This window comes from Diprion similis, chromosome 10 (assembly GCF_021155765.1).
Source record: "Diprion similis isolate iyDipSimi1 chromosome 10, iyDipSimi1.1, whole genome shotgun sequence".
Classification (NCBI taxonomy): Eukaryota; Metazoa; Arthropoda; class Insecta; order Hymenoptera; family Diprionidae; genus Diprion; species Diprion similis.
In genome coordinates, this window is record NC_060114.1 from 11,597,550 (window position 1) to 11,716,045 (window position 118,496).

Below are 118,496 nucleotides of genomic sequence, written 5' to 3' on the forward strand. Positions count from 1 at the left end.
ACGAGCGTATTATCGCGATCACATACGACAAAAAATGGAACGAAAGACCTGCAGCCCTCGATTAATGGAACTGGTATCATACGCTTAATACTTTTAAAAATTGCGACAAGCCGCGATCCGCGTTAAAAGGTATGTTTCGCAAATTCTGTTCTTCGAATAATAGTACTGCATGTGACAAAACTCAGTGAACGATAGACCTCATATACCTATGAGATTTTTTATTTTCACTCAAGGATTTTTCCTGTTAGTGAATAAAAAATTTTGAATAAATTAGTGCCAATAATTAGACTAAACCACGTATATGTGTATTATTATCATATTATAAGACAAAAATGTTAATATCGCTTATCGCGCCTAAGTCAAAGTATTTGAAATTTCAAAGCTATTTACTCAGCCGTACATAATGATGAACTAGTCGATTGTGGGATTGAAGAAAACAATTATATCTTTACTATTGGAAATGGTAATTAAAAATATATATGTAAGTATCTGTCATTTCCCTATAATAGTATTAATTATTACAACCAGTGGCTTCTGGATAAAGTTTCGTAATATTTTATTCTCATTTATCTATTTACCGTTATTTTTTCCGTGTCATTATTATTATTCAGACTGACTTGGCTATTATACAAATTCGATAATCTCAAGTTTTGAAGCCATTGTACTAGAATGCAAACGGAATTGCTGAAGATATGATCGAAGGACATTTAAAAATAGTTCCTTCGACAACTAGAAATAAGAGATCCCATACCCTTAAGGAGGCTACCCAAATAACGAGCAAAAAAAGGGTTTTTTTGAGAATAGGCTTTCTTAGGCTTAATAAATATATTCTCGAATTGAATAAAAAAAAATTCTTGAAAAACCCCATTTTTTTGCTCGTCAGTTGAGTCAGACCCCTTAAGTTTTAGCTGCGCTTATAAAAACCGTTCGTGGCGTTAAGGCACGGGAAAAAACGAATAAATAAAGTTTTAAGAGTGTGATATCACGTTTTGCACGTGTTAGCTATCACATATAATACATTCTGTATAATAAATATTTAAAGGAAGTGAAGCGACGTGGAGTTTACTCGACGGCAGAATTTATCATCGATGTAATCAATATATCACTGTTAATATTTCTAAACTGTTACGAGGATTTTTTCAATCGTTCATAATACATGTTTATACAAACAATAAGTATTAAATTATTATATGTATTATATAATATTAAATAACGGTATAAAAGGAGTCTATAAAATGACCAAAAGATCGTGTTGAAAGACAATATTGTGACATATATATTAAAATTATGTATACGTAGTAAAGGAGCTAGGATTTAATTTGATATTGTTACATGAATGTAACTGCTTGTATGTACGAGGAATGATAATATTTAATACGAAAGAATTATACACACGTATATGAACGTTAAACATATACATACGTAAATAATAATATGTACACGCATTTAAGAAATATTTAACCGAATGTCTGTAAAAATGTATTGCTTATTGTCTACTATTTGTCAACTATTTGTGAATTATCGTACCACGTACGAATATATAATAGAAGGACATTAAAGTCAGCAGATATTGAAGGAGAAAGAAAAAAAAAATAAACAAAATAATGTATCGTTGATAACGCTTACATTATGCAATTACAATTTAGTTATTGTCAATTCTTTAACCCTTTCATTCACGAAACGATTTTCCCTGAGAAAGTATATTGTTAATAATGAAATTATAGGAAAAAGAGGTAATTTTTCTGCCGTTATTTCAATTTGTACAGTAATTTTCGTAGTGAAAAATTGTCAAATGTTTTTTAATCCGTTGACTTTCGGTTTCTTTTGTCGATGAACAAGATACGAAAAACGGGAGAAAAGCAATTTGTATTCTAAGAATGATACACGGGTATGAAAGGGTTGATGAGAAGAAATATTGGCAAGTGATATTTATTAATAAACTGTTTTTAGAGTGAAACTAATATTTAGAATTTGTATTGGAAAAAGAATTCAGAATTTCACTTGGAAAAAGTAGAAAACAAATATCTAAGTGCTAAGTATACGATTCTATCTTACATAATGACTATATATGGTAATTGAGGCATTCGTGAGAAATTCTGATAGAATTTGTCAAAACGAAGAATAAAGCAGGAAATTTTTTACGCAGAAGTTTATTTATTCGCAACCGTTTTATACTGTATTGAGATATCAGTAAGTTGCATTAAATGCAGATAAATATTCGAATGCGTTAATTATAGAAACTTTCCGATTCATTTCTTAAAGATGATGTGAAAAAAGGTCGATTTTGCAACAATGCATCAAAATCATAAGCATCGTCTGAATGCATCTTTAAAACGCAGGGGAGTCTATTTTTGTTGCAATATATTTTTGTATTTTGCCAAAAACACGAAGTAAATACATCGCCAAATAGTGTAAATTATATATATACTTTTCTATGTTTACTGGATAAATATTCATTTCTGAAAAAGTGCAAGAGTATAATAAGTATTTTTCACGTATACTTTGTAATTACAACCCAACCTGTTTCTTGATCAAACTAAATCCAAAACTAATTTTCGGGTAAGAAATTGAAACGGTTATATGACCTTGAATTTTTCACTCTTTAACGATATTGTTTCTAATTTTATATCAAGATCGTCTATTTCTTTCTAGAATTTTCATAAAATTTCTCATTATTTTCATGTATAGTAAGAATTTGAAAGATTAAAAGAGAAAATTTAAACTCAGTTAATTGATCTTATTTTGCTTGCAAAAAATATTTACACCATTTGTATCAGTATTAGCTTTCTCCGTCATACTACTCCACAAAAATAATAGACTATTTTGAAACCTTAATACCCTGGCCTCCTTATAAATCTGTAATAAGCCAATATACTCTTAATAGTTAGTTATAGGATAAGCCGTGTTTCATGTGCTCGATGTAAAAACTTCATGTAAACATGAAACGAATAAACGAATAGGTGATAATTTAGTCTTTCATTGTCTGAGGCCTGACTCTTCTGATTCCTCCTTAATTTTAGTCGCTAATTAATTACATCGCAGATCAATACAAAATTCAAATAAAATTCGTTCAAACGTAATTACGGCTGAAAAATTAGTCTGGCCAAGTTCTATTGAACTCTCTCTCTCTCTCTCTTTCTCACAATGAAGAATAACAAGCCGATAACAGCGAAAATTTGTCAAATTTTTTTTTCTTTCAGTCAGTAATCTGAATGTAAAATTTTCTTTCTATAGAATCATTCAAATGGAAGACCTATTCACAGATTATACTACACTAGAAACATGAAAAACGGAAAGCTACGTTGATACAAAAGGATAAACGTACCACAGACGCGTTACTGATGAGGTTATGTTGTCAAGAAAAATCGAAAGTTGTGTAAATTTTTGTACATTTACGGATGAGATAAAACTTCTTACCTTTTCAGGATATTAGGCCAAACTCTGCTTGTAGAGACACTTTTAATCACTTTTATTTCACGATTATAAACACACTTTAGCAATTAACTACCGTACTTGAATCTTACTCGATATCACGCTTGCTTGCAACTCGGGCAGCGGGCGATACGCCATTAGCGCCACTTGCAGTGAACTAGCGGACTACCTTTACCGACCAAGCCTACTTTTACCGACCTAGCAAAAACATCCCTTTTATTCCTTGGAATGGGCTGAAATTTCGACGGTGAATAGATCTTTTGTAGCGGAATCGAGGAAGCTTACTGATATCCAAGAAATCGTCAGAAAAAAATGTGTGGTTTTTTTACACATGACGCTATTCCCGCATTTCAGGGGCAAAAAAGTGCATATTTGAGGGACTTTCGAACAGAGCGAAAATAATGAGGAGTAAAATGAGCCAGCTTGAGACTGTTTTCATGCAATATTTGGCCGTTAGGCGAAAACTAGTGATTACAATATGTCGCAAATAAAAGATGCTTTCGCGATCAACTGAGCGCACCAAAATTTCAACTCATTACGTTCATTTTTTTATTTAATATAGAAGGAAAACAGATGAGTTCGCTCAGTTGGTAAATGTAGGACTGCTACATCGCGTTAAAATCGACTCCAAAAAGTTGTCTATGTGTCGGTATTTCAAGTCGACTTTAGGATGGCCGAAAAAAATCGACTTCAAGTTGCCTTTTTGCCAACTGTGTTGTTTGAGTTGAGATCAGTTAAAATGGCTTGTCATCACTTTGAATTCACTCGAAATGACATGAAAATGTATTTTCTCAGTGGTTATAAAAAACGAGTTCACCGTTTTTACGCTGATTTTTTCACCTCCAGTACCTAACCACCTTTGCGTAGACACACCACGAGATTGTAGGGCGTATAATAATTCGACGGAGAGAGGGTTTCGAAATGAAGTAAACGGGGTTTGTTTTACGGCCGAGGTTTCTACTCCGAACACCGAGACCTAGGCCAACGGAATAAACTTTACTGCGCCAATTCAATGCCAAAGCAGCTACAAAGTTGGAACCGTACTTGCCTAGGATCCCATAGTTGATGTAACAACTTCTGTCCCTGCTGTTGTCAGCCCCCGAGCCGATTCAAATACACCCTTTTAGGCTTTTACGGCCCTTAGAATGTAGGAAACTTTGACGGGGGATGAAGTCACCATTGGCGTGAAGCGTAATGAGTTTACTCGCTCACGTCTTTACCTGTAATGTGTGAACTTTTCCTTCTCAGGTTGTAAGTATGTGACGTGAATTCGCGGGCTGTATTACCGTTCCCATTTGATTAACGAACGGTAGCGAGTAATCAATTCATAGTTGGCATTCTAACGCAACGCCCTCTACACGCGGTGTTAATGTGATCGTGGAATTTCATTAGTCAATTAACGCTGCTGCTATTAACACGGCTATTCCTACCACAGCTCGCTACTGCAGCATCGCTTCGAATAATGCAAGTGCTAGTTATTGCGTCTGCGTTATAGATTAGCGAGAGATGGCGTATTAGTATAGAGAAGATAAAGGGCTGGGAAAGGTACTACGGACAAGTGACCCAAAAATAATAACCCGAAAAAGATATCCCATAAGAAAAATAACAAATGTCAAAGTTAATTTCATTTCATTTTGTTAAATATTTTGTCAATTTCTTCACATAGGTTACTTTTGTCTTACGTTGTTTTTCTCATGGGTTTTTTTTGTTTGGGGTATTGTTTGCTTTTATATATTTTCTTTGGGTTATTTTTGTCTCAGGTTATTTTCTTTGAGTTACTCTCCTCATGCGTTATTTTTGTTTAGGTTATTTTTGTCACGGGTTATTTCTTTCGGGTTATTCTCCTCGTGTGTTATTTTTGTCTTGCATTATTTTCGTTGGCTTATTCTCCTCATGCGTTATTTTTGTCTGTGGTTATTTCTGAAAATTTACTTTTTTACGGCTCCTTTTTACATTGATTATTAAGGTCAGTCACCGTTGGAGAAATGTGTGAATTTCAAAATCGTTGATTAACAAAACAAAAATCAATCTACATTTACTCTTTAACTATGTTTTCTAATGTTTGAGGTCGTTGATAAAAAATGTTGAATTCAAGCTAATTTCATCGTCAATTTCATAACATATATATATTCACCTCCCGTGCACTCTGGAGACCAAAAAACAGGCTGTTAGCAAAGTGATGCTGCGTCACAAAGACTCGATTATCCCCGAAATGGCGGTGAATAGAGTTCCAGCATTTTCCCTGCATTCGCAATTTTCAAACAAGATGAGAACCTCCCATCCCTGTGAGTAACTTCCGGTGTACCCTGAAGTCAGGTTGGCTCCAAAACGAGAGGGTTCCATCTTGGATAGTAATCCGATATACCCTGAAAATCTGAAACCTCTATTCTCAACCGTATCGTAGATGATAAAGCAACCATATTGAATTGACAATGGCAAGACTATATTCCAGTTAGGTTAATCAGTTTAACAATTATTATTTAAAAAAACCGTCCATCACAGGAGAATCTTTCAACGTTGATAAAAAAAATTACAGATAAAAACGGCTTGCTAGATTGCTAGTAACAAGATAAGAATATATTTTTGTATTTACAATCAACATCAAACGTGGCGAAGATTTTTGAAGTGAAACTTTTTTAGCACCGTTGTGATTTGATACTCGATAGAGCGAAAAACCGACACTAAAAAAGACAAACACATACGTTTATAGGATATAGCCTGAGAGAGAATAAGATAGACTACATCACGCAGTGTTTCCTATTATCTCGGTGTCCTCTTTGTGCGGTGCTTCGTAGCCTGCCCACTCTTGTCTACTAACCGTTGTACATATTGCACTGCCCAATACGTGCTATAGCCCGAGGGTTTTACGTGTGTATGTTTGTAGGTGAGTTAGTAAGCATGTGTGCGCCTGCGTATTACGAAGCGTTGGGAAAGGGCGTCACAGCCAGCCTGGTGTGTTTTTAATCAGAGACAAAAAGCAAGGAGTTTCACTTCTATATCGCGCGTGGCTTTCACGCACAATTTTTTTCTTTTTCTTTTCTTTTTGTTTTCACTTGACAGCAAACTTTTTGAACCTGGTATCTTCGTGTTCTGGGAATTTTTAAATCGCGATACTACCCGCAGTACGCGAGGCGTTTTGCTGATCAGAGATCAATATCGACAATTTGGTAAGGGTGAATAAGAAATCAACGAATCACTTCAACAATACATTCGGCGTTCGGTAGAGAAAATTGAATATCGAGGGCTTGGGTAAAACGGTGAAATTAAATTTACCCGCTGCCGGCTGTTTTCGGTGGAGAGCGTGAAAACATATTGGGCGAAATTGAGTGTCGGGCACGTCGTATTGACATCAAAGAAATGGATGTGGGAATCCCCCGTTTATTCGGGCCACGATTATTATTTTCGAAACGTTTTTTAAATTCAATTCAGTCAAACTGTAATAACAAGGAATGCAGGAAAAATCAACAAAAATATTATTCTTCATTACCCCGAACCGGAATTATGATGATATATTAGGTGAAAACATTCAATAACGTCTAAATGTTTATCTAAAAAAAACAAGCCGGAAAAACAATTTTTTCGCGATACTTATCATCGCATGCATGAAAAGGGATATGAGGCTGTCGGTTTGTCTGACAAACTTCCGACTTCATCTTGAAAACAGCCGAGCAAATAATTTCAAACAAACGAAAAAATTCATACTTTTATAAACTGGGAAAAACATAGAAGTTTATTTGGAAAAAGTAATAAAAAGGGAAAAGTATGTGTTTGTCGGTATGACATTAAAAATCGATTTATTTCTGGCAGAACCGGAAGTTCTAATTAAACGAGACATACATGGCAATTTTTTATGCCCATCGTTTGATTGTAAAATCCTGAAAGTTTCGACATTTTTCTAAAAACCTGTTTTTCGGATTCGAAATATTCAAAAGCGTTAAGATTCGTTGAGATTAGAAAAAAGTCCTGCGCAAAGTCCGAGTCGTTACTCATTCGCAAATTTCAGCATGGAAGACGTACATCCGGTGACCGGAAATTCCTATGTCTGCGAGAAGCCGCGTCTACCCCACGTTTTTCCCCTAAGCTCCAACGTCGGAAGTTGGTCGTTTTTCAAATTCAGTAGGGTCTTCCTCCTTAAGGGTGAAAATAACGGAACTGGAATAGCCGCATTACAAACCGGAAGCGAGGAACAAATCTCGCGTAATCTTGAAAAATCGGTGACACATTTGTACGCGTTCCCGCAGATTATAACCCGCAACATTAATCGGATCATTAAACGTTTCGATGAAAACTGCGAAAAAAACTAGCCCCAAATCGATTTCAGTGTTTCCCAAAAACAGAAAACAAAAATTAAATACGCTTATCTGTGACTACAATTCTTTCAACTTTTTTGAAAAAAAATTTAAGGGACGATATTCAAACCACAATGAAGAATATTTTGGTGAATATATGTATTAGAATTTTATGCTATTGACGATATTTTGCGTGTTTCTTATTCTTTCACACTTGGAAAAATATTAACGATAACGTCGTGAACTCATCAATAATTGAATGCACTATACTATAAACGAAAGAAATTTATTGTTTTCAGCGGTAGGTTTTTTCATTAAGAAATTCGAAACCTCTCGATTGCCAGAGAACCCGTAAGTTAATTTCTCCGTAAGGTGGGTCTTCTCTTTATAAATCGCTGCTTTATTCTCGTGGAAATTTCACTTCCTCTAAGGTTTTGTAAACTAATTTAATATCAATGTTTTTTTTTTTTTTTTTCATTATTGTTCTCAAACTTTCAGCTTTTCCAATTCGCCAGAAATCTCGGACTCATATGCTATTACAAAATCAGTTTTAAATAAACTTTTGTAACGCGAGTATTTTTCAACATATTATTTTATCTTGACGATATTTCGCCATCAGAAATAAAAAAATTATTTCGCTAACCATATTGCTCAGTGAAAATCACAAACTCTTATAATTTCCCCTGTTTTTCCGAACAGCGACGGTCAAGTTTTTATTTCCGACCCAACTTAAACGTGAATCCCGTGAATAGCGGAGAAGATAAAGTTTTTACTCAATTTTTCCAATTAATATGGCCAATTTCGTACCCAAAAAAAAGATCACCAAAGGCAATGGAGCGGGAAAAAGATGCGTAGCGTAGTTTCCGGCAAGAAATTTTTCTCGCTGCGTCACGGAAGATAATGTGTTTACGTTTGAATCGGTCTAGCGGTATGCATGAATGTAGCAAGAAAGTAGATGAAAAAAATTATATCCAATCAAATTTTCATTCACCCGGATGATTATTTGCAAATCTACGATTAACCATTTTCAATTTGAATCCTTGAACCCCAGAAAAAGACCAGCGGGATTAAAATTTTCGTAGTATTCAAGGCTGGAAAAACTGAAACTATTTACGGAATTGAGTAAAAAAATTTTGAAATGTAAACGTATAACGTTGAACGGTAATCGATTTAGTTTTCATTTTATTTAACGCTCTTCATACCGTAGTTCTGATAATCTCGTTCACGGCGTATCACATTTTATACGCGGCGGTGCAAAGAGATCCGAGATTATCGCTAATCCATCAGAGCAGAGAGAAGGGTCGTCAGGTCAAATTTACAACGTGGAAAATTGCCGGCTAAACAAGCAATGTAGTGCAAAATTAATTTCGCACTGTTGTGAAACATACCTCTAGTGCATTTAAAAATGATTGCATTGCTTGATTTGTTTAAGGAAGGGTGGGGCAAAGTGAACCCCTTAAGAAAATAACGCCTAAAATCAGAATAAAATGTTTACTTTTCATATGAAAAATTGGGTTAAATTATTATTCAGCTCTATCGGGAAAAAGTAATCAGAAATTCAAGTTCAGAAAATTATTTCACTTTGACGAATTGAGACTAAAGCACAACTTAAAACGTTTTACGTTATGAGCTGTGCAATTACTTGAGTAAACGATTTCCAATAATTCGTATTCAATAAAAAGTTTAGGCGGTTAATTTTATACCTTGTTATTTAAAAAATTCCAGGGGGCCCACTTTGTCCCCAAATTTTTTGAGATATCAGAAATTTTAAGGCGCCCACTTTGAGAATCCATGTTTAACACTTTGTTAAAATGATACGAATAACTGAACTCTCTCTGTTGAGTGATTAAGCGATACCATTTTTCAAAAAACAAACGTTTCTGTCTTTCGAGACACGACCTGCCAAAAAGGGTTGTGTTCTCGCTAAGACGTCGTTTACAACGGGGTTAAACTTTCCGTCGTTACACAGGCCGTCGAAATTCCCAAGTTCTGAGGGGGTAGCACTAATGCAAGTGACTTATGAAGTCTCATCTATCCGTAGGAATAATACACGACGTCTCATCTTCATTTAAACACCTGATTAGCCGTCGGGAAAATGAAAGCGTACAAAAAGTTGTTTCCAAAAAAAAATATATCACAGTTTCTGAGATACATTTGACGGTGATATTAAAAAACTTTACGAAATTACGCGATAAATTTGTGTTTTTGAAATGTTCATCAATGCGTTATAAGGAGTTTCGTCTTCCAGAAAAATTGACGATCTTAGAAAAAATCGATATGGTGAAAACAAATCTCTGACGCAAGTTTATTTTCCTCGCAATCTGTCAACGATATTAAACGTAAAGTTGAAAAATTTTGTATAACCTTTGTAAAGTGCAATTTTTTGCTATGTGGCCTCAATTTTTGTGAACTGATCTAACGATCATAAATTTATCGATAATTATGTCAGCCTAATATCTCAGTTTAATTATAGGGAGGGAGAAAATGTAGAAATCTATATCGAGCAGTCGAAATCGTTAAGCTGTGGTTGAATAGCCTTCATTACAATTCGGAAGATTCTAACGATTGTGAGTCAAAGGCATTTAACAAGATCTTGTAGGCTTTTCAATAAGACTCTTACAATTAGTCCGATTAAACAGCTCGACTTCCCTGAAACGATTCGCGAATAGCGGGTGAAAATGAACTGAATGTCTCCGGTAAAGTAGACGAAACAGGTAGATTGATGAAAAATATACAGCTGAAGGAAATTCTCATGATCCAAACAGTGATCAGAGGAAAAAAAACAAGAATGGAAAGTCGACAAATACGCCAAATGACCAAATTAAATTCAAAATGAATATCACGTAGAATTTCATCAGTTTCCGGGGATAAACTCTAAACGACCAAATTGCCCGAAGGGTTGAATTATCAGAGGGCGCCATTCCACATGGTTTTAATGAACGAATATTCGCTCCAGAAGCTTTCTAAAATGAGAACAATTTGGAGTTTCAACAGGTCAGGGTTTTGACAATTCGGAGTGAAATTGGTCGTTTCTATTCAAATTTATACCTGCAGTATGATCCAGAACACCATGCGATAGCTTTAAATTTGATTGGAAAATGTTTACTCTTTCTGGAAGTATTACAGATACCTTAAAAGAATGAGAAAAAAAAAACGAAGAGAAAAAGAAAATCCACCAATAATTGTGTATTACATAGAAATAGGGGAGGGTGGAGCAAAGTCGGCAAGTTAAAATTTTTGATATCTCAAAAAATTTGGGGGCAAAGTGGGCTCCCTGAAATTTTTTAAATAACAAGGTATAAAATTAACCGCCTAAACTTTTTATTGCATACGAATTATTGGAAATCGTTTACTCAAGTAATTGCACAGCTCATAACGTAAAACGTTTTAAGTTGTGCTTTAGTCTCAATTCGTCAAAGTGAAATAATTTTCTGAACTTGAATTTCTGATTACTTTTTCCCGATAGAGCTAAATAATAATTTAACACAATTTTTCATATGAAAAGTAAACATTTTATTCTGATTTTAGGCGTTATTTTCTTAAGGGGTTCACTTTGCCCCACCATCCCCTATCAAAAATCAATATAAAAGCAATGCCACTTTCGAAAATGGCCACCACTATGAAGAGGCACTACTTGAATAACTTTGCTGAAAGTTTTGACGAATCATCAGAGATTGTCCGAATCCCAGGTCTCAAAGTTTAGGGTCAGAGATCAATCTTCTGCGGACGAGGCGATGAGATATCTTCTGCATTCTATTCCCTCGATGGTACGTTTCAGTGCTGAATAAATCCCGAGGATGAAGTGCTTCCGGAGTCAAAAAAAAAAAAACTCTGGAATTTTCGACGAGTGTAATTCCGTTGTGATGTAATTTCACAAGGGGATCAAAAGATGCGTGGGAAGGAATATGGATACAAGTAAACTCAGCTCGTGGAATATAAGAGACAAAGTGATATTTCTAGTGGCGGTATTAAGCACTAGAAAGTCTGCAATGTCTTTGGAAGAAAATCCCTCAACCCCGTGACATTAGTGGCAAGGAAATTGAAAAATCGTCAAGTGGCAGTGAAATCCGTGGCATTGGAAAACGTCCTCATGAAGACGTCAGATCCCGGTTGTCGGCGCCATTTTATCACCACATAACCTAAGTTTTTGATTTTAATGGTTGCAAGACATAATTCTTGGGCTCTCAAATGACTCATGTCAGATAAATTAATTAAACATGATCAATAATATATCTGTTTCACTATCCATACGCGAAAAAACACGGTCAATGGTCAACTGTCAGCCTGGTTGCATTAGTTTTAATTTTTTCTACCAGACGACGCATTTTGGTGATTATTCCTTGGGATGTGACAAAGGTTGGAGAAGTACCTAAGATATTAATTGGAGCTCCTGAAGCGAGTCGGTCGATCGGTTAGTTCGATACCCATCTCGTAAGTCCGTTTGCGATGGGGAGAGCAATTATGATATAAACTCGGATGACTGGACACCCGAATCTATTTGCCAGACTAAAAGTGTTTGTCGAGTATTAAAGTAAATAAGTAAGTAATACATGATTTTAAACGGTTGACTGGCAGGGTGTTTTCGAGTTTTTGTGCCAAAACTGGTAGAAGTATGTTTTTTACTAAAATATACGAATATCTGTTTTAGGGAGGCTTTTGGTGTTGTCGATTTTTTTCTGAACACAGTTTTTGCTTTGCGGGATGTTAAAGGGGTAAAAATAAGGGTTGAGGGTGAGATTTCCGATTTTTCAAAAAAGTTGGATTTGGGGATTTTTAGGGACGCTTATTGCATTCCTGAACTTGATTTTCACTGCGCAGCCCCCCGGAGGAATGAAAAATAAGGGTCGATGGTGAAACTCTTTAGTTTCTCCAATTCTCAATACTAGAAATACATATTCAATGTCAGATTCATGAAGTTCAAATGGTAGATCCGAAGAACATGAACACCAAAATGTAAATTCCTAAAAATTCATTATTGTTATTTTTGTTTATTTACACTTCAGTGTCCGCCATTTAGAATTTCTTGATTCAGATAGCAGATTCATAATTAGCAATCAAAAAAACCTTAAAAGACTTAAAAAGTATGTACTTTAAAGAGTGTAGAATAATTATATATGATTTGGGTAATTTTCAGGTTAGGATTTTGAGTTTAATAAATCTGATTAATAAGTCGAATAGAGCATACCAGAAAACAGTTATATACAAATTTTCGTCCAAATAGACTGAAATTTGAGAAAGTTATTCAAGCTTGTACACATTTGATACAATACGAGGATTGGAAGAGTTTTTTTTTTTTTGTACATATACTAGATGTTGATTAATCCCTGACCGACAAAGAGAGTAAAATCCCCCCCCCCCCCCCCCCCCCCCCCCCACCCCAATCTTGTACTCTTGTTACAGACTGTAAGGATTGAACCCCAGGTTCTTGAGCTTCAGGGTAAATTTTTATTTGTTTAGTTCAACCTAATTAATTTCATAGTAAACGATTTTATGAGAAATCGTTTGAACTTTAATATCGAATTATTTGATATTTTCGAATTCAATTGTAAAAAGTTATTTTTTCACTTGATAAAAATCCTTTATAGCAGGGGCGGAGGATGCAAAAAAAAACGGGGTACTTAAGAAAACATTATAATTCAAAGTTATGCTCAATAATGTTTATAGAAATTATATTTCACTATTTAAAAAACATTTTGGAAAACAACATTTTTTTATAAAGTTTTAAGGATATCCATTTTGCCCCCCCCCCTCCCCTGCATATGTTTCCAATTTATCGTTTCCAGAATCCCCACGAATTCCTCACTTTTTACGCGATGATATATTAACTGCTGGTGAAAAAATGGGTACAACGAAAAATAAAAAAAAAAAAAAAAAAAAAAAAAAAAAAAAAAAAAAAAAACAGAAAAACAAAGTAATATGTAAATATTTCCCCACGTTAGTGTGTTTAATGCCGATATTCATGCGTATACATTATACGCGGCTGCTTATTCACCAACAGCCATCCATTCCAGGACCCCTGAGTGCCAGCAGTGTTTCACGCCGATGATAAATGGCTTCTGATCCTGGAGACGGGAATTGTCATCGAGACTACAAAACGAGCAGCATTTCGCTCTGCATGAATACACGTGGACAGAACGACTATTCATCCTGGTAATTATCGATGGAAATTTTTCTCACCCCTTCGCGCAGGATCAGATCACAATAGGCAGCCGTTCGCCATCTACCCTACAACCTTAAATTATACCAGACCCGTTTGTTTTAACGTTTTGTTTCGAGGAGATCGCCGAGTGGCCAGACCTCACTTCACTTTAAAGATATTCGAAGGGATAATTGGGTGTTAATTTTTTTAATTCTTACTTTACACAGAAATTTTTTCTGTATTCTCTTAATTCTAACCAACCTGGACAGGACTTTCAGAGTTGATGAAAATATTCGATTTATTACTTTTTTCACGATAATGGGATGCCGTTACTGTTGAAGCGTTGAATCAACTCTCCGAAGTGACGTTCTTTCAATAAATAATCTCCAGGTTTATTGCTTGTATGATATTTACACTTGACGTATTTAAATAGTGATCTAAAAAAAAAGAAGCATTTTTAGATCTTCATTAGATCTAATCTTTTTACATTAGAAATTACAGTAATTTTGGGGCTAACGCTTCTACATCCATTTGAAAGTCGTTATACTTCCCGTAAGTTGAAAAAATTAGATAAAAACACTTGCTTCGGTAATTCGTAGGAAAAAAGTATAAAGCCATCGTCACTTTGGCAACCGGGAAGAAAAATACACAGCATTTGCAATGAAAGGAAGGTCGAGGTGATATTTGGGGGTAAAAAACGAACAACTGTAATACAGCGACTGAATAAGCAGTGTAGCGAGGAAATAACAAGAGGAAGGAGAGATTGGAGGCGATAAAACAATTTTAAACAGAAACTCAGCTGAAAGGCACATTTGTATTCAGCTTGAATAATCGTTAGAACGACGGAGGGAATTAGCTCAGATTTTTTAACCGTTTAAAACGCCGATGAAGAGAATCCTCGCTTGCACAGGATATCGGGGGTGGACCAGTCACCTACCGCAGAGCTCGTAATCCTTGTCTGTCGCAAACGAAGGCACCTAATCCCACCGTATTCCAGAATTAGGTTTACGAACCCCAATTCTATTCCTTAGTATTGCAACTTTGGGTTAAAAGAAAATAAAGAGGTTCTCCGATAACAAAACAAATGCAGCGAAACACAGAAAACTCGGATATCTAAGAAACTGGGTGCTTTCGTGCTTTCAAGTTAACGTCTAGAGAAAGACTGTTTTTACAATAATCGTGGCTGGCGCAGTAGCCAAGTAATTCATCTATTCGTAACATGATTTCATAATTCTTCTTTACGGTATTTAAAAGAGCAATGAAAACCAGGTTATCAGAAATCTTTGAAGAAGGCTAATTTTTTATGTCGGTTAAACCGATACTTCGGAACGTTATGAATACATATAAGATCCGGACAGGTAAAGTGATACTTTGTTCTCTGAGGAGGATCCACAGAATAAGCCGAAACGTTGGAAAACTGAGTATCATTGCCACGTCATGACCTACATATCCAAGATCCATTTTACTATTACATAACTTGTGAAACTTTGATGATGTTTGTAATTTCATGTGAAGAAAAAGTGTTTCGAGTTTAAGGCCGGAACTTGGTTGACCTGGATTTTCAGAAAATCACGTGATAGGACAACGAGTGATAAGATTCAACGGTTAATCAACGTTCCAGCAGGGTGCATTTAATGAAATTTAAGTTCACCACGGAATCTCCGCAATCAGTGGCTACGGCACAGCACGAAGCATCAAAATTTGAATCGCAAATCTGAAAAAAGAGGCAGAAGCATCACGTCGATGTGTGCAGCATGAATCTGTATATTTGATGAGTGAATAAAAAAAATCAGGGAAGTTGGGTGTAGAAGCAGCAGCGCCGGTACAGAATAATTAATCATCCAAACGTATTTTCATAAACGTCGTGACCATTAATTATAGGAGTCGAGAATGGAAAAGATGAGAAAAAAATAAATAAATAACTCAGCTCACAACCCCGAGTGTTCTGGAAGGGGTGATCACTGCTATATTTCACTTTGGGTTAACCGGCATAATATCTTGTATCGATCGAGAAACCGTCCAGAAAAAAGTGAAATGAGGTTACACCATCGCAATATATAATACAAAGATTCGCGCGAATTTTCAACGTATTCGACGAAAGGACTCAGTGGCCCAAATTCTAAAATACACTCAAAGAAAACGATTTGATTTTTTTTTAGTTAAATCAATTTATAGACGCATTCGTTGTTAAATACCACCATTGCATCAGTCATTATTTGATGTAGCACATAATTCGTGTAGCATAAATTCCAATGAAACGATAATTTTTCAGTTATATCATCTAAACAATCAATAATTCAAGCTTTGCAAAACGATTTCATTGCGTAGATCCGATTTCGCAACCGTAACAGAATCCATGGAATCGAGGTCTCAAATCTTTCCTTAGACATTACTAAAACATTTTGGAGTTTATTTTTTGGTAGTGTAAAAATAATGGCGATCGAATGCGTATTAACCCTGAAATTTCTTTGCAAAGAACGAGATTTTTTTCCTTTTTTTTTGTTAGTGTACTTCGACGGTACGTGATCGATTGACAATGAAAGTCAAGTTCCGCCTGCCTAACCTGGACAGCGATAACACAACGTGTCGAATTGAAGGAGTTATTAATGGCAGCAACTCCCGAGGTTCGATGCAGAATTTCAATTGCCTCGCGACAGTTTTTTGATGTCATTAGTCATTACCTTCTGATCGACTCGTGCAGAGTATCATCAAGTATCCAAACTCGGCTTTTCGCTAAAAGGGAATTGAAAACGAGCGATATCGTTAAAGTGGCACCGCGTACTTCCAAGGGATGAAAAAAGACGAGTCTATCATAATTTGCCGTAAACACTTTAAGCATATCGTTAATTCGTCAACCCTTGAGGCCAGGGACGTAAGTCGAGAAGCACAATCATGGTCTGGTTTCTAAGACAATCGCCATTCCAGTCTCGTATTACTCGGGGAAAGTGAACCTCTCTGATCACCGTTTGGATCCTCCACTATGCCAATCACGTCGCGACGCACTCACTTCCGACGTATATAACTCCCCACGGAATCGTTGTCCTGGTTTAACTCTCAGGAGGATTACCTGCGAGCAAACGATTCGCATCATACCGCAGTTACACCTTTGACTACACGCATCGCTGGGATTTTGACACTGGTCAAATTTAACCATGGATTCAAAGGTGAGTTAGTCATGTCTGATTAAATTAATAGATATATGATAATAATAGTGTATTTGGGTTTGCAAAGTGCTAATGAAGGTATTGAAATAGAAATATATTATGTCGAGGGGCTGGAGTTCGTTGAGAATTCTTTTCAAAGTATTACCGTGTTTTACAGACATTCGACGATCCATTCGAACCCTTTGAAATCCTATAGGAGTATTTTATGACGGGATCATGTTGTCCGGAACCAACGATATTGCGATTATTCGAATTCTTTGACCTCGGTTTCGGAATTCGAAGAAAAATCTTGGCCTGTTTTATTCAAAGAAAAAGAAAAAAATCACTTATTGAAATACCCAGGTTATGAGGAAAGACCCTGCGTCGTATTTCAGAGACTTACGAGTATTGATCGGCCGTGTCGACGAAAAGGAACCAAATTTGAATTAACAGTAAATCATAAGTGTAAATACTCATGCGAAGCGAATCTTATCCAATTGGATTGAAAAACCCTAGGAGCACTCAAATAGTGTTGGTACTAACGACCATCAAGTCAATCCTCACCCATTTCATTCGATCTTGATTCGATATTAATAATAAATTGTTCTCAAAGAAAACCCGTTATGAAAAGATCCATCAAAGATGGCGAACTTTTCGAGTGTCCAGCCTTTGATTCAAAATGTTTTTGAATACGGACTGCATAACTTTGATTTTGTCGTCAGAGTCTGCTTTTTGCAGAGACGGTGCAATGACCTAAAATTCTCTGAATCCCTTGAACGTTCGCAAAATTTCGACAGTTGAATTCGACGATTAACTTGCATGAGGAAGCGATTGGCGCGATGTTCATGGAAGCTGTAAGCCGTGTAGATTTTCAGTGGCGATATACAAACGAATTATCATGGTGAATGATTAAAGCTCGGTAGTGCGTGATTGTTCAACGCCGCTAGTCGAAATGCATGAATATTCAATGAAACAGGTTGCCAACGGCGGTTGCGGTCGGTTAGAATCCACGAAAATTCGCGTGAAAATCTGGTGAATCCTGAAAATAATCGAACGTTCTACAAGCTTGCAAATGAGAGGCAGAATGCCAAACGATGCGAACTATACGGAGAAAGCGGAAGAGAAACGACAAGCCAACTCTTGGCACTTGACACTTTTCCAATTCGGCTTTCCAATTTTCCGCAACTTTATTATTTACGCATTTTAATACTAACTCGTAAATAATAACCTTTGGTTTTCCTCCTCCAGCAGAAAACCGCAATCGCCATTGCGCTGTTCTGCGTTTTAGCGACCGCTGCGGAACCTCCGGTACCACAAGGCATCAGAGCCTCCAATGTCCTTGGAGGTTCAGGACAACACGCATCCTTCAGTTTCGTGAGGCCCGGACTCACCCAGACCTCGTACTCCTTCAACGGGCCCAGTTCTCATCAGGCTTTCAGTTCCAGCATCGGCAATCCTCACCTCGCCCAAAAAGTGCTGCCCAATGTGGCCCAAGCCTTGGCCTACAGGAACCCTGGACTAGGTAACGAAACATTGTCAAAACTAGCCTTGTTTCGGGGGAAAACAAGTTTAATTAGTCTCGTCATTTTTCAACCTTCCTTACTTTATCCAAGTCGCAATATAATTTTGCTTTCGGAGGATGGTTTCGGAACTTGAAGAATGGCAGATGTGACTTACTGGCCAGCATCGACTAAGCATGAAAAACTCCGGTTCAGCCTAGAAATATGACATGATTTTTTCAAATGATGACTGAGTCGTATATTCGGGTGCATTTTTTGCACATGTTCAATCCGATCCGCCTGAAAACCGAATCTACAATTTTTATAGCAAAATAATGTACTTTTATAAAATATTTTGAGGTGATTGCATTTTGATAAACTTTGAGTCACTTTCATAGTGCCAGAATACGACTTTACGAATGTCATAAGTACTTATGAAACAGAAAGAGCCGACTAGCATCAGAAACTATATGCAAGGATCTGTGTATCTGATCTAAATCATCCGAACAATAAAACTTCCAACTTGTTTAGTTCAACGACTGAATCATCAAAGCTTAACTAAACACGCTTTGCATGCTTTGTCGATAAGATGACAAAAAGTTCACTTTTCTTAGACCATACTTAAATCATCACCCACATCAAGCACTATTTTTAAATAATGCTCCATTCAAGAGTAACCCAAAAATCTGAAAAAGCCTCAAACTACGTTCTGCAGTACGTTTCAAGGTCTTCACTTAATCCCTTTACCCAAACTGACTTTTCACCGGCAATTAACTTTTCCCAGGCTACTTTTCGAATGGCCCGATAACCACTGCATACGCTTCGTCTGGAGTACAGGCCACACCTGGAGGTCATCCTTCGGCTCTCGGAACGCAAATAGCTTACCAAGGAGCACCGACTCCTGATCAATCCGAGGCTGCTGCCCTTCGGGCCTACCTTCAGCAACAGTACCAGCAACAGTACCAGCAGCAACTTCAGCAGCAATACTTGCAGGCCCAACAACATCAGCCCCAGACTTCTCAAGCTGCACCGCAAGCACAGCCAGACGCTGTGGCTTATCAAGCTCAACTTGCACAAATCCATGCGCTTAGACAGGCGCAGGCGCAAGCTCAGGCCGCTCAATCTTCCGAGCAATTACAACAGGTATGGCAAGCCATTTCGGCGAGGAAGGTTTATCGCGATTTAATTAGGCTGAAACATATTCTTTGGGTCGAATTAGATTAGCTCGCATCAATTACTGACCAAATATTCTGCGATTTAATATTCCGAAACATTAATACAAGAGAAAATTAAAAAGTTAATCGGACAGAAAATTTCTCTGATCTTTGGTACAGCGTGTTTTTTTATTTCTTTGTGGATTTTTGTCTTCAATTAACAGCTGTTTGATTTAATTATGCCGTTTCTCTGTTTTCTTACAAAGTTTATTCTTACCGCATTTTTAATCTGAATGCTATAATTGATTGTTTGGATTCTTTGGAATTATTTGGTACTATTGTTTATTATTATACAACGATAATAATATCAGTTTGGAATTGCTTATCCGAAGCACGATCTATTGAACAAAAAATAGCATAATGTGTGTACGAAACAAAGTTCCGAATCGATACTTGCGAGTGATTAATGACGCAACAGGACCATTTATGGACGAAGTAAATCTAGAGTCCAGAAATTTGTTGATATATTTCAAACGAGTTTGAAAACTTGTGTAGATAAAAATAGAAGAATGTCTAAGTAATACGGAAAGGCTTTCGATATAATTCATAGAAACTTTCTCTCTAACTTAGTTCCGAACTTTTTTCACACAAATATCAAAGATTTTCTTTAAAAGTGTCACTTGAAGTAAAAAAATTCATTCTTCAGTCTTTTAACGCGAAATTATTACGCGCTATTACAAAAATTTCAGCACAATGAACACTTGGAAAAATTTTTGCTTCTGAGCTCAAATCTTACAGACTTTAAAATTAACTGTTTTTCCAGATTCCCGAACAAATACAACTGCAACAGCAGGAACAACAACAACAACAACAGACTCAGAATTTACTCGGCGTTGCTTATTCGTCAGCTCCTTCGGTCGCTCACGTGAAAGTGAGCGGAAATGGATACAATTTTGACTTTTAACTAGCGTGCGTCTATTACGTGAATAGTATCGGATTTTTTGTATATATAGTACATAAATGAGCCAAATTGATTTATACCTTAAATCATTGTTATAATACTTTTTACACGTTGCATAGTTTTATCAATTAACGTCTCACTCGACACTATTTATTCCTTTATTATCGTCCGCACTAACAATGTAAGTCGTTGGTTGTATAATGTATTCGTGGAATCTTCTTCCTTGAAACGGTCATTTTCCAAAATCCGTTTGTAGTGAAGTTGCAGCTTCGAGACTTGTATACTGCATAATTAGAAATCTAATATTCAGTAACATTAACCTTGATGTCAAAGGTATGATGCGAAGTCGATCGAATAAAGAAGAAGATTTATACAGTTGGTTCTGTTATCGGCAATGCCATTATCCAAGTCGTTATTTTAGATAATAAAATGGAAAAACCTCTAAAACGTATCTTCATTTTATTAAACCGATTTGCATTTGTCGATACGGTGGCTATAAAATAAAATTCTTTGTGGATCCTTTGAGTTAAGGCGATTGGAACGATAAAAGAGGACGCAGATAATCTCTCAAAGAAAAGACTCGATGCTCTCGCAATGAGGTTTACCAAATATTCTGTAACTCTTTGCTGCGAAGGAAAGGGTTCAGAATATACGTTAAGATTTAACCAATCGAAACCCCACATGATCCATGGTTGCTGCATGTACGAATATTTAAAAAAAATGGTCAAATTTCAGATTTATTCAGTAAACTACTGATACTTCTCAAAATACTTTCTGCTGGGAATGTAGCCGTGTACTAATTATACCGTCTGTTTTGTATTCCGGTCATATCTCACGAGACGTGACCAAGGAAACGATTACATACTACTTTTCAAAGGACCGTGTTCATCCATTGCAGTTTGAACTCTAAAATGTCATTCAATCTTAAGTTACCATTGGCCGAATGGATTTTATCACAACCGAACGACTTCAAACGATAATAAAATAAACTCAAACAGTGGAAATCACATCTGTTCCCGAATTTTTTTTCCATAGGTGTACGGTTGACGAGCATTTTTCAAGTTTGAGAGATCGGAATGGGATCCCCAATGACAAAGTTTCAGAAAATTTTCCAGCTCCGTGAGTTTACCTCAATTCCCAAAGCTTCGTAACTTGGTTTTAAAACTTATTACTCTCTGTTATCACAGCTACAAATTTCGTTATTATCATAATTTGAAGTTGTATAATCTATTCATTATACTTTTCCTTCGAGGCCCTCGTTTCACAGCTTCCATGAAAACGGTCGGATCGTTTTCATTAACGATAAAAGTATGCAAAACAGATGTAACCCAATACCATGATGTGTACGTTTTCATAAACTCTTCAAACTTTTAACTGCAGCCCTAAATATTCATCATTATTGATAACTTTCGAAAAATTGTTACAGAAATCCACAATAGATCCCGACTTGGTTGTACATAAGATCATAAGATTAACTTGATTGACATTTTATATTAACAGATAGACACTGTTTCGTGTAGCTATGGCCCATTCCATTGAAAAATTGGTCATGCTGACCGGGTCGTCCATTTTTATCCAACTGAGCAGTGGTCGGCACTGCAACAATCAGTGAACATTGTCAAAATCAGTTGTCTTAAACCAGATTGACAATAATTAACCGATTTGGACTATATGGTATATTCGGTATATAGCTAATATCAGACGGTGTTCGACTGGCACCAAACCGTAGTCAAAAGACAACAAAGCAAGATTGATCAAACGGTTCGTTTACTTGAGGTACAAAACTTTTGTTTACATGTTTACGGATACGTCGACACACTGCACGCGTGCACATGGCATACGTATAATCTAGGAACTGCTTTAATAATATTCTAAGCCATGCTATAGACCATGAAATCGCTGGGTGGGTGTTCCGTCTATCGCCCGAGGGCTCGTCGTTCTCAGTATCCGTATCCGGTTCCCAGTTCGCTGAAAGACCCTTGGGCTGGATGATGGCCAATTGGCGATGTCTGGTAGGCCAGAGGCTGATGTTGGTAGTTCAGTGGTGCTTGATACCCGGCACCATAGCCGCCGTTGAATCCCGAGAATCCAGAGTATCCATTCCTCAGTACCGGGGAAGCGAAGGTCGGCGTTGGGTACGACAGGCTCCTCGGGGTGAAACCGGAAACCGAAGGGTAGGAAACGGCCCCCGGTGTGTTCCTTCCTCCATAGCCGTAGGGAGAGCCATAACCTGCGGGTCTGACGACCACGTGTCCTGCCGAAACTCCGGAAGAGTAGGAACGACCTGGTGCCAATTGATAACCGGAAGTCCCGTAGCCGTACGGAGACGAGTACGAAGAACCGGCCCTCAGAAGTCCTGGATTTGAAACGTATGAGGCCCCAATCGTCGGACCCACGGGGTGACCATTGTTTATGTAACCGGCATGAGTGGCCACTGCCAAAGCGGCGAATACCACGAGCTGGAATTGATGGTTTGGTGGTTACATGGCGATAAAGTTATGGTGTGATGGTATTCTGCAGGGATTGACCACTGATAAAATCTGTGTGATTTCGAATATGTGAGATCGGTTGTGAAGTACTGTGCAATTGGGGGTGGAGGGTTAAGTTTGTCACAAGTCATTAAGTGTAAGAAATTGATGAAAGTACTGTGTAATTAGTGTTCGAAGCCTCTAAATTTTTTGAAAGTCAGGTAAAATATTTTTCGTTATTGATGGGCCACAGATATGATATCTGTTCAAAAAATATCTGCCTATAGTTTTCAACCGTATGACACGGTGAAAATTAATGAAACAACATTTTTATCTTGCAATCGAAATGGATCTAATTGTAAGCGTAATGGAATAACATGAACTAAGATACAAAGCATTTGAGAAAAGTTCTTGTATTTAGAACGTTAAAAATGATGAAACTTTGGCGTTTTTTATACGATTTTTTCTAACTTTTTGTATACTTGTAACTTTTGATTCAGACGACGGGATTCATTGATCGTTAAATGAAGTTCTTGGGATGGGATAAATTTATAAAAATCACTTGAAATCCCGTAAAACTTTTCAAATCTCTCGAAGCAAACACTGACAATTTTGGCAATCGTGAATTCTCGTAATGACGAAGTCGATGTCTCGAGGTCTGATAAATTAATGGAACTTTATATTTCGCTAACTTCATTCCTTGTCTTTCAATCAATCGAGTCACGTGAATCCCTGCCGATGGGATTTGAAGCGAGCAAGTTGCGTTAGGCGTCTTATACAAAGTATCAGAAGGAGTTTCACTCACTTTGAAAGTCATCCTGGTAAAGTTGGCTCTTTCCTGTGAGAGATTATATTGCCTTATCTGACTTAGTGGCGAACTTTTTCGCTTTTATAGCAGTTGCCGAGCTCCCAAACCGCGATTCGTCTCTCTTACACCACCCCACCAATGCACGTCTTAGTTCTACTTGTGCCTGTACTTGCTTACTGCAACTTACTGCGGTTACACTACCACGTCAACACCTGGACTCGATACCCCTGACCACCTCAAACTCGGTCTCTTACAAATTGACAAAAACAAGGCTATGATTTCTTAGTCTTGTATACTTCGAGCAACAAACAACCCTCGTCGAATCTGTTCAGCGGATATTCATCTCGACTAATTAACAAGGTTAGTTGGCCAAAAATCGACGCTCGTTATTATTATCGTTACGAAAATTGTCATATTCGTAAGCGACAAAGATCTCTTTGGTCATATTAAAATAGACAATAATGGAATTATAAACGAAAGCTTAGACGCCGAAGTTTCGTTCCAAAATGGTTGACAGTCCAGTAGATTTTGTCAGTCTCTGCATGCTCAATTTCAATTCCTTTTATAATGCTTGAAAATTTAATAGATTTTATTTATTTCACTCTATGATGGATCATTTTATTCGGACAATTATTTTATACACACGAGAATTATAATTTTACAAATTTAATTGCAAGACAGATCTATTTTTCATACTTCAAATAATATCATGTTTTTTATACAGTTTGCATAAAGAAATGCTCACATATTAATTATTTCATAAAATTTGAACAACTATCTTTTCATTATTCATTAAAATTTCTTCCGTTTTTCACTATATTTGTTCATTTGTTTTTTGTTTTTTTTTTTTTTGTTTTTTTTTTGCTGCTTGAAAGATACGCTTCTCATTTCAAATGATTTTGATGAATTTAATTTTCCAGTTTTTTCGGCTATTCGTCGATTACACAGTAAAATAAATGATTTACTAACAAGCATTTCGAACTTTTACGTATACATTTAACAATTATCTAAATTGTCTTTTTTACACGAATTCGCCAAAACACTTTGTTCATCACATTAAATATTTGATTTTCCAACATTCAACCGTTATTGATTGATCATGATCAGAAAATGACAAATTGGAATTGGCCACTGAGATGAAAAGAAAATCTGTTTTAGTCACTTGAAAAATATTCATGACTGCAAGGTGATTTGTAAACCTTTACTACAATATTGCTGAGGAAAATATTAAAAAAATGTATTGATAAAATATTCCAATTCATTTCGTATTTAGCAATTTGTAATTCCCTGTTATCCTGCAGGATATTTTCAATCCTGCAAACGTCAGTTAAACAACCAAACTCAGTTAAAGTGATTGTTAGTTCTCCTTCACTGTTTCACATTTTACCGTGACGAAATCTTCGAAAAACAGTGGCTTTGAAAAGGGGTAATAATTTAATATTTTTATAAATAATTAATAAAAAATTTCGACTCCATTTTCGATCACATTTTAAATACAGAATATTTGATTTACTCCAATTACCAAATTCCTAAAATCATTGATCGATACCTCGCAGTCTATTTGAGTCACTTCAAGCGCCACAAGACTCATATTCCTAGTTCAGAACTGAAAATTTTCTGATATTTTTACCAAAGCACATTTAAATTGAATATTTTTGTTACAGTCCAAGATAATATTTACTTCAGACTTTAGATCATAGGTTATATAGATACAGGGATCGGTTCTCAGATAATCACCTATACCTGCGTATATTTCGCAAGGCTAACTTTGGAACCTGAGAAACTGACGATGTATTTTATTTTGCCGATTTATTTCTCAGTGTTCTAATACTTCGATTTTTTTTTTTTTTTTTTTTTTCTCCATCTGGCCGCAAACTGTTTCATCGCTGTCTTTGGTGTCGCGAGTGTATAATATAATATAATGTACGTACATACAGTGAATAATATAATCCATTCTGCAGACAATTATCCGACTATTGAATAACGTATATATATATATAGGAATAAAATCCTACGCGTAGGTACCTAGATGCGTATTCAACACGCATGTCATGTGATACAAATTTTCTATTGTATTGTTCCATACAAGACGATAAATGACCTCAATTTAAGGTGACAATACGGCCGTGAGAATTGCGGCAAATCGTATTGTTGCACCATTGTTTGTACCGGTACTCCTCGATTGTGCTTATGGCACTCATCGGTTGATCGTCATCCAAATCCACTTTCCTTGTGGAACGGCTAATTTGCAATTCAAGTCTTTCCTCTCCGCCGTTTCTCTCTCTCTCTCTCTCTCTCTCTCTCTCTCTCTCTCTCTCTCTCTCTCTCTGTTTTAAAATCACTTCCTACGCTGCTATTATTCGCACTGTTGTTAACAGGAATAATTTAAGAGGTCCCCGACCTAGTTTTACACCAACTTCGTCGCGGATATTGGAAACTTTGAAAGTTGGTATGATCGATACAGTGGCATCAAAAATCGAGGATAACTAAGAGAAAATATATTTTCAAATATGTATTTTAATTTTAAAAACTCTTGTAAAATAAATTTATGGTTATAGTATGTCGAGCCGAATTTTTATTACTTTGATTTGAAAATTTTATACTTTTTTTTTAAACTGACATTAATTGCTAAATTTTTCAAAATTCAAAATTCCGGCTCGATATACTATAACTATAATTTTATTTTACAAGAATTTTTTTGAGTTATTGCGGAAGGTCAGAGAGGCGTCAAAAGAACGTCGTACAGAAATAAAAAAATCCAAATCAGATCAAAATGAATTTTTTTACAGAACACAAGGCTTATTTTATGGAGCAGGTATCGCCGATTGAGCGTAAGGCACTTTTGTAGTCGTTTGTTCCCGCATTTTTGCTCGCAAATTAAAACTTTAAACGCGATTTCCTCGAAACTGCGTATTTCGAGCTTACGATCACGATTCCAGCCAATCTGATGATCCGATTTAGCTGAAATTTCGCAAAGATGTTCATCAAATGAATAGTTTTGGCGTAAACTAGGATTATAACTTTTTATCAATATTTAAAAAAGTTGTAAGTGTTAAAGTTACGGTGAGGAAAATGGCAAGAAATGAAAAAAAATGTTTAAAGCTCCGCCATTTAGTTGTTTATTGTAGTTCATGTCATAGCGAATCAAAGTACTTTATGAGAATCTTTTTGAATTTTAGTTTCAAATGATTTGAAGTGTAGATATCATGGCCGTAAAATTTAAAAAGAATCTATTTCTGGAGATGTAACTTACGATAGACGTCTATCCCAAATGATCTAGTATAAATTTACTGTGAAAAAAAAAGTTTCGACAAAACAGCATTCTGAATGAAAAAACCTCTTTAATACTCGATAAAACTGCCTTCGCAATTTATTTGAATCGAAAAAAAAAATGCAAAATTTATATCAAACATAGATTCGGCGGTTAATCGAAATCTACATTCATTCCCGAGCAATTTATTTGCTTGGGACAATAAAAGCAAATATATCCGTGACGCTATCTCGTGATGTTTGCGTTGCAGAATATACTACGCTATTTATTCAATGAAGTAATAATCGAATCCAAATTAAAAAAAATAGTCATTGCTGGGTATGCAGGTTCAAATGAAATGGTAAAAAAATTGTCCACCTAGAGCGGGAAATTATGAAAATTATTAACCACTTTTGAAAACGTCGGTAATTTATTATCACTTTTCAATCTCTCATTTATAATTACTAATTATCAAATACTCGATAATTATCTTTTACGCGGAAATATTTTGTCTCGTCGGTGTAATATATAATAATCAATGAATAAAAATCGTAACGTTTTTTTTATAATATTGTTCGTCATGAAATTAGTGCAGCATACAAGCCTCGTGAAAAAAAAAAATCACCGACTCATAATCGCTTAGGCTAAGAAATCGATCCAGCCGCACGCAATATCGATGCCAGATTATTTTGTCGGTATTATATTATTATAAACGATCCCATACGTTGAGTAATAACTGCTGCAAATGTATTATCAATATTTGCTCGATGTGAACTGTAGAAGCTGCAGTGGCGAAACTATTGAGTATTGTATACACGAATACGACCATGTATACTTCGTAAGTGAAAGGACGCCGTAGAGCAAAGTAGAAGGAATGACGATGCCAGGTAAGTAATAAAAAATGATAGGAAAATCGTTAGGAATTTTTTATATGGTAAACAAAAGAAAACTTGACTATAAAGACAAAAATGAAATGAATAAAAATAGTAAAAATGGCAGCTTTGTACGGAGAATTATCTTCTTTCTATGTATTTGTTAGAATTAGAATCACTGTAATTATTATTATAAGCAAAGTATAAAGGAAACGATGTATTAAGTCGAGTTTTGCATTGCGGAATTATGATTTATGATTAGGCAAACGTCGCTCCCTGCGGCTGTACTTGTGGCGAAATAAGCTGATCGTATTTCGATATGGCATCCATCCGCTTGAGAATTATTTCGAAGAGTAAAAAATAAAAGTATCGCATTGACATCTAACTAGATTTGTAGTAAATAGAATTTCTATAATCATAAAGGAACATGAACATACGCGTTTTTTATTAATTTTTTGTTACACGCTAAAAAAAAAAAGCCAAAAACTTAGTTTTTTAGTAGGTTGAATTATTCACAATTGCTTTTGACTTTCACAATAAATTTTGATTTTTGAACTTCCATCGTTCGTTCGTATTTTTATTCATAGTTATTCGTCGAACGATCAATTCTCAGTTTTCTCCTGATAACTTACCGACAGAGGAATAAAAATCCTCAGTCGATAAAGTTGATCTAAAGTAATAAAAATTAAACTATTACCAATGTAGCGTTACAAAATTCTATCTGAACAGTAAAAACTAATTTCATTGTTTGAATTGCTTGTTGAATTTGAGAGGAAAAAAAATAATAAAAATAACAACAATAATAATAATAAAAAAAATACAGGAAATAAACAACGTTCTCACTGACGCGTTTAGGCACACATAATTACGTCACATGAAACCCGAAATTATATCTTCTGTACATGCATGTCCAATCAATCGGAGTATCCGTCAACTGCCGAGCTGCTATACATAATTCAAAAGAAACGTTGATAATTTATTCAATTTCATTTGATACGACGATGTTGTAGCTGCAGCCTACGGTGAAGAGACGTAACACTAAAACAAGACTCGCGGACCTTTTCGCCGATATTAAGTCAAGGACGGACTTTCTCCGTTCGCGTACCAAATGTTACTTTAGAAGCGGGTATCTACATGTGAACGAGATCTTCAATACTCACGAATCGGGCGTGACGTGCATACGATTGTGATCTGTATAAGGTACATGACAGCGTGATATTTCATCCGTCATTGCATTTGTCTGTTCATCATTCATTTTGCTGGATAATGGCAACGCGAAGTAAAATTACTTACAGACTAATCGCTGGGTAAAAACGTTGCTTTGGAAAAAAGATTTGTTTTTATTTATTTTTTGATATTTTTACCACTCGTACATTCGTTTTATACAATTTTTCAATACCCGTGGATTTGGCTATTATAGATAAGAAATTTTTGCAAATATTTGCCAAATATTTTCACGTCTCATCTTGATTTTAATAAAAAAAAAAATCCTATTTTCGCTATTAATTTCCATAATTGAGAATAAAACTGCAATCAACGTTACTACTAATTAATTACATTTGTAAATAGATTACTAGAGTGATTAATGATTGTATAAAAAAAAAATTGTACTTACATTGAAATTATCATAATCGAAATAATTAGTTAATATAAAAGACAATTGTAATTCTATTCAAAAAAATGAATAATTACATAGTAATTGCTTTACAATTATTAATTAATTTGAATATAATTACCATTTTTCTTTTGTAATTATTAATCATTTTTAGGATAATTACAATTTTCTTTATGTAATCAGTAATTTTTGCAACGCTGACTGCAATTGCGCTTTCATAATCCAACTATCATATCGTCATTTATAGACAAAGTTTGAACACAAAGATGGCATTGATCCGGACAAATATTGTTTAACAATGACTGCAGTACCTAATCACTTTTCCCATAACTAATTACAGGTTGTTATATCATGACTCACCCTTGTCACACCCTGTCCTTCATATCGAAGTTCGCCGACTCGAGTTCAGTCGTAATTACACACTTAAGTTGTGTGCTTTCAATTTCCGATAACTTCGACGAAGTTGGGTAGACGATGTACTTCAAAGTAGCTCCTGTGTATCTGATATCGCACAGGGTGAAGGTAAATCGTACGGAAATTGTAGGGAAATTCAAATTCCGATCCCTCTATAGACTGGACAAGCCTCAAATCCAAAACTCTAATTTCTGTATCTTTTCAAAAATTCTCCACCCCTGTTAAGGGGTCACACCACTGCAAAAATCTAAAAACGCGCTTTTTGTTTTCTCTTGATGAATGAAAGAAAAGCTAATAAAATAATAATATTTAGGAAAGTTATCAGGCCTATATTCAAGTCTGATGGAAAAGATTTTTACCAACAAATGTTAAAAAATGGAATGTGGAAGAAAAAAAAACTCAATCTACATGCTTATAGATAGTGAAATACGTAAAGGATTATCGATAAATTAAATTGAACATAATTTTTTGACAAGTGATTGGCTTTTTTTGTCGATAACTGAACGTCTTTTATTCAGATACTCGCCAATCATACAAAAATGAATATTTTGAAAATTCATTACGTATTTCACTGGCTATAAACAGATAGATAGGCAATTTTTTTTTCTTGTTTGCCAGATTCAAACTATACTCAAACTACTCAAATATCAATTTACGCAGAAAACAGTAAGATTTTTAGATCGGAATAACCCACAAAGGATTCTCGAGTATTTGATCGTTTCAACGCAATATCCTTGCAGGAATATTTGAAACCCAAATTCTTCCGAACTCGAAATATAAAGTTCGCTTGGATATCACTGCAAGGGTAATCGGATTTCGTTCAAATTTCAAACGTGGTCGCCCAAGTCTGTCATTTCACTGTCCAGCTCCACTCAATGCAATTTACTTCGGTGAAATAGATAGCCTTGGCACGTTGCTAATCATTTTTTCCGGCTAATCTAATATTGGGTGAGTCGACAGATCCTTTCTCTCAGCGGACTAATCAAGGAACCTGTTTTACTCAGATCATTCGATTATTCAAGCGCATTTCTTTTCCCTTTCCGCGTTGTTTCTGCCTCAGAGAATTCACACCCTCGAGGCAAATCGACGCTGACATTTTGTTTCAAATCACACCACAGTGATCCATAGATCAGTGATCGTTATGTTTGTATTCAAATCTTGTGGTATTTAAAAAAGTATTGGAAGTAAATTTTTCAATTCATTTGTAATCGCAGCAGTAATTGATCGGGTGGATAATCACTTACTTTCAAAATACATTTTTGCAAAATGTCGTTACTGCTTTTAAGCTTATAATTGATTCGTTATTATTGTTAAAATTATAAATTTGATTTTGAATTTTAAGAGCAGGCTTATCTTCGTTTTATATTGAACCAAAAATTCATTTCTGAAACTCACACAGAATATTTCTCAGATACACAGAATATTTCTCTTTTTGTTCACAGTTTGAAAAACAAAATTGAAATAAATAAAAAAAAAAAAAACATCGTATTAATAACGATCTAATTTCGTTATATTTTTAATTCTTGAGCAATCAAAACTGACCCGAAAAATCAGTTTCGTGATAAATACAGACTCAAATAAATTCTAGCGCAAATGTCGATTCTCTGATGGCAGAGAAAAACTGTAAGAACCAGTCACGAAGCTGCAACTTAACGCTCTTAAAGAAAAAAAAAATAAAAAAGCTTTACGACACGCCATAAGATAGTTTCGTTAAAACCCATGAAAGCGAGAGATGTCAGTTCTCGCACTTTAAGACTCGTCGAATCCAAGGTGCAGTTTACCTTGGATTTTAATATGATGTTAACAGGTTCAACTTGCACCGTGGGAAAGCTGCATGTCTTTATATTTTCAAGACACACACAGCACTGACCAGACCTCGAGACTAATTATTATTACCTCTGCTTTGCGTAACGATACTGACCCACCGACTCTGGCTATAATCATTTGTCGTGAAAGGTCCCTCGGTTTTACCTCCTCAAAATTGCAGGGCACCTTACCCTTTTGACCTACTCGATTGACCCCAGCGACCGCAATAGAGGAGAGAAATTGACAATCGAATTTGAAATTTAGATTAATTCTCTAGCTTCCATCTTTATTGTTCCTTGAATTAAACAAGTTCGGACACTCATTTATTTTATCAACAAATTCGATGTACGTTGAATGAAGATCACTGAGGAAATACAGGTTTACTCCTAATCATTCGAATTCGAATTCTTTTTCCACTAATTGATCGAAAATCATCAGTATCAGCACGAAGATATCACAAAATGAAAAGGAAACACTTGTGAATGATGTTTGAATGGGAAGATCGTCTCTGCACGCGTTTTCAGATTTTTTTTCATTGGATATATGCTTCTTTTCGATCTCACAAACGATTGAATAAAAGCCACATGAAGTGAGAACGTCAGTTGCAATCGTCCGTAATTTTGCAAATAACGAAGAAATTTTTGAATAATTACATTAGCTTCCTTCGTGCAAATTTTAGTGAAATATTTTCAAATTATGCATCAAATGGAAACTGTAGAAGAAGAAAAATACGTCTGTGAAAAGTCTCTGGAGACTCGTACATAAAAATAAAAAATTTCAGATACTTTGCAGAGTAAATTATAACGACGATGTTGATCTTAGCATGACATCTTTTACAGTCGAAGAGATTTACATTTTACTATATAGAATCGAAAAAAAATTCAGTTCACACATTAAACAGAGGTTGAATTTATTTCTAACCACGCTCAAGAAAGGTAAAAATTATTATTATTATTTTTTTTTTCAAAATTCTATAACTTAGCGAAATTTTATGCTATTATATTGTTCTTGATCGCAATTTACGCAGAATTGAACGATCTTCAAACGTGTCTAGAACGGCGTAAGTGCAACTTACACTGGTATCTCCGAAATGATGAACTTGAGCGAAAAAATGTGAAAAAAATTTTAGTTGAAAATTTAATATCCTACAAAAAAGTTCCTCTAAATCTGTCGTATAAAATTTTTATGCTTTATTGAATCAAACGTTTTGAATTCACACACTGGAGGGATGAAATAAATAAATAAATTACGCTCTACCCATGTAACATTCATCGAAATTGGAATCCGAAACTCGAAGAACAACGTACTTACGATGAGCTATGGAGCTAGGAATGATTCAGCAATTATCTTAGAGCGAGGCTCGGTTTGATTGAAATTACTTTAACGTGCCCAGAGGAGAATCCCTTTGTGTCAAAGAAATTGTGAGACAGAGATGAAGGGAGGGAGGATTTGCTCGCTAAATAATTCGTTAATTGTATCAACACCCCGAGAATAATTAACGTGCAATCTGGGTCTTCTGAATATAATACCTACACGACTACCTTAGGTTCCAACTCATCACAAACATCATCTGCATCAGTGTCTATAATCCCTCTAAACTATCCAATCCCTCTGACGATGAAAAAGTACTTGCAAAACTGTCTGCGAAGTTTTGCGAAATCAAGTAAAAATCGCACGAAGAAGAGGCAGCAGCTTACAAATAATATATATATATAATATATCTATAATCTTTTTCTTCATTGACCGATAATTCAGATCGAATTATACTAATTCGATACAGTTGGAATATGTAAGTGAATTATAATTTAAAAATTATCATATTAAGTTAATTTTTTCTTCCGTATTTTGAAGATGAAAGTTCACGGGAGCGGATGATCGTGCCTTTTTGTCGCGTTTGATTATATGTCTTAAGGATAAATATTATATTGTAAATAAGGCAATGTAATTTATCCAGATAACACTGTTGGATTTAGAATTAATCTGACGCACGGCCCTTAACACAAGTACTGGAAAAAAATCAATAAGGCTAGCGAAATTAATTGTAAGTGATTGCTTCCCGTGAATTAATATTTCGTACGAAACTTCGCCCTTAATTTCCATGCAACGATTAATGATGGTGTAAATCGTTATCGAATTTTTAATGAAAAAATTTTTTACAACAAAATATACTAATTATTTGCGTGCAGAATTTCATACACAGTAAAACACGCCAAATTTTCCGTGTTTGAAAAGCGTATGAAATTATTCTGTACAAGATTTGCGCGATAGTTTTGACTAGTGGAATCGAACTTGTATTCATTCGTTGATAAGCAAAAGTGTACAGAATTGCAAAAAATGCATAAAAATGTCGATTCAAACGTGCTCGTTTCGAAAACACGATTTAAAATTTCCAACTCAAAAATCTGAATCAAAATCAATTTGATTATGTTTTTTTATATTTTTCTTTTTTCTGTAAAAGCCATCTAAAAGCAAACATTATTGAGAAAATTATGAAAAAAAAAAACCAAAAACAAGAGGGATTTTGTACTAAAAAATACTAAAAAATTCTGGAAGTCAAACAGAAAAATTTTATTATTTCATATTCCATATCGCGAAGACTTATTCGAACAAGGAATAGCCTCACCCCTGCCTGGAGGTAAAAGAAATTTGTCACCTAGGGCCAAGCGTATGTATAATGGACAGAATAAAAGGAACACAAAGAGACTGAGAGAGCGCGAGTCGCGACATGTTGCAAGAGATCACCTCGTGGCCTTCCTAATAAGTGTCGACCGTTCCAGATACAAGAGATTGTAAATCTGCGAGGCCCGGACCTGGACCACGCCTCGAAAACGCGTTTTATTCAACTGGTCCACGGTGATCTCGTGCCTCATTGTCTCTGTCTGGCACGTTACCGAATATATTATTTGTGTCAAACCCGATTGCCGCCGATCCGCGCCCGCTACTGCTGGTGGTGTACCTTATGGTGGGCAAATGCGATGGGGAGAACGAAGGGGAGGGGGATCGAATCTGCCTGTGCTCGGAGGAGACCTTACTCAGAGCAAATTGTATATAAACCCGTGCCAAATTAATCCAAAGGCAGATCTGAACCAGCTCTCGAAAACCAACAACCAGCATCATGGCATTCAAGGTGAGTAGACAGATTCCCAGAATCTACACTGAGGATACCCAAGCAGGAATTACATCCGGCACCCGACCGATTGCTTCCGGCGTAGAACTCTCGCGTTATTAAAAACGACGTGATTATTCAATCCCGAACAAGCGGGCTAAATTGTGAAACGTTATTTGCTCAAAATTCATTTCTCGAGATTAAGTAGAGATGTGGCTCAACTTTTTGTTCCGTATTTTTTTTGGTTTTTTCCAGTCAAACAGAACAGCGAATACAATATAATAACTGAAGCCTTAGCCTCGGTATGGATTTTATTATTTTTTATCAAATCAAAGTTTTGCCTGACATTTCGCAGTGGCTTTATACCGTAAATCAATTTCAATCGTCTTCGCAGTTATTCTTACATACATATTTCTCCCTCTCTCTCACTCTCTCTCTCTCTCTCTCTCTCTCTCTCTTCCGGGTAGTAATTTTTTGCGGAAGAATGAAATAACAGAATAATCCCGAATTTGCAAACTGCTAAAATTCCATGAAGTAAAACGTAGCAAATAATAATTAGAACTCACGTACAATTCGTGTCTCGAGTAATTTGAGGTTAACTTCATTTTTCTTAATCAAGAGTTTCAAATAAATCCCTAAGCTTCGTCTCACCCCGTCCAAATTCATCATTCTCCTCTCCTCACTTCTGAATTCAAATTTTCCTCTATTTCACTTACTTACCAACGTCCCCGTCTAAATTCTCCGACTTTAATTATCCACAGCTTATCGCCCTCTCCGCCCTCCTCGCCGTGGCTCACGCCGGAGGCCCAGCTGCTTACGACATCGCCACCGCAACCGGTGACCACGGCAGCGTTGGATACACCCAAGAGTCAACCCACAAGGGCTACGCTGGACAGAACGTCGTCTCCTCATTCACCAAGTCCGTCGACTCTCCCCACTCCAGCGTCCGTGTGAGCAACAGCCGCGTCACCAACGACGCCCTCTACAGCCACGCCGTCGCTCCAGCTCTCTCCTACTCCGCTCACGCCGCTCCAGCCGTCTCTTACTCGGCTCACGCCGCTCCAGTTGTCTCATACGCCGCTCACGCCGCTCCGGCCGTCTCTTACTCGGCTCACGCAGCTCCGGCTTACGGCTACGCAGCTCACGCCGCTCCGGCTTACGGCTACGCAGCGCACGCCGCTCCGGCTTACGGCTACGCTCACGCCGCTCCGGCTTACGGCTACGCAGCTCACGCCGCTCCGGCTTACGGCTACGCTCACTCCGCGCCTGCTTACTCCTCCGCTCCGTCGGTATCCTACAGCTCGATCTCGACCCCTGTTGTGGCTAAGACCGCTTACGCCGCGGCAGCCCCGGTCTACTCTTACTCTCACGCCGCTCCGGTCGTCGCCAAGGCCGCCTACGCCGCCCCCGCTTACAGCTACGCTCCCGCAGCCCCCGTCGTGGCCAAGGCCGCTTACGGAGTTGCCCCGGCTTACGGATACTCTGGTGCCGCCCCCGTCGTCCACGCCACCTTCCAGGGTCTTGGTGCTCAGTACGCTTGGTAGACTGAGAATGTCTCACGATGCCGTTATTAACGTCGATTTAATATGTAAATAATTTGTACAATATTTATGTCGTTAATAAAATTTCAATGAGTGCTATTTACTTGCTTGGTTATGTTCTTTTTTCGTTTTAATCATTATACTCACAGTTCGATTGGGGAAATGAAAATTTGGAGGACATTTTGGGTCGTTTTTACGATTTGATTCGAATCACTTGACGGTAATTCTTCTCTAGTGATCAGGGGATTTTTATTTTAAGGAAATTTTCACTGGTTTGGACTTAGCTTTTTTTTTTTGATTCTATGATTTGTACCTTAAGTTGTTACCCCGTGTCTACAAACATATACCTGGTGAATTTGAATCACATTATAAATATGAGGCTCCTGGGAGAAGAGAATTCTATTACTGATTTTAAAGCAGAAAAAGTCTAAACAAAGAAAAGGAGTGAATAATTATTATTTGAATTCGACTTATTGTTTAAATTCACAGCCGTTGCCTGGCACGATCCTCTTGTTAACTCTGATAATACAGAATTGAAAAAATTGTGCAAAAAATTTTGAATAAATTATGACTGGAGGAAAAATAGTTTGACAATAGATTAAAAATATATTTAATCGTGCAATTTGAAAATTATTCTAATCTTCTGTTTGATTCATATACACGAATATTGAATTGTGCCCGTGCCTGATTAACAGGAACGTGACGATAACAGTTTTAATCATTGTACGTGCCGAACGATATTAAGGCTAATCGAACGCAACCTATAGCCACTGCAGTGTACTCATTCGCGATAAACAACAATTTCAACACCCGTACCTATAATCATCCCAAGCCCGTGTGAAAACACACGGTGTATTATTTTATTGTCTTATCCGTAAAGAAGTTTTTCAAAACAGTACAAAAAACGGCACGGAAATAACCGTAATTCCAAAATAAATTATTGAATTACTGACGTAGCTGAGTCACTGATTAACCCTTTCAAGCACGGTTGATTTTCTTGAATTTTTCTAATTTATTTACTTTTTTACGTTTTCAGATCCGGTTTTTTGCACTTTTTCAACTTTTATATTTTTAGTCCACCATATTCGATTCGCTATCTTGAATTTTGAAATTTCGACACCGGATTCGTTTTCACCGATCCCGAAAACCCTCGTATACCCAGTTCCACGGAATTTGACTGCGAGAAAAAATGTGTGCTTCAAAGGGTTAAGAGAAATAGTTGGATTAAGTTTACTGGAATTTTCTCAGCAAGCTTTCAGTGCAGGATCACGAACAAATCATCCGACCTCTAGTTAACGATAAGATTCTTTCCAATTCGATCTAATACCAGCTTCAGGAAATTACTTTCAGTTACATTGGTTTGGACAAACGCGCAAAGAAGTTCGGTTTAGTACTAAAACTTTCCTGTTCATATACGTTCTGGTACCTATTTGTGTAATTTTCGTTTTCGTCTACCATTAATCCGACCAATTAATAAATTACACCGGATGATGAATTACTCAGCAGTGTTTTGAATTTATAAATACATTACAAGCCCGCACCAGAGGGTGTAATGTAATTTATACACCTTGGAAGAGTAAATCTGAGGAACGGAAGGCGGCTTCACTTTCCAAATTGTAAACGGATATAATTAGTCAGATTTCTGACACGTGACTTTCGACACAGAGTAGACAGAATAATATACGGTCCATCAAAATCCCTGCGAATTTGAGTATTTCATTTTTACTGTCCCCATAACACATGCATGCCACAATATCATCCAAACAATCTAAGCTCGAAAGAAGAACGTATACTGATACGTTGTGGTAAAGTCGATCTGTAAATCCTTTCTCTGTACGTTACTCTGGAGTGTTTCAGAATAGAAGGTACCCACTAACTCCAGTCTCCAACTTTGAGAACTCGTGAATGGGTCGTGCGGTTTAGACCAATCACTGTAATCACTGTTGCCTTGACTTTATCTGTGAGAAACGGCACCGTTACGAAGACCCTGACTTTTGCTTCTAATTGGTCTCACTTTAAACTCTGGTAAAGTGCCATAATAATTAGACTGGAAAAAAAGAGTCCTCGATAATGAATAATACACTGGTGCGAATTGCTAAAAGTATTACACTATAAATCTCGATCTAGAAATTCATTTCACTCTCACGACGCGACGATCAGAGCCCTGATAACTCCGACCGGTTCTTTGGCCGTTGTTGGTTTTTTATTGTCATGGAATCGGTCATACGTATGTATACAATTTAACCACTGTTATTATGTACAACAGTTCTACTGACACCTGACATTTAGTGCGGATATTACCAAAACTCAAACTGTCCTGATTATCGCTATGATAATCTATATGAATTACTTTCGCAATGAATGATGACGTATTTGTGTGCGTGATCCAAGATATTGGGAAAGAAAATCAGATCACGGTAGAACGTAATTACTTGATTTTTTTACTCTCTATTCGAACTTCGTTCGCCCTATAATTTGAGATTATTTCACCGAATGGAATAACTGTGATTAAAGGAACGGAATTATTTGTCATAATTACAACAAAAAGTGTGTATATTTTATGGAATTTTATAATTTTCCGGCGATGATTCCTTGACGAAATTTTCTTCTCCACCACACTACCGAATTCCAAAATGATGATTGAGCGGTTTGCCATACTAGTTTTCATCGAGAGTAAACAACTTGAGCTGCCTTTATATGATATCAAAAGACTTTTAACTAACGATAAATTCAAGTAACAAAAACCGATGGAACTTGAGTTATCCCAAAAAGATTTCACTCAATTCCAAGTGAAACCTGATAAATTTTCGTGATTTCAATTAACCATGTGACTTCGAGTGAAATAAAATAACAACAGATCACTATCACTGACTTTCCCATGAGTTTGGGTTGATTGAAATAATAAAAAAGAGTTCAAGTGACGTCAGGCGACATCGAGTGCTTTCGAATTTACTCCTTAGTCTTCCAAAAAGGCTTTCTCTCGATGCGGTCACCTGATTTCGCGCATATAGGCCATAAAAGTTACACAATTTTTATGGCACCTGGAATGTCGATTTTAATAGTGACTTAATGTGCGCGCACTGATAACCGGGAAACGTGTTTTACGCAATCTCAAAATGAAATAAAATTCCAAGCGAAAGTGAATCGGCATCTGAAAGCACTTTATCCCAGATGCCAGCACCAGATACATCCGGCTCGATAATCCGGTTCGGTGGAAAGTTATTGGAAGGTACTGTCTCGTAGATTGCTTCAAGCAATCTGACGATTTGATTCTGTTGGCAGGATCACTTACCGCCCCTCTTCCCCAGGGACGCTTCTCCACGCGTCGCCTTCTTGACGAAGAAAAGAAACAGGCTAGTCGTTGAATGCTATTCTATTTCCGTTTTACCCTGCACCTCCGAGATCCAACCTTAATTTTCGTCCCACACTAATCGGACGAGTAAAAAACTTTCAAGTAGCTGCTGCGGTGAATAAAGGTGGATGTAGCATAAATTAAGAGTGAAAAAAAATCGTCGAGTCAAGATAAAAAATTTGATTTTTACAAAATGTTGTTGATTTTGTAGATCATTTAATTCCTGAAGATGGTCGGTTTTACGATTTGTGAAATTTTTAGTTTTGACCTTCACACGACGAATTTTTTTCACTCTTCTCATCAACCTCGGCAGGAATATTTTCGAAACATGAATTAATTGACTTGTAATTGCGAAGAGAATTAGTCGACTGTATTTCTTCTCAAGTCAAAATTCCTTTCGATCAAAAGACTCAAAAATTTTCGCACTGCAAGATTATTTTTCGCGAACTGCAGGAGCGTTTCCATCACATTCGATAGAAGCCCACTTCCGATAGCCATGAAGCTGACTCATAACTTTATCTATCGTGTTCCATATCCTCCGTGATAGCCGTGAACCGATCGACCACTAATCTACCAAGATTGTCCTTCCCCAAATATCAAACACCGAGAAAATGTCCAGAGGGTGTTGCCAGATGGTTTTACGTCTCGTTTTATGAAGTCCAAAAGACCAACGCCTTAATGACGTCTTTAAGCCTCTGAATGTCTTTTGGGGGTCGTAAAACGAGACGGAAAGCCATCTAGTTTTCGGCTTCTCGACTCTTGCAATCCGAAAACTTCAAGTCTTCAGAAAATGGACAAACTTAAAATGTTAGTCAATTAAGTTTTTGCAGCATTCGACTAGACCTCAACTTCGACTTTCTGCCTTTCTTCGATTTTTTTTCTCAGCTTATACGAAATTAGTAAAATTCTTTTACATGGATTCACTTTTTGCAGCTTTTTGAAATTTGATATCACGCAGCGGTTCTATGGTTATTCTGAACTGCCATCCCAAAGGGGATATGATAGACCTGCGCCTTTTAAGGTTAGGATTACCATCCTTTAGGATGGTAAAATGAGCCTGCTTTCAACATGGCGCCAGTGTCACGTTAATGCGTGGCTGATTACTGCCACTAGAATCTCAGTTTAATTTCATCCTCGATGTTTTCAAGGCTGCTTCACCAGATAATTAGTATCTGAGAGTGTCTGTGCTTGACAAATTATGTGATACTACATTACCGATACAGATTCTTCATTAACACACGATTTACACGTTCAAATATATTACATCTTTACATTTTTATATTACAGTTACATAAAATTCATGTCGAAAAATTTGACGGCAAATGTTATTCAACCAAATTTTTTTTCCATTTGAACGGATAATCTAATTATTTTAAGATTTACCTTAGCCGGAAAGCTCAAGTACACCGGAGCTGGAGTGTCCTGTTTACTCAACTTTTTGTGAGTCGGGTAAATATTGATAAAAAAAATGATAAGATGAATATTTCTTCTTATTTCGACAAATGGTATATTATTTGTGAAAAGTTAGCCACTTATTTTTCCCACTTGAGCAGAAAACTCACGGAGATAAGGACGATATTAGATTTAAAACATGATTCCAGAGAATCTAATAAGTATGGAAATAAAATGTCTAAAATATTTATGATTACAACCCGCCAGCGGTGAAATGCCAATAAAGCAAGTAAATCAAGTAGAAGATAAAATCAGATCAAAGACTCATATTTTTAGTTTTCCTTATTTTATATTCTTTTTGAATTCGCACCATCTCCACGGTTTTAAATTGTACTGCCAGTATTCTCAACGCGTTTAACCAAGCTTCGAACGTAAAATTAGAAAATCATCATTCTCACAAATAGTTAGACTCACAAGCAGTTACGAGTGCATCGCAATTACAACTCCAATGAGCCAACTCAAGGACCAAGAATACTCAATGCTAATATCAAGCAAACGGTGAAAGGTGCGATTAGTCACGAACCGAAAGATCAATAGCCATAAAATATACCTAATACTTGATAGATATCCACTCCTCTGAAGTCTATCTGCGAAAATAATTTGCAAAAAATGAGCAGTCTCGTAATCTGTATTGAAATCGAGTTTTAATATTGCGATATTTTATTTTTTACTTTCAATTTATTTTATTTTATTCTTTTTCACTTCAGCTTGGTCGATTCCAAAAATGAATAAAATATTCAAATTTGAATATCCACATACACGACAATATAATACTGAATCGCATTTATATTGAAGCTTTTATTGACGTTACAATGATGTGCGTAAGTGATATCCACGGTTATTCATATTTTATACAACATTGTCTATGGGGGATCAGCTGCACTCGTATAAATACAGTTTCATCGAAGTTGAAGAGCTGCAGTTTAAGGTTGAACATAGGCGAGTTTACATCAGCGCAACGCTTGTTTTCTTGCATCTAACACCTGCAGTGATGGCACTTAAGGCATGCAAATAATACTGCGACATCTTTGTAGGCGATCAATTGCGATATCTCGTGTGTGAAAATTCTCGGATCAAGAATTCCTCCCGAACTTATTGTCACGAATGGTGTGTTAACAGTGAAACTGCGAACTGTTCTTGTCATTAAAAATCAATTTTATAAATTCACTAGAGAAAATTATGTGAAAAATTAAAATAATGTTACAAAAATTCTTCCAACTAGCCGTAGAAAAACAGCAGAAAAAAATTGAAAAACCGCTTAGAGTTGGCATAAAAATTTATAATTATTGAAATAATTTCATCAATCGATAGAACGCCGACTGACTCGATCTCGTAAAAGTATATAATCGAGATATAATATCTTTGCATTTTAAATAAAAGTGAAAGAAAAGATTTAATTCACTGCGTTTTAATATTATTCATCATCCCATTTCTAATAAGATATTTTTTAATTCAGATACTATTTTGCAGATGATTCTGAAACCAAATTTCTTGATTTCGTAGAAATCGCCATACACGAATTGCTCTTTCTTTCCGGATGATCTTAAAATTTATTCACCTTGATTGAATATTTATAAAAATTGAAGAAATTAAAAAATTCAATTTAATACGATATAGGAAATTTACTGTCAAACTTTATGAACAAAATACACCCAAATATTTTCATTTTTCTAATCACAGTATGAAAATTTTCTCTTCCAGTAAAGAAGGCGTTTAGATACGGCAAGTTTTTCATTACGCACGTTGTACCCACACGCGTGTTGTTGACCTGAGGAAAATGAGACGTGACAATCTTCTGAGCGTACTTATTCTGATCGTCGTCTGCAGCCTGCTCGCTTCTCACGCCTCCACGATTAGAAACACGATCGATATGATGGGAGCGGTTGAGTCAGCCCAGAAAAATAACGCCCCCGGGAGTCACGGAGGTCGAGAAGTCAATCCTCCTAAGGACAGTGTCAATACACCGCCTCCGCAGCATCAGGGTACGTTGAACCAAAATTCGTTCACGTATGATCCGGGAACACTAGAGATAAGTCAGCCAAACGCGATATTTATCCAATTTTTACAACTGTATGCCACGAAGATCCCCTTAAAGCTGCTAAGAGTTAGAATACTAAAACGATGAAGAAAAGAATGGATTAGGGTAGTCCTTGTTTAGAGTTAGCACAAGTTTTTCATTAGACGTCCTCTAAAACAATTGCTAAATTTTTCACATTTTTATCTCAAGTCTAACCCCTGCCTACCTAAACTGTTTTTATACAAAGTCTTGGAATCCAATTTGGCTTTTTTCAATAGTCAATTCAATATTGGGATTATCACTTTGCAATGCGACATCTGGTGAGGAAAAATCAAACTTAGCAACCAGGCTGATCGTAGACCGTCTTTTTTCGCGTTTGAATAGTAGAACGGATATATTGTTGATTATTATTAATTAACTTATGTGACATGAGTAATTTGAAAGTCAAAAAATTACGATTTACCTCCGTTAAAATTGAAAAGTTAGGTTATGTGGTGATGGAACAATGTACAGAGCGTTCCATTTTAACTTGATCATTGTCTACCTTTTTTCCCCATTTCGATTTATTTTCTGATTTTTTTAACACGCTGCAAAACAATTTCTGGAAGTTTGATGATCACTGTGTAATTTTTTTTAAACTTTCACTCATCGTCGACACATTTTCAATCAGCGATATCATCAGATAAGGCTATTTAGATAAACAAAGCTAGAAACATAAATAATCCGTTTCTCTGTATCAAGCTCTCTGGAAAATTTTGGTTAAACCTTTGGAGAATTGGTCGAAAAGCATAACCTCAAAAATCGAAAAGAGCCATTTACGACTAGTTTAAATCAAAGAGTTACGTCATAATTTTACCCAATTCTCCAGGACAAAAGAACTTGCATTTTACATTCACAACTCCAAATTCCTCTTTTCAACCCCTCAACCATCTTCGAAGACTTTTTCTCCGTTCATTCGAAAATTCGAGATCAGATAGTCTTATATCGACATCAAATTATACTCCGTTAAAGCCGAAACCACGTTTGCCTTACGAACCGGAAAATTTCATTTCAGTCGCAGTTGCGGGACCTTCGTTAATCAGGATCGTAGCTGGGCCAGGAATTCAGACCATATTCTACTCCATCCCCGGGAGCTTTTCGATTTCCTACGGGTCACCTGGTACATCGACGTCCTACTTAGTCCCGGCAGGTTATCCCGGTGAAGTTTCCTTGCCTGGTACGCTAATCCAGGGCCCAAATACCGCAAGACAACAGGAATACGTCAACTATTACAAGCATCCAGCCTACGTTGCGGCGTCCAGGAACCTGCAGGCCGCGAGTCAAATCATCGCTGGAATCGCTTCGGCATTTCGTCGTCAGTTACATGTCATTGACACGGAATAGCGGGCATATTGAGTGGTTTCAAAATGGCGGTGGATTAGTAAAACAAAATTATGTGACAGAAATTCATCTGTTTTAATTCTTCTGACTTATGGTTAGAATTTTACAAGAAAAAAAAAAAAAAAAACGAAGGATAGTGAAACGAACAATAAAGCTTCGTCATTTACGGTGATTTACCAAAGTATAATTTGATGCTTCGAATGTTGACGAAGTAAATAAATTTTTAGATAAATATTTTTAATTGAAACTGATCAATTTTTCAACAATTTTATCATACTTCTCTCACTTCTATTCCTTTCTGAAAAAAACATTTAATATCCAACCTCGAAATATCGATGGTTTGAAGTTGCTTTTTCGCGCATATGAATGGTTGAATTCGTTTCACATTTAGATAACTGACATCGAATTCAATTAACAATTACTCAAATAGGTATTCAAAGTGTTTTTTTTTTTTTTTATGATACGTGTCAATATACTAGGAACTATCTTCTCGAATCTCGAATACCTTACAACCTTACTCGAAATTTCTACGGACTTGAAATCAGTTTCAGTTTCAGCCAGAATGGAAACTGACAGCAAAAAAACTGCGGACAATCTGATCAGCGTGTCCGTATAAGTCCAATGTTCCAATTACAGATTCGAGGGAAGGATCAGGTATCAGGAATCCCTTAACAAGAGCCCTTTGGGAGCCTGGGATTTGGGAGGGTATCCTTGACTAACCTTGTAAACTGTGACAACGGTACTCGAATTCGTTGGGCCACGCTTACACGCTGGCTAAGCCCGTGAAACGCCTTACACCCAAAGCTCTGGAGCTCTCTGTAATTCCCATTACGCGTTTGGAACAGTGGCCAAAATCCAGAGCAGAACCAGAGTAGAAAAATGAAGGGACTATTCACAAATGGGGTCGGATAAATATCAAGAATTTAAAGTTTCCAACGAATTTCGCTGACCAGTTTTATTTGCAAATGTAAAGTTGGTTTTTGAATTTCATTCATTTTTGGGATGCTGATTTGCGAGTAAACTGCAGGCGACAAAACTCCTCCATAATTGCTACATGCGGTACTTTGAAAATTTCACAAGTTCGATGCAAACTTCAAAATTTTGTAAAATCTCTTTCTGATTATTTCATAGCACTATTTAAGTATATCTACTTGTATAAGCAGTTTTGAAATGATGGAACTACAAATTATGTTTATAGGGTACGATAATTGGCGAAGAAAGGAGAACGAGTCTTTGCATTTGATTTTCTTGGATATAATCGAGCGCAAAATTTTTCCAATGAAATTCTTCAAATTCAAAACTTTCTGCTGCTCTAGGGCAGACGTGGATCTTTGGATTGCAAAAAAAAAAATCAAAAGAAATTGAGCAGTTCTTTTTGGAACAGTAAACTTCGCCTTTTCTAATCATGTCTACGGAACATAAATGTACCAATAGAATTCGCTCGGAGTGATCGAATTCAATGTTTCAATTCCAATACCCAATTCATAGGAAATATCGTGAGCAGAAATCTTGATAAAAGCTTAGGAAAGATTCGATTGGTGTGAGTTACTTTTCATGGAATCGAATATCTTTACAGTCGACTTTCCCAACAGGGACGCATCCCCTCAAAAAAGCTCCATTTGAAAAAATTGTAGCCGCAATTTTGCCAGATTCTCTGTACTTTGGGCGGCCCTATTCCGATAGTCTCAGTTCAAAGCGCCATAAATGATGGAGGGTAGAGTGTTCCCAGAAATATCCTCCCATACACCCCGTGACTGGCCCTATTGAGAGGGTCGATTATTTTAAAACAGAAATACTTACGACGAGAGAAGCTGGCTGCCTCTCACTGGCTTGAACTGAAGATAATCCAACCATCGCAGTTAGAACGATTGCAAAAACGATTAGAAGAACAGTCTTCATGGTGATGAATTGTAGGAAAAAAATCACTCTCAGTATATCGTTGATTATTTCACTGTAACACTAGCAAAATCGAACAAAAAATTAAAATCAATTGAATACGATACTTTGTTGATTGATCACGAATTGTAGAGTGACGTTGAATTCTTACCTCATTCGACAAGCTCTGCTGCAATATAGTTAATGTGTTCTCTGCTTGCAAAACGAAGACTCTTATAAGACGGGATTGACGGAAACGATTTTTGAACTTGTGTGATTCCAGCGAATCGTCGATAACCTATTGCTTGATAAATCTATGTTGCCTCACTTTTATTTTAAAAATTTATACTTTATATAGTTTTCTTTCTTTTCGTATCATCGATTAGAGTTTCACGGCGAATCTCTCCTTCTAATTCCCCCTTTCCTCTGTAATATCTTGTTATAAAATATGGAGAGTTGTCATCTGCAATAATTCTAACGTATAAAAAGGTTAGTCGGTAATTTTAGCAATTAGGCAATACCCGCGGGTAGAAGAGACGGCGGTTGGCATTTTATCAATAAATATACAGTGTTCACCCAAAATATGACATGGTAAGGGACGTACACACGATCAGTACGTCAGTGACGACACCGGAATTGCAGAATGCATACTTACCGGCAGCATCGCTTGAACTGTCGGTAACTTGCCGTTCGACTTTTCTGTTCCGCGAGAAGGTCGTTGTAGATACATAATTCAAAGGCCGCAATTAAGACAGAGTCATGTCGTAAGGAGTAACGCCAAGGAGAAACGTAATGCCATGAATGAACGTAGAAAATCAACGTCTCGACATAATCACTTGAAAGATAAGTCAGTCAGCTACGCCGGTAATGCAGGATGCTTACTCACTGGTTCTGATTAATCGCTGAAAAATTCAAATTTGAACTGCAGAAGTCACGTGTCCGCAGCAACGTCACCATATTGATAAACAAAACGCAAACGCTAGCGGTTTAGGCTTTGCCTAGCTTATCGTTGGCGTCTCAGTTGTGTTTCCGCGCTTCGCTCATCCGCAGGCATCGTTTAGTACTGAATTCGCGACGAAAATGAGTGATAAGTTGAAAACTATGGAGGACACAATTCGGCTGAAATGATTTTTGAGCATTCCTCGCTATTCTACAACGATAATCGATGTGAGTACAACAAATTAAAGCGACTTTTTACCCTCACGTATTTCTTTTCCATTCAAATTTCCGATTTTGTCGAATGTCACAACTACAAGTCAAACCTACTGATGCTTTAACCGCATATTCTTCACTTGAATTAATTATACATTTATGAGCAAACGAAACGTAATTCAAGGTGTGAATTAAATTGGATACTTTTATATGTATATATATTTGTGTATTTTATATTGTCGACAAAAAGTAACAATGGTTTAACCGTATAATTTATCTACAACAATCTACAATAGATTACAATGTGTATGTGGTTTATTTATTTATTTTTTTTCATCTTGGTTTTCTTTTTTGTGTTCGATCGCGCGACGAAACCGACGCAGGCTTCGATCTTCGTGCATCTTCTTGATTTTTGTTTTCTAGGTTATGTTTTTGTTTTTTGTTTTTTTCGTCATCTCCTATTTTGAGTCACTTCGTTTCCGCCGTTTCCTTCTTATTCATCTTCTCCGTTTTTTGATAACCATTATAATTATTTAATAGTAATCAATAGTAATCAATATTTCGATATTTCAATGTAATAAATTACTCGATACAATTGTTCACTATCTGACAATATACTATATAGCTGTACTTGGTACTAAGTACAACATCTTTTTTCCCCTTCTTCTAATCGTTAATCTTCAATCAATTATACTCCAATCGTTTCACCGCGTTATTAATTATCTATATATATATATATTATATATAATATATGTATATATTTAACTAGTATGTATATATATATATATATATATATATATTATGATTTATACCTAGTCAAAAACGAAACAGTTATCAGTATAAATCCTTCGTAATTTTCAGTTCATCCTAACCGCGATATAATAAGTATTTTCATAGTTCAAGCTACAAATCTATCGTATAGATCTATACAATATACATGTGTGTATATATTCTTCGGGTGGATCAAAAATTTAAAACAATATATGTACGTATCTATGTATGTATGTATGTATAACATGTATTTTGAAAAAAAAAAAAAAAAAAAACACTTTCCAGTTTATGTTCATACTTAATTTCTATTCTAATAATTGTCGGAGAAATTTGAACCATTCGATTTAAATCCGTTACGTCATGTTATATTCAATGTTACGTTATTCGATATATTCGTATCTGTAGAGGGGGGGGGGGGGGGGGGGGGGAGTGGGCCCCTTAAGAAAATAATGCCTAAAATTAGAATAAAATGTCTTCTTTTCACATGAACAATTATGTTAAATTATTATCTAGCTTTCTCGATAAAAAGTAATCGTGAATTCAAGTTCAGAAAATTATTTTACTTTGACGAGTTGAGAGTAAAGCACAATCTGAAACGTTTCGCGTTATGAGCTGTGCAATTACTCGAATAAATGATTTCCGATAATTCATATTGAACAAAAAGTTAAGGTTTTTCATTTTATACCTTGTTATTTAAAAAATTTTAAGGCGCCCACTTTGCCTTACCCTCCCCTATATATGTATATATACACACGCGTACGTATAATTCTGCTGCGATTTACTATCGATCGTGAATTATGATTTTATAATCCTTGATCTTAAATTTGAAAAAGGCATGCAGTATACTGATTTTTTTAATTTTTATTTCAATTACAGTATTACGTATTATGTAGATATAGTTTGCATATAACAACAAACGTAACGAAACATCGACTCGATGATACGTATTATTGCAATATAACCCGATCGGTGTATTATTTTTTACGAATCATTATTTATGGGATAAATATTGCTCAGCTCCTACGCATATGTATGATACGTATTATGTGTATGAATGAGTGTGCGTGTGTGATGTTCAAATTGTTATCACTTTTTGGCTAAATTTTATTTATTTATTTATTTATTTATTTATTTATTCTTCAACGAAAACAGATTTAAAAGACGAACACAATGATGCAGGCATATTATTTGTATAACAAAATAGAATCCACAATTTTTTAATTCAAACAAGATCGTCGTTAGATGAAATTATATTCAAGTGCTGTAAGTAAATTATATGAAACGAGTTCATTTCCGAAGTAGAGTCAAATTAATTTCCCCGATTATTACAGCTACCGTGCTTTTTATTTTTTCTTGATGAATATTAATCTCATTTCTTTAATATACTGATATTTATCCGTTTCATACTTTTCTTTTTATCTCATATCTTTCCACATTTATTTACTATACCGACAAACTACGAAGTATCATATTGTTAAGTCGTAAAAAAAGCTCTGTTCTATTCTTTTGTTGTATGTTTTTTTTTTTTCTTCTTTTTACCTCCTGTTATATTCAAACCGTACAAATCACATTTACAATTGTATTCTCGCGAAAGTAGCGAATACACATTTAGACAGAAAACAATACCGAAAATTGTACTCTTTTACTATTCATTATACAATATACGTATGTATATGCATAAATACATACACACATAGATACATATAATTATGTTTATATATATATATATATATGTATATTGCTGCTTCCCCTCCTCGTCCTTCTCCCGAATCTTCTTCTTCCTCTTCTTCTTTGCCAATTTCACTATTCGATTATAAAAAAAACAGCATTTTTGATATGCTTTTTCATTCTATCTCCTACTTTTTTTTTTTGCTCCTTTTATCTGCTACTTCGAAACTCTACATCACACGGTGAATATAGCGGATATATATATATATATGATTTTGCAGTGATCTGGAAAATTTCATTCATAAGTCAAGTTATCAGCTGCATCCATTTGATTTAATTCGCGAACGTAAGTATTTTTCTATTTGATGTGTTTATTTATTTATTTTTTTTTCTCTTTTCTTTTCTTCCATTTTTTGTCTCTTTTCTTTTTGTTCCTCACAGGATTATTTTCTTCCCGCATTCGTAGATTTTCCTCCCGCTAACCTCGGCATTGTATTTGCTCTATATTCTCGGTCTTTTATTTTCTGAGACATTTACAACAAACAATAGTAAAGAGGGTAAGAGAGGAAGGGAAGGAGAATGAATGTATTTCGATAGTTTTGATGATAATAGAAAAAATAGAATTGAAAATTGAAAAAAAAATGCGGAAGGGAAAAACACATGTATAGCTACCGCTACGTTGCATAAGTATTAATATAAAAGGTCGAGGTGATATTGAAAAAAAATTATTATTAATATATATAATAATAATTAATTTAACGGTAATAATAATAACCATAATATCGCGGGGTGTGGGAGGTGAGGAAATAAACGTTTTGTGACAAATGCGTAAGAATTAAAATGAATGAATCAAGAGATGTTCAGTATACTAATAATATCTATTGATATAACAAACTGCAACAACGCTTCAACAATCTAATTATAGTAACAATTATAATATAATGGCAATAATAACAACAATATTATGTATTTATAATAAAAGCTATAAATCGTAGGTCGAGCTTAAGATTCTGCATACATATACATATATGTATATATAATATATATATATACATACATACATTACACTACGTATGCGTATAATATATATTATATCAAGTATAAATCTGTGTTTCTGCTGTGTTTACTGTGTTCACGCGCGCGTGTGTGTGGGTGTGTGTGTGTTTGTGTATCAATTTGTTCGTGTCAGAGAATAAGATTTGAAAATTTTTAATTTTTTATTTTCTAAACGTCTCGAGATTTACTCTCGACGCTGAAACAACATAGGAATTATACGTAGAGCCAAGTGACAGGGAAAAGATGGCTCTTGTGCTCCTTATTCATCACCACTTTCTCTTTCTCTTTCTCTTTCTTTCTTTCTCGCTTTTTTCACTAATTTTCTTTACATTATTCATATAGTTATGTAGTTAATTATGCATAATATAACATGATATAGTTGAAGGTAAAAGGTTTATATATATATATATGCATGTAAATATGTATTTCGAGCATACGTCCCCACGCAATGCGTTTCATGTTCACATATAACATATCTATTATTATTATTATTATTATCATCATTATTATTATTACACACTTCGTACGTATGTATAGCTGTAATTATTATGCAATCAGCTATATACTGTATGATTTACATACAAATACCTATCAAAGCAAATTAAGTATATATATATATATATACTTTGCTTGATAATAATCATACAATAATAATAATAACGACAACAATAATAATAATACTAATAATAGTGAGTTTAGCCGGAGTATACAACGAGTATATTTATGCAGCACGTAATGTATAAATTTGTCGATAAGTTTGTTTTTTTCAAATCTGTAGCGTATAGTGATATAGTTATGACAATGTTACGGAAAAACGAGTAAATTTTTTTTTTTTTTTTTTTTTGATTTTTTTGTTCATCTTTGAGTAAATTTGAATTCATATGCTGAGAGTATAATCCTCGTGTATGTATAACTGTATGGATCGATATAATCGGTTGATTTAGATTTGAAATGTAAGTGTCTTATGGTTTATAGGTATATTATATATATATACTTTAGGCGAAATATCTAGGAGATGTATGTATATGTAACAAGGTATAATAAGAATTAGAAGTAAATCAAATCATAATTTCATGTATTTTTATAGATATATGTATATACGAGTCGCGAAGTCGATAGATCATGTATATGTGTATACCTAGGATACAATAGATGAGAATTAGAATTTATTTTTATACACGCGTATGATTAACTCGTTCAATTGTTTTCTCTTGTTTATCAAATTCTCAACATTTTCATTAATTATTTATCATGTCAATGGATACCCGCTGCTCTTGACCGCAGGAGGAAAATTTGCTTGCTCGTTTGTTTGTTTGTTTGTTGGTTTGATTTATCAAAATTCTACATTTTTTATTATAGATTGCAGAAACACAAGAACTGCGCGATAATTTTATTCGGTTTTCGATGTAAGCATCAATTTATTGTTTTTGATTTCACGTGAGTTAGTTAGTTAATTAGTTAGTTAGTTAGTTAGTTAGTTGGCCTGTGAGTGCAGTATGTGACTGCGGTATATTTTCTTCTCAATTTATTTTTCGCCTTTCGATGATTCCAACGTTTCCGCGATACCTGAAAAATGAAAACAACATTTCCTATATTATCATGATTTTTTTTTTAATCGAGAATATTGCCTGCGTATAAATATACAGGGTGGTTAGTTTCAATCACCCTCGGTAAATATCACAAAGAAACCAAAAAAAAAAAGGATATAAGAAAAAACTTTATGCAAAAACTTGGAGGTTTTTTTTTTAAGGGTGTTTAAAATGATGCCAAATTTAAGATTTTTCAAGTAACATCTGATTTTCATATCCACAGATCATCTCGCTTAATGTTTTGCATAAAACTTTTTCATTCCATAAACTCTTTTCGTTTCTCAGATATTCGCCTGGGGCGATTAAAACCGATCGACCCTTTATCTAAACGTGTACATTATTTTTTTTTCTTCGTCCTATGAAATCGACTTCGAATATGCATATCAATTACAATTACTTATGTAGTAACTTCCGCAAGAAATAATTTCAAGCAAGAAACTATTATGAATTAGAAAAACTGCGTATCTGTGTCTCAGTTATTTCATCATAGGTCGAAAATACAGACAACCTGCCGGTTTAATAATATAGGAAATTTTGTTTTTACCAGATAATTCAGTCGTCTTTACTCAAAACACTGCATTTACATTTCTGAATTTACATTTCGATGTATTGAAACAATTTTTTGTTTTCGTGTTTTTTTGTATTATCATTTTGAATTTTTTATTTTTTTTTTTTATTTACGATTGTTTTTTAAACTTTATTTTTTGTCTTGTTTTTTTTTTTTTTTGGTTTCATATATGTAAATAGAATAGATAGGCAGCTAGATTAGATAGGTCGAATAGAGATATATAAATAGATATAATATAGTTTACTTGGATAGGTTTAGTAGATTTGTTAAAATCTCTTTTCGTTATTTATCACGCGAAAGAAAAACACACCGCTTCTTGTAAGGCAGGTGTGTCATTTTTTATTTTTTTTTTTATTTTTTTTTTTTTCTTCACTTTCGTTTATCTCTTAGTAACAAAAAGAAAAAGATGTAGAAACGAACTAACGTATATATGCATAAACAAAGTAATAAAACATCAAAGATGACTTGAAGTATATTATTGTCCCATGTGTGTGTGTGAGTGTGTATGTGTTTAGGTATGAATCGTGATTTTTTTCAATAATAATTTCGTATCCACAAACTCTTCTGCAATTGGAATTTTTCCTGCATCGAAACCTTTCCCATTTTCGTATGATTCACGTCAGCGTCAACAACAACCACAATCGTAATAATATGAGTAATAATAATAATAATAATAATAATAATAATAATAATAATAATAATAATCACAGCAACATCAAGAGTAATAATAATTGTTATGAAAGTATAACTTTTCGAAATAGTTTTAAACGATCGATCGGTAACTATTGCAAAGATTCGTCATTTATTGTACATATACAGTAAAAGAAATGTGAAAAACGATAACAGAACTGCAATAATGTAGCATAGATAAATAAATAAATAGTTTCAGTGTTTTCTCTACGTTCATTGATCAGTTTAAATTAGTTGAAAGAAAAAGAAAACGTACCATATGCAATATGTGTGGATATGTATATATGTATATACCCATTCTGCAATAGTTTATTGAAACGCTATCTAGGTATATGAATTTTTTTTCGAACACCTACTTTAAAAAGTTCGATTCTCGAAGCTTACGCACCGTTCGTAAAATGCTCCATTTTCAAACAGCGCGGCGAAACAAGGTTGGCGCATGCGCACCGTCGAATAACTTAATTTTACATTTGGATAACTTTTTGAAATCCATCTCAAGAAGACATTTTTCGGCAAAAAAAAAAATACTTTTTTCATGTTTCACCAAAATTTATCTTACCTTTGAGTTTTTCATGTGAAATCTGGGATTTTTTCAACAGTAAAAACCTTAAAAATGAAATAAACTTTAGTAATCCGCGAAAAAAAACCAGTTTTCTGCAGAAAAACATGTTTTTCAGATTGATTTGAAAAAGTTATCCAAAAATAAATAACACATTCGGAACGGTGAGAATTTTTCACGTACCATACCTGTTGTTTCATAATTTTTTTACGCCGATAACGATACGAAAATAATTAGCGTTCAATAAACCTCAATCAGGTCGAAATGATAAACTTTGATGTGTCATTTCTCGCAAACGACAAGTCCAAGAAGGTTGAAACTTTGTCAACTTTTCAATCTTAGTACACACCGGAAGAGGTAATAATTTCAGAGAAATTGAGTTTGACGTCCCGTTAATTTGTTGATAATTGGTGGTCTGACCCATACATCTCTAATGCTTCTTTGCTATATTCATCGAGTTTTCTTCTTCTATTCCATCCTCTGTTCATTAATTTACATTCACCACCCGAATTTTTCTAACACCTACACTTTGCACAACAGATACGTATATACATATAACATACGCTGCAATTGTATGTACATAAATATGTATAATTTACATCCCTGCCACGCTGCACTCGGTTTACATTTCAATATACAGGGCGACTTCTCTACGGGGTCCAGAGAGGGTGTGGCCTGAATCAGCTAAGGCTCCGCCTTCTCCTATTCACGCTTGTTATTATCAGAATATTACCACTCGCTCACATTGTCAGCAACTGTTTACTGGGCTCTGGCCTTTTCTTCGGAGTAATATTTTTTCAGATTTGTTTTTCTACAAAATATTGTGTGAAAAACTGAAAAATCGTTATTCCATCGTGTATGAGGGCTTGGTAGATTCGTAGTTTGACAAAGATTAATTTATGATTTAATTTTTTCAAATAAAAAACGGTCTATTTTCAGGAGACAAAAAAATAATGATTATTTTTGGTTTTACTGGTTTTCATGATACTGCATATTTTTTTATCTTGATACTACGTTCAAAAACAAATACTTTTTGTTTTTAAAATTTTTTTGAAATATCCATTTTTTTCTATTAGAAAATTAACCTTGAATATGAAATTTTTCAAATTCACCGAGAGTGATTCTGTCCAAACGAAGGTGGAAATCAAAAAATCCCTTCAGGAGTGTATATGTGATAAACACATAAGGCCATAGCGCAGTAACCAGTACCTGACAGTGAGAGCGAGTGGTAATATTTTGATAATAAGAAGTGTGAATAGGAGAAGGCGGAGCTTAAGCCGATCGAGGCCACGCCCTCTCCGGAGCCCGGAGAGAGGTCACCCTGTACATATGCGTAGGTCGATATACTCGTTATTATTTTAGTGTAAATGCAATGTGTGTGTAATTCTGTTATTCTTTGCCTCACCTATACTTGCACGCGCCCCCTAATTAATATGTAATATTCAAACCTTCTATAATTAATTAACTTATACGTATGTATATATATTATATATAATATATTATATTATATATAGATACATGTATAATTTGTATAACATATCATGTATATAATATATGAATCTATTTTTTATATTTTCTATCATAGCTACATAGTATCCTACAATGCTCTAGAATAATGTAAGGTAGACAACAACATTTAGTTATATTATAATATGGAGATATTTTTTTTTTTTCAATGTTTTCTTTAACCTTAATTTTACTTTTGTGTATAGATGCCTTATTGTTATTGTTATTGTTATTGTTATTACTATTATTTAGTCATTTATCAATTAAAACTTTTTACTCTCGACCTCAATATATATATACGCGTATATGTATGTATAATAATATTGTTATTATGATAATTCTCTACTTTTCTCATTATCATTATTATTCTTATTATGGTGTTACAGGTATATATATATATATATATATATATATATATATATATATACCTATAGTTATATTTCGTAAAAATTTTTGTATATAATGATATCCTTCGTATATAATATTATGTTATTGTAGTGCTTGACGTTATCTCATGTAATATGATGATGATGCTGCTGCTTCTGCTGCTGCCTTTGCTGCCTGTATAATCTTTGTAATTTATACGTTATCATATTCGTTTGTTACTTTATAAATTACACGGAAATACGTTATAGGTATATGTATATAAATTTTTTTTTTGTTTTTTTCCGTTATTCCGATGATACATTATACATGTATGTATACCTATGTCGTAAAATTTTGCGTATATATATGCATCAGGTTTTCTTTTATATTTTATAATATAAGATATATCGATTAGTTTATATCATGTAATTATAATAATGATCGATATTTGGTGTACTGCGAGTCGTATTACCGCCGCGTGTTTTCTAATTTTTTTTATATATATTTTTTTTTTTTGTTTTGTTTCGTCTTATGGATTTTCTTAAATATTTTCTTGTCTCTTATACTTCACTTCACGTTAAACTACGTTATTATTTGCTTTCGCTTATCAACTGATTTATCTAATAACTGTTTCTCTTGTTGTTTTGTTTTCATCATCACCTCTTCAACTCTTATACACAAGTACAGCTTATCGCGACTAATAATATTGCACGTTTACCTATTATGCACATACTGTTTAAATTTTTTTTATTTTTTATTTTTTTATTACACATCACCTTGCTAATATAAAATTTTCTTTCACTTGATTTTACCGCATTTCGGGTCTCTTTTCACTCTTCCCAATGCATGAGCGAATTGTTTATACGATGAGAATTGAATAATATAACTATTTACGCTCGTCTATCATCCAAAATCCGGAAATACTGCTGCACAAACTATGCACTATATATGTATATAAATATATATAAATATATATATATATATATATATATGTATAATTTAGGGTGCTCCTTAAAAAGATCATTTTTTAATTTCGATTCACTCACCCGCTAATCAGTTCCAAATTGTTCCAAAATAATTTTATAATTTTCTCACATTTTTATCTCAACTCTAGCCCCTACCGTCAGAGGATTGATTTCCTAATTTAACCCTTTTCAAGGGATTTTGATGAAATTTGATGCAGAGAAGTTCCTTGGGTCGCTGCTTACGAATCTGAATTCGAAATTTCAAAATTAAAAAAAATTCAAAAATGACCTTTTTAAAGACCACCTTAATATCTATATATAATATATATATATATATATACATATATATATATATACCTATGGAAAAAGTGGTCGTTGAAAAATTTGATTGTTAACATATATCTATAAAGATTTTACATACTTATTCGCGATTGTTGTATAAATTTGGGACTTTTCACAATTGTTGGTTAAGAACGAAATGACAATCAAGACAATAATAATAGCAATAATAACAATGGTAATGATAATAATATCTTCAACCGAATAAGAAACTACACGAAAAGTAATCCTGAATTTATTTATAACGAATATTTATCGGAACTTCGAGGTTTTTTCAGATTATTTTTGAGATTAAATGAGAAAAAAAAAGGAGAAATTTTCTTTCTATATGCAAGACGTATCGTTCTTTTATCATACAGCAGCGTCTATTAATTCATGTATTATACTTATAAAAGATTTTTTGAACGATGTATTTCGTAAATTTTATAAATTTCTCTTTCATTCATCTATGATCTCTAATTATGTAATATATAACTAGTGGTACATCGTCATACCATCTAATATCTATAACTGCACAAACTTTATGCAAATTGCAATAATAATTATTGCCGACTGGGCGGAACCGCTTCTTCTTCTTTCTCTCATTTTATCCATTACACACATACGTCATATGTATTCAATGATAATATAGTGTTCCAACTATGGAGCTACATATATATATCTTTACCTATAACGAATCACTTTTCTTTTCGCTTTCGATCATTTTCATTCCGATCAGCAAGATTTTTGGCTCTCCCGCATTTAACCATTTACAAAAGGGAAGAGAGAAAACAATGAAATTTGAAATATTTTTTAAAAAATCAAACGAAAAAAGGACACGATTATAAAAAATCATAATGATATTAAAATTAATCACATACAAAGTACCTACGTCCTACAAGTTATTTATGTTTTGTTATGTTTATCGTTTTATTCTTCTATTAATTAATAATCTAACCTATTTTCTGTAATTATACACTATTTATAATATGAACAATTTATTATTCTCAGCATCGCTTTTTTTGATATGTGCGTTCGTGCTTCGTACAAATATACCGTATATAAGATATTAGATAGATATATTATACAAAGATAATATTTTCATATTTTTCACGTCTGCTTTCCTTTTAACTTTTCCATCGATTTATCTCTCTCTCTCTCTCTCTCTCTCGTGTTTCTCGATCTGACTGCACAATTATTTCTCATTTCTAATCCATTCTATGTAATAAGATATCTAATTATCAATCGATTTACGATCCCCGTTTAATCCTGCGTGTATAATTTTATAATCAATCATTTCTCATTGCGGTTAAGGGGACACGTTAGTGAAACTCTTAAACTTTTTCGATTTACTTGAAACTTGAACTCGTAATAAGGCTCCATAGAACAAGTGGTTTTCGCTCGTTTTCAATCAGTTATCTTCCACATGTGTCCAGTTATTATTTAAAATAACGTGAAAAAGTGATATTTTTCGAAAAGCTCCTTGCGTTGCAATTCTCATCGTAAAAATCTGGAAAAATTCTACAACCATTAAAGGAGCGTAGAGAGCAAAAGTTAACGTAAAAATTACAATCCGACAATTTACCACCTAATTGTCCCAATAATTGGTAATTGACAATTGTTGTGAATTTTCGTGAAAATTGTCAATTAGGTAGTAACTTGTCGGATTGTGATTTTCATGGTAACTTTCATTTTCTACGCTTCTCTAATCGCTGTGGAATTTTTTCAGATTTTTACTCTAAAAATTATGACGCAAGAAGCTTTTCAAAAAACACCACTTCGTGACATTATTTTAAATAATAACTGAACGCATGTGAAACGTAACTGATTGAAACCGAGTAAAAACCACTTGTTTTAAGAAGCTTCATAATAAAGTTCAAGTTTGAAGCAAATCGAAAAAGTTTAGATTTTCACTGACTCGTCCCCTTAATCACGACGTACGTACATACAACACGTGTATGCATAATGTCATTGTTGTTATTATTATAATTACAATTGTTATTATTGATGTATAATTTTCCGGTTAAATTTTGATTCCTTTCGTTTCTTCTTCATCTCTCATTCTTTTTTGCAACTTCGCACTTTTTCGTTTCTTACACGCCCTTCCGCTTGTACATTATAGATGATGATATAACCTCTGCATATACGTACACATATTTTATGCAAATCAACGTATCACCCTCCTCCCCCCCCCCCTCGCCTTTTTTTCTCATTCTCGCCTTCATTCCTACGTATATAATGTAGATGTAAAGCTTAAACGCGCGTTCAGTTTACGAATTATTATTACTTTTAGATAAGAGGTATATTTATTCTTTCTATATCTCTCTAACTATTTTCTTTTCTTCTCTTCCTTTTGTTGTTGTTGTTTTTTTTTTTTTTTTTTTTTTTTTTCTATCTAATTGTAAAATACAAAGTAGAAATTTTATATCGTACGTGTGTTTTTTTTTTTTTTTTTTGGAATAATTGTGTAATGCGTCACGTGTACACAACGATGTTCGCCGGATTTCATTTTTAGAGTAAGACAAAACGAAAGAAGAAGAAAAAAAGAAGAAAAAAACGAAGAAGTAGAAGCATGAAGATGAAAAAAATCGGAAACAAACCTTCTTTTTCTAAATTCACATTTAATCACTTCTACGATTATTGTTGGATAAATCCACAATAGAACCGAGTGAAGATTCGTCAAAAATCATTCGCACAAAAGAAATCGTACTGAATATTAAGATAGATAGATAAAAATATCGATTTCTGACAAAATGGCGAGTGCTTGAAACGAACGTAAGAATTTTCAAAAAAATAATTTCTCAATATTTTACCCAAGAAACAAAAACTAAGAATGGAAAAAATAAAATCCTGTGACACTTGTTAGATAATTATTATTATTATTAATATTATCTACGCAATAACCGCAAGAAACTTCGAGTTAACCGATTCAGTGAATTTCGAGATGTTTCGGGTACCAATTTCTCAGCATTATTCTTGCCAAAAAATTGAAATCATTTTCGAAAGTTCATATACCCAGTAGAGAACCGATAATTCCGATAGTTTCCCTGAAATAAAAAATCCTGAAAATTACCATTTTACCATAAGTATACAACATATCGCGTGCCAAATGCCACAAGTGCGTATGACAGCAGTTAGATACGTTTTTGTGCCAAAAGAGCGTGTAAAAAATTTGTCTTCACAGTTCAACTAAGAATCGCTCAAAACGTAAAGATCAGTTTCGCCAAAAGAGCGTATTTTTCAGGAAAATCTCGTCCTAAAGGCCAAAAGGGTGTATAAAAAAAAAAAAAAAAAAAATCAAATTTCCCTCTGAAACATAAAAAAAATTACCCCACAATTGGAGCTGCATGAAAATAAAAATGAAAAATTAGAAATTTAACTGCAGGAAGAGTAAAAAATAGGGAAAATGGATAAAAGCAAAATGAAAACATTAGAAATTTTTGGAAGAAAAGATACTTTTTCTAGGTATAGTTTTGCAAATAGTGAAAAAAAAAAAATATTTCATTCTCATTTGGTTACGTTTGTAATTAGAGAAAAAAAAAAAATTCCAGAATATGTTTACAAAGGGATGCTCAAAAAAAAAAAAAAACTTATACGCCCTTTTGGCTTTTGGCACGCGATATAGTTTGTCCGAAGGACAGTTCGCGATGGCGGATATAATAATAATAATAATGATAATAATAATAATAACAACAACAACAACGCGGTAATTTTACACAATATGCATATCTATACATATTTGTATTGTATATATACGTATGTGTGTGGATCTATATGTATATACATATATTTACTACATATATTCTCGTTATCGATACATCGGGAAGATCGTATTGTGCATCATCTCTATAGCCTGTATATTTATAGGTAATGTATAATTACAATAGTAAGCATATATATGCGAGAATATTACGAACGTGAAACAGACGGGCCGATGTGCAAATCCGCGGATGAATTTGAAATTGTAAAAATTAAACTCTCTTAGTCAGGATTGGATAATTCGATGTAAAATAAATATTTCTACCCGGCATGAACGCGATAACTTTTTTTTTTTTTTTTTTTATTCTTTCAATTCTTTTGTTTCTTACCGTGAAAATAAGAATTCGTAGGTAAAAGGAGAAAATTATCCTTCAGGCATGTGAAAAATGTATAAAATTGATAATATTTATCAGTTTTTATTCTTCAAAAAAAAATTTTTGCCAAAAATCGATTCGATCTGATAAATTTAGAATTTTTTGTATATCCACATGGAAAAAAAAAAATTTGGTCTCACCAACGGCCGAAGTCATCGCAATTTTTTGAGATATAATTTTGGGTTAGGGCGAAAAAAATATTACTATTTTTCTTTTCGTAAGTCACCATGAAAATATCGTTGAAGATGATGAAAAAAAAAAATTCTCTCTCCGTTTAAATAACGCGGGGAAATATATATGTATTTTTTTTTTAATTTTTTTTTTAGAATTTTATTACTCAACAACGGATTGGCGTATCGTGAAGGACAATACATATTTGTGTTACAAATTGAACGATCTACGACAAAGATCTTCTGCAATTTTTCCGTAAATCTATTGGTTCAAAAGTTATTTAAGGTTAAATATTAGTTATGTCAAATTTCACGTTTTTTTTTCATTTCCACTACGAAATATTGGCTGAAATATGAAAAAAAAATATATAATATTTCTCAAAGTTGCAACTTATCTTTTTCACTGAAACATCGAAATTTCCGATTACTTAACAAGGAAGAAATTTTTTTCACGAAAACTATTGTACAAAAATTTATATTCTTATCAACTTTTGAGCCAGCAGATTTACGAAAAAATCGCTGGAGACCTTTTACGTAGATCGTTCAATTTCCTAGAATGAAAGAAAAAAAAAAAAAAACAATTTCAAATAGTCACCTCTTGATATTAATATCATATTTTTTCTTCCGTCATCTTGAACGATATTTTGACGATGACTGACGAAAAAACAAATAGTATTTTTTTTTTATCCCACCCTAATATATATGTATACAGTTCACGTACGCAATACTCCGTCCATATACATTTTACGAATTACACCCTATAAGGGTGTGTATAATTATTTATAATATACTTATTTAACGATCTACGTTAGCCTTTATTATAGATTATAGGGTTACAGTACTCTATAACGTAATACACGTGTTTCTACATATGAAACCGTTTTTTTTTTTTTTTTTTTTTTTTTTTTTGTATCGTTTTTGTAACAATTTATGTACGATAATATGCGTTATATAACGTTCAGGCAAAAAGAAAATGATAAAATCGTTTTAGAATAACGCGTTTAATTGTATTAAAACAAAAAAAAAATAATAAAAAGTTATATCGTTACGTACGCAGCAGAGTCAACCTTACGTTAACAAAACGTTGAGAAAAACGAAAAACTGTTTACAGAAAAGCGTGAGAATTAAGAAATATTGTTATAAATTATGTAATTATGTACTTAAGACCTTAATTTTACTTTCGTTCTACGTTATAACTTCACTCTGGAGTGCCTACTGCGTTATTATTATTATTATTATTCGATTTAATAATTATAAATTTGATATATTAATATTTAATTATGGTCATTCTGTTTTATATGTATATATATATATATATATACCTATACATGATATATAATAATATACATTCGTATCGTGAATATATGTGTGTATACATGTATACATATGTAGGCTGTATTGCGTATGTTTCTGCGCGGGTGTCATAAATTAGATATTATTAATATCGTAAATCCTATGTTTAATTAATTTACTTATTATTTAATCAAATTTTGTATTTCTACATCAAAAAGCTAATAGGCCGCGTCTAGGCATGTATATATACATATATATATATATATATATATACGTCTTTCACTACAGGATAATTATTATATAATGTATGATAATACTTTATAATTTAACGTTTTATCGTTATTTAATTTTTATACTTGCGTTAACTTGCTTAATATTTCATTATTTTTGTTGAAGTTGTTGTTGATTTTATCATCATTATTATTATTATCATCACTATTATTTTTACAAAATAATTAACTTTGTCGTTCAATGAATTTTGTTTAATTTTTTTTTTATTCCTTTCTGATCGTAATTTTGTTCACTGTTTATAATGTATTATTGATGGTATTGTTAATATTATTATTTTTGTATTATCTTTCTACATTTCTATGCATATGAAAATTATGTTGTCGATATCACGTTAGGTAGGTGTTTACAGTACATAACGCAGCACACATGCACCTGACGTAGATAAATTGTTGTATTTATTTATTTATTTTCATCGCGTGTTCATTAAGATTAACGCAATATCGTAGGTGAAACAATCTGCAATTTGATAAGTAATAATCTTTTAAATTTGGAGGTAATCACTGTTATTATTATTATTGTTATTGTTGTTGTTGGTGTTGTTGTTGTTGTTGTTGTTGTTATTATTATTATTATTATCATGACAGAAATCGTCTAGCGTGCAGAAAAGGGAAATAAAAAGCTTATTAATTGTTACAATATACGTTGCATAAAATACACGTAGTATAATAATTCATATATAAAAGAGAATTTATCTCGTCTATAGATTTTGTCTTGTATAATTTTGATTTTTAAATATGGCTACCTTATTACGTATGTACATACATACAATCGCATGGCAGTCGAATATTCCATTTCCAAAAAAACTTTTTCCAAATACTCATGCGGCATGTTGGTTTATAAAACTATGCATGAATTCTAGCAGCTGATGGCGTTTTTTTTTTCCTTTTTTTTTTTTTTTCAAACGAAAAAATTTCAGTTACCAAGCTATGTAATATCCGAATGATAAAACTTATCTGCAAAACTTTGCCGTCAAATTGGTAAATTTGAAACATCGAAGATCGTGACAAAATCGTTTCAGTTAAAACAAAGATAGAAGAGAGAGGAAAAAAGAAACTAAAACTGGCAAGAACAAATAAAAGTTATACAACGATATTTACCCCCTTTAAAATCCGGACCCTCCCCCCCCCCCCCCCCTACCCTACCCCTTATACATATACGTCTGAGAGAATTATCCAAATCTTTCTTTTAACGCAGCTCGCGTCCGTCGCGTGTAATAAAAAGGTGGAACAGAACAGAATAAGGATTCGAAATAGAAAATTGAAGAGACGAAGAAAAAAACCAAAAAATACAAAAAAAAAAAAAGGATAAAAATACAACAAACAAACGTGTTTAATTTTTCCCGAGAGGTTAGGCATAGAGCTATACCCACCACCCCTCGCCTCTCCTCGCAAACCCTTCCGATTCAAGGTTAAAGCTGCGGTTGCGCCCCTTGGTTCGCTCCCTCATTTTCTCTCTCCCTCTTTCCCCGCTCCCTCCCCCCCCCACTCTCTCTCTCACTCTCTCTCTCTCTCTTTTTCGTTCTCGGTTAAGGAAACTCCTAGCGATCGAACCACCCCGCCGGCGGCAAGAGCACCGCACCGTCGAATCGATACCTGCAGGGGTGGTTCACTGCGCCTCCTCTCTCTCTCTCTCTCTCTCTCTCTCTCTCTTTCTCACTCTCTCCCCCGCTATGTATGCCTCTGATCTCTACGGATACGTATGATAATACGGTATTTATATATATATATATATAATAAATTGGGTAATACGGATATGCTGTAGGTATTTATGTATGCACGATTTAGGTTATAGGTATACGCATAGGTCTATACATATGCACAAATGTATTAACTGCTGCGTCAGATCAGCTATGACTGATTTCTTAATGCCGAATGCAACGAATGAGTGCGTCTGTGATGCTGTCTCTCTGTATTTTTGTCAACCTATCTATGCACGATTGCATGGCGTGCAATGGATCGCCCCGAATCTCACACAAGTCAAGTACATAAGTAGATATATATACGCAATAAAGACGATAATTATAATGATAATAATAATCATAATAATAACAACGACTATGATAATTTAGGTTTATTATCTTATAGGTTTGAATATTAATGATAATATTCATAATAATAATAACAACAACAACAACGACGACGACGACGACAACAACAACAATAATATACTACGTCTGTATGCGCATAATGTATAATCATAGTTTAGTGTGGTTAGATTATTCTCTCTTTTTTTTTTTTTTTTTTGTTGATATATATATATATATATATACGCATGTATATAATGTACATGTACAGCGCACACACACTACATTATATACGTGTACACGGATCGTGCTCTATCCATTTTACATGCACACAGACGTGCACACACGCATACACCCACGCAAGCACACACACATAGGTATGTATGTATGTATATTATATATATATATATATATATATATATATATATACATACATAATTGAATCAATTAATCGATACGTGTTTATACATATGTACATACAGCAATTGCGGTTGTTTCGAAGACGGCAGGTATGTAAGCAGGGTCGGAAGGTTGTTGGCGATGATGATCGGTTGGTTTGTTGGTTTGTTTGATGGTTGGTTGGTTGGTTGGTTGGTTGGTTGATGCGGTTGATTGGCCGCGATGCTTCCGGCGATTCCTATACCGGGCAGACGAAGACCTCGTATTCGAACATCAGCGAGACCGCGACGAATACGAAGTACAGAAGGAACATGGTGAAACCAAGGCCCTTGTTCATCCGCCACCGGAAACAGGCGATGCTCAATATCACGAATATCAGCATGCAGAACAGGATCGCTATGCTGCAAACCATGCCGACCGAGTTCACCTCCACCGGCTTACCGTATATCAGACCGTAGAGGAGCCACGGCACCGGAAGTCTTCGCGGAGAACGGGAAGAAGAATGATAAATCATATGAGAAAATAAGAAGAAGAAGAAGTAGAAGAAGAAGAAGAAGAAGAAAAGGAAGAAAAAGAATGAATGTATAGAGGCTCATAGTTGAGGCGGTTTCAATATTAATTTGTAAATGTTATAATTTTAAATTTTATAACGTTAATTGTTATTTATCATTTCGTCAAAATATCATTCAGGACGTCCAGCTTTAGCAGTATAAAATTTGTATGTTTTGAAAAGCCTGTGATAAGAAGTTTACAGATCGAAAAACAAGTTTCAAAATAAAAAACAATAACACCCAAGTGCGCATGCGTAAAACCGTGCGATTCCATAGGCAGGTTTACCAACTGAATCGCGCCCGGACGCGATCTATAAAAATCGCAAGTGTCTCGATCTTATATATTAAGTACTGTGTAAAATTTATATAACAAATATCTGACGGATCTACTTTTTACGCAATCTAACCTCGAAACGTTTGTCTCGATTGAAAATTCGCGACGAGGCCCAATCACACATGCAATGTTGGCAAGCCTGGTTAACCGATCGAAAAACTTGGCGCATGCGCACTGAAGTAATTATCACGGTATAGTCTTGATCTGATCTTAAAAAAAAACGAAATTCTGTCGTAGGTATTCACGTCCGTCACGTAATGCAAATGAAGTTACGAAAGCTGCTGCTGCTGCTGCTGCTGCTGCTGCTGGTAGTGCTGGACACCCTGCAGGAAATGACAGTAGTCTGGATAAAATGAAGCAACTCACCCGACAGTAACGTCGAATATATTGCTGCCAACCGAACTGGACACGGCCATGTCACCGAAACCCTTCCTGGCAACGATCACGCTGGTTATCAAGTCCGGGATGCTCGTACCAGCGGCTAGGAACGTCAGGCCCATCACTTCCGGCGGTATTCGTACCGTGTCTCCGGCGACGTTAGCCCACCAAACCATCAGGTAAGAGTACGCGGCGATCCAGAATATTGAACCGATGAACGTCACCGCGAAAAACTTCTTACCTGCGTCGATGAAAATCGGTTAGTAAATTTCGTACAAACGTATTGGTATAGCAAAAGTGGGAGGGAGATTATGGTAAACGCTTTTCAAGTGATTGCTATTTCCATTCACGGTTCGATCAGCCAGACGGTTATATCGGCTGATTGGCTGGCTGCTCGCTTTGGAAAGTGCCCGTAAGCTACGCTGGTTTTGGAATCTTTCCAGACAACTGCAGTGCTACCAGTCATTCCTCCCTCTTTTACAACATTCGAAAAAATACTCGATCTGACAACTTGTCGATTTTACACATATTTGCTGGTACAAATAAAAAAGATACAATCGGTCAAATTATACGTTTCTTTTTATGAAAGAGATACTCGGCATGTATTTTAATACGAGTTAAAGAATCATGCAATCTAAGAATTCGACAAAATGCTTGAAGTATAACGAACGAAGATGTTTCTTAAAAGGTTTTTATCCAGTCTCTCGATGTGTGAGGATATCCTCAATCACGTTTTTGAGTCATACATCATACGATAGACAAGCGTCTATAAGATCAATGGATGAATAGATCGTCATACGATCGTTACATATCTACTCAAATCTAATTGAATCAAGAACAAATATGTTTCAGATGAAATTGTAGCGTCTTTCTACAGACTGAGAGAGTTATCGATAAATTTTTTTTATTTACCTCTAGGTGTGCGAGTGTCTGGCAACGTCAGCCACAACGGGAAGAGAATTGGTGCAACCAAGATGTACGTCAGCCTTTTCCGATTGTTGCTTGGCCAGCCCATGTCCAGAGCCTCTGGTGACTCGTCCTCTTCACCCTGCGAGATAAGATCCGAGAGTCAAGCACCAGGACAAGGAGTTCCGGAAACGATTTCTCACCCCCACCCCGCAGAAAGTAAGTCCTAAGATCTTGAATTTTATATGAAGCTTGATAAATCGAAACTTCGAGTAACTACGATTTAAGAAAAACATAAATCGCGTAATCGCCAGTCATTCAGTCGTTTTTTGGGTCGTTACAGTTGGTCAGCATTGACCCAGTTCTGGTTACAACCGTGTGAAGATATATGTCGACTACATATATTATACCGTGCATAAGCGACTCTTTCAAAATGAAAAGACTCGCTCACAGCCTCTTTCATTCGCGAACAGACAATAAAAAAGCATTTCAGATGCAGCGGCAGAGTCAGGCCGACCTGCATCGCGATGTCTGCAGTCTGCAGCGAGCTAATATCACGAAAAGCTTCAAGCGACTCCCAATTTTCGGCAATCGATTAGCGAACATCCGCTGCGAGGCGATTGCCGAGCTGATTCTCACCCTCCCTCTTCTACTTTAAACCCCCGCGTCTCCTCCGTCCTTCTTTCCTGGCTGGTGAATTCGCTCGCGTCTCGTTTTAAAGTGAACAAAAAAAAAATATAACAAAAAAAAAAAATAAAGACGGAAATGAAACGAGAAAAACGAAGGAAACAGACCTGGCAGTTGGCCTGTATAATATATACATCTACACCATGTATCTGTACCTGTTTTATATCTGTATATATATACATGTATGTATGCATATATCTATGTATTGCAAGCGGAGCGTTTCACGCCAATTCGCGACTTGCCGCACGGTGCAATTGTTAGTCTTTGCTTTTGCTTTCGGATCATGATTCTTGACAAAATTCTTGATTCTTTTTGGTATCGATTTTATCAATTAGGATTACACAAATCTCTTCAAATCGTGAGAAATCACCTGATCGAAGTAAAATTATTTGTCAAGTAGTATCTGACAATCACGTTATAAAATGTAAGTAATCATGAAATACGTAATCATGGTGCCAATTTTTGATCCAGTGAAAAAAATTTGAACAAAGTGTTTAAAAAATTGGAATTCATCGTTGAAACGTTTTTTCCATATGTCACAGAGACTTTCTTAAATCAGATTCAACTTTATCAGCTTTGGTTGGCTTGTTTATTTTTTTTTTCCTTTTTGTCAAGTTTTTAATTGGACAGACATTTCCTAGCCGACTATAAATGCCAAGCATCCTTAAATCCATACTCCAAAATGCAAAATCCGATAGGAAGTCGGTCTTACCGACTCGAGGCCGGCGTCGATGCCGGAGGCGATACCGCCATTAGGAAGTTCCTGGATTCCCGCCGTCGTGCCAGCGGTCGTCGTCGTGGTTGTCGTCGTCCCCTGCGATCCCTGCTGCAGTTGCAGGGTCGTTTCCTTGGACGCAGACCCGGAATAATGCGCGGCTGTCGATGTGGCCGCTCCGTTCTGCGGCCTCGTTGCATCGAGAAGAACTTTGAGCGAGGCTATCGCGTGAAGTTGCGTCGCCTTCTCGTCCACCTTGCCTGCGAAAATAGAAACACCAGCATCTCAGTTATCACTGACGCAATTGCGAGCGTCTTGCGAATATTTCAGAGATATGAGTGCATGTCGTGTTATTGTGGGGTTTTTTTTTTTTTTTTTTTTTTTTTTTTTTTTATTATATCAAAGCGTTCAGAGCAATTTGAGGTTAAGGGCTTTATTATTCATACTTTGACGAATATTTCAGAATTTTTTCATTGAAATTTATAACAAAATGGCGATACGGCGCATATATGGAGCGATAGACTACGTTTTCAATCCGGTGATACAGATTTCTCGGTCAATTTTTATCCTATCGTGTTGAAATTTTGGACACAATCTTTAAAACGTGTTTATCGATATGAGCTTGTGGTTACATTTTGTAATTTCAATCAAAAAATTTTTTCGAACATTTGGGCTACGAGGTCAAGCCTGAAAGAGTGTTTTAAACTCAAGAAAATTTTTCTATCTATTACAAATTGCACAGTGATGTCGGGAGATTCGGCACCGCAAAACCCCTAGAGTTCGAAGTTGTTCGCTACTTATACACGCCATGCCGCCATTTTATTATGAATTTAAATGAAAAAATTCAAAAATCATCTTGAAACTATAAATAATAAATTTCTCGAACTCTTCGCTTGATTTTATTTAAAAAATCTCTTAAAAATATCTATGATTTTAGGCCGTCAAAGCTGCCCCCCCCCCCTCAACCCTCTTCCCCGGCATTTAAACGAGCCAAATTTGCAAATTTGACGTAATGACCATGCATATTTTGGAAAAAATTGTTACATACAGTGAAATTGCTGTACATACGATACTTTTCTTTGTTTCTTTTTTACTTCAACGTTTTTTGGTTATGGTAACGGATGCAGTAGGGTAAAGCAATCGGCACTTATACCGACCGGATAGCAAAATTATGAATTCACCTGTCGTTCCGCGACAGACGCGTAGAATGGATTTTCGCACAGGCATTCATAATTTACGAAAATTAACTTTCTTCCACATTTCAATCCGTTTCTTCATCTACGACGATACTATTACGCATTATACGTCGAATGCCTGTGCGAAAATCTGTTCTGTGACGCTGTCACGGTATAAAAGGTGAATTTGTCGTTTCGTTGTCCAGTCGGTAAAAACGTCCTTTGGTTTATCCTATCGCATCCGTTAACGTCGTTAATCTTAATCTCGTATGTACATGTTTAACGGGTGAATTTCTGGACTCTATAACAAACACCACTCGTTTTTGGAATAGGAAGCTCGTGCTTGACGATGCATTTTTTTATGCCAACAGAACCGAAAGAAACGATTTTGCTCAATCGATGAAGCAGAACTCTCATTTTTATCCTCGTATATTTGATGTTTTCGATTCGATGACCTGAACTAATTATTTTCGAGTCCAATATTATGCATATATATGTTTATATGATATTTATTTACTCAGTTTCATCACAATTTCTAGTAATATATAGAAAACAATTACTCCCCCTTACTCTCCGCCCAATCAGCTAAGAGAATTCGGTGCTTCTAGACCCGCAGAAACAGTCGATAACAGGAAGTTGAACAATCGGTTGAATAGCATAATCGTTATTTAGACTATGGGAACAGGAACGGGAAGCCCGATTGCCGTAGTGATTCATCGCCGTAGTAACTATACAAGCAGATTTAAGGTACCTAGAGAAGCACCACTGCAACCACAACTAGACAAGTTACTGCTCGTACTGGTTGTAACATCTATTATTCAGGTGCACCGGCGCTACTGATAAATGCAGCAAATGCTTTCTCGTTGAGTCGAGGTGTTGTAATTACTCACGTAATATAAAGACTACACGGATTGCTGTTGGCCTTTGAACTCTATGGTGGCGCCCGGCTAGTGGCGAAAATCTGAACAGTCCTATTTAGGATAGAATTCGAAGTTGATTGACTGCATATCAAATTCTAAACTAATAGGACTATTCGGAAATTCACCAAAAGGTGGGCGCCACTATAGAATTAAAATACCAATTCAGAGTAAAGGGCGATTAACTCTCTCTAACCTCAAAAAATTTTCACTGTTGTCAATAGGGCACAACTTTCACTGACGTGATACGTCAACATTTTGAGGTTAGAAACAGCTGATGTCTGTTATCAGTATGTATAGCAACACGTGAGGAAATTACAAGACCTTGACGCAACGAGAAAGCATTTACTCCATTTCCCAGCAGCGCCTGTGCGTCTAAATAATAGATGTGAAAACCAGCATGAGCGGTAACTTGTCTACCTAACTAATTGAGCACAAATGCCAAAGACAACTGTCAAAATTTTTTAGGTTAGAGACAGTTGCTCATCCTGGCAAACGGGCCATGCAGTCGTTAGGAATTCACTCTGTATATGGGTGCAAGGAAATTCTCAGAAGATATTCGTTTGTTAGAGTTACTAAAGGTTCAAGTAAAATCGGTAACGCTACAATAACTATCAAATATTGTTAAAATTTCATTTTAAAATATCATACGATTACCTATTTAGTGTATTTGAAAATAATACCAAGACATACTAGATTTTTTGCGTAAATGTTAAAAAACTAATTTTCATCCTGTACACAAAACGCGCTGTTTCTTGGGCATGGTGAAAAAATAAAAATAGGTCAGAACTGCGTAATACCGACAACTGGAAGTTTCTCGGCCTACTTCCGGCTGATATTAAATAATAACAGGAATTCACCACAGTTCTTATATGCACATTGCAGCCAACCTCCGGCGTTTACGACGTCGTGTCACCGTTTGTAATATACGAGTATGCACCATACTCGCATCAGCGCATTCTTATCTATGGGGAAATGGGAAATATACGTGCAGGGACATTACGTCTTCTTTTTATGCTTGAGCAATATCCAACCGGTCGCGAATAGTTAAGAAATTCATACACGTTTACGTATAAGGATGTAAATTCTTGTCTCTTTTTGCTCAATTTATCCTTCCTGCAAAAAATCTGTGAGGTTGTTGGAAAAAAAAAAAAAAAAAAAAAAAAAAAAACAACTAGCGAAACACGCAACCTTATCGTAAAATAATTCAAATACTTATATATATATATATATGGTCGTCGATTTCGTATGACTTGTCGGATGTCGATTAAAAAAAAAAAAAAGATTTTCCATTCCTTTCTTTGATTCCATCAAATATGTATTCGATGTATGTATAAATTGCATCTGAATAGGTGTGTATGCAGTCCGCACGTATAATTTCTGTAGAATATCGACCTAAGGGTTCCTTCCTTCGTCAGTCGAGTCTTCCGTCCTGCCTTCGGCTGTTGAACTTGCAGTTGGTTGGTCGGTCTGAACGGTACGCAATGATAATGACGGTGGTGGTGGTGCAGGGGTGGTTAGAAGTTGAGTCGAGTCGAGAGAGCTTCGGATAAGTTCGAAGAGAGGAGGGTAGATGGAAAGGTGCAGCGCCAATTAACCCGGAAAGCTCAAGCCCTGTTATCGCTTTAATCCGCGGACGAAAGCGTCTAGGATTCGTGGATCTAGTGAAACATCGAGCACGTGGCTCTTGTGAACGGAAGACGATAAAGATTACTCGCTTTTGCTCGTGGAAAAAGGAATTATATATAGTCAAAACAGTTCCTCCCCTCTTACAAATGGAGGGTTTTTGTTCGTCGACAAAAACTTTACGGAGTTACGTTCCGGTTGTTCTGCAGTTAATCTTGGAGTGGCTTAGAGTTTTGTTAAGGTTCAGTATAAGTGGATAAATGACGAGATTTAAAAACAAAATCAAAAATTAAGATTTATACAGAGTGAAGGAAATATGTTCGGTTGTATACTTGATTCAAATAACCTTGCATTATACCTATTATAGAAGTAGAAGTTTTGACTACAGTTGACAGCTCGATTGTAGTTTTAATTTTTGATAAATTACGCTGCACTGTTACGTTTTTTCTTAGTCACCAAGAATTTGCAGTTTGTCCACGTTCGGAAAATAAAATATAATAAAAAGGATCCTCGATCTTATGTCATCGTGTACAAATAATAAAAGACTAGCATATTTTGGGCAGACCAACCATAAGTTAAGACTCTAAACGTTATTACCTAATAACAGCACAATATTCTTCATTTGAATTTACGATTTTGAATTTTGTCTTCCTTTCTTTTTTCTTTTCTATGTCAAGGAGAGATTCTTATCATAAAACTCAACTCAATCAACTTCAACTCGACTCTTTAAACGCTGGTTTAATCATTTCTTTTGTTCGATGCACGTTTCACTGAATTGTGAATAAGCCTGATGCATTCATTCTGAAACACTCGAGATAAACCCGCTGGCCGCAAAATGACCTCAACATTCAGAACATCGCAGTGTCGTAGCTGTTTCCAAATACACATAGATAATCAAAAGACGCGATGTCCAGTGTTCAGGAAAAAACTGAAAGTCAGACAGGAAAAGTCAGGGAAGTTTTCAATTATTTACAAAATTTTGGCGACGACATGAAACGAGAAAGAATAAATCTTCCCCCAAAAAGGATCCAAATTCAAAGAACCATTTTTTAAAATCATGAGCCTGTTTTTGAGTACCGATTAATTCCGAGATATTCCCATTACGAATTCACCCGCAAGTTGAGGATTTTTTCCATAATGGTAGTTTGAATTTTAGTCCATGGAAAAAATTGTAGTTTGATCAGGGAGTATCAAGAAACGTTCTCAATCGCTTTAGAATCCACTATGAAAAAACAGTAGTAATAATTTGAATTTTTTTAAATTATCAAGGGGTAGCTGCACGCCACACGAAAGGAGGTCTGTCTACCTTCGTTTCAGGGGTTCGGGGGAGGGGAAAAGGAGCTTATAGAGAGAGAATACGGTTCGAGGGAAGTTCGGTGAGATTTGCCGCGTCGGCGATCAATGCGTAGGTTTCTAGGTCAGGGCTGTGTTCGACACGCCGCCCGAACTCGGCACCCTTATCCTCCTCTTCAGCGTCCTCCGCACTCGAATTCGCGCGCTAGTTGTCCCGCTGGCTTACTGACCGATTAGCAGGCTTCGCTGAATCGGTACAAAACGCGTCTCGTCGAAGGGCGATTCACTGAGGAAAGTTAAGAATTCAACAGTTGACCGTAGAAAATCAAATTCCAAATCGAAGGGAGCTTGGGTAGCTGGAATATTTTTTGAAACAATGAAAAATTAATCGAGATAACCGAAATCATTGAAAATCATTACCGATCACTTGGTAGATCGTGGAAATCGTTTTATATCTTACGGTGAACGCCAAGTGGTTTCGATTCGTGAAGATTATATTGCAATTTCTATACTATCGTGTGTAATACTTCCAGTTTTGATTGACTTTTAATGATTTCTCATGGCGTTCTCGATGATTTCCAGTGATTTTTACGCTTTCCCATGATTCTGTTCGGTTAGGAAATTACTAAACATCGCCTAGAACGCGCGGAAGTGATAGGAAATCAATAGAAATCACGGTGTAAAGGCAGAAATCGATAGAAACAACTCGAAATTGGTGTTGATCAATACGAATCATTCATTTGATTTCCAAGCAACCAATCGAGGTACTCATCGCTTGGCAAATCATAGAAACCGTTCTATATCTTACAGTGAACGCAAAGTGATTTCGATTCGTGAACATTTCTCTACTATCTTCTGCAATTGTTGACTTCCTTCATTTGGTGCTTTCTCACAGAGTTCGAGATGATTTCCGTCGACATTACGTGATTCGGAAATCACTGAAAATCGTCTATAACTCTCGAGCTAATTGGAAACCAATGAAAACCACATTATGAGTGTGAAATCGATAGAAGCCACTCGAAATCAATGTTACAACGCATCGGAATCATTCATTCAATTTCCAAGTGAATAGACTTGGCAATCTGTGCGATATACACACGTGCGGCCAAATTTAGAAATGTATGGAGATACGTGGAGCATGGAAATGAATACTAGAGGCGAACGAGGGGGGGAGAAACGTTCCGACGAATCCTTCCACCCCCAAGGGTGGAGACCTTGTACGCGTAACACTTTTGCACGAAAGTATGTTTGTATGTTATACGGCCGTCAGAAACAGGGGCGGCAGGGGGGAGGGGGGGGGGGGGAGGATAGACGGGTTGGTTTTAATGCAGGCGAGAAATCATAAAACAGCTCCGCAGAGAAAGAGAAAAGGAATGGAAGAAGGGCGCATGCAGGGGGGAGAGAGACAAGGCCTCGTTTTCTCGGGCATCTTATATGTATGAATACCTGGATATGTATGAAAGGACTGACTGGCGTGTGTATAAGCTAGTACCAACATACTGCAGTGTATTCTTTATTCGAAGCGACAGCAGCTTCGTCGGACTTTTGAATTTAGAAATGAATCAACAAATCTCTCTTGTAAAGCTTTCTGGCCGTTTGTTTCATCCGGTTTCATTTTCTTATTCTTTTTATTCGTTTCGCTCGGTTCCATCGAGTCACTTCCAAGTAATAGTCCGTAACAAAAAAAAAACGTCCGTTGTACATGAGGAAAATTTTTAAAAAGCTCATGAATTCCGAAAACCACTATTTTCCGTTACGCTAAAAAAACCCAATACCTATATTTTGTGCGTTTCACTCGCATGCAAAATCTGATAGTTACTCGTATCGTAGTCATGTTCGAAATTTCATCGGTTTACCGTGTGAGTTAATATATGTTTTTTTTTTGTTTTTTTTTTTTCATTTGGCGGCAAACCCACACCTATAATTCGTCAAGAACACGTTATATTTGTAGACACGTCGAGGGAGTCTGATCAAACGGCAAAAGGATCCTGCCTCCGGCATTTTCAGGGTTGGGTGTGACGATAGAAAGAAGCTTGCCTGCGGGGCGTTTTACACCACCTAATCATAAGCCGCCTAATCTCTTATATCCGCCCGTCATGCTGTGTGCTTGTTCTCGATTCTTTGTACTCTTTTTCTTCAAAAGACTTGGTCGGATCGTTCTCATCATTTTCTCGGCATTGCTTCTGCCTTGTGTAGCAACGTTTAAGGGGGTGCCCTGGACGATTTTAACGTTGTCGTAGATATACATAATTCTGAACGAAAAGTTTTCAATATACGTTTTTATTCGATGCGGAAATAAAGAAATGGCACAAAAACTACGAATCTACGAATCTTGTCAAAGGCTTATTGCGTTTAAAAAACGTGGAAACTGGGATATCGCATCACCTTAACCTGTTTCTCGTATGACATGAAGATAATATTTTAAACGAAACTGAGGATAGCTGAATTAATTGATGAAAATATAGATAAAATAAAACAAGATATATTTATAGTTACAAAAAAACAAAGGAATCTGCGTCTTTAGCAATTTGAAAAACTAAAGTGAAGTGAAAGAGGGAATGACTTGGAGAACGGAGTTAACGGGAGAATAATAATATACGGCACACCGGATAAAAATCGCGGTAAACATTATTCTTTAGAAAATTATTTGCAACCCCGGCAGTAAACGGGTTTAAGTATATAGCAGCCCATGAGTGCCTCTTCAGGCTGACGAGTGGAAATGGCAGAGAGGTTTCGTGGCTGGGCTAGACTGGGTTGAGTCGGGCTTCCGATTTCGGTTAAGATGTTCTCAGTAGGCAGACTTTAGCACCTCGATAACTTACGCACCTATTCGTATCAGGATCGATCGTTCAATTATCGATTATTGTAATTATCACAAGAGCTTTTCTAATCTCAATTGGAATAATTAGCTGATCAAGGTGTCTCGTAAGCGTGTTCATTTCTCATCATCGGTCCTTTGTCGCGACTTGAAGTTTCGCAAATTGGAACAGCATCATGAGAGTAAAATGAGGGGGGGATAGAATGTACAAGGACGTTGAGGGATGTTAAAATGAGACGATGCGAAATTACGGAAAAGGGGGAACGACGTTACAGTTGTCGGGCAATAAATAATAATAATAATAATAATAATAAGGGAAAAGCTCGCGTGTCTGGGTCTTTTTACTCGAGGGACAGGCTATAGAGAAGCACATAGTGGTGGGTCGGTGCCTACTGCTTCGATGGTTGTACGTATGTATATGTATTCAAGAGGAACGGAGATATCCAGGTGAGCCATGTCTGCGGAGACGAACTTGTCGACGTCGTCGTCGTCGTCGTCGACGGTTGTGCATGTGCGAGACGCGAAGGAACGGATTTGAGGAAAGGTTGAAAGGTCGATCGGGATCAATGCGTGCAGGGCTGACTGACTGACACACACACCCCTAATCGAGATTCTGTGCATGTGACCAGGTTAAACGCGTTACATACACGTAAATATGTAATCGCGAGTGGCATGCTTAAACAGCCGCGCTTATACCTCCCCACTGAATCAACTATACCTGTTTCTTACTACAACTATAAACAAGTATTTCCATGCACATATACCTTCGGTATACTAGAGAGAATTGGACCTCGAATCGAAATCGCTGTTAGTAGTCTACGTGCAGGTATTATTATATTATACATGTACAAACTACGTGATAAATTGAAAGCAGAGCTACCTCTATATCTATGTATATATAGATATATATAGATATGATAATAAATTAGATTTTCTATGTACTTATAGCTCGTACTGATGTATGGTCTAGGTGAAATGTATATATTTATGTGGGAATATATTATAACATCAACGTCTATGTACTTGGAATGTACATACATTAGGTCGGAATAATCGTGCACGAATATATATATATATATATATACTTGTGTTATGTGTGTACATATTTTTATAACAAAATTTGAATAATATATTGTTTAAATTCATCATGCTACATAGACATAACTCTACTTCTGCTGCTCCTGCTGCAGAACCGCGCCTGCTATTTCAACGCTACAAATTTTAAAGATACATGCCTTGAATATAATATTGTCGCATGCGTTAAACAAACTTTTTTAATACAATAATTGAGTGGTTATTTTATACGCTGGGACAAGACTTATTATTTGGGTTTATGGTACGGTGGTTTGGGATCAGATTTTTTGTATTGTAAGTTCATTATCACTTTTTCTTTCATTATCGAATAATAAATTTATTCATGTATTATCTCATGAATGTGGATTAACAGAGTTACCAGCAAACCGGTTAAATAAGGTGAAAAACAATGAATGACTGGTACACAAACTGTGGACCAAAAAACTCACTGCAAACAGCGGAATGTATGTATTCATACATGTGACGTTATGTCCCGTATAACAAAAAAAGGGACAAGTTTTGTCTGGAGTGAATTTTTTTATAACCCAGTTTTATTACAACTCATGCACGAGTTTACCGTTATTACAAAGTATAATCAAGTAAAAATAAAGAAAGCAAAAAAAGAAAAAACGTGAATTTATACGTTTTTAAGACGTCGATGCAGCCTTTCTTGCTGAGATTGAGGTGAAAAAAATGTACGGAAAGAATTCTGATCGTTCGTTAAAAGATTCTCGAAATTTTTCATACAAAACCTCTGCAGAAGAGCAGATTAATTATAACATTTGACATGTGAATATTTTCACGTCATTGCGTAGGACGCTGATCGATTCTGAAAGTAAATTTCAAGGGTCAGCAATTCTGTCAGTTCAAATTACACTTCAGTACAGTGTCCGCACTCCTCGATAATAGTGTATTGTATTACAAGGAGGTAAACTCCTTTCCGTCCTTTCGGGCCGAGCGTAAGTTTCCAATGTGAGTCGTAGATGCACCGATAACAAATATGGCAAATGCGCGAGGCGAAAAGATCGTTGCCGAAACGAAGCTCAAAATTGAGGTTAGGATCGCGTAACGTCACAATTATTTGCAACTGCGCATGCGCGTAGTGTAGAAAATACGATTTTTCACCCCTAGGAGTTGAAAATGGTCTTTTTTATACAGCACGCATGCGCATTCGCTGACTCACACGACCGTCATAGAAACGGATACTTTGTGTACGGAAAACACGCGTGAAAAAACGCGTAAGTAAAATATGCTTGCGTTATATAAACGCACTTTAACCCATTAGTTACGTACTCATCCGACTGCCTGAGACGCGACGTTTCAGAGGTACTCATGAAGGCTTTTTCACGTCATCGTACCTACTTCAAAAGTTTATTAGTATGTAAAAAGTTGACATAAACCGGTGCGATGTAAACTTGCGTTATGGAAAAAGTTCCCTAGTGAGTGCTCAGTTCTTCGAAACTCCGTTACGTGTATCTCGTTATGTATGAGAAGCAGTTACGTCAGTTAGCTTTTTGACAATCTGGTGAAAGAAATTTATATGTTCAAGTCAATTGTGAGTATTTTGGAAAGTATTTCATTTAACAATTTCTTCATATAGACGTACGTATGGAAAATTTTCGGGACCGGGATTTATCCATAAATAATTTCACTGAAATACAGTTACTCGTAGATTTTGTTAGAACTTGGTTGAAACTTTAACGCAGATAACCAATTAAAATCACTTACTGGTGATCGGCTAACCAAAATAAACCCTGAAAAGCTTGATCCGTCGATTAAATCACTGGCGTTAATCACTCTTCGTTAACTAACAAAAAAAATTACTGAGAAAGTGTTTGTTACACCGTGACTTCCAATTTAAAATCTATGCTTTCCTCATTGTTCTACGGAGATGACTGTACGACTATAAGTTCATATGCTGATCTCCTTAATTAACGATAAATAGATCAACAGTGTTATTTGATCAATGAGGGTGAAAATGAACGAAACAACATCCCTACTGCGTGGTCAAAACGATTTTCAAAAAAAGTAGAATAACCCAATCTAATTGATATTAACAATTATTTTAGAAAAAATATTTTGTAAATAAAACGTTGAAAATTCTTTAACTCTTGTGTTTTTGATCCGATTTCAATGTTTTCAAACTCATTTTGTTCGCTGGCCAGAACTTCGCCAGTTATCTAAGAACAAACGGGAAATTTTACATTAAAGTATAGTTTTAAGACGCAAATGCAATTGGTGACAAGTATTTGTTGCACCATAATTATGTAAATAAATATATTTTAATCCACTCTGGAAATAACTATCTCTGAAAATTTCAGTGACCACCAAAATAAACTCAAAATCATTGGAATCAATTTAAATACACTAAAGTTTAATTATTTCTGACGTTATAATTACAAAACCTTTTAAAAAATTTCATATTATTTGAATTTTTTCGAAACGGTTTCTATTTCTTAAGTATTTGAGACGATGCTACATTCGTCTTCACCGCACCATTGGTGCAAATAACACTTACTAGCAACTTGTTTAACGGTTTTTTCTACCTTCCTAAGACCCATTAATTGCATGAGATGCTTATGCTACATCTACCTTTCTTGCAAACGTTCAACTATTACAACCCCCCAAAAAAGTGTCTTGTTCGGCAGACTAGACCATATTTTTGGACCCGTTGAATGCAAAATCGATGTCAAGATTGCTTCATCATCACCAGATTCTCAGTTCCACATAAAGTATTGGATTCTAACTTGCGCATCGAAAAGTCACGTATGTTCCAAGCAGAACGATTACTCAGAGTCCTGGAGGTGACGAGGCGATTCTGACACCGGATTCGGATTCAGCATATCCAAAAACATGTCGGCAAAAGACACCCTTTTTTTCTGCGGGCTTGTGTTTTTCGACAAATTAAGTGATGCTGGGATGTAGTACCTACCTAGGTTATTACCACGGGGTACGTCTACCTACATTGTACATACATACCTACCTACAATAACAGCGCGCCTACCTATACGTATGCGGCATAAAACAATTCAGTCTCTAAATTAGCCTCGTTCGCAAGCAGCAAGCCGAGAGTGATAGAGTGTTGAGGATATACCGGTGCGGGACTGACCGTCGTGGAGCGGGTCGATAGTGTGGATCATCAGCTGTAGCAAACCATGGCGAAACTTGGCGTGGCTTTCGCGCGTCGTGTGACTTGTCGTTTGTCCGCCACCCCCGACGCCGCCTCCGATGCCACTCGTTCCGTCTCCACCGTGGCCGCTGCTGCTGCCCCCTCGACTGCTGCTGCATCCAGCCTCTGCGACTGAGGCTGGGACCCCGCTGCTTCCGCAGGCTCCGGAGACACCGCCGACGCTGGTCTCGCTGCTGTTTGTCGCGTTGGGATGCTGCTGAAACACAATTTCGAAAATACACCGAGGTTAGGAAGCTTTTCGTAAAAGAATACCTGCGAACGCCTGCTGAGGAAAGAAAATATCGAATGAAAAGTAATTCTTCGTCAATTTCATGCAGGATAATATATTCCTTCAATTTTTACTGTTTATGTTGACTGAATGCTGCGAACGATGGTTAGCCTAATGGGATTTTGTGTGTCTTATGCAGGGATTGCATGTTAAACGGGCTCCGTCGGTAAAGAAGCCGCTGGATCGATAACGCATGCCCACCTAGGCCCACTTACCCGCAGAGTAACTGGTCACGAAAATTTACGCCGTTTATTTGCCAACTGTACACAGTGAATTCCTAAAGACCGCATGGTCCGTCGTCTTCTAAAGTGTGATGCGCACGCGCTACGATCCGAGAACGACTGTTTGTCGGAGCGAGGAACCGTCATTAATGTAACCTAAAAAATTTTAACAGTTGTCGCTGGCAGTTGTGCTCCACACCGAAAACTGTCAAAATTTTTGAGGTTACACACTTCGCTGGGAACTGTCGTCGTCGTCTATGACGGTTGGTCGGCCTGGGGAACAGTCGCGTTCAGATTCTAATGTGTGGGCATTAAATTTGAGCAAACGACGGACCATGTAGTCGTTAGGAATTCCCTTTACATACGTATATATTAAATAGAGTTGTTTTCAACGATGAAACAATAAATCTTATTATTACCTTGCATCTCTACGCAGATGTATCCTAAATTCCCTGAGATTTCGTGTAATCTGCGATTTTTGTCACGACCCGCGATCCCCGGTGCCTACGTAATACCCACTTATACGTATATAATACTCGGGAAGGTTGTCACATTATCCGAAATCGAGTCTGCACCCTGGGGTCGGAGCCAAGTCGTATGGATATAGGATGCTGCCGGTGCCGTTAAACGCGCTGTGTCAGATCGGATAAGCGCTGGTTTTCTCTCCGTCGACACCGCGACGTGGCCTCGATTATTAACACATTACTACTGCAGTTTCATTTTATTAAAATAGAACGCGACGCGGTAGTTTCGAGGATCTGCTGCTGCAGGTCGTGAGTGGGAAGGTTGGTAGACCTATAGACTCGTCATGTAGGTCGATGAATCGTCCCATACATACACAATGTACACCTCATCCAATGCGGGTACAACGTACGAGGATGACTCCAAGCGATTATTGATGTAACGGTGAAACGCTCTTGCAGATTTAATGAATCGGATGGTTTCATTTGGAGTTCACGTCTGTTCAATGACGGCACTATTACTTTTATATTCTACCTGATAATTAACAGGTTGTGTTGCTTCGATTGGGGGTCGTTTCGCCTGGATTCAGGCAACTTTGTCACTGTCATGTGACCATTGTCCATTGTCAGCGTCGGTACAAGGCACACACAATAATCATATGCCTATATACACATACGTTTCCGAAGAGTATTTGTGGACATCAATAAATTTTCTCATACCGGTGAAAAGGACAAAAAAATGAAAATTGCTATGACAACTCGGTTACCTAAAACAAATGAAAAAGAGGCAAGCCAGAGACAGACTGAAAATTCATACTCTAGTAGCTACGTATCTATTAATTGGAATACGACGTGGCCCCTATACCTATATACTCCTTCTGTATTGATACCAATTAGGGAGCACCAGTATCGTAGAGTAATTGGCGGTATCGCGGTCCTTGTGTAACCCAATACGGTAATCGGATTATAATCAGAATGACCGACTGCAGCAGAGGCAGGTTTGGTGAAATGAAATTGAGTGAAACGTGTTTCTGTGCGCATGCGGTATAGATGCTGCGTATTTGAATTTAAGCGGGATATAACATATGTCCTAACTTCCTAACATATGGAACAAGCTTCACCGAAAATAATAAAGCATGAAAATAAAACACGACGCGAGAAAATTAAGGCGTAGCAATATGGCTACCGTGGCACTTCAGTGAGTCTCCACCTCGGAACTTTGATCGCTTCTTACTGCTAGTCAATTTCTTAACTGCCGGAAATTTTTGATTTCACCGATTTTCTAACCGCGGCATGATTCCGGAATGCGGAAATTTTCATTAAAACAAATCTGGATTGCAACGTGTCTCCGCTACTGAGCCCCGTCTAGTCGTTCGTAGAGCAAACGTTTGGCGACGTTTAGCACAGGTGGAAAAGTGATTTGAGCAAAAATTGCAATTATTGCAGTAGTTGCAAGTAAAGTTACACCTGTACACCCGCAGCATCGTAATAGCTGGAGCGGACTGCACTTGTTATTATTTGAGGTAATGAACCAGCTCCTAATTAGCGAAGAGGTCGACAGCCGCGGTCCACAACTTTTAATTGCTACTTGACGAGAGTTAATTTCACTCCAGAACTCAGATGATATAACCTCAAGTTCTCATCGCCAACTGAGTTAAAATCAGTTATACAATAATATACTTCGAAGAATATAAAAGAGATGTACATGAGTGGATAACTGTCTTGAATTAGGTATAAAAATTACTCGCGAGCTTGAAGAGTCTGTGTAAATAATTTTAGACGTGAAATAGTTGAAATCTTAACAGTAAGAATTAGAAAAAGTTGAGTTTGTCACAATAAATTTCACAAGCCAAAATAATCGACTGCATAACTGTTCTCTTCGTGGTTTAACAGTGGTTTAATAATCATCGATGATCCATTGAATGTCGTACCGGTTTGACAACAGCATGCGCCTCAATTGCGGATCGGTCAGTGCAAAAAACTCGTGTGAATGTTAAGTGGGACAGAAAATGTTCACCCTGTCCAGTTCCCACACACATTATAAAGAACATAACGCTTTTTGCTAATGCAGCAGGGTCGACTATCATACACACACAAGAATGTGACTGCCGCGGCGGCAAGGACTCGCCGACCATTTCTGGGTCGAGTACCGGCCGTCGGGGCTTCTACCCTGCTGCAGGGTGAGTAGTTGCCCGCGGCGCGGTCGTGGAAGGAGGAGACGAGTGCTTCCTAAAAGTTGCATTCCCCAGGGTGCATGGCGAGCGAGTTGAGAGAGTCTAGCACTAGACGACAATAAGGTGTTCACCAGGCGCGCCTCGACGTGCTGCACCCAGCTGCTAAGTAATAAGTGCGGGCACTCGTATATGATATAGGTTTTAAATTAATTTTGTCTCAGACACAAGCTCCGACTAATTTCTTCCGTTTCATCACCTTTATTTGCCCCTTTCGTCTGGCTGACTCTTGTTCATTCATTTTCTGCTTATCCTTGTTTGAAGACATTCCGCAGTTTTTTTGTTTCGCCGTTTTTCATATTCATTATCGTATACCTTCCCGCACGTGGTCTCCAGAATGGAGGAAAGAAAGTAATCATTATACGTGTATGTTTCATATTTCGAGATGAAACGGTAAAACATGGCAAAGCTGTATGACCGACTACGCATGCGCGAAATAATTGAACTCTATTGGTCGGTGAGATCGTACCGCGACAGTATTTACGTCTGCAAAGCAGTGCAGACAACTTACTCGATATGCGGAATGAGATACGAAACCTTTTCGCGGCGAGTGGCAAATTGAAATTATGTTATCAGTCATCAGTCAGTTGACAATGAGAGTTAGTTCAGTCTACCCAAGGCTTCACATGAACTATTTTAGATTTTCTTACGAATGCAAAAAAACATTCGCACCACCTACATCACGACGACAAATCACGTTTGACAACCAAAACTTGAAGTAGCCAGCCTGCACGAAGAAACCACAAAACTCACGCATGTGCAGTCGGGCACTCAAACTGCTAAGTTTCATCATTTCCTCTCGGTACGATAAGAGTGAAATGAAGAACCAAGAACTCTGTCCCGCCGTATTTATGAAATCTGGGGATTCTACGCTGATCTAAACAACAAAAAATTAATCACGGAAATACGAAACTAGATTCTTGACGCAGTGCCATGCAGAATCGATTGAACGTTTGGCAATGGAATCGTGTCCTCCTTGAGGGTTCTATCGCTTATTGATATCCGCCGAAGGACCAGCTATTTTGTATAATTGTGCTCGTCACATTGGGTCTCATGATTAATTGTCTCCGGTCGCTTAAAAAGGTTCCGCTGGCAGTACGGAGCAGACATTATTATGCGGAACACAGTAGCCATGTACCTACCTCATTTCCATCCTGCGTACCATCCTGCATCGATTGTGCGAGTGACGCTCATTCAATCGTCGAAGAACAATGTCGAAGTAATTACAATCGACGTTACGTACACGTATTATATGTCTGCAAACCTACCACCCTGGCTATTCAATATCAAATCAGCTTCCCGGCATATTACACGTGTAACGCATATTGTTCAAATTATCGGTATCCACATACTATCCAATTACTGATCGGAATGGAGTTCTCACCTAACTTCAAGTTTTCGCGAAGATCTCCAGCTACTCGGTACTCGATCATTTATAAGCCGCTGGAAAGGTCATTTTTGAATTTCGACTGACCTAACCCCCAAATCGGCTCCAAATGATTCAAAAATAATTCCCTTACTTTTTCAGATTTTTATCTCAACTCTAGCCCGTGCCCCCCAGAGATCATGGATTTCCCCATTCCACCCTCTCAGAGGCACATCAAATCTACCGAACGGGCTTAGATGAAATTTGGTATAGGAGGGTTTCTGGGGTTGTGAATACGAATCTGAACTCAAAATTTGAAAATTCAAAATCACAGACCCCATATGGTAGACAAAAACCCCAAAAGTCACTTGATATTGCTATATTATACCCGTCATTTTTAATTTTGCGATGTCGAGTTCAGTTTCATAATCAGCGACATCGAAAACCCTAAGGATACCGAGTTTTATCGAAATCAAACGACTTTTCGGATTCCAGTCCACCATATTGGATCTGCAATTTTCAATTTTCGAACTTTGAGTCCAGATCCGTAATCAGCGAGCCAAGAAACCCGCCTGGACTAAATTTCATCTAAATCAGTTGCGTAGATTTGATGTGCCCCAAAAGGCAAAAACAAGGAAATTATTTTTGAATTATTCATAGCGGATTCGGGGGGTGAGCCGGTCAAAATTCAAAAATTATCTTTTCAAAGTCCACCCTAATGGACGCATATCACAGAACGAACAGAAAAGTGGAGAAATTTTCGACAAGAAGTAAACCACACTGAGATTTCCTTCAAGTCGTGCAAATTGACTTGAAGCCACTCGGCGTAATCCTTGTCAAACACTGTTTGAAAAGCCTTCCAAAGACGATGGAGCTGGAATCTATAAGCCAGGCAATAATTAGCGAAGAAAGAAGAAACGAGGATCGAATGGGCATTGAATAACGATGAGGACAACAAAAAAAAAGAAAAGAAAAAAAATAAATCAAAGAAGCTCATGACAATTAAACCAGGAATTAAAATACAGGCTGTCGACTCCTGGCACGAGGTGGCAATTTGCAATTCGAAGCCTAGCTAAAACGCTGCAAGCAGTCAGGATGTATCAGCGAGCTGAGAAGGGGATACGATACGGTGGTGGTGCGGCGCCTAGCCCTGGTAAATCGAGCGTGCAGCAGTCGTCTAACGGTAAGCCGCTTAAAGCAGCACCCTGAACGAACGAACGGACGGACGGCTACAACCCCACGTGACAAATCCCGTTTCAGGACTTACAGTCAGCCGAAGAGCTTTCTCTCTCTCTCTCTCTCTCACTCTCACTCTCTCACACTCGTCGTCTCGCCATTTCTAGTCCGTCCATGTCCGCAGCGTAACGAGTTCGAGCATTATGTGTTGAACATATGTATATCTATGAACGATGTAGGCTGATGGTATGCGGAATAAGTTGCGTTACGATTTATCGCTGAATAGCTTCGTGGCGCCATTACATAATCTCCATCAACCCCGAGACTCTTAATGATATTTTTTAACGCACACCATTAGGGGAACCATTATGTAGCGAAAACTGATTATCGTAGTATGAAAATATCAATTATTTTCTCGGATTTAGTAACGATCAATTATGGAGGTTTTGATAAGTTCGTAGGTTATGTTTACTGTGTGAACATCGGGAACCACATTTTATTCCATTCAACCTTAACCCTTAGTGGACCGGCGTACGCTATTTGGCGTTAGGTTATTGACCTACCAACATTTGACGTCAATTTGGTCCAACGTTCTGGACTTTAGATCACTTTTCTGTAGAAAACTAGATTCTTCGAAATTCCTTAGACCCCGGTCCTTTAAGGGTTAAACCTTACTTTACCGACCTCACCGTCACTAGTTTCTTCTCATGAATCAAATACGTAAAATACGGCTTCTCACGTTTAAACAGGAAACATGAACCACGTGCTTTTTGAACCGTAGATAATTTAAAACGCTGCAGGTTTTCTTAAAGATCTCTTTTTCAGATGCCGCCAGGCGCCGGTTTCCCGTTAAGAATTCAATTCGTGTGATTAAAAATCTTGCAATAAAAAATAGCACGCTGCACGAAAGCTCGCCACAGCTCGAGCTACAGCAGCTCTTCGGAATTAAAACAGAGAGAAAAGAACGGCACGCGAATATAGTGCGGAGTAGGTATGTGCACGTGCATGCCCGGAAGCCGACGTGACTAGGTGCAGAGCAATGTGTGCGTGCAGGAGAGTGCATTTCTGTGTAACAATACGGTAGGCGGGTGAGCCTAGCTGCAAAATTTCCACAAGGCTTCCAATTTTCGTGTGTGTGTGTGTGTTTGTGTGCGATAGACACGTAGGTATGAGCGGCACGAACAAAATCATCCAACCAGAAAGTGGGCACTAGCATTTGCAAAACGCGATCCGCGAAAATTTTCGCGAGGGGTTGAGAAAGCAGCGCTCGCGCGTTTTCATACATCGCTCAAGCGTAATGGCTTCGGTGAGCAGTGGTGGTAGTTGCCTATGTAGATGAGATAGCTAATATCCATCTTACTGTACGGCGTACCTGCATTATAATAATTGACGACGAATAGTTATGATACGAGAAATTTACCAAATATTTACAACCTGAGTAGGAGATTACATTTCTACCTATCTAAGGTAGGTACGTACGTGTTTGAAATTTTTACAAACTCAACGATTGGACGGAAAATTTAACGACGATAAACTATAAACCAAATTAAATACTACGATTCACAGATAAGCACGATATTATATTCCGTCGTCTGCTAAAATTTAATGAGCATGCGCTAGAATCCGAAGTGGAGGTTTCCCAGGTCGACCAACCGTCGTAAGTTCTCTACGATGTATGTAATCTCAAATATTTTGATAGTTATCGGTGTTGAGCACAACTGCCAGCGACAATTATCGAAATTTTTTAAGATTACTCTTATCATGGTTGGGGTCACCCTGGCAAACAACCCCTCTCGGATTGTGGCCCATGCGCAGTAAACTCTAGCAGACGACGAAACGTGCTGTCGTTAAGATTTCACTCTGTATACAGTCTATATGAATTATAGGTATACTATATGTGCTTATTATACTGTACACGATATTATTTATTGCACAATTTACGTGTCTAGATTCGTGTACACTTTTTTTGCTAATCAAAAATGAAATAATCACTGTTTTAACTAATGTGGTTTACATTTTTTTGGGTCATTTGATCACAGACTTACATGTATTCCAATTATTGTTGTGTCGTAGTCGATTCTAAGAATTAATTTAGTACGGTTACCTACGGTATTGTAATATAACAACTCTTCCTACAGTGGAATACAACTATTGAAAATATAATAATCAGTCTGTAATAATTAATGGTAACTAAAACCGAGGATTAATAAATTCACACACAATTTTATTGAACTTAGAAACACTTTGACAATTAAAAGTATACTGTTAAAAATGTTTGTGATCTTACTACACTTTTTCTAGACAAAAAAGAATCAAAAATAGAATTTCTGTGTAGCAAAATGTAATCGTCATTAATTTTCTCTAAATTTAATACCAAAGAATGCTCAAAATCCTTCTTCCAAAAACGTTCAACTGCTTTTCAAATATACTAAACTTGCGGTATAAACACAATTTATTAGTTAATTTTATACAAATTATTCACAATTTGCTATAAAATGGTGTAAACGTACTAAACATGCGCATAAGAAAATTGAATAATTGGAATAATAATTTCATAACTACGGTTAAAAAAGGGAATCACTTCGTAATTGATATTTGAATTTCCTCACATCATGAGTCGAATTTTTCTGAACCCGACCAAAATATTCTTTGGGAATTTCTTAATTTCATTTAAAATTTCTACTGAAATCGTAATTTTTTCACAATTCTATCGTCACAAATCACCTTAGCAATCATGTCTTCAATGCTAGGTAAAATACAATTTCAAAAGAGTAAGAAATTTTTTAAGATTGAGATTCAGTTTACCATATTCAAAGAAATTAATACGCAAATCTACGGTATAATGTTGCTCCATGGTATATTGAATTTAAATATTTGCATTGTGATATAGCTAAACAAAAACTTCCCATAGATGTTTTTTATACGTACAGCAAACATTTTTAAAAGTTGATTTTCATTCGTATACTGAGCTTCTAATAATCAAAGTAATTTCCTGTAAAGATTTCTACTTTTTATTTATACGATTGTGTATTTAAATACGTATGTAGTTATACGTTCGTCTAAAAAGTAAGACATTACAATAATTGAAATGAAAAAAGTGCGATGAAAATGATATACAATAAATATACACACATTTATATAGTATAATAATATTAATAATATCTCAAATATAATTCATCAGGTTATAGTACACGTATAAAGTGAATTCGGTGTAAATGATTAACCAGTTTCACTGTTAAACCTTCTGTTTTACACTATAGTACGTATCATGTGGACATATAACATGGAAATCAAACAACTATGAAAGACACGATATACTATAATATACATATAGATAGAGTACTTGTTTCGTGCATGTGGAAAAAAAAAATAGTATGTTGTGCAGTATGTGACGCACGTATACAACAATTAGGTGCATAAATACAATGACGCAAAATAAACTTGAGCTGTCGGGCATGCGGACTCACCAATGCCTGGGCGGCGCTCTGGTGCTGCAAGCAAGAAATTACACCCAGTTACAAAAAAGACATTCGACATGTATGTATCGAGCACAGCTATACATAGTGTGCGCTTATGTATATTATTATGGGGGTGATGATGATTTGGACTATAATTATTATGGATAATACGTTTGCAATGAATATCGTATGTATGTTATATTATATGCGGTCGCAAAAGTGCTGTGTGCAAAAATTGGCAAATTATATATTCTGTAGAGTAATAATAATTTTATGTGTATATATGTATATATATATATGGCACTCTAAATTCAACGTGTATCTACGGATACGTTTTACTTGTTCGGACTTACTGACCCCGTTCCATAATTTCTACACCGTTAGAGCTTACCTTTAATTACCTAGTTAAATGGTAAAAAAATTATTTTCCATTTCATTCTCTCCTTTTATACTCTGCAGACACGCATCTATTCCGTAGTTTCACAGAAGTATGAAAATCATGTCGTTGGGTTTTGTGTAGATAACACAGAAATATGTGATTCATTATTACACACGTGATTTGAAATTTATATTATTCCACCTGTTCAGAGTTTTTATCATCTTCGATTTAAATCGTTGATGCTGTGTGTCCCAAAATAGTTTTGGCTCGGTAAAATAGTATATACATATACATAAAAGGCAAAAAGAAACGAATATTGCAAGTTGATTGAAATCAATCGTTTACCATGGACCGTGAAATTGAGGCAAAAAATCTAGACCAACATTTCAAAAGGGGTCAATGTGTTAACTGGCCTGCAATTTTACCGATAAATTATTTGTTGTAATATTCGAATCACTCATTAGGTTTAATTCAAAACTTGAAGGGTTCGAAGGTAAAAGATACTGCCGATATGCGGTGATTTTTGGATTCCCTCAGTTTCGTGATTTTAGATATACGGTAGACATATTTTGACGATGACTAGCTGATAGTGTGTTTCAAGACGAATTGTGCCTCGATTCCTGCACCGAGTCAGCAGGTCGATCTCTGAACTGCAACTAGCGAGTCTCCTACATTCTCTAAACTAGACACTTTTGCTCTAGCTTTCGCACGAGTCACTGCTAATTATATTTCTCCAAGCCAATCCATCATTATTAATGAAGCAACGGTAGCATTTAAATCGTCTATTTCCCTCAAAACCGATCCCTTCGATCTTCCATCATTCCCTGCATTAGAAGTAGTGGCACGTAAGTGCATAATCGATGTGAACGAACCCAAAATAGCCAAATAACACCTTGGCTGGGGCAGAGTAGGTTCCGGTAGCGTCTCATCGAAGTCTACATGATCTATGCCGTAACATATGTCCAGATATTATTTGAAAAGATTCAGGTTTATTCAAATTTTTTTTCGATTTTCAAAAAGTGAAATACTCTCAGCCACGTTCCGTCGAAATGAAGCATCGATCTCCGTGGGTTGAAAAAACTACGAATCGTGATTTCGACGTGATTAAGCGTCTCCCGTAGCCCCTTAAGCGTAAAAAAGTAATTAAACTTTGGGGTAATGCCTTGCCTCAACAAAAATAGCTGAGTGATGACCAAGTTCTGGAAATTTTGAAATTTTTCACAAATGAAATATATTTTTACTCAAAACTGCTATGAGCTGGTCATAGTCAAAGTATATGTTTCCTGTCTTCGACGAAGAGTTCCTCAAAAAAATCTCGAAAGTAACTCAATTCACAAATCAACCCACATCAGCATTATCTTTCTCCCTCGAAACCCTTTAGGTTTTGTATAAAACTTTTTCTTGTATCTCCTAGTTTTTGAGATATTTGCCGGGGGTGATTAAAAAGACAACCATGTAATATATACGAGGTACCAACATATGAATACTTCATAATTATTTATTATAATAAATGCATTCAGCAGTCTCAGAGATTCGTGAAATAATAACAAAAAAAAAAAAAATACGAAATGAAAAGATTTTTTGTGCAGTAAAAATTGAATTTCTATTTCAAATTGTAGACGAATTCGCCTCTCGCCTTTTGTCTTGCTGCTGCTGGTGCTGCTGCTTCTGGTACTATATCGGCATACCTCCTTGTACATCGTAATGTGCAGTTTGTCCTGTAGAAGTGAGTGAGTGACTAAGTGAGGGCCAAAAATTTGCCGTTTCTCGTAACTCATGATTTAACTAATTTATAGGGGGAGCTCTGGCAGCTGCAGGGTATCAAATGACGCCATCTTGAGAAATGAAAGCTCGACTTTGATCCCTCCTTCGATAACCTTTACCTGTGCTAAATTACATCGCCTGCCTTAGAATGTATTATATATACGTTATACAGCGGGTGTTATAAGACTCTTAACCCGTCGCGTTGCTTACATTATATTATACGCTCTACCACCTGCATAGATTTAGCAAATTTCTATTCTCCAGCCTTTCGTAATACCGAATTGTTCTACATTCGTCTGCACTTTGATAATATTTCCCCCGTTAGAAATTCGAGATCCCGAATTACTCGATAAGATTTCTAAGCTTCCACTATGGATCTATATAATTTTCTTCCACCCCCTTGATAGGTACTGTCGCAGACTTTCGGGACTTAGCTCCGAGAAATCGAAACATCAAAGCGAACCACCCTCTAGTCGACAGAGAACCAAACTACTATACATATGTATATTGCATGTACACCACACCAACCCTCGAGCGATTTGACGCAAATTTTAACAAAGACAATGGGCCGAGTCGAGTAGAGAGTAAAGTGAAGTAAAGTAAAGTAAAGTAAAATAAAGTAGAGTAAGGCAAAGTAGAGGATGGAAAGGAAAAGAAACCTGAGACGATATACACGCGCGACGAACAATCGTGCAGTCAGCATTCGCCATTGCCGGTGGTGGTGTGGATGTACACTCGGATCTCCCCCCTCTAACACCCGCCCCCTGCGTCCTCTGCATCCCTTATCACCCGCACGAACGGTACACTCAATGCCTCGAACCGTCGTCTCAACTCCCCCGCGCCCTAATCCCCCTGAAATACATCAATTAAGTGAACGTGATATTGTTATATCTTGGGGTAGAGTGGAAGAAGTCATTTTTCTTTTGCAAACCGGATCGCGATACTCGCCAAAATTAATGCTAAATTAAAAAAATGCGGCAACCATATTCCAAATTATAATTGATCTTAACGATGAATGTGAATTCTCAAGATTATCGAGATTATACAGTGACCTGTGCAACTCTATACACCCAAACCAGCAGATTCAGCCAGCCGAAGCTACATTTTGTAGCAACACATGTCCAAAATGAAACTTCCATTGTATCAGCACGTATCATTAATGTAGCTTCGCCTCTATCATTGCGTATTCTATATATAGCTTAACTTGTATCACTGCACGTTCAAAATATAGCTTCAGCTGTATCGCTACATATTCTAAATGTAGCTTGGTCTGTATGTCAAAATGTAGCTTCAATGGTATCGCTACACATTTGGAATATAGCTCCGATTATATTAGTACGTATTCAAAATGTGGCTTCGGTTGCCTATCTTCTGATATTGGGCGGGCAGTTTCAGAAAAAACTTCCGGTACAATACGACTAATAGATACTGAGAATTCGAATAACCGAATAGGCTTTATATACAGCGACGGTTTAATTGCGAAACTTTTTCTGCACATCGCGAGGTGCAATTTTCGGAAGGTGTTTTCTTCCCAGGGTTGGCTCGCGTTGCCTTGCCTTGCGACTCGTTCGGAGATCGATATAATGTGGGACGTAGTAGCATGGAGTGTAGAGGGTCACTGCATTCTCCACTACTCGGGCCGGCCGGAGATGGAATCTTGGAACGATCGGTGTGTGTGTGAACGATTGGCCTAAACGTCCTACCGGATATGAAATTGGCTTATAGGTTACGTATATGTATGTATATGTGAGTGTGTGTGTGTGTGTCCGTCCCTCGCTATACGTCCAGACTTTCCACCCATGGGGTGGCATACAATTTTTATTCTTTTTTTATTGTTATAAGAAACGCGTTAAAATGTTACAACCCAGGATATGATGGAAGCCGTGCGACGCTTTCGGGAACCATAATGGAGGACGAGATGGTACTAAATTTGAAATAACTCTCTCTCTCTCACAGTCTACTTTACTCCACTTCTTATCCCTCCATTCAATGCATAAACCCTCTGCTGCACTGCGCTAGGTTGAAAAACGAAGCTTATAAACGTTCGGTAATGAGCTAGTCCGGCTTAACTTAATCGCCTCGATAGCCGCTGATATAGGTATATTGAAAACAATACCTCGCTTGAAAGAGACTAAAAGTACCTATATAGAAAAGAAACGAGAATGCAACTTATAAAGCATAATAGCGTAAAAAAGAGCATCGTTTTATATCCAAACAAAAAAAAAACGAGCAGAAAAAAGAGAAAGGAATCGCTCAGTTATTATAATTCGCCAAAAGCCCCGTAGATTAAAATTGAAAAATCTCTAGTGATACAAACTTGCCGAAATCTTTACCAAAATACACGAACTGACGGCTCGACAAACATGTAATAAGAAAGCAGGCAATTTATAATACATTTTAAAGGTTCGCCATTTCACAAACGTAATTTGAAGGCAGTACGGAAATCCAGTCTGTGTCCAAGTTCATATTTTCTACAATACTTTTTTTAAGTTTGACATTCATTTTATCCTGGGACAAAAAAAAGACACAAGTCAAAAAGGGCTAAATTTTCTCTCACTCTCTCTCTCTCTCTCTTTTTGCAATGGCTAAATATGATCCGATTGCAACAGAAACTGCGATTCTCACAAAGCGAGTTGCGATCGTGATCTGCGTTCCAAGTAGCCGGTATTCGCGATGAGGGGCTGCCTACAGTCTGGCGCATCGCATCGCGGCAGCTTCGACCTACTTTTCTTTCCTCCCTTACACGCCTACTACCCTGCACTCACTTACCTATCAACCTACCTGCGCATCCTGAAACCGATTTCTCGAATACGTTGTGAGTGTTTTTTTTGTGCTTTTTTAATTTTTTCTATACCTCACATCTTTTTGCAATAATTACTAGACGACCACGGGTGTGTAACCTAAGGCGACACGTGACCCCGTCGATTAGCTGCATCGAAGACTCTTCGCTCACGTGTGTCACATACGTGGATCCGTGGATGGGATATGCAGGTATATGCCTCTTCTCTAATTAAAAAGCTCCCTCCTCTCACTTTTTTCTCCCTTTGCATTCGCTTTCAACGTTTCCCTGCACGGTGCACGGTCATGTAATATGCAGTCTGCTGCGGTCTGTTAACGCCAATCTCTGGGTAGAATAGCTAATGTAGGTCAATAGACTGTTACCGGTTATCGGGAGACATCGTATATCATACAATACAGAGAAGTTTGCGAGTGTAGGTGAGGGAAAAATTGTTACAATGGTTTTCATAACTGCGCAGGTGTGTTTTACATTATAACATGTTAGGGATAAGCTGGGTAAGATCGGTGGCGGTTGGAGAGGAAGAAGGTATTCGTAAGCAATGGTCGTATATTTAAGGTATTAGGCTTGGAAGAAAGACAACTTACGGATGGCATGAGCTGATCGGTGGACCTGACGCGGGTGACTTTGTTCCTATAAAGTATCCTCTTAACGAGTTTCTCCATGGGTTGATTCCACTTCATGAAGCTAACGTAAGCGAGGTAGAATCCGAAAAGCACGAGAGCCTCGTACCAGTGAATATAGTTGTCGCGAAAGAAGTAAATCAGAGTAATAAGACTGGCGCTGTAGAAGGTGCAGTCGCGGAAGAGGGGCCACCACGTGAGGGTGAGTACGGTCCTCGAGAAGAGTGCGCACATACCGATAACGAAAAGAATGTTGAATACGGCCGAGCCGACGATGGTGCCGATGCCGACGTCGTCGAAGGATACGAACACCCCGATAACCGAGGTGAACAACTCGGGTGCGGAGCCGCCGGCGGCCATGAAAGTCGCCCCGGCGACGTCGTCGGCGATCTCGAGTTTCTCTATAATGACATCGAGCGACGGGACGAAGAACTCGTCGCAGACGATGGCCAGCGCTACGAACATGTAGATCACACCCAGGATGTGGAGGACGACGGCGCCCCGACGACGCTCCTCGAGGGTGAATATGTCCGTCGGGAAGAGCGGCGCCTTCTCCTCGGCAGTCCCGTTATCGCCGCTCTTCGCGTGGTGATGATGGTGCAGCGAGTCGTTCCCCGCTGCCGACCCTCGAGGCGTCGTCGAGACCGGCGAAGGCGACGGCGTGTTCGCCAGGTGCACCGGGTTGCTCGGTGCCGGACGATGGCCCTCCGAAAGGCCCGCTCCGAGCACCAGGACCACCGTCATCCCCAGACACCATCTCGCCCCGATTCTGCCGCCCCGCATCGTTCTCCTCGCTGCAGCCTCCTCCTCAGCGGGGACCAGTCATCATGTCCGGGCGTCGAGGGGCCGCATCTCACGCCGATTCCCGATCTCTAGTTACTCTCTAGTTACTCCCTGTCACCCGAGTGATATCTCGAGTATCTCGGTCCACCGCGACGACCGCCGTCGCCTCCTCTTTTTCCTCCACCTCCACCTCCACGTAATCTTGTCGCACACCCTGAATCGAGAAGTTCTTTTTTCCTTTATCTCCTCTTCTCCACTCTCGATACCAAGGATCGGTAGCGCGTAATTATCGGCTGCGATCCTCAACCACGCACCGACACGTATGATCTCGTTCCAACCCTCCGGATTTCTCCGCGACATCGAGCCATCGCCGCCGAGGATGAACCGTCATCGCGCACGGGGTACGTTATATACGTGTACGTAACAATTATGCAGCACCGGATACTCGCCTCCTCAGGATTCGGTATTCATTTATTTATCCAAATATTAGGATTTTCATTTTTATTATCCTTATTATTATTATTATTACTCTCCTCCTCTTTTGCGTTCACCAATAACTTCCCAGCCCGGAGAACTTCTTCTATACTGCGCGCGTTTTTTAACGTACCGACGCAGGTGTCTGCATGTGTGTTACATACAAAGTAGCAGCACAAATTTTACAACATACCTACGGCGAGGGGGTGCAAAAAACCAACAGGGTATGTAACGACGATATATAGATATACAGATATAACATATAACATATATATGTGTATACATATATACGTGTGTGTGTGTGCGTGTGTGTGTATGTGTGTTTGTGTGTGTATATATGTATATAGGGATATATTTTTGCAGGAGCAGCAGAACGGCGCGTCCGCCGCGATGCCCGCCCGCTGCACACTGGAACAGCCCTGTGTCACCCCTTGCAACCCCTAGTCCAAATCCTACCACCGCGGGACCTCGGACCTCTTCGGACTACCTCGGCATCCGAGGAGGACCAATCCTGCGCTCGCGCGCCCGCGCCGTTTGGCTCCTCCTCAGGCCCTTTCGTTCGATATCAAACTACTGGACTTTTCGGCTCGCGTGTTTCCTGACACCTAACGGGTGGCTCTTACTCCACGAGTATCGCGAGTCTACACCGAACCGAGACCCGGGGACGCACGGCTTGCGCACCGGAAGTATATGAGGAGTTCCTCTACCTCTGATCTTTACATTGGTAGGTATAGGGATGCGGAACAAAACTGGGGCAAAAAACTAAATTACACACTTGAGGTCAGCATGGGATCGCAAGAAATGACACAATTAATTCGTTCTAGCCAAGTTATCGAGTTAATTCTCTCACTTTTTATCGTAACACAATATAGAGTATATAGTACGTGCGTTGATAATATTTTTAATTTCATCAAACTGTGTGGCAAAAAATTCTTTCACCCTCGAACAGAAAAATCAGCGATGGATGAACAGAGGATTCGGTTGTTTTACTCGGTTTTTAAGGTACAAATCTTGAATACACAATCAATTAATAGTGGATTTCTTCTTCTTCGCTTCGGATTTCAAAAATTGACCCGATTTTTGCAAGGTTTAGGGACCGGTCTGTATTCGCAACCATTTTTCGATTTGAACTTCTAGCAGCTATCATGTATAGATAAATTCAACCGGTAACACGTTGTATATGTATATAAGAAAATTAGGGTGAATCATGAACCGTTGACGGTCGATAATAAATCAGGAAAAATTTTCACTACGGACAATGCGCTTTTGTGCAAATGATTAAGAACAGCTCCCTCCCCCCCTTTCCTCGCCGGTATACAACAGGAGTGAATTAAAAATTTCCCGAAGGCAAAGAGAACCGACAAAAGTCGGAGTGAAAAGAAGGGGGAAAGACCAAGAGACGAGGAAAAGTTTATAACTCAACGTGTGGTAAGTAGGTAATTGGGTAAGCCGTACCGCGGCACGGCCTTAAATTCGCTCGCGAAAGGATTCGGGATTCTCACCCCGTATGTTGCGACGGAGGGGGAGGCGGGAGGCGGGAGGCGCGTTCTCCGTGCGCCTTCTGGGGGGCGGGAGGGGAAATCGCAATGCGCGCGCCGACGACGAGGCCGGGCTGCAGGGTAGACGATAGCCTGCTGCGACACGACGTGTGCGAACGCGGGGCGGCCAAAGTGCGTTTGGGTTCGAGCTGAAGACGACGGAGAAGGTCCGCCCCCGCCGCCCCCCGCCGCCCCCTGCCACCCCCGCCGCTATCAGCTCCCTTAATTCTTTCCTTTACCGAGAGTTTAGACGACGATGCGGCGAGGCGACGACGCTCGCTCCAAAACACCCTTACAGCCCTCACCCTTGCAACGTCTGAAGGAGAATTAACCCGGACCCTGTGAGGCTGCGATTAATTAGAACCGCAGAGCGGAGTTGTTCGCGTATTTTTTGAGAACGCAATTGATGAGGTTTTGTTGGGTGAAACTCGCGCTGTTTCAGACGAGGGCCATTCGATTTGAAATTCTCAATTTCATCCCCCCTGTCCCCATTTTTCTTTACTCGTTTTTCGTGCAGCTCGGATAATTTTCATGGTGATTTCACCCGCTGTGAAGATTTTTTTTTATACGTATGTATACATATACTTGGGTGCGTAATCTCGGGTTTCGATCGATTCGGCATCGTCCGAAACTACTGTAAAACATGAATCTCTGGGGATTAAGGGATCGGATGATCAGTCTCCGATTTTGGCTGCAATGCGGACCCTGATAATTAGTCGCCTCCGATATCAAAGGTCGCTGACTTACCGACAGCGGAGAGACATCTACTTTACCGACAATTCGTTTATTTACCGACGGAAATCAACGCGAAGGGTGAGGTTCTCGGTAACGCTGATTCCGTGCATGATGCTCGCGCTCAAACAGCGCGTTTCTTTCTCCACCCTCGTCTCAAAGAAATTCCCTCCCTCTCTACGTGCTGAGAGAGTGATGAATTTCTTAAACGCAATTTCAGAGACCAACATCGGCACCCTGTCGTCGCTGTTTTTATTCGCAGCGTATTCGCGCACCGACTAAAAGTCTCCCCCCTCTGTTCGTTCTTATTGTTCTTGCTCTTTTTGCTTGCCTCGGCGAGGGGCGAGCTGGGGCTTGATACCCGGTATAAATAATTCCACACTGCGAACGGCCGTGCGTGCACGTGTCCAGAAAATCTCGATTTATAATTAGTCCTAAATCGCGGTTTTATAGCCGCGCTCTTTCCAAGACCAAATATTCAATAACGAGCGTAAATACACCGAGAGGGTTGCGAGTCGAGTAACGCGCGAAAGCTGAAGAGCGCGGGTACGAGTTTACCCGCCGTTTTCAAGAGGGGAGGAAAAATCAAGTCTTGAAATAGAAAGCGGCGGTTAACTAGCGCCGGCCCGTGGAGCCAACCGGAGATCGTATAATGCGAAGAAAGGAAGGCGCCGGTCTCTCTGCTTCACCAGTCGAGTCTCTTTGGGGCTGGTGAACTCTCGTCGCACTGCATACACTCGGAATACAAGAATCGTGGAGTCTCAAGTCTGCGCCTGCAGTATAGAGCCAGCCTCGTTTAAGAGAAAGACAATTACGTCTTCCCAGAATGATTCACGGATATATGTATAACCCAACGTTGCTTATTTTTACTACGTTCCAGCATCACCCTTCTCCCGCCGCCGGCGCTTATACGCACATACGTATATACACAGATATAACTCCCTAGAGTCTAAATTTTAATTCAATCGAGCGTTTCTTCTTCTTCTCCTTCTTCTTTTGTTTCTTATTACCTTCACGAACTTAACTGAATTCATGCACTGCTACACACAATTTACCGAAAGCTTTTTCATTTGATATGATATACTGACCCTGCGATTCTTTCTCATGGTTTTTTTCTCTTGTAAATCAATTTCGTATTTTGTTGATCAAATTCAATCCAATGTAGACCGTAGAACCGCACCGAATTTTAAAATGGAAACAAAAATCATTAAACGCAAGCATATCACGTAGGAATAAACGCTTTTGGATCGTTTGACCTTCTTGAAGGCCGGTTGAACAGCGTAACTTCACACCCTATATACTGTCATGTATAACATGCACGTGGGTATAGTTTAGTAATATTAAATAAGTGGAATCAAGGGACACTTAGGGCGCTGAAGGACAGGGGGAAATTCTGGGCAAATTGGGCAATTGTTGCGAAGCGGCTCCCGAAGGTATAGAAGTGGTAGTATAGTAGCAGGAGCAGGGGGAAACGCGGCCAATCATCCCTTCTCCGGGGATATTCTATTACACGCAATGCGTGAAATATCCTTTCGGCAGCAGGGATCGCACGCCGAGTAGTTTTGTGGAAACGAGTTCAAAGAGAGAGAGAGAGAGAGAAAGAGATGGAAAGATAAAGCGGAAGGTTTTCAGGGTCGTTTTTATACGCATAACGCCGTAGAAGAAGCGCGCCTTGTGTCGCTCGTCAATCAGCCGACGACTATATACAAATGCGTGTATAAATCCGAGTATACTAAACGCCCGAGGTGAGTACAGTTTGTTATTAGACGCCGGAGGAACAGCTGTTCTTGTTATCAGCCGTCCACTCATCCCACCCCCTTCTCCGGTTCAGCGTATATGCAGATGCCTAAATCTCGGATACACCATAATCCATCCACCGCCTGCAGGCAGCTACCGGCTATTCATCTCTCTCTTTCGCCATGCAGCTCCTGTCCCTGTAGGTATATAGACCGAATCAAAAAGCCGGTGTAATGCCTTTGTACAATGCCTACGCAGCAGCGGTGGCGGCGGCGAAGTGAAGATAAATTCTAACCGCAAAAAGGTGGGTGAAAAAAATGAGAAAGGAAAAAAAAGAAATAAAATAAACAAATATACAAACGCGAAAGAACGTGGTTGAAATGAAACTTCGACGATGCGTTGTATTTCGGGCAGCTCCTCTACTCCCAAACCTCTCGTTACTCCGCGCAGCCTCCCTCCTTTTCCCACCCCCAAGAGGAGGAGGAGGAGGAGGTCTAGCAGCGTCGGCGCCGGGAGACGGCGGTGTGAGATAAAGAGAGAAAGAGCGAAAAAGAGAACGAGAGGCTCGGTCGAAAGCGGTTCTAGGCGGCGCGGCGGAATCTCTGTGTGCTCGTCGAACGAACGAAGCGGTGCAGTAAGCTCCGTGCGGTCGGAAGGTAACGATCGAGGTCGCGTTCCGTCGTCGTCGTCGTCGTCGTCGACGTCTTCGTCGTCGTAGTCGAGGTTTCCATCCCCCCGTCGGAGAATCGGATCACTCCGCGAAACCGAGGAGCGGATCAGCTGGAAAACTGGGGGTGAACCAACCCCCGGCCACGCCGCTAATGCAATAACGGAAAGGGTGGATCGATGTGGCGCCGGCTCGAGTCGGGCTCCCCCTCCCTTGCTATTCTCGTGCGCGTCCAGTGCACCGACACCCTGAGGACAACGAGGGGTCCAGTGAACTCTGGGAGGCGCTTTCGCACCCTTGACTCAACTGCACCTCAACCTTTCGAGGGCCAACCTGCGCCCACCGACGAAGACCTCGCACCGGGTTTATGAATGCGATTATCGACTGGGTGGATCTGACGTTACCTGCCGCGTGAAACTCGCGGCTTTTTAAATATCCGCTCCGGTTGGTGAACTTTCCGAGAAACATGCCGCCGAGGAAGATTTAACCGGCGAGATTGTTTACTCGCCGGAACTGTTATCGCCGACATCATTTCTGAGGATGAATTATTACTGTGATGAAGATTTCGTCGTCAGTGACTCGGCAGTTCGCGATGCACCTGTAACCGAGGGGATGAGAACGGCGGGTTCTTTCGGCGTCGGGATAACGAGGGTTGAACCTTCGATTCGGGGATCGGTTAGGTTCCTTGCCGATTCGAGGCGGCGCGATATCGAGGGGAGAATTTCGGGCTGTTCGAAACGCGGTTTATGAGCCCCATGCCGGCATGTCGGATCGTCGTATGAGAGTTTCGGGTACACGTGAGATCAATAAGGGCTTAGCTTGGCGGGCAGCAGCGCTGGCGATTCGGTCGTAGATGGTGAGGCTCTCGTTTCTGGACAAGCACCTGTTATATCCGAATTCGTGTAACCACCCGCCGCACCACGTGTGGCGGTGTAAAGTGTGCGGTAAAAATTCAATTACCGGCCCACAACGTGCGGTGTTTTCGGTCCTGATCAACGTCGATGAGCGGAATCTCGATGACAAATACGATGCATCTTAACGACGTGCGACTGCTTCTGTTTCTAGCAGGCATCGCCTGCACACTTTTGGGATGCTGCCAAACGGATGAAAAAGGTAGCGCTTCTTGACGGCCGAGTTACACACTCGGTCTCTGATGATTTCAATGTGTCGGTTACTGTGGTAATTTGACGGGGAAAAATAGCTCGGATGTCATCTTCTCGGCTCTGCTTACTGTCATTATATGTATGTCTGTGGTATTACAGCTCGGTACAATTTTATTTCCTAAAACAACAGTAGAGGAAACACTATGTTGCTTGTGCCCGCGTTCTATTTTATAGTACGTAGGCACAATCGTTTCGGTCATTAGTTAACTCTCTATAATTGATACTTTTATACTGACCGTCTCGCACGAGATTAAATTCAGCTCCTAATTAAACGAAACGTTTCGTCTAAGCAACCGAAATGATCAACTGTAATGAACGAGCAAACGGAAAAGAAAAACATCAATTACAGTGCTGATAAGCGACACTTTACGTGTACTCAATTCCCTTTTATTTGATTGTAAAGGTCCATCAAGAATATTAGGAATGTTTTGTTTTTTTTTACTTCACATTCGTTTACATTTCGACATTTTTTTTCTTTTGGATGTGAAAGACTTCACGAAAATTTCAGGACCATAGTGAAGTTGACTGGAATTTACTGTTTCAAGAATTTCACCCTATGCTCGAATTTGAGGTTCAATGACCTCAACGTTATAGTTCCTTGTGCCCCTTTACTTGCTTTTTCAAATCTTGTCCATGTGTATTGCTGATCTAAATCGATTCTGTGCGACACATTGCGCAGTTTTTAACCTTAACACTTCATACTCACGTACATTGAGTGTAGTCATAAATTTTAATTTATTATACTACGATAATAAAAAGCGAAAATCTTCCTTTGGAATGAATAAAACCTAACAAATATTCATAGAATTTCAGACCGCAACCTCGTGCTTCAGCTTTGAGTTCTTGGTCATATTGATCTCTTAGCTACAAAGATCGCTTTAATGTTTCAGTATCATTCTATGGAGCGAGTTACATTCACCTCCCTGTCCAGGAAGCGCGGGGCGCATCCGACGTCAGTTTCAAATTTCGAACCCATTTACCCGACGCAATGCTGCTCCTGGCTGCTGGGAAGACCGACTATTGTTTGGTGAAGCTGGTTGCCGGTCGACTGAAGGTAATGGGATTTTTTTACGCGACCGAGATCCATCCTCTGAAACCCTCAAGGTTTTATCCAAATCAGATTATCGTCTCAAAAACGAATCTAGACGCGAGCTTTTATCCTTTTCAGGTTCACATCAACCTTGGAGCTGGCGAAAGCGAAATAGCCAGCCCTCGAGGGCTCACCTTGAACGACCTCAGCTGGCACGAGGTGAACCTTACGCGGAGGGAGGCTAACATCACCCTCCAGATAGACGTAATACACGCGACCCGGTCGGTCCTACCCGGCCGGTTTTTCGAACTTAACATTCACTACGGTGTCTACATTGGAGGGCAGGGCGACTTCAACGAACTATTTTTAGGTAAAATAATTGGTGATGTATTAAACTGCATTTTTCTTTCCGTCAAATCAATAATTTATAAGTATTTTTTTTTTTTCTTGATTTAATTATCGTTATTGACTGACACGAACTCGTATAACAACGTTGAGTCTTATCCGTATCTTCGGTGCGATAAAGAGGATCATGCTTTGATTATTATTCAAATTTTATTTTGAACTCTCTTTAACTCGTTGACTGGTACAGATTTTTCCAGTTTTCGTAACAAAACTGGTACTCGAGGTTTTTGTGGGTCATTAATTTCATTTCAGAACTTATTTTTTGAATTTGCTACCCCGTCAGAATGAAAATTGGAGTGAGTTGGGGTAAATTCTTAGTTTTATTATGAATTTTGTCGTTATATTCAAATTCAAAATTTGGTGTACCTGTAGTGGTTTTCTGAGGTCTCTTATTCTATTGCGAAAGTTATTTTGTCAATCTGCCATCCCCTAAGGGTGGTAAGTAATGCCCAGCATGTAAGAGACTAGTCATAAATTTACTTCACTTCTTATTCAAGTTTTAGTTGTAGATTTATGTTTATTTTTCTGTTCTTTTATTCTCTAATTTTAGATTCGGGGCTAGTAACCCAAAAAAAAATCCGAGTGGTGATTATTAGATCAACTGCATAATAATACAAATATTTCAAGTATTGCCGTCATCATTTTAGATCCTCCATTTTGCAATTCTTTAATTCTGACAACGGATTCATTACTAGCGACCTGAAAAACCCTGGAGTAAGAATTTTCAAAAGACTTATTCCATTCTTGACTTTCTGGTTCACTAATGCTGAGGCCTATCGGTATTTTAAACCGCCAGTTTGAATCTCTCACATTGAATTTTTCAACCCTGCCTTCAAAATTAGATTCAGCGACCCCCAAAACGATAGAGTACCAATTTTCACCCAAATCCATCAAGAAATATCAGAGTTATTAAAAAATTTACATTTATGATCGATTACCAGCCAACCGGTTAACTTTGAGACTACATTTCTCAAAACGAATCACGGCCATCAATTAAACCTTGTAAAATTCGTTTATCAGGCCATACGGAGTACCTGAGGGGCTGCATGGCGGACATACACTACAACGGTGCGAACGTCGTGGAGTCTGCAAGGCTGAGGAAGGGTCAATCGGTGGCAACAGGCGTTGCCTGGGGTTGTTCAACTGAGTTTGACGCGAGCCGAGATACGGAGATCAGTTTTGTGGAGGACGGAGCATTCATAGCGATTCCCAAGCCGATACCTCGGACTGGTACAAGATGGGAATTGGACTTGAAAACCGTCAGCGAGAGCGGACTGCTTCTCTACAACGCCGGGCAGTCTCTTCGCGCCGACTACCTTGGAGTTGAGATATACGAGAGAAAGATACGACTGTTGATGAACACCGGAAACGGGCCAACCGAATTGATACACGGGACGACAGTGGCCGACGGAAAGTGGCACCGCGTCGTCGTCGAATTCGACCCGAACGTTATCGGAATCAGCGTCGATTCTTCGGCGAAAACTCTGGCATTGCCCAAGGGCAGCAGGTACCTCGATTTAGCCGGTACTTTGTACATCGGAGGAACGGAACTGAATCAGCGAGCCAAGGCTCTCGGCAAGGGGCTCAAGTCCGGAGACGTTAGTTATAAGGGGTGTATCAGAAAGATGCTACTCGACAACAAACCCCTCGGACTTCCTGACGTCAAGGTTAGCCAGGGCATCGTCATCGGCTGTGTTTGGGGATTCCCCTGCGTCGAGGCCGAGCCTTGCGTCGATGGCGCATCTTGCTCTCAGCTTGGTGTCAACTCGTTCAAGTGCTCCTGCGACCAGGCACTGTGCATTAAACCAAGCTATGCCGAGGACTATAAGGTCAGATGATCGGCACATGTCGACGGTTATGTTCGAGGATTTCAATCGTTTCCAAATTCGTCGAGGTAGCTCATGAACCTCCCGAATGCCGTCGGCAATAACATCTAAGCCTGGGGATCGGCAAATTTTACCTAAAGATGGTTGGCGTTAAGTAAAGACAACATTCGAACACGATCTACCTTGACGGATTTGGAAATTATTAAAAATACCGTGGTTTTTCACTTAACTTTTCAATAACGTTCAAAGACAAGCTTGAGTTGTGTTTTGTGATTGAAAGATATCTCTTTGATATTTCCTCGAAAATTTACAACTTTTTAAATAGTTTTATCGTTATATGAGTATCGATACTTGTCAGAAACTACAGCTTCTTCGTTATTTTTGCAGGTCTACTCAAGCGCAAACCTTCCAGTGGATTTAGAAATTTTATCATTGAGCCCTTTGATGGTGTCCGAGGGTGATCACGTTCTCGTAACGAGTCAGAACATAGCAATGATCTTAGATATAGCAAAATACGGAGTTGAAGAAACGGGCGTTATTTTTACCCTCGTCACACCGCCGTCGCACGGAACTCTGGCCCTCGATCTTCTCAATACCAAATCCGACCATACCTTCACCCTGCAAGAAATAAACCAAGACAAGGTAGGTCGTGAAATGGACGTAAACTTTACACTGATCTAATAGCGATTTCGGTTGAAATGCACTGACTGCAGTAAATAGATGCGGTTCGTCACTTGCTATCGAAGTCAAGTTCAAACAAGATTAGAACGTGTAAACTGTCAATGCAGGGTTGACTGTGTCTGAAACAGAATCGTGTAGCATGTTTCTATTCGTTACACGTTTTATACCCACGATTGGAATTTGGATAAGCCTGGAAAAGTTTAGAATTTAAACGCCACTTTGAAATTTTTTTTATTGATCTTGACATTACAAATTTATGACTGTAAAAAAAATATTTTGAACAAAAATACTGAAAATTGTTAAGTAAAGATAATTTGAAGAGCAGTGTTTGAGCAGTCTATAAACGAGGAATCATGCTTTCGATACACCCGGAGAATCGTGAAAGTTACCTGGAAAAACCTGTAATTTCACGGGAATTTTGGCACAAGGTTTAAGTAAACATTGTGGAAATTTATCCCGTCGAAATTGACGAGAATAATCCAGGCTGACTAAAAGTTGAATGTTATCCCATTGCAAGAATTATTCACATCAATTTCTGGCAAAATTAAGCCGCGATGTAATAACAGTCGTTTTCCAGGTACAGTCTGCCGAGATGACGATTAAACCCCCCCGAACGCCTCGTCCTTCTCGTTCCTTGATCTTTTAATTTCAACGGGGTCGGTCGAATATGCTTTTCAATTAAAATAACGCGAAGCGAAAATTGCGACGCGGTATAAGTTCCTCAGGGTTCGTTAGAGGAGTTGAATATTTATGGTAAATAGAGATAATAAATATTGAAATACAGGCGCGTAATAAAAAGGGAGGAAATTAACAGGCATTAGGAAGATGACACCGTCTACCAGCTGGCGAGGGTGTACAAGTTGTGTATTAATTATTGTATTAATTTGTTTTCCCTTTCTTCAGAGACTCGTTAACGAGTTTCGTAGTCAAATTTCTCTTCGGTACCTCACATTCGAAATTGAGATTAAGTACATTAGATCTGGGCCGTTTTCACCCTGTCATCTTCTCGAATAATATTGTTTTATGTAGTTTAACACACCAGCGAGACCCACCAGCTATAATACGTCAGACGTTCACTCATCTACAGTAGCCAGCAGTAGCAACAGAACCGGAGGACAAAAATAATTCGAAAAGAAGAGGCAATGCTGTCATGTGTTCTCCCAGTTTGTCATAGGGGCCTCTTGCACCCCGCGTCTATTGATAGCGAAGCGTCGTAAGGCCTATGTTTAGAGATGGTAAGGAAACGTGGCGAGAAATCCGCCTTTAGGCGCGGGCGTGCACACAGCTTATGCCTGCGTTTGAACGGCCACTTTATCCAGCAGCCGAGTTGCTCTATTTATAACACTCCAACTTTTTAAGACACATTCATACGTTTTTGCGCAGCTCCGTACATGTTCTTATATGCGTTCAAGTGTATGGATAGATTTATGTATATGGGGCGTTCGGTGACATCTTGATCAAGATTCCAAGTCGATGTCTCAGATTGGCTTTATGGTTTTTTTTTTTTGCCAAAGTACATGACGAAAAATGCAATCGCAATTTTTTGCAAAATTTTTCGACTCAGCGTATCTGAAGTATAATTCGAAAACTCGAAAATAAAACCTCAGTTTACAAAAATCTTATAAAATGTAAAATTTTTTACACCCAATAAAAGATGGAGATTTTATAATTTCAAAGGATAAATAGGAAAAAAAAATTTAAAATGGTTATTATTCGATTGCATTTTTGACATAATAATAAACATGAAAGCTCATTATAATATGGGCCGAAAAATGTCTATTTACAGTAAAATATATGTATTATATTTGTATTTATTTGTTTATAAATTCGTATTTTATTATTTTCCTTATTTGTCTTTTGAAGTTTTGAGATCTCCAGTTTCTAATTGGTGTCAAAAATTTTTCAGATTGTAGAAAGTTGAAGTTTATTTCAAGTTTTTAAATTATACTTCAGATACGGTGAGTCAAAAAATTCTGAAAGAAATTACTATTGCGTTTTTTGTCATGTGGTTTCATACAAAACATTATAAAACCAATCTGAGACATGGACTTAAAATCTCGATGGAGATGTCACGGAATGCCCCATATATAGGTATATATGGAATAGAGGCCCCTGGTAGATATTTTCAGGTACAATTTTTATAATATTTTTCCGGAATCTTTGGGTGCACGTTTTTTTTTAATAATGCAGGAGAAACTGCAAGTTCGAATCTAGTTTAATAATTTTTTATCTCACGTACTTTTGAACTCTACTTAGATATTAACTCATTTTCGCATATTAAAAAAACGTATTCATAAAACAATAATCACGGAAGAAAAACAGGATTTTTGAATGATACCCGTTTCGGTTACTCGTTAATTAACATGGCGATAGAATGCTTCAAGCTTTGAACGTCAAGTTTTCCCGGGCTGCGTGGTTTTCTAAATTAGTTTTTAATTTGTTTATTCCATGCATAAAGTTTTTCTCGTTCGGTTTACTCGAATTGCAGGCAACAACTGCCGTATCTCACGAATCACGATATGCTAATATATCACCCTTCTTCCCCTCCGTGACGGATCTGTGAATCCCGACGGAATTCGTTCGTTATAAAACTCGTTTCACTCTCATCAGTTTTTTACTCACAATTTTATTACTCTTTTATTCAACGCTCACGGTGATAATTACAGCCGAAAGAGTGAGTCGTTAATCAAAGGACACTCGAAAGCCTGCTTTAAATGGATAGCTGTATACATCGTCCAAAATTAAACTGTTTCGTTTTCCCCGAATAGCCGTTATCGTGTATCACTAACGACAGAGAACCAACCCTTACTCTACAACTTTGTCTTATTTTATTTAAACGTATTTTCGTTTACTATCACTTTTCATTCTTTCTCCTCCTAGCTTTGTTAGATTGTATAATTTTCTACTCATACCGTTTACTTCACTTATCTAATTATAACTCGCGTTTTGGTATTCTTAAAGCACCCCATTCTCAAGGGACCTCTAGTCGTTTCGCTTCGAATAAACCTAATTTCAATTCTACTTTAATTTCTCCAAATTCTTCATGCTCCTCCTCGAAGTAACGTAGAATTTAAAAAAATCCATGCTTGTTACAGATCCAGTACATGCACGATGGCAGCGAAAACACGGAGGACAGCATGATTCTTGAGCTGAAGCTGGTTGCTGGTGCCAGCTACACTTTGCCAGGTTACTTACAGGGTCGCCTGAGATTCCCACTGCACGTAAACGTTACCCCTGTCAACGATCCTCCACTCTTGGAGATTCCTACTGCAAAAGTCCTTCGATTGGCTCAAGTAAGCTTCCTCACCGCCGCTCGAAAACCAGTACAGACGACACGTTGAAGAGACTCGAAACCAATTTGTAATTATACATGATTTTCTAATAGGGAACAAGGAAAGTACTCAACAAAGAACTAGTGTGGGCTGTAGACGCCGACACGCCACTTCAAAGCCTTGTTTACACGGTTCTTCGAGGAGACATGGATGCAGGACATGTGGAACGTTTGACTTATCCAACAAAACCGATCGACAGCTTTTCTCAGGCGGAATTGCAACAGGGACTAATCGCCTATGTTCACAGAGGAAATGGTGAGAGGAGTTGAAAATCGTTTTGAATTCAGAATGCTTCAATTATCATCTGTTCCTAGTAACTCCCATCCGTTCTTTCCTTTCAGCAAAATCGAACGCAATGCTCGGACTCCAGGTGAGCGACGGTATCGAGAGCAGTCAACCAGCTTATTTGAGAGTCTCAGCGTACCCGCTGCAAATAAAGCTTCAATATAATACAGGCTTGGTGGTGGTCCATCGGTCATTTTCTCACGTGACACCGGCGAATCTTTCCTTCATAACAAACTCCGATGATTCCAGTATTGAAATACGATACGACATTGTTAGTCCGGCACAGTTTGGGACAATACAAAAGTTCAAGGACGTCTCCGGCTCGTGGAGCAATGTCGATCACTTCACCAGCAAGGATGTTGAGTTGGACTGGGTGCGGTATCTTCACAACGTAGGCAGCCCATCTCAGGATGAGTTTAAGTTTCAAGCAAGCGTAAGGGAAGTCAGAACTCAGCATACCTTCGACTTCAGGATCACGTTCATTGATCTGGAATTGAAAGAGGCCAAGCGACAGCCTTTAACTTTCACCAATTCTGTCGAGGTTGTTGTAGGCTCGCAGAATCTGAAATTTCAAACGAACCCCTTGACCACCCCTGTCAATAAGATCGTATTCACCATCGAGAAATCACCAAAGTATGGAGGTCTGTTTTTGACCAAAAAAGCAGTATTAAAAGGCGATACATTCACCCAGGAAGATCTCGACGCAGGCAAACTAAGGTGTGTAGAAATTACACTTAATCCAAACCAAAACCACGTTTCAAGTCTACTTCCATGGTCAAAAATATTCCACCGTTTCAGTTTGATTCAGTTTCGTCGTCGAAAATTTTGAATGAAAAACGAATCCTGATTTCAGATACGATTAATGTCACGTTTCATTACAGATACAAACTTCTCCGGAAATCTTTCTCCAACATCAACGATGAGATGGTGTTCAAAGTGAAGGCGCCACAGTGCGTGGAGGTCGCGTCCTCACTTGATATCAGATACAACCTGCAGAGAAACGGAAACGGACCTGAAACGGTCGACAGATTACGGGTGAGCGAGGGGGGCAGCGTACCATTGAAGATAATGCGTTTCGACGGTAAAAATTACGGTGTTACTTCGCTGACTTACAACATAACGGTCGCTCCTCTACATGGCTGGTTAAAGGTCGTCAACGATTCTTTTAATTCGAACCCAAGACGAAACGCTACGTATTTCACGTCCAGCGAACTGGCCGCTGAGCATGTACACTATGTTCATGATGATACAGAGACTCCGGAGGATACTTTTGCGTATGTGGCTATTTCATCAGAGCGCGAGAACTTCATGTACGTCGGTAACTTTCACGTTGAAATTGCAATGAGAAATGACAACCCGCCAACACGACTCAACGCCAGAGTGTTTCACGTTGTTCTCAACGGGGAACGAATTCTCACTAACAAAGTACTAGAGTACATTGACGCTGATCTCGATACCAAACCTTCGGACATCGTCTACTCAAGGCGAGACGCGGCAAACGGAGGACTCTACAAAGTGACCAATCCCTCGGTACAAATATACGAATTCACGCAACAGGACGTTAACCAGCATCAAATACTTTTCAAACACCATGGCGAGGAGGCGGGAAAAGTCGAGTTAGGTGTCACCGACGGGCATTTTTACACCGCTGGAGTCCTCGAGGTCCAGGCGAGCCCACCGTACGTTAATCCTGTACCAAGCAATGGCTCGGTGGTAAAATTTAACGAATCGACGGCTCTGACTACAGCGGTGCTTCAGATTGAGACAAACGTGAATGCTAATGAGAGCGAGATAATTTACACTGTGATAGAGAAACCGAGACACGGTGTGCTGCTCAAACGTGATAAGGAGACGGCTACCTTCACTCAAGATGATCTGGCTCAAGGAGAAGTGATCTATAAACACCGAGGTGGCTCTTTGACCAAAGACAGCTTAAGGTTTCGCGTATCTGCAAAAAAAACTGAGGCCGAAGGCCATCTTACTGTCAAAGTTTACCCAGAGAGTTATTGGGAACCATTAATCGTCGCCAACAATCAAACGGTTCTCGTCGAAGAAGCAACGAGTGTTCTGCTGTCTAAGAAGCACCTGGAAGTTATGCATCCAAAAATATCACCTAGTCAGATAATATATCTGGTTAAAGAAAGGCCTCGATTTGGATACCTTGAGCTCCAGTCTCCTGATCAGGAACACAGCGACGAAACTAGGGACGATTACGTTGTCACCAGCTTTGAGCAAAGTACTATTAATGAGGGTAAACTGCACTATGTTCAGTCAGAGCCGAACCAAACTCAGGACAGCTTTACGTTCGACGTTACAAATGGGATAACGTGGCTCCGAGACCTCGCCCTCAACTTGGTTGTTATTCCTGACAAGTTGTACCTAGCAAGTGGAAACTTGAGCGTCGTCGAGGGAAAGAGCGTCGTTTTAGACGAATCAGATTTCCCAGTGATAACGGAATACTATGCGGGAAAGGTGACGGACTATAGAGTTATTGAAAAACCAAAGCACGGTACCATAATTGATTCCACGAAAAATTCACTGGTGAAGAAGTTTCCGCAAAAACACCTTGCTGCTGGTGTCATACTGTATCGACATTCGGATGATGAAACTCTCAACGATAGTCTTAGACTCGTCGCCATTGCCGGTGAAAAAACCAGCGAACCTTTTGAGCTCAGATTCAAAGTAATTCCCGTTAACGACGAAATTCCGTTTCTGGTTAATAAGACCACTTTGAATGTATGGCAAGGTGGCTCCGTTTTCATAACGTCCAAGGATCTTGCTACACTGGATAATGATACTGAACCGGAAAATTTACGGTATCATATAAACAGTATCAGAAATGGATTTATTTGTCTGAAGCAGTTTAAGAAATTGGAAATTCGTAATTTTACTCAACAGCAAATCAACAACATGGAAATAATGTTCACACATACGAGTAAGTTGAAAATATTGCATTGATTAAAATTTTTCTTTAGAATATTATTACAGTTTCATGTTGAATTACGGAATGAGCTCTTAGAAAATTTTACTTAGATAATACGTTAGAAATTTCTGCCAAAATTTAAAAGTTGTCAGAAAAATCTTGCAATGCTTCACCATCAACATTAAATAGACGATTTCTCTACTTTTCAATAACTTGTACCGAAAAATTCGTGAAGAAAAAGATAATCACTTATCGTTGAACCAAACACGAAGAATAGTTCTCATAAAATCACTTTTGAGCTTCAAAGCAATTTTTCTTATCTCTACAGACGAATCAGATGCTGAATTTATCTTCACGATTGATGATGGGGTTCATACCACAAGTAACTATACGATGCTGGTTGTAACGCGAGAAGTCCGTCTCTCGGTGAAGAACAATAATCCACTAAACGTGTTTCCATTAACAAGGAAACCGATATCTGCGGACCTACTTTCTATCGATAGTACAGATGGTAATCGTAAAATAAAATACATTGTCAGAAGCGGGCCTCATCTCGGGCGGATAATCATGGAAACGAGCGAGGGGATTTGGCTCGAGGTTGACAGGTTTTATCAGAGCGATTTGAATCATAGTAAAGTAATTTACGAACACACCAAACAATTCATGGATCTCTCTGCCAACGACTCCTTCGTTTTCGACGTAGAGGCACATTTTGCTAAGCCAGTACTAAATCAGGTAACCCATCTTCTTTACTCTTATGCTAATTAAAAACCAAAGAACAACTGCCATAACGGTAATTTTTAGGTTCACATATAAAAAACTTTATTTCAAAAATTGATATGCTACAAAATTTCTTATATCAATCCAACAATTTATGATTTCAGCTCTTTCAAATTGAGATATCTGTTTCAAGCGGCGGACTTGACAGATACATATCAGCCGAAAGTGTCCGCGTCGAGGAGGGAGGTTCGGGGAAGGTGATCGTGAACGTTACCGGCATTGTTAAGTTTCTGCAGGCAAAGGCTGGACTCGAAAATCCGACGGTAGTAACCAGACTCGCCACGCATCCTAGTCACGGCCACGTTATGCTTCTACCAGACTTGAATGTGACGACGTTCACACTTCCTGAGATTGAAGGAGGAAAGGTAGCGTACTTCCATGATCACTCGGATACGACGGAAGATCGTATTCACTTCTCTGTGTATCTGACTCCGGGCCACATTCTACTGTGTAACACGACTGTCCCAGTAATTGTAACGCCGATAAATGACGAGCCATTCAAACTCGTAACCAACGCGCCGTTCGTCTCCGTTGTAAGAAATCAGAACCAGACAATAACCAGAGATAACTTGCTGACGACCGACCCGGACACGGACCCTCAGGAACTGTCCTACGACGTCATATCCGGCCCAACTTATGGCAGGCTTCTTCTGCTTCCCCAAGATCAAAATTCATCCGAAGTTCATCAAGTGAACAAGTTCAGCCAGCACGATGTTGACTCGAATCGTCTGGTCTATGAACACTCCGGCCCGTTACAAGCGGCCTCGTTTTACTTCAGGGTATCCGACGGGAGGTTCAACCCAGTGTACAGGGTATTAAATTTTCACGTTCTTCCAATCCGATTGAACGTGACTGTCGTCGGCCCTGTCAGCCTCCAACAGGGTTCCAACGTAGCTCTGATATCAGAGGACAACATAAGACTGGAAACCAACGCGAGGCAGGATTTGGTTACGTACAATGTGACGAAGGCGCCGAAATTTGGCACCATATACGTCAGGGACGCTGCGGCGGTTAGCTTCAGGCACACGGATCTTCTGTCGAAAAGTGTGATGTTCATGCAGACTGACATGACCATGTCAAACGATAGCCTCGAGCTAGCAGCCCAGCTGAGCGATTTCGAGGCAAAACATGTCGTCATCGACGTTATTGTAGAACCATTGATGATCGTGAATCCCATGGTGGCTATAGCAGGGGAGAGAAATCGGCTAGATTTACGATACATGGACGCGACACCACTGGCGAAGCTGACAAGTAGCAATCCGATGTTCGTGGTGACGAGGAAACCGAAGTATGCAAGAATTAAAAAGATCATCAGGAGTTCCGGGGATAGGAAGGGCACGCGAGAACGAGAAGTGAGCAAGTTCTCTCATCAGGAGTTGATTTCGGGCCTGATATACGTTGTGTGTAAAAAAATGGCCGCTCTGGAAATCGAAGGGACACCTGACAGTTTCGGCTTTGTCCTGGCAGCATCAATATTTCAGCCTGCGGCTGGCAACTTCAACTTTCGTATTAAATATAACGTCGACGAATTCAATATGACCCTGGGTAGTCCGATGGACCCGGTTGGGCACGAGGGAGAAATGGCAATAGCCCCCAACATGAGTAACGACTATCTCCTCATCCTGGGAATGCTCTTGGGCGTTTTCCTCCTCGGCGTGGTCGTCATAATCACCATAAGGTGTAGACACAATCGGTACAAGCACGCTGAAGACAATAAGGCCGAACCATCACCCGGGGTTGGAGTGATGCCGCTTCCTAGACCCCCTGATCACCTTATGCCCGCCACTCCGCACCTCAAACGATTCGGTAATGATCATGATGGCATCACAGGAAGTAGTACTCCACTTCCAGTCCTCCCATCCATGCCAGCCACTCTTCCCCAATGCAAAGTAATCCCTCTTAGCCCTTTGGACAGCATCGCTGGCTCCGAGGTCGACGTATCTTCGAGGTATCCTTACGGTGTGCCGGACGGCGACGAGTGGAGTAGCTTTGACACTTCCGATCTGCCGTGTCCCTCGGCTACCACACCTAGGGCCAATCCGTTACTTAGAAGAAATCAGTACTGGGTATAGCACAAGGCCTACTGTCATAGACGTGACAAGTTTTTACCTTTCACGCAGCTGAGACTTTCATGATGAGGTTTTGGCGAAGCGAGCTGAAGTCCTGCAGTGACGTGCCTCAAGAAAAGACTTTTTTAAGTACAGAATACACGTGTGGTTGCTGTTCTTGACTTTGGTTCGGCTCGATGAACGACCGATTGACGATCGTGGTCACTCGAATGGTGCTGATCGTATAAATCCGAAAGAGAAATATAGACTTTCACACATTTACATTTAAGGTTATCAATGTCAGGGAAAGGGAAGCGGACACGGGGTGGATGTTAGGGGAGGGGGTGGAAGGGTACTCCGAAATTGACGAAAACACATTAAAGGTATCGTAAAAACGCACTGGCTAAGCAACCAAAGTAAAACTACGACTTAAGATTTAGATAATGTGCCTACGAAGGTAGAGGTAAATGAAACTTAACACCTAAGTTAGCGTTAATAATGATTAAATATACGTTATATATATACATATAATATATCTATATTCGGTAGCTTTTTAATAAACATATTATTATATCTGCGTCGCAACCCGTTAGCACCAAAAATCTAAAAACGGAAAAAAAGAGAATGGAAAAAATTAATAGTAATGATGAAAACTGATTTAACTGAGAGTAATGGTACAGTCCGCTCTTTTAATAGTGTCGCTCTTCAGATGCATTGTGAAATGCATGTCGATCTATTTAATTTGATAATTTCTTCGCTAAAATAATAATTTTACTAAGTCGAATTATTTGTTAATCTTGACTTATGCACACTCAGTATTATATGCAAACTGAAAAAAATAACAAATTATTTCAAGCACTTCAAAGCTTTATCACTAAATGAACGAATATGAATATATATATTTTAAATTCAAATAGTTCAGGTCAATATAGTTTTCTTTGAAAGTAAATAATAAAATAATCATGATATAAGAATTACGAAATATCTTTATTCTAATAAATAAGATGAAAGATTATAATTCAAGTACATATTTTATAAATCCTATATCATGATAATTTGTTATTTACCTTAAAAAGATTTTCATTAGCAGAGCGGACTGTAATAAGCTCTGTTGAGTCTAAAAGTTGTTGTAAATGTGTTCCAGTATTAAAGCGTGTTATAAATAAATTTATGAATGTTGACAGCGGGCAAAGCTGTTCACCAAGCACGTTTTGGCTTTGAATCGCGAGATATTTAAATTGTTGTTAGACCCTACTACTGAAATAATTAATTGGTCGTAAATTTAAAATTCTCAAATGTACTATAATACAATATAGGATCTTTTTACTACATACAGTAGAGGCAGACTTACTTGGAACAAGTATTTATATGTATAGAAAAATACCTGCTGAGCTAAGGAAAAGTGTCCCAAATTTTGTCCGAGACTCACTGAGGAAAATTTTGAAAACAGAATTATAATTTCAACGAAATATCACTGGAATCTTACTGTCGGAGTAAATGAAATCAATTGATGCGGTCAAAAATGACACAGAAGAACAAGTTATTAATATTTCATAATTCAAGTATGTTGTCAATTTTTTATGTATTTGTACAA

The 118,496-nt window shown here is 37.7% G+C and overlaps 6 protein-coding genes across 17 annotated transcripts; 4 read left to right on the plus strand and 2 right to left on the minus strand.

The window, feature by feature from the left end:
- The first annotated feature begins 16,926 nt into the window (after positions 1-16,926).
- Positions 16,927-20,789, plus strand: LOC124410971 (general transcriptional corepressor CYC8-like). Its single transcript, XM_046889736.1, has 4 exons — positions 16,927-17,024; positions 18,255-18,525; positions 19,287-19,645; positions 20,480-20,789. Exons 1-4 carry the CDS (start codon positions 17,013-17,015, stop codon positions 20,618-20,620), a joined length of 783 nt encoding a protein of 260 aa, XP_046745692.1. The 5' UTR covers positions 16,927-17,012; the 3' UTR covers positions 20,621-20,789.
- Positions 20,790-22,372: 1,583 nt separating this feature from the next.
- LOC124410930 (prisilkin-39-like) lies at positions 22,373-24,031 on the minus strand. Its single transcript, XM_046889673.1, has 2 exons — positions 23,891-24,031; positions 22,373-23,076 (listed from the first exon to the last, which is right to left on the minus strand). The coding sequence occupies exons 1-2, from the start codon at positions 23,900-23,902 to the stop codon at positions 22,558-22,560; spliced, it is 531 nt and encodes a 176-aa protein (XP_046745629.1). The 5' UTR covers positions 23,903-24,031; the 3' UTR covers positions 22,373-22,557.
- A 10,819-nt stretch (positions 24,032-34,850) lies between these two features.
- On the plus strand, positions 34,851-36,531 carry LOC124410928 (cuticle protein 16.5-like). Of its 6 annotated transcripts, none has more exons than XM_046889668.1 (4): positions 34,851-34,977; positions 35,718-36,005; positions 36,036-36,092; positions 36,126-36,531. In XM_046889668.1, exons 1-4 carry the CDS (start codon positions 34,966-34,968, stop codon positions 36,498-36,500), a joined length of 732 nt encoding a protein of 243 aa, XP_046745624.1. In that variant the 5' UTR covers positions 34,851-34,965; the 3' UTR covers positions 36,501-36,531. The 6 variants fall into 6 exon arrangements, with proteins under 6 accessions (XP_046745624.1, XP_046745627.1, XP_046745623.1 ...); XM_046889671.1 differs by having other exon boundaries at positions 36,183-36,531; XM_046889667.1 differs by having other exon boundaries at positions 35,718-36,092.
- A 6,470-nt stretch (positions 36,532-43,001) lies between these two features.
- On the plus strand, positions 43,002-44,741 carry LOC124410929. Its single transcript, XM_046889672.1, has 2 exons — positions 43,002-43,283; positions 44,373-44,741. The coding sequence occupies exons 1-2, from the start codon at positions 43,079-43,081 to the stop codon at positions 44,699-44,701; spliced, it is 534 nt and encodes a 177-aa protein (XP_046745628.1). The 5' UTR covers positions 43,002-43,078; the 3' UTR covers positions 44,702-44,741.
- Positions 44,742-52,614: 7,873 nt separating this feature from the next.
- On the minus strand, positions 52,615-97,437 carry LOC124410926 (sodium/potassium/calcium exchanger Nckx30C). Of its 7 annotated transcripts, none has more exons than XM_046889658.1 (8): positions 96,463-97,437; positions 90,945-90,968; positions 81,659-81,947; positions 69,659-69,921; positions 68,266-68,401; positions 67,342-67,594; positions 66,172-66,569; positions 52,615-52,786 (listed from the first exon to the last, which is right to left on the minus strand). In XM_046889658.1, exons 1-7 carry the CDS (start codon positions 97,279-97,281, stop codon positions 66,329-66,331), a joined length of 2,025 nt encoding a protein of 674 aa, XP_046745614.1. In that variant the 5' UTR covers positions 97,282-97,437; the 3' UTR covers positions 52,615-52,786; positions 66,172-66,328. The 7 variants fall into 7 exon arrangements, with proteins under 7 accessions (XP_046745614.1, XP_046745616.1, XP_046745613.1 ...); XM_046889660.1 differs by having other exon boundaries at positions 81,674-81,950; XM_046889657.1 differs by having other exon boundaries at positions 81,659-81,950.
- A 5,466-nt stretch (positions 97,438-102,903) lies between these two features.
- Positions 102,904-117,784, plus strand: LOC124410959 (chondroitin sulfate proteoglycan 4). Its single transcript, XM_046889710.1, has 11 exons — positions 102,904-103,542; positions 104,483-104,646; positions 104,761-104,992; positions 106,048-106,856; positions 107,241-107,495; positions 110,630-110,827; positions 110,920-111,121; positions 111,208-111,868; positions 112,033-114,086; positions 114,403-114,809; positions 114,959-117,784. The coding sequence occupies exons 1-11, from the start codon at positions 103,431-103,433 to the stop codon at positions 116,924-116,926; spliced, it is 7,062 nt and encodes a 2,353-aa protein (XP_046745666.1). The 5' UTR covers positions 102,904-103,430; the 3' UTR covers positions 116,927-117,784.
- Positions 117,785-118,496: the final 712 nt, after the last annotated feature.

What these genes read in the sequence shown, in the direction of transcription:
- LOC124410971 (XM_046889736.1), top strand. An exon ending in CTACAGGAACCCTGGACTAG is followed by an intron (nt 18,526 to 19,286) that starts GTAACGAAACAT and finishes AACTTTTCCCAG; the next exon opens with GCTACTTTTCGAATGGCCCG. An exon ending in CTTCCGAGCAATTACAACAG is followed by an intron (nt 19,646 to 20,479) that starts GTATGGCAAGCC and finishes CTGTTTTTCCAG; the next exon opens with ATTCCCGAACAAATACAACT.
- LOC124410929 (XM_046889672.1), top strand. Translation starts at nt 43,079, where the DNA reads ATGAGACGTGACAATCTTCTGAGCGTACTTATTCTGATCGTCGTCTGC. An exon ending in ACCGCCTCCGCAGCATCAGG is followed by an intron (nt 43,284 to 44,372) that starts GTACGTTGAACC and finishes ATTTCATTTCAG; the next exon opens with TCGCAGTTGCGGGACCTTCG.
- LOC124410926 (XM_046889657.1), bottom strand. Translation starts at nt 97,281, where the DNA reads ATGCGGGGCGGCAGAATCGGGGCGAGATGGTGTCTGGGGATGACGGTG. An exon ending in TCGACGCCGGCCTCGAGTCG is followed by an intron (nt 68,402 to 69,658) that starts GTAAGACCGACT and finishes CTTATCTCGCAG; the next exon opens with GGTGAAGAGGACGAGTCACC. An exon ending in ATATTCGACGTTACTGTCGG is followed by an intron (nt 66,570 to 67,341) that starts GTGAGTTGCTTC and finishes TTCTCCGCGAAG; the next exon opens with ACTTCCGGTGCCGTGGCTCC.
- LOC124410959 (XM_046889710.1), top strand. Translation starts at nt 103,431, where the DNA reads ATGAGCGGAATCTCGATGACAAATACGATGCATCTTAACGACGTGCGA. An exon ending in CTGCCAAACGGATGAAAAAG is followed by an intron (nt 103,543 to 104,482) that starts GTAGCGCTTCTT and finishes TTAATGTTTCAG; the next exon opens with TATCATTCTATGGAGCGAGT. An exon ending in AATAATGTTCACACATACGA is followed by an intron (nt 114,087 to 114,402) that starts GTAAGTTGAAAA and finishes TTATCTCTACAG; the next exon opens with ACGAATCAGATGCTGAATTT.